The 144,179-nt window shown below is 40.5% G+C and overlaps 1 protein-coding gene across 1 annotated transcript; it reads right to left on the bottom strand.

Annotated features, from left to right (window-relative positions):
- Window positions 1-65,472: 65,472 nt before the first annotated feature.
- On the bottom strand, window positions 65,473-116,903 carry LOC146572031 (protein phosphatase 1 regulatory subunit 29-like). The gene is made up of 6 exons (XM_085276064.1): window positions 116,455-116,903; window positions 115,773-115,922; window positions 114,055-115,046; window positions 113,005-113,635; window positions 111,941-112,872; window positions 65,473-66,194 (listed from the first exon to the last, which is right to left on the bottom strand). The coding sequence occupies exons 1-5, from the start codon at window positions 116,650-116,652 to the stop codon at window positions 112,021-112,023; spliced, it is 2,823 nt and encodes a 940-aa protein (XP_085132190.1). The 5' UTR covers window positions 116,653-116,903; the 3' UTR covers window positions 65,473-66,194; window positions 111,941-112,020.
- Between the last annotated feature and the right edge of the window lie 27,276 nt (window positions 116,904-144,179).

Here is a 144,179-nt window from a genome sequence, read left to right as displayed (position 1 = left end):
CAAAGAGTTTTTGGTAAACTAAAATTGACCTCTGGAACATAAACTATATCCTTTTACCCTGTTAGATATGTGTGGAAAAAATGGCCATGATTAGCATATTCTTGAGTTAAAGCCAAAATTTAGTTTTGTTAGGTCATAGTGAACTTTACCTTTTGGATTGAATAGTTTTCTACTTAACCTCTTGTTATGGTTGCCTGCTATGTGCTGAGAGTTGTCCGTTATAGTTGGATAGCTGATATGGAGGCAGCAGGCAAAAGTGCCATGACACCGATCCTCTGCATGTATTGACTTAATGAGCTTGAGCCAGATGTGCACCAGATGGTTAGCTCACCAAGTGATGCACTGAAAGATAACTGCCAACATTACTGTGGCTTGAAAGAAATGAAAGAACAAAAGGTAAAAAAATAAATATAATTTAGGTGGAAAGGTTAGCACAGAAAAAGAAAACGAGACATATATTTTAGATTTACTTCAGGATTACATAGGTAAGACTGATATAGAATAATATTTAAATGATGAATAGGGTTCGAATAATGATGCATAGAAGAGGATGGAGCCAAATGTATTTTCTGTAAGGCTCTACATCCTCTGGGGCTCCTTCAATACACTGTCACTTTTCAGGAAAAGTGGTTAACATTCATTCATGTACATTTAATATGTTAACCCCACCGTCTGGGCAGTTCCATCATATGCAATGGTCTGATTTAAATATCTGACATAATACAATCCTCATAACAAGAAAAGTGCTATTGATGTCACAGGATGCATGTTTTTCTATAAATCTGGTGCACACAAAAGGCTTCTGACAGACGAAACACAAGTTTTTCTTAGAAAAGTTGTTTGTAAGAACAGCTTCGTTTTCCTTCTATCCACATGGGGTAAATATTGGTGTGTCATATTTTTCTATCAGCGTTTAGCTGTTACAGGAATCTTGTGTGGGAAGTTGTTCCATCCGTACATATGTTGAAAATTAGCAGAATATGTTTGTCATTACTTTCAACTTGGTAATTAAGTTGTGCTTTAAAATTAGTGCAAGACCAGAAAAAGATAGAAAAGATGAAGTCCAATGATTTAGCCATTCACTGAAAAATACCAGAAAGGTGCAACGTTGAAGAGACGGTGACGGAGACGGTGAAAATGGTTCACAGTCAGCTTTGCAGTGTGACACAAAAAATGGTAAATGATGCCTAGACAGTTCTTTTTCATCTCTTACAGAGAACTCAAAATGCTCAAAGAAACTGGTCCATTACATTACATGTATTACATTACCCGCAATTGTTGATCATCAGGTCTGTCAGCCGCTCATCTTCATCAGTCTACTTGCAGGCAGTGTGAGGCCAAATAACATCTTAAGCTACACTGTTGGACACCAAAGTACCTGACACTCTGAAAACCTCTAATTATGAACTAATTTTTTCTGTGTCTCTGTTGTCCATTACTCCAAGCTATTTGTCAGTATTGCTCACAGAACACAAGTGGCCCACACAAATTATTTACACAGAAGCTGTAAGAACACCACAGTCGTGGGAGACATCGTTTTTTTGCTAATGTGCTTTTTCACCACTACAACCAGTGTTTCAGCAGAGATGATCATTTAATAGACTTATCAAATGACTGCCATTTGTCATGGTAATTACAAAGGCGTTAGCAAAGTAAGTCATAATGAATGTAATCCCACTGTGGAGAATAAGGAGGTATTCAATTTCTATTATTTTGGATTAAAGGAACCTTAGACTATGGTGTCAATATGAAATCATTTGTGATCATAACCAATGGACGTTGATGTTAAGGACCCTAAAATAAATAAAACATAAAGAATCTTATGACATGGTGAGGTTTTTAACTTTAACTGTAATATTTTCCAGAGTCATTGACTTGATTAAAGTTGATTTACAAATGAAACTCTGCCTCTATCTGGATCCCTATGTATGCAAACCTGAAGCACTGAAGAAATTAGATGATGGATGAGATATGACCTCTTCTTGGGTGAGGTCGTGATGGCCCCAGTAAATAGCACTTTGTTGAGACACGGCTGACCTGCTTCTGCTGATCATTTGAAAGAGGAAAACAGGCTGGTTTATAATTAGTGCCCAGTCATTAAAGGCTTGCAGATCTCATAAACCACTTTTTTATTCACAATTGCAAGTTTCTTTAGTTACTCCACGATCCCTGCTATAGAATTGCTTGAACTGTATGCTTTTGTCTGTTGGGTCTTGCTTTAGAGTCCACCAAATAGTTTAACCAAAATGCAACTGTAGTGTGCAAAACATGTTTTTCAAAAAGAATTTCAAATTTTAATTCATCTGACCACAGAAAAGTTTTCCACTTTGCCACATAAGCTTTGGTACAGAGAAGACAGCAGCCCAGTTTAAATCTGTATTTGTGGATGGCACGGTGATCTATGATAATGATTTCTGAGTCCATGCAATGTTTTCCATGACAGAATCATGCCCATTTTTAATGCAGGTATCCAGTATTGTATAACAATATAATATTCGACCTTGTCCCTTGTATAGAATCTGTTGCTGATATTTTGAACTCTAGATGTTGAGATACAGTGGCCCCTCGTTTATCGGCAGAGTTACGTTCTAAAAATAACCCACGATAGGTGAAACCCGCAAAGTAGCCAACTTTATTTTTTATGGATGTTTTAAGGCTGTAAAACCCCTCACTACAAACTTTATACAGTTTTCTCAGACAGGCATGAACATTTTCACACTTTTCTTTCTTCTTTAAACACTCTCAAAGTTCAAACCGTCATAGAAAAATAAGATCAAACCCTGTTTTCAGGTCCAAAACGTGGGAATAGAGCAGCTGCGACAGAATTCAACATTAATGAATCAATGGTAGGGAAGTGGAGGAAGCAAGAAGAATGAGTTGAGTTAAGTTTGACTTATCTGAATGTTTTGTTTCGCTTAAAGTGCAAAACGTTTCATCGACACCGTTGTGTTTGTTGGGGAGAAAACTTACAAACATACAGTACAGCACTTCAGAGTCACGCTGCTAGCGATCAAAGATTTATGTAAATTTGACAAGCTGAACGCATTCTGTACTGTACAGGAGACACGGCACGGAGGAGATTAATTGACAATGGTTTACAGCCAATCAGGACTCAGAACACGTCATGAACACGTCACAGAACATGCGCTGTGAAAAAAAAACATTGCACAAAAAAAATCTGCAGTGTGGAAACAGTGTGGCTGCTAAAGGTGAACCGCGTTATAGCAAGGGACCACTGTAATTCAATGTCTTCACAATTTTAATTTGAGGAACAGTATTGCAAAATTGTTCCATAAACTGGTAGATGCTATCAGAGTTGACTCAGACAATAGTTATTGCTTGAAACAAATCCAGAACCAATATGGAAAACTAATAAAAGTTTTAACAGTCTTTATTTTACACAAGGACGATGTAGGATCTCTTCCTAGGCCTGGGGGGAATTTGATGAGGAGGAGACAGAGTTAATCCGGACGATACAAATTCCAGGAATTCCACAGAAATGAAAGCTGATACTTGCAGTACAGGAAAACGTACGCTCGTTTATTTCCTGGGGAATGATGACCATCAGAGAGAGTAGGCAGGTGAGGATCCAGGGAAGGTTCCAGGGGGGTGGACCAGCTCACAGATACACGTTGGATATTGAGAGAAAAGATCGCTCTTCAGCCAGCAGGGAAGCACTAAGGTCAAGAAAGGAAATTAGCACAATAACAAAGTGTCGTGGTTCTGTCTTGGACCCAACCTTTTGTGTTTATTGTGTTTTTGTATTATCATGATGATTTAAGTTTCACTAGTTAGTCTTGAGTTTATTCTTTCTATGCTTCTGAGTTTTCTTGTGTTCCCAGTTTAGTCTGTCGGCTAGGTCGCTTTTGTGCCTTTGTCTTCGTGTCCCCTGTGAGAATCTGTCTTGTCATCTGTGTTTACGTATCTGTGCTTGTTGCTTCCTCGCCCTCTGTGTGTCTTAAGTCAGATCTCTGTGTTTCGTCTCTCACCTTTTGTTTCATTCCTTGTCTCCCCTTGTCTCTCTCTCCCTCCATGTCTCTTGTCTCGCTCATCCCTTGGTCTCTCGTCCTCTCCATCTCCTCAGTCTGTTTGTTCCCATGTCTGTTCTCTACCCGGTCAAGCCTGTGTGTTTTAGTCTGCCTACCAGTGTGTTTCCTGTTTTATTTTGACAGTCTCTTGTCCTGTGTCTTGTATATTGTAAAGGTTTCCCTTTGTTCATCGTCAGGCCATTTGTTTGTCATGTGTCAAGTTTTCCACCTCCAAGTTGTGTTTCGTTTAGTTTAGTTTTTTTTACCAGTCTTGATTATTATTTGTTTTCATCCTCAATAAATGGGACCGTTTCTTTGTTAAACCCTTTTGGGTCTGCACCACCCTTGACACAAAGAGCTTTACTGCAGAAGCTAGTCCTTTTTGTACTGTGGCTGATGAAGTTGATATGCAGGTGGTCTGGCTGAAGACCTGGAAACTGTGGAATGCCTGCTCAGCCATCCTGGACCTGGAGAACAAAATATTATTCCAACTTTGTTCCCTAACTTGCAGATGCACTTTTTTGTGGACTGAAACTCTGACTTCTTTACCTCTGAATAACTCTGCCTCTGTAAGATGTTCTTTTTATACCCAATAATGTTTCTGACCAATTAACCCTTTTGAGTTACTAATGATACTTTATCTAATTAATTTTAGTAACTCTTACTTTTTCTTTTGCGGAGCACGTCCCAACCTTTCCAGATGTGTTGTTGCCATTAAATTCAAAATAATCCAATTTTTTGGTGCAATTCAAATGACTGATATTTTTTCCATTTTCTATTGTCAACAACAAATGAGCTAAGAGATAAGCAAACCATTGCATTCAGTTTTGTATGTTTTACGCAGTGTCCAAGTTTTTTTTCAAATTGGGGTAGTAAATTTTGTTTATTTTAAAAAAAAAAATGGTAAATGGCCTGCATTTGTATAGCGCTTTTCTAGTCCCTAAGGACCCCAAAGTGCTTTACACTACATTCAGTCATTCACCCATTCACACACACATTCACACACTGGCGATGCCAAGCTACATTGTAGCCACAGCTGCCCTGGGGCGCACTGACAGAGGCGAGGCTGCCGGACACTGGCGCCACCGGGCCCTCTGACCACCACCAGTAGGCAAACACGGGGTTAGTATCTTGCCCAAGGATATTTGGCATGCATGGCTATCTGCCCTAATCTAAGGCAATTTTTGGTTATATCCTGGGTTTTTCTTATTGTCCAAGGTACTGATCACAAACTACTGTACTTCTGCATCTGTCTTTCCTTAGAGGACATAGCAAAGTACTGAAACTAACATCAGCATGCTTTGGACTGTCTGATAATGAAAGAAAATAATCAGTAAATGTTGCATTTATGGAGCACAAGAAGAATGAGATTCTGTCTTACATGACTCCTCACTGAGGAGTGTAAACTCGTGCAAGCTGCATAATAGTGCAAACATAAGCACAAAATAGAATCAACTAATGAAGAATGCAAATGCTGTATTATAGATGATAAGTTATGCGAATATTAAATTATTGATAAAAAACAGTATGTTTTACAAAATAATATGTGTGTAGATTTAGCACCACAATATAGTTAGTGTTCTTTGTGGTGTGCGGTTTAAAATGAGCAAAGGTGCATCAGGTGGTTAATGAGCCACCTCTTGATATTACAAGCTTTATTTGGGTGAACTACCTCTCACTGCGCTCTGTTTAATGGTGACCTCTAGTATAGCCAAATTATTTTCTTTTGCTCTCTCAGTGTTTCATGTTCACTCAGAAACAAAAGCAGAAAACCTCTTTGTGAATGGCTGTTTGTCATGCTGATAAGCTTTGTGGCAACATATTGTGTCTTCATTAGAAGTAATCCTAACTTTCCTCGACTTCCCATACTATTACAAGCTTTGCTTTTGGGATGATACCTGATGGATGCTCCTGGGAAGGCAGCGGTATAGAATTCCTCCAATCTGTACACAATCTTTCTGACTAAGGTTTTAAAGATCATTAAGATCCTAAACAAATCAAAACCGGACAGTCATTGTGACTGTAATTTTACCTTTAAATGCACTGCTAATCCTTTGGGACATCTCTTAGGACAATATTGCCCCAAATAAACCAGGAAACATTTGTTCACAATATCTTGCATATTTATGACCAGTGTTGGTCAAGTTACTTGAAAAAAGTAATCAGTAACTAATTACTGATTACTTCCCCCAAAAGTAATCCTGTTACTTTACTGATTACTTATTTTCAAAAGTTATTAATTACTTAGTTACTTTAAAAACACGATTTACAACCTGAGTAGGTAATAAAGTGATAGATCTTTCAGCCCAATTCTACTTTTTCTGCATAATCCATCATACAAAATGTAATCAAATGGAAAGGTCCCTTTTTAAAACTTGTTTTATTAGTTTTAATCTTTTAACTTTATGCATCAAGCAAAAATTTAATTATATGCAACATTCTCTGACTGGAAGAAATTAGTTTAACATTTAAACTTATTTTCTGCACATTCCAGCACATAAAATAAAATATTTCTTTGAGTTTACACTCACTCTTTCAAATAGATGCAAGTAAAACACAGCAGAAAATAAATAAAATCAAAGACTAGCGGTCCTGTTGCTCTATTTTCACCTGTAAAGCAGGAGTGGGGTAGGCGGAGGTTTACCCTGGTGAAGGTGAGCCGCAGCGGTCAGTGGAAGAATCCACGAGTTTCTCTGTGAGTTTCCCATTACGTCGTTGCGCACTCGGTGCTTGCTCGGAAGTTTAGGGGTTTTTTTCGCTGTAAAAAGAAGTTTTCTTCCCACGCACAATGGACGCTAATGTTTTTGTCACTTTTTATGGAATCAAACTCAAAGTAAGGTCAGTACTTCCAGACTTTAAACGCTGCACGCTCATACTCTCTCCCGCACTCAGTATATTATCCATTGTTAATCTGCACACAGCTGTTGTCACGAACGTCGCACTCACTTACGTCACTGTCATGAGACATTCTCGCAGTAACGCAGCGTTCCTACGGGAAAGTAACGGTGATCTAATCATTGTTTTTGCAATAGTAATCCTTTACTTTACTCGTTACCTGAAAAAAGTAATTGGATTACTGCCCATGTCTGTTTATGACATGTCATTGCCAAAAGCTGGAGGTTTGCCATGGGCCTTTGGGAATGCACTGCTGCCAGGGTTGAAGCGTGCCACAAGAATGTTTGTCTTCTAAAAAGGTTAAAAACAGGAATGGACATATGTAACGCAGTAACAGTTTTTGCATTATTTAAAGTATTAAAGTATTTAAGGTATTAAGATATTTGACTCTTTGGGCAGTTGAAAATAATATAAGGTAATGAATGTGTAATTTTTAATTCAAAATTTTGTGATCAAAATAACAAAGCATAAATGATCATTTCCTTTTCTTTTTCGATAGAAATTAATTGTCATCATGTACAAATGGACATGTACATGGAGAAAAGCATGATACCATGCATCATCAGGACTTAAATTTTTTTTCCCAACCGATTTCTAAAGAGTTTGCTTTAAACATTCCACTTTTGTTGTGAGAATGATGAAATTATACTTTGTTTTACAGTTTTATTGTAAACCAAAGATAGCCAGAAACACCTTCATTTTGTCTGTGAAATCAGATGTATCCTTATGCTTGTGATTGGTCTTTGCAGTGATTACAAGTGTAGGAAATAACTGGGTCCAACTATCAGCTTCTACTTCAAACACTCTGATTAACTGTCTTCCCAATTTGATTTCTGTTGTGATATTACCCAAGTGATCAAACAGAGATGTGTAGATGAAAAATGCCCAAAAAAGACATAAAACTCACAGATATATGTGCCCTATAATATATGTATATGTGGAACATTGGGGTTACTGCAGTGTACGTGGGTTAGAAATATAACAGTGACTCAGTGAATGTGACAGAAAGATTAAAAAAATGAACAGAAAGCATCCATTAAAATCTGGGCTGAGGAGAATACATTTACCATGCTGATGCTATTGAACTGCATTATTGTAAATGTAAAACTCAAATCTTTATGGCAAGGAAAAATAAAAGCATAAATTGTCATATAGTATTCGTTTAGTCAATATTCCATGTCGAATACAGATGAATGCCAAACATGGACATCGGAAGTCTCTAACCTAAAGCCTCAGAATTTGTATAATAACGTTTTCTGGCATAATAATATTGAAATATATGAATTTGTGAAACAGAAAATTGGTCTGGCAGTACTTTACTTTTGCGTCACCAAACCAGTGAATTTTAAAGAGCGTCTCGCATGAAATTCTCTTTGATGTAGGCGTGTAATTTATGTTGACTCATTCTGACCTCAAGCCAATAAAATATTGTCATCAGGCTCTTTCAAGGTACTTGACACCAGGATGTGGGTCTTTCTGTATTTCCCACATTCAGAAACATTTACAGCAGACATTCATACGGTTTTGAACCAAGGCTTCAGAGAATGTGCAAAAATCTAAAAATATCACAGCGTTTACATCTGTGTACACGGCACACCAGCGTTAGCAAAAACATAATATAAAGAAATCCTTGATGATTTGCCTTTGCTTTGATTTAATGCAATACAGCAGATTTTGTGCTTCAAACGTTTTCAAGATGAGATATTATTTTAAAAAAGTAAAGAAAAAAACAGTTCAAGGGCTGCCAAAAGAACTAGTACTACTAGTTCTGGTGAATAATACAGAAAAACTGACAGTAATTTATCCAGTAATTTTCTACCCATTTACAACAATGTCAATTAATTAGACAGTGGCTGCCTGCAAGAATCCTTTTTCTCTACTGTGTCCTCGCTCCGAATATATCTCTTCTTTTTAATATCTTTTCCCTGTCTGTCCACATGCAAAATAAATCGTTAGCTGAGAGATAGAGCATAATTACTAGCAGAGAAAGGGCCTAAATTGACATTCTCACCGCCTCTCGGCTTGGAAAGGTCCTCCTAAGAGGCTTACAGCATGACAAACCTGCTTCGTTAATAGGTTAATCCTTAAGCCTCCCCAGTGCCATCACATCCTCTACACCTTCATGCATTTGCTGTGAACGCACTCAGTCATTTTCCTCCCGTTTCTGAATATGTCCACATTGTTTCATCCTCGCTTTCATAATACACTGCCCTGTGTGCTGCTTTTTTTTTGTCTCCGGTTAATTAACATTTAACTAACACATTGTTTTCTTAGTGAGATTTCTCCTTCGCCTTCTTTTTTCCTCTCCCTTCGCTCCCTCATTACTTTCTCTCGTCTCTCTTGCGGTGTCGTCTTTGATTTCAGCCCTGCGGCGAACTGGTGAGTCGTCGCTGTCCTCAAATGAATAATTAGAATTACACCGAGGCACTGTATAATTGTGGAAGTGTTTCATATATGATTAATCTACTGCCAAGCTGCTTCTGTAGCATCCATGAAAATATTCACAAAGTATTGAATTTATTGAATTTGTTTCTGTCTACCTCTTGCCTGTTTGGCTTTTTAAAAAAATCTTTCTTGTCATTTTTTTTCATTGAAGGCTATTCTTTCTCCTATATGTCTCCCATGCTATCATTTTTAAATCACTTGCATTTCTTTCTCACCTCTAATTCTCAGTCTTTCTTCACTTGTTTTCATCTCCACTGAGAATAAACTACTTCCCTAGCATGCATGACACACAGTCTTGACACACACTCTTGAATAGATGCATTCACTTGTTGTCAGCTTTTACCAGCTGTCTTTCCCTTGCATACTCTCTCTCCTTCTCTCTCATCCTACCACATTCATCCCCCAGAGTTCTGCTTTCTTCTGAGAATGCTCATCTGTAAAAGACACACAGCGCTGTGGACGCACTTGCAGAAGAATACAAATGGTCTTTGTTGTCTACCTCCATTTTCTAACCTCCTTCTTCCCCTCATTGCCTTTTTCTCCTCCCTCTCCTCTTCCTACCATGCTTTCTAAGGCTCTTGTCAAAATGCTGTGATATATTCATGTTTTGTAGCTTTGTAGCTAATCCACAACCTCAGTGAAGGTCATCTTTCACCACCAGGAATCATTAAAGCATGACAGCACCTCACTCTGCTGAAGGAAGAAATGCTCACATCATCCTCACACTGTGAGTCTTTTATAAGAAGATAGTAGTTTAACGTTTTACACACTTTTGTCATTACACAATAAATTTTTAGGCCACTTCTCTCTCTCTCTCTCTCTCTCTCTCACACTCACTCACACACACACACACACACACACACACACACACACACACACACACACACACACACATTTACACAGGCCATGTAGTTGGCCATACCTTTGAATTTAGTCCCATTGTGACACGCATAAACTCCAGCCCCTAGCCTTGCCTTCTGCCTTTACGCTGTGAGAGAATGGGCCATTTTAAAGAACTGCTGCAGTCAGTTTGTGAAATTTCTCCCCTCTTAGATACCCCGCAATCAACTGAAAGTAGTATTATTGTGTATAAGTGGAAACAAAGTGGCAACAGCCCAAGTAAAACACATGTGTTGAGATACAAAAGTCTCAGATGTTCTGCTGACTCAGTGACTGCACAGTTCCAGACCTCCTCTGGTATTAACATCAGCACAAAATCTGTGGGATGGGAGGTTCCTGGAGTGACCTTCCATGGCTGAACACCTCTTGTAGGTGAAGTTTCAGCACTATTGTGCACATTTGCATTTGGCTAAGTGGTCAATGATTAGGTATACTACAAGGGTTTCTCTTATGTGCAGTGTTTTCTTCATCACTGCTGTCCTTCAGCTATGTTCATGCCTATGTATTTTTCCTCAGAATATACCAACTGTTATTATGGCATGTCATGATGCATGCACAATCCATCCATCCATCCATCCATCCATTCGCTTCCGCTTATCCTTTTCAGGGTCGCGGGGGGCGCTGGAGCCTATCCCAGCTGTCATAGGGCGAGAGGCGGGGTACACCCTGGACAGGTCGCCAGTCTGTCGCAGGGCTAACACATAGGGACAGACAACCATTCACACCTAGTAGCAATTTTGATTATCCAATTAACCTATCCCCACAAGCTGCATGTCTCCGGAGTACCCACGCAAACACGGGGAGAACATGCAAACTCCACACAGAAAGACCCCGGCCTGATGGTGGAATTGAACTCAGGACCTTCTTGCTGTGCGGCAACAGTGCTAACCATTGTGCCACCGTGCTGCCTGATGCACAATCATCCATGTTATTATGGCAATTTCCTACATCACTGGCCTGTTTCACCAAAATCTTTGGTCACAATTCCAAATATAAATGCCACTTTTTTAAGGAGCTCAGAACTTTTAGCTTCATCTAAAGAGGAAATTATGCCAGCAAAACGATTCCCATAGGAAAGGAAATGCACCAAGTAAGCCATTTTCTGTGACTGAAGCTCCTCATATCTGTGCCCCAACAATAAACCCTTCATCATTTCTCCCCTTGCTGTCAACATGGTATTAAATCAGAATCAACTGGACCTGCTCAGCAATTCCACAGTAATTCATCACCCTCATTAATTAAATTTAATCAGAACCAGCAGTTCTTTAACCACAACCAAAGAGCATTTTTAAGCAAAATCTTTCCACAGACAAGAATCAGGAATAAAGTTTCTTTACCTCAACTGCTTGGCTCTGTTTAACTTTACTCGTAAGAATTTTAAAACATAAAGCATATACATGCTTTTAAAAACTGTGTTAGTTGGCTTTGGAATCCTTTTATTGAAACAAGAGATATTTAAAAACATTTAAAAAGTCCATATACACTAGTCATAGAAGTCAGTATTTCTAGAGGATATTATTTATTCCATAGTGTCGCAATTAAAACAGCAAAACAAGGAACATTTTCATTTTTAGCCACATAATTATGTCTAAAATTTGTATTATCAAATCTCAGATCTTCTGTTTCTTGCTGTCGAGGGGGGATGCATATTGCCTGTGCATGCATGTCAATATGACCAGTGCTTGGAATCCAATGCTTCAGTGTATTGCAGCCTTCATAAATCCCTGTTATACCACAGGATTATAAGGACGTGTTAAAGCAGTGAGATGGTGAATGACAATGGCTTGTAAAAATCCTGCTTTTCTCTGCTGAGATTCAAGTGTGTGTCTCTCTGTCCCTGTGCACTAAGCCCAACGACATGCCATAAGCTTAACTCTGATTCAAGAAGAAATGATAATCAACAATTGAGAGGCCAACAGGAAATTGGCATGATAGGACTTTTTTACTCAAGGGTTCACTAATGACACAAGTCTCATATCTGTGCACAAACCAGATAGAGAGATTAGCAGCGACATGAGTGCCACCAGGATTAATTTGGTTAAGCCTGATAGCATTTGACATTAGAAAAGGTTCTAACATAGGTGTTCTGTCAGGGTCAGAGTCGCATTCTCCCTCATTCTTTGTTGTGTGTTCCTGTGTGTTTGTTTAGGTTTGAAGATTCCGTTTAGGTTAGTTTTGCATTTCCTTGACAGTCCAGCAATAAAGCTGAACTCTTGTGTTAAATCCTGCCTGGTGAGTATGCTTTTGGGTCCAATCCTGCCTGCTCAACACACAGTTTTGACACATTCAGTGTACTGTGATGCTAACTGTTATTTTGCACATTTCTAACAAAAGAAAGACACAACAACCACAGTCATTTCAAGGCACATGATATTGTAGGATAAAGCAACTATGAGATTAAAGATAGAAAAGCCAACAATTTAATGATGACCTGTGAGGTAAAAAACAAAACAAAAAAAAAAAACAAACCTCAACTCATCAGCCTCCTTCCACCACAGCTGCAGTGACCAGATGTGGTGATAAAAGAGGAAAAAGAAAATGGGAAATAAGAACATAGAGAGACAATAAACAACCAAGAATACAAAAAAAAAAAAGAGATTGTAATTACACGCAATAGTGCCAGCTCTAACTAATCAACTAATTCAAGCTTATAAGCAATAAGCTTGAATTAGCCTTATCCAAAAGGAATATTTTAAGGGAGAGAAGGTGGATCTCCCAAACCCAAATTGGGAACTGGTTTCAAAGTGGGGATGGACACCTGATGAGGGCTTTACCTCCCGTTCTACTTTTCAAAACTCTGAAAATCCTCTGTTGAAATAAATTTTGGATAAGGAGGTCCATCATGTTAAAGACCCTATTTAAGGTTTCAGAGCATAATGTGAGTTGATGGCAGGCGCAATTCTAGGATCAGAGCTTTGGGGGTTCTGAGCACCCAGAGAGCTGCCCAGCCAGGCAAGATAAACCTGTCTCTGTCAGTCCCTGCATCCTTAAATGTTGTCCCGAGTTCTCTCTGACTGTCACTTTGGTGCACTTAAACCCCTGTTCCTCCCTGTTCTCATCGTCTGTTGTCTTCATCTCTGTTATCAGTCATCATAATTTTACCATCTCTGAGTAAGTCTGCAAATTTCTTTATTAAATCATAAGATTCTTAAATTCATCAAGTCTCTCTGTGCCTGGGTCCTCGTCACAAAACATGACATCATTGTTTTGTACATTTTAACACAATGTAATCCCCACATTTGTGAAAGAAAAGCAAAACACTTTTGCCTGTAACAAAACCATCAAATCTGATAAAGGTTATTTAAATGCTGCAAAAGAAGAATGGATTGAAAAAAAAAATACATACCCTAACTTTAATTACTGGGGGAGAATAATGAATGATGCTCATAGTGAGCAAAAAGTAAACTGAGTGCATTTTTTGGACAGAGATTCACTTTTAATGTGTATGTATAATACAATACAGATATATAAAAAACACTCCCAAAACAGAAAAAAATTACTAATAAATTATTACAAAATATTAATAAAAACTATAAAATGGAGGCAACTTTGCCTGTGGTAGAATGTATGAAAAAATCTTTATTGCAGATACTAATTTGACTAATTTAATAATACTAATTTTGTGTTGTAAGATTTATGACTTTCATGCTTTCATAGTGGTACTTAGGAGAGCCTGACATTTTTTATCAGGTGGTACACACTGTAAAACGTTTGAGAAACACTGATAAGCGTATCTGTGCTTTTGGAAAACATTTAAAGCTGCTGTACAGAATCTTTGAAACAAGCTTGAAACATTTTTAGAATATAAACAGAGCGTCTGCTTCTCTCTACAGCTCCTCACTCCACCAGGGCTGTTTGGCACTTTCTGATAGTGCGCAAATGTGATGTACGTACTGCGACAGTCATACAGACAACTGGACAGTCCAAAAGTTGGCCTACCTATTACTGGCTGAGGTTTCAGTAGAGTTGTGGCTGAACCACATAAAAACATATGATTAATTTTAATCTCCCCGATCCATTATAATGTTATGTTGGAATGTTGTTACAGAGGGTCAAAAATGTTTCAACCCAGTTTGTTTTGCAGATTCTGTATAGCAGCTTTAATATAGGGAGGACACAACTTCCAGATTGTGTGAGTAAAATTTGTTCTGTTCTCTTTGTCAGTTTAACAGTTTCTGTTTTGCCTGTCACTGCTCCCTGTCTGTTTTCTTACCTGTTCTTCCTGACCTTGTACTTTCTCCTCACGTTCCGTCTTTCCTTTCTCCCTCTTCGGACTGACAATCATACACAAATAGATTGTATTCAATTAGATGAAAAATTACATTAATGTGAAAAAAATTCTATTAAGATCATTAACAAAAAGTCCTCTCTCAGTGTACTTTCAACCAAAAGGAGAATAACCAAACAGCATGTACATCTAATAAAAGATATAAACATTGAAACACTCATCCAACATTATTCTTGATTGATGGATAACTTGATCTTACACTTTTACCTGAATGTGGCTCCTTTTTTTGAAAAAACTTCCTTATATCCATTATGAACCTGGCTGTCTCTCTGTGTACACACACACACACACACACACACCTGGGGCCCGTTCTTCGTACCTCGCTAAGTAAGTTAGCTGGATTTGATTGTTGACGATTTCGCGTGATCCTGGATCGTTCGGTTCCCCGAAGCTCATCCGGGACTTGCTGTCATAGCAACAGAGCCGTAAGCGTAAACCTGTTCGGGAGCAGGTTTACTTTATGTAAACAGGATTAGATCGCGGCCACGCAGGTATGTCCGCTTCATTTATACGAAAGCAACAGCGATATTCCACCACTGTTTCACCATAAATAAATAACATCAATGTAACTGAAGATAATGCAGCACTTGATCCTTTTATTGATGTCACACAGATACATACAGGTCATTTCCTAAAAAAGGGAAATGTACTATTAACATTCTATTACATGTATGTGATTATTGCAGATGTAATTCATATTTCAGAGTAGTAATTGTAAATTACTTCGTGTAATCAAGATGAGAGACCACGGCTATAAAAGTGAAGGTGGATTTGGGAAGCCTGTCGCAGCCATGTCCTGTCCGTTTATGCGAGCAACCCATTGCAGAAGGTGCAAGATTGATAAGGAGAGTCCTCAGAATTCAGCATATATTGCGGGACAGACAGGATCCTTTAGCTCAGCGCGACAGTGCGCTCATTGAGAGATATCGATTTTCCCGTGAGGGTATTATTTACTTAATGTGAAAGAGGATATAATGTAACATAATATAATATAATATAATGTAATATAATATTGGATAATATAGTGTGATATGATAAATCTACCCTACCGCCTACTGGTGTTGGCCAGAGGGGCCGATGGCGCGATATGGCAGCCTGGCTTCTGTCAGTCTGCCCCAGGGCAGCTGTGGCTACAACCGTAGCTGCCTCCACCAGTGTGTGAATGTGAGAGTGAATGAATAGTGGCATTGTCATGCGCTTTGGATGCCTTGAAAAGCGCTATATAAATCCACTCCATTATTATTGTTATTATTAAATTACTTACGAGTTTAATTTGTCAGCAACTTCCTGCCAGCCCTCTCTCCTTGCTTTTGCAGCCTTTGCAGTGTTCCCTTGCGTTCTGATTAAACTCTGAAACTCCTGAAATCCCTCACTCAAGAGTTCTTGCTCTGCTGCCGAAAAATACCGAGCGCGCTCCTTCGACATTTTCGCCGACCAATCAGAGGGTTGCCGATCAATGTTTCTACTATCGATGCGTAGCCCCTTTTACGACACCCAGTGATCTCACATTACTTCATCCAGCTGTACTAATCGTCAACAGCAGGTGTGTTCGGAGAACCGGATTAGCGAGCTCACGGTTAGCGCGATGATTTGGTCTTGGATGTGTCATTTGATCTTGGATGTAGTAAGCGACGTACGAAGAACGGGCCCCAGGAGTTATAAGGTTAATGGGCATTCAGTCAGTTAGCTAGTTAGTATCCATTTCAAACAGGACAGTGGTAACAACAGTAGGCTACTGACAATTTAAAGTTTTAGATTTTAAACAGGCTGTATACATTTCAATGGGAGCAACAGGACGGTCAAATATCGCTGAATTTACTAATAATAATAATGGATACTTTATTGATCCCCATGGGGAAATTACTTGTTTTTCTCTGCATTTGACCCATTCACTCAGTGAAGCAGTGGGCAGCCCACTAAGCAGGCGCCCGGGGAGCAGTGTGTAGGGACGGTACCTTGCTCAGGGGTACCTCAGGGTAGCCGTTAAGTGGATTCGAACCGCCGACCTTCCGATCATGGGGCGACCACTTTACCTACTGAGCTATCCCTGCCCCCTACAGAGCAGGACGGATTGTAGGGTAGCAAACATCGTCGGAAAACACGTTTTCAACACTGCAGGTTACCTGGTGTAATGTTTTTCAGCTAAAAAGAAACATGGTCTGACTCCTACCTAACTATATAAAGAGTAACTGAAGGTTAAATGCAGCTAATATGTCCTGTTTTAAGCCAGGCACTTATACCTCCTCTCCGCTGCGTCTCAGCCACCATCGCTCTAGCAGCAAGAGCGCTAGAGCCAGAGCAGGGGAGATGCGAGCTGGAACAAGGGTTAGGGTTAGTGAAGTGAAGCTCTGTTCTTTAGGTGTTGTTTTTGGTTCTTTTGTGAACTCCTTGATGAGTCATTGATGCGCTCTCGGAGTATTTTGCTAGGTTGGCCTCTCCTGAGAAGGTTCACCATTGTTCCAAGTTGTCTCCATTGTGGATATTGGCTCTCACTGCCTTAGAAATGACTTTGTAACCTTAATAGATGTCAGTGACTTTGTTTCTCAGCTCAGGAATAAGGTGTTACTTTATGGGCTATTTTTGCCTACTTTACGTTGTCAGACTGGTTATATTTAAGTGATTCTTTACACAGGACCAGGTAGGTTAGGATAACTGTTTTTTATCAGTTAATTCGGTCACTTAAAAACTGCATTTGTATTTCGACCGGTTGTCTTTTAATATTTAAATTTATTTGATCTGAAACATTTAACTGAAACAACTATGCAGAAAAACTAGGAAAGCAAGAAGCGGGCAAAAACTATTTCATGGCACTGTATATGCAACCCATTAAATATGTCAGCTTATGCATTTCAAATTTCTGTAAGCCCACATGAGACCTGACAGTCAAATAAATCATCTGTTTCAGAGTTGTACTTTTGATTTCAAACTGTGATTGAGTATATGGGTGGGATCTTTGAATAATGCACAGATCTCCAGAGAGTTTCATCAGTATGCATGCTGCCTGCCTCTTTATGCTAATTCCTTACACTAGAAATAGATTCTAACTACATCTCAAACAATCCATTCACAATCACTTGGGCCAAGTCCAGCAGCACAGCATATTTATGTGATATGAAGAAACATATTCACTGCCTTTTCCCATGAAATGAACTCTTTGCCATCATTATATCTTAAAACTAAGCTCTCATTTATAATACAGTGCCACAAAACCTTGGATAAAGGACAGCGATGCACAAGACAAACATGATTGGAAACAGCAACTGCTACTTTGAAGTAGCACAAAGTGAAGAATGAGAAACTGAAGCATACTCATAATTTGCTTTAAACATACTGAGACTGCTCATCTGGAATATTTGGGATAGTTTGCCCTGTCTTCAAAGATTACTGTGTTGAGAAAGTGTGCAGCGAGCCACTAATAACAACACTGACAGAGGGAACTAAAATCATGACGAGAAGCACAGCAGTGTGTTGCATTAAAATTTATATTTCATTGATTAAACATGACATTAATCACAATGGCACAAATAGTTTTGTTCATTAAAAACAACATTTTAGAATTCATCAGTATCACACCCCACCTTTGTGATATCAAAGTGCTCCCTACTCAGAGTTATAGATACAGGGTATCTATAACACTGGCAACTACACAGTGTGCAGTTGTGTTTTTGTCATACATACGCAGAGCTGACACCAACACAGACTGATGCACACATACACACACATTCACACAGAGCCATTGAGAAATTTCAGTACTTTCTGAAATCCATCCATCCATCCTCATCCGCTTTATCCGAGGCCGGGTCACGGGTCTGAAATGTAAGACTATTTTCAAATACAAAATATTTTAAACACAGTATGAAAACATTAAAAGGGATTTTTTTGGAGTTGAACATTTTTACTTCTAAATTTTCAATTTTGAAGTATGCGCTGTGTAACTTCAGCTGTAAAACCACACAGTAAAAGTGCACGAATCTTCCCTGAAACTAAAAGACACAGTAATTCTCATCAGCCACTTAGACAGCAATAACCATAATACCCAGAGAAGGCAGATGAGAGTGCAAAGCTGAGCCATTTTACTGGAATACCTTTCCCCAAGCAGCTCTCTGTGTATTCCTGACCACTGGCAGGCATAATAAAACAGCACACATAGCTCTAGGAGCTAATTATGCCAGTGCTGTTAATCTGTCTGGCTGCCTGTCAGTGTTGGATTGTCTTGTTTGTTTGGACTTGCACTGTTTGCCCTTTGGCTTTGGTCTTGGCATTGATCTGAGTCATAAAAAAGGCATGAAAAACACAAAGGGAGAGAGCTCACGCAGGAACCGAAATAAAATAAGTTTGCTTGGTGTACATTGCTTATTACAGTCCAGCGGGGTTTACAGATAAATCCCAAAAGCTAAACTGAAAATGCAACAATATCAGGAATGTGAATATATCAAAGTTTAAGGGTGTAATTTAAGTCAAGACAAAATTCTTATTTAAGTAAATTCTTCTGTTTGGCAGCAATACTTCTCAGCAGTTATTTTAGTTCATTTTAGTGCAAGCCTCTAATCTGTGTACAAAAAGTCAAATTAGATTAAAAAGAAAGGTTTTTTACTTTACATAATAAGGTTTAAAAAGCTTTACTTACTACATAATTAAAGCAAGTACTTCTAACACACGTGCACAGTTTCACAACATTATGGCCTAATTAACAGCTCATTTCAGAGCATTAACATGATCAGCGTGGCTGGCTTGTCCAATTAAAGCATGAAACTAATGCCATCTTCTTGCCTCCATATATAGTACACTACAAGCCAGTAAAAATGATCACTATATTAAGCCTCACACTTGCTATGATAACAGAGACATATTTGTTTCCACAGTTAAACTATCCCAATCGTTAGATTTGTGCACCTATCGGTTTAACAATGTGACTTGTTCATACATTTCAGAGTTTCAAGCGCAACCAAGATCGCCTTTAAAGAAGTTAGGGCGATAAACCGCTGGTACTGTCTTCCAAAACAGACTCAACTGGTGTCTAAAGTGTAAATAAAGTCATGCATGTTGTGAATAATTGGTTACAACAACTCTGTGTTTGTGCCAGCTATAGCCAGTGATAGAAACACTGGTTTTATTTACAGCCACAAAACAAAAAAATCATTTGCACACGATGAATTTCAAACTACAATTTTCATACAATACACACATGTCAGGAATTTCACTGTTTAATTGCAGTTCCGTCCCGTCGAAGCTAAATGGAACAAGGCGGAATAAACTCATCTAAAGGGGACTAGATTAACTAGTCTCAATTCCCCCCCCCTAGCCTCCTGCCAAGGATATCCAATTAGGAACATTTTAACATGACAAACAACTCTTTGCACCAGCTGTGATTTTATTGTTGGATGGAGCTCCTGTATGGATGGATGGATGGAAGTTTTTAGCCAATGCAATACTTGGTGTACACACATACTCACAAATGATTTGTGAATTGTACATGTGTTTGTTCAACCACTTGTAACCACATGCAAAACAACGGCACCAACTCTCACTCATTTTAACCTTGGCAGGTACTAAACAGTAGAGTCACCAACATAAAGGTATACATTGCAATAACCATAATTGTGCAATAGCAAGACAGAAAATCCATTTTTAACATGACCAATTCTTTTTTTTCTTCATTATAGATTATATCTTCAAGCTACTGCAGCAGCCAGGAGCCGTAATTTAGACACAGCCAGACTAATATACACACACTGCCCATGTAATTCTTACTTGAACCCTGATTAGTTTCAATGAAATATTTGCATCTCTTTTTGTTTTGCGTGCAACATTGATCTGCAGAGCGAACTGAGCAGCACTTTAACTGCTTTCTTCCACACGAATCCCTTTCTTTGCAAAGGGATCGATAAACTCTTCATAGAGAGGCCTTGCTCTTGAAGACACCAGACAACTCATAAGAGACAAGGTCTCGGACATGTTACCGTGGATTTGTGGGCTGGTTTTAACAATATTCACCAACTGAATTCAAGAAAGCCTGAATTCTACATTCAGGTATATTAAATCAGCAAAATGCACATAAAGAAACTATTAACTATATTAGATTGTCTTTTTTTTAAGATTAATTATGTGATTTTAAACTTAAAACAAGACAAGACAACATACATTCCTGGAATACTTTGATATAAACAATATTCCTTAAAGGACTGGAAAACCTAGATCCCCCAAAATGTGGTTAAATACTGTTTGTTTGGCACATGTCAGCAATGTTGGAAGGCACTTAAATAGATGATGCCCTCCTCTACTTTCTTAGTTTCAGCCACCATGAACATGAAGCTGAAGTTTGTTGTTAGGGTCTCATGCAGTCTTCTTCATGTGTTGATCATCACCTCATGAAAACCCAGAACTCTGTTTGTCAGAAGGATTTATCGAGCTCTGTTCAAGGATGATTCATTCAGGAATTCTTGTAAATCACTTCAGTGCTGGACTGTATGTGTCCTCAGGCTGGATAAATTCTAAATGTTCATAAAAGCTGGGTTAATTATAGTCAAACATTGCAGCTATCATTTCTGGTGAGTGCCATTCAATTTGTAGTTCAACAAGTGCATGTGGTTGGGCAGCACAGTGGTGGAGTGGCTAGCAGTGTGTGCTCACAGCAAGGTTCCTGGTTTCAAGGCTGTCTGGGCCTCCTCTGTGTGGAGCCTGCATGTTTTCTCTGTGCCTACATACCTCCTCTCAGCCCCCTGGCTTCCTCCCACAGTCCAAATAACCTGTGTTAGATTAACTGGGGACTCTAAAATGGCACTGGATGTGAGATAGGTAAAGTGTTTTGATTAAATGTGTGTTTAGGTTCGACTGAAGCACCTGAGAGTGTTTAGAATAAAGACCAATATGACTGTATGATTAAATGTCTTGTAGTCGAAGCGCTAAAAGAAATGTGAGTTCACTGCATTAGTATCCAAATGTAGATAGAACCAGAGAATCTGAACAAAAATGTGTAACATCAGCTAGTTAATGTGAAGTTGAGATTTTTAACTTTTTTTTTTAAACTATAGTCTTAAATATCAAAATCTCTAAAATGAGATTAAGGCTAAGCAGTGACTGAAGAGTAACCAAAGTCTACAAGTAACATAAAAAAATGAATGGGAGCGTACATAACATGAACTCCAATCCCCAGGCAACAAGCGTCGGCAACCTTCAACATCAAAAGATCCATTTGAGCTCTTCCTACCAAACAACAGAAGACAAAGACAACATGCAGGATAAATTAGAACATATAGTATATGTATTAATAGGATTAAGATTAACCCTAATTCTAACCCATGGTTCATGAGCTGCAGGTTGCTGACCTCTGCCCTATGTCTTATACCAAAACAGTCTTTCCAACCTCCTAATATATACTTTATGGTCATTCTGAAGATGTCAGACATATGAGCCACAGCCTGGAATCATCTAGGGTTTAATGTGGATGGCTTTGCAAAATCCTCATTGCATTGCAATTGATATTTTTTCAGTGAGAGTGATTATACAAACTATTAAATTTATCTGTGCCAGAGATAGCCATAGTCCACCACTGAACCACAAACCTTCCAATTAGTAGATGAACAGCTTTACCTGCTGAGCTAAAGCCACCCCCTGCAGCAACAGCAGATTTACTGAATGTGTAAAAACCCAGCAGCCTCATAACATTTTAATAAATGTTATGAAATGTTAACAGTTTATAAAGCCGCTATGATTTGTTAGAAGTGTGCAAATTAAACATCAGAGACACGTCTTTCTTAGTGTTTCCTATATTTCTGGGTGGTTTGTTCTTCTCTGTGATTAGAAAGCTCATTAAGACTGTTGTACCACAATTAAAGTCATCAAGGACAATTTTCTTAGCACAGGTTCCTCCGTGTTGTACACTGAGCTCGCTCACTGCCCCGAGAGTTTGCTTACACCCACATATATTAGTTTACCTTATGTAACAAATTACAGTAATCGTGCTGTATTTATTGATTTAATGTTTAATACTTAATGATTTAACTTCATGAATTAAACTGCCAACTGTATTTTTTCATGCTGAATAGAAGAGCCATCACACGGTGAGCTTTTTCTGAGGAAACACTGAATTTTCTTTAAAGACGTAAATGCAAGACTGATGCAACCTTGTAAAATCTTTCTGAAAAATACAAACAAACTGTGCTTCCTTTCTGCCATGGTGGGGTCTGGGGATGCCTTGCTGTGTTCAGCAGGCACACACTCACATTCATCAATAAATTAATGTGCTGTTTAATATTCAACCGGGCAGATTCAGATGTACAGTACAAACGCTAACCATCTACAGAAGTCTTTTCTCGCCAAAGAGTTTATCTGTTGCTTTAATTCCACTTAGCTTTTAAATGCTGCAGGCTTTATTGCTTTAGCTGTTTCCTTTAGCATGGGGTTAGTGGCTAATGTGCTTGTTAATGGTTAATACCAGCAGATTACGTTATGTTAGCCTACAGTGATTACTGGGTATAGTATGTGAAATGTTGTTGGTTAGGGTGGTTAGGATTCCACAGAATTGCACTATACAAGCAATTTATCCAATTTAAACACTGGTTTCTCAACACGTGGGGCAAATAATGTACATATAAGAAGTTAGTGTTATTCAAAACAAGATGGTTTCACAACTTTGCCCATAAAAGAAAATCTTTCCATCCATTTTTTCACTTCCGCTTATCTTTTTGAGGCTCATGGGGGGAGTTGGGGCTAACTTAGCTACCATAGGGAAAGAGCTGACAGGCATCCAATCTGAAGCAGGGCTAAGAGAGAGACAGACAACCAGTCGCATGTTCATGTTACCTACAAGGAAACACTTTCTATTTCACAATGGACCTCAAGCTTGCAGAGAGAGCAAATATCAACTCAAGCAGGCGAGCAGAGATGCACAAGGAGATGACCTAGAAAATGATAGCATTTGGCATGTGGGTTTTCACAGCCACGCCATGAGCAGTTTCATCTGTTCTTATTATGATGTAAGGCAGCACTGGAAGCTACACAAAAGACATTCCTCAAAGTTTCTCAAACAGTTTGCCTAAGGGCAATAGAAATCCAGAGACATTTTGTCACAAGGCCAAGAGGCCGGCACGAGAGATGGACCCAGATGCCAAACAGAGACAGCGATCATATTCACAGGTTTATTTACATACAGGCTGAACACAGTGAGAAGTGAGCGCTTACGTGCAGGAGAGGTAGTTTCAGGCTCAGGGAAGCTGGCCAAGTGAGCAGCCAACTGGTGAGCTATGGTGAGTGTTTTTCCAACCTAAGGTTGTAGAGGTAGAACAGGTGGTGAGAAGAAGGACAGGCATGCGAGACAATGGAGATCCAAATTTCTGGGTTGAGGCAGCAAGGCAGAGAGACGATGGTGAAAAATCTGCAAACTGCTGGTGAGTGAACGATGAAAGAAAAGCTGGAGGCACAAGGAGATGAGATGAGTTGAAAAATGAGAAAATCACAAGGAGTGTGAGGCCTGGTTACCACCATCAGCAGCTAATGGACAGGTGAAGGAGAGATGGCCATGCCGGGTTTAAATCCAACCTTTTGATTACTACCGGTGAAAGTCAGGTAAGTGGAAGTGGCCAGGACTCCGCCTCAGGGTGGAGCCCAGAAAAGCCCAAAAGGTAGAAGAAAAACAACAGCCACTCAGTCGGACCATGACACATTTTCCGAGTACAGAATACAGATTCACTACATATATTTTTTAAGGGTCTCTGTAATGTTCTTTCCCAGTTTTCCTCATTTTCCCTCTATATACTTCCACAAGCTTGTTTTTGTGTTCCTTTTCCTTTTGGGATCTTTTCCTCCCAAAGCAAAATCACATTGTTTGGTATTGCATGAAGCTTACATTTTCCCCACAGAGACCATCAGCCATCTAACGGATCTAAATGAACTAGAAATTGTGCTTTCTCCAGTGTAAAAAGACAACCAACCAAACAAAAATGTACGACACCAAATTTCTGCCTGAGGTGCATTACAATGACCCTGGCTTTACTTTGGTCATAAGAGAAGCCGAGCCATGGACAACTTACCAGACGTTCCATGAAGCGCACTATTATCAAGACGTCAATTTGAGTAATTTGATTAAATTATTCTGGGAAAGATTCTTTAGAGGCTTTAACAGTAAAGTGGATAATAGAGGAAAAACATCCTTTAGGTTTTAAAAGTTGAAGCAGAAAACATGTAGCTTTTTTTTAGCAATTGTAAATCTAGCATGTAAGAAACAAACTGTTATCAAAACATTTGTCTGTCAAGCAATACTTAATACTACTCAGAACAAGCTCATGCAAACAATCTTAATAATGCTGGAAATATGCAGCACTGTATTACAGAGATGGATTTCTCCAAGAATGTGAAAACAAACAGATAAGTGTGAAGTACAAAGACAGAATGAAAGCAACATTTCTTCTACATCAATGATGAGTGTGCGCTTGAGTCCCCTGGGATGCTCCCAACAGCAGTGGTTGATTCGATAATGGGATCCTCGTGTTGCAGGTACTCTGTACATACTGCTCCACAAGCAACAGAAACAAGTAGAAATAAAGCGAGGATGCGTCTTCATTTGGAAATTCATCATTCTGATGCAAATCCAAACATAATCGTGAGACCAAGTTATAGGCTCAGCCTCCCTCTTACCCACGCCTGAATAATGCAATAACATTTCAGCATGACGCATTGTACTGCACACACACATAAATGATAACTCTGCCCAGGACTCACTGCAGTTTTACATTTTTTTTTCCCCACACCTTATTCCTTCTCTGCTATATGCACACACAGAAACGACATCAACACTGAAATCCCATTGTTTTTAATCCGTAATCTGTCATACTCACTCATAAATATACAAAGACCTCCCAAAAGTTTGAAAAGTGCTAAATTACCAGTCAAGGTAAGAGCTGAGTGTTCATTATTCATGAGGAAGATCCTCCATTAACACACAAACAGGTAAGCACAGGTGATTTATAACAAGAAGCCCGTTAATAAATGATGCAAGATTTTATTACCTATTCATTCATCACTATTCTGCTATTGTGGATACTCAGCAGTTACCCCTCCCATTGGTAGCACAGACAACAATCAACAATCAGCAGATATGCTACCCTCACATGCAATGCCACCTACTCTCTCAGAGTAGGACGCTTCACTAAATAACAAGCTTTCCCCCCCTCACTATAGCATCAGAGATAATAATACATCCCTCTAACTCCTCGCTAAGACTAATTCAAAGAATTTACAACCCGCATTCAAAAAATGTTGAGACCCTGTATAGGGTGTAAATAATAAGACAATGCTGTGATGTGCAAATCTCATGAAAGCACATCCAAAGTTTAATCTCAGAAAATTTCATATTGATATCAATGCCAGCAAAACTTCTCGAAAAAGTTGGGACAGCGCCATGTTCACCACTGTGTAGCATTGCCTTTTTTTAAACAATAGTCTGTAATGTTTAGAAACTGAGGAGAGCAGCTGCTGGACTATTTGGAGAGGAATGTTGTCTCATTCCTGTGAGATATAGGATTCCAGCTGTCCTTTGTTGTTTTTGTTGTATTCTTGTTTCATTACCAAATGCAAATCCAATTGGTCAAAGGTCTTAAGAACACGCAGGACAGGTCTTCTACTATGAATCAATGCCCTTTAACAGATCCTATTTAATAAGTCTTTTCTTTCTGAAATATTCAAGGCCTTTAACGTAAAACGCATCATGTGGGTTGGAGCATATCTAAAAACTGCGTATAGTTTTTCATTGGTGTTGTCACAGGCACAGGCACTAATGTACATCAGTGCAGTCGTGTCCCGAAGTGTTCCTGAGCCCGTGCACTGACTTCTATGACAAAATCATATCTGTTTTTAATGCAGTTCCACCCGAGGGCTCTGAAGATCAGCTAATATTAATTTTTGGCCTTGACCCTTGTGCAGATTACTCCAAATTCTGCAAACCATATAGTAATAATAATAATAATAATAACAATAATAATATATACTGTAGATGTTTTTTTCATGTTGAGGGATATCATTCTGAACTTTTTCCACAACTTGGAGATCCAGTATTTTTATGGTGAATCTTTGCCCATCTTTATTCTGAGAAAGTCAGTGTTCCTAAAATGGTCTTTTTATACCTGTTGCAAATTAACCTACCTAGTAATGAGATTACATGAATTAGTAAAATGTGTCATTTTAAACATTTGATAAATCTTCTATGTTCTGTTGAGAAAAAAGATGGGTTTCTGAGGTTATAATCTGTAAATACAACTCTTAAATTTACCTAACTCTTGTTACCTGCAGCAACTGTTCATGTTGGTTTGTAACTTACTCAAATTTGAATTGCATTAGAGGTGTGCCAAGAATTTATTTTAAAAGTACATTAGAGAAATATTACAATTTGTGAGGTTTTTTTAATAGTTTCCTCTGGACAGAAGAATCTAACATAGAATTGTTCAGTAACAGTAGATGTGTAGACTGAAGGCAGTTTCTCAGAAGAAGAAACTGTCTTCAGTTTATTATTCTGTTTGAGACTACATGTGGGACTACATTTTGGCCATCAGACAGGTCAGTCAGATCAAGTGAGCCCCCCTGTCCCATGATCCCATGTAACCTAAACAATATTAAACACAGGACTGCTACAGTATGTTGTGGCTAGTTTATGTTTCTGCATATGCAGAATATTAGTATTCTGCAGATACTAATAATGCTGTGCAACACAGCTAACATTTAAATATTTTGGTGATATAGTTTCTTATATCATATTCTTATTGTGAATTTTTAATTAACTGCAGAGGTACACTATTTCCCCCACAGGAAAACCTGCCTTGACTTTGAATTACAAAAGCCCTTCAGCTGCAGATTCACAAACCTGCCTCTGTGGTCAATACTGATATATGACTTTATTAAATGAGGTTAGAGCTTGACTGGCCTTTAGCTTTTGAATAAGTGCAGCAGGCTCATTGTGCTCACAGCTGTGAGGATTGTTCCTTTTATTATAAGGTTATCACTGCTGAGCATCACATCCTGCTCTTCTAATATTTTAATCTGACGGTTGCACTCAGGAGGAAGAAGAGTTAGAAAAAGACGATTATTTTGACTTGACCCAAAGAAATGCTATAAGGAGAGAGAGAAAAAGCAGCAACCAGGCCATATGTTTTAAGACATCTAATATTAATGCAGACTGCTGCGAAACAGCTAATGCAAGAAGCAAAAGTATATGTTGTTTCATATGAGGTGAGAAGTCATAGCCATTCCCTTGCGAAGGAGGGACATTTAAACTGGTGCCTGCACCTTCAGACTCAAAATATAAAAGATCATGCCTATGTTTAATCGTCATAGCAGTGATCTCCTAAAGCAAAGAAATGGAATAAATGAAGAAAAACGCAACCAGCACATTAATAAAATGTCATCCTCACCTTAGGCCTAACCTCCTGAAGTGAAGTCACAGCTCTAAGAAATGAAAATGTGCATAAACATGTTTATTTAGTCCTGATCTTGTTGCAATTACTTATTATCAGAAGATTATACATGTAACCCTCCCATATCCGCATAGCTTGCAAGAGCCAGCTAAAAAACAACAACAGCTGGTCAACATTTTGCCAGCTAATGTTAGCCTAACTATCCTAAAAATCACACTTTCCCTGTGATAAAAGGTTTGATTACATTCTCACATTGTATGAGAGTTTATTAACAGCAGCTAACAGAGGTTAAAAGTGGCAAAACAGCAGCACTTCCCAGTAGTTCAGCACATCCTCATCAACTCACCACAGTGTGGCTGTTATTGTTCAGATGTGATCTTCTATGTGACAAGAGTCTCATGTGATGATTTAATGATTCAAAGTTTCTTCAAGAGTAAATAAAATGCTTTTCTACAGTGGTGAGCTATAAATCATCTTGAAATCGTACCTTCAATCATTTAGCATTAAAAAGGATGATAATGTTTTTTTTTATTACTTAACTTAAAGAAGATGATAGAGACACAAAACCATTTGCTAGTGTCAGAATCTGTGTGCTTTTGATGATTTTTTTAAAGCAAAAGCTGAGAGTTTGTTTGGCACCTGTGAGAACAAAGGTAAGTTGTTTCTCTTTTTCTGCTGGATGGGACAGCCACTTTCTATTTAGTGCTTATTTGCTTTGCTGTGGTGCGATGTGTTGTTTTGACGGGGAAAAAAGATTACATATTTTCATTTGACAACTATGACAACTTGTTTTTCACTTCTACCCCATTCAGGACCTACCTCCAAATTCAGTTGTCAGTAGATTTAGGAAGAGCGTAAAGAAATTAAAATGTAAAGGAACCAGTGGTTTAAATCAGTATTCTAGTAGTATTAGTCTGTGTGAGGGAATCACAAGGATTCAGTTTTATACTACATTTGAGAATGTTGTTGAACTGAAATTCAATTAAGAAAACCTGAAGTGATGCCACCTGGCTAGCATCCCATTTCAAACACTGATTTGCACAATAATAAAGAGCAAAAAGGTATGTTCACAGAGACATGTCATTCAGTAAAGGCTCTTCAATTAATCTGTGAAAAGAAGAGGTTTCTGGCCTCCAGTCAGTACAGTCGAAGAACACCTTCATTCATTTTGTTGTTTTTCTGATCCTCTTCTGATTTTTGACAGAAAAGTCATCAGTGTCATTTTTTTTAATTTATTTTTTTAAATCTCTCTGAAGATGAGCTGATATGAAACAGAATACTTTCTGATGAGGGATCTTTATACCACTGACCATGCAAAGTGTTACACATAGTCAGATGGATGGATGGCGAATGGCCCGTTACATAGAGGTACTGAAGAACCAGGCTGTCAAGTTGGCTTTGAAGGGAGCAAAACGAGGAGGCAAGTGTAGCAGATGAAGAAGGCACGGCTGAAAGGAAACTAATGGAGACGGACATGCAGAGGTCAGAGATGGGAAGAGAGACATCTAAGAGGAAAGAGAGACATGGAGGTGGGGAGGGGGGGGAGAGAAATAGAGCAAGGCAAAAATCAAAGAAGACAATATCAAATGGAGGGCAAAGGGGGGAAAGTCCAGTGCAGAATTAAAAGGGAAGGAAGATAACAAAGTGGTGTTTGATGGTAAAATAAAATAGAGAGAGAGAGAGAGAGAGAGAGAGAGAGAGAGAGAGAGAACTCTGCAAGTAGAGAAATAACAATTTCTCTTTGGTTGTGTCAAAATGAAGGTGGAATACTCTCCACTTATCTCAGAATTGTTGGCTTGTTGCACATTAAGCACATTATTCTCTACATTTATTTATTTGCTATGATTTGCTACTGTCAGAGCAACATTGCTGCACTTACTAACCCGGGTTTGTTTGTGTAAGAATTATGTCATCAAAATCAAGCATTCAGCAGATTAAAGCAAATACTCAATCACATGTTGCTTTATATTTTATTACGTTGCAGAATTTACCAATTTGTGCATACTTACATTGCTTTTTTTTGTTCTCACTCTTCAAGTAGGTCAGGTGTGGGAAAGGCCCGCCCAGCATTTCATGATTTTTAAAGTACTGATGATGTCATGTCTGACATCGCCAGGTTAAACCAGTAGGAGGGGGGGTGTTTCAATAGGAATGCTTCATTTTGTTTGTTTGAGGATGCTAAATATTTGTTGACTGTTTTTTCTTCTATAGAGACATTTAGTTGTGTAAATGTGAGTGTGAGGTGTTCTATGTAATTCTGAGTCATTTGTGTTGAGTTTTAGATTTCTCAGCTCAAGCAAGTGGTAGTGACTAGACTAACTGAAGGTAAATTGATGGTGTTGGTCAAGTTACTTGAAAAAAGTAATCAGTAACTAATTACTGATTACTTCCCCAAAAAAGTAATCCCATTACTTTACTGATTACTTATTTTCAAAAGTAATTAATTACTTAGTTACTTTTTAAAAACACGATTTACAACCTGAGTAGGTGATAAAGCGATAGATCTTTCAGCCCAATTCTACTTTTTCTACATAATCCAGCATACAAAATGTAATCAAATGGAAAGGTCCCTTTTTAAAACTTGTTTTATCAGTTTTAATCTTTTAACTTTATGCATCAAGCAAAAATTTAATTACATGCAACATTCTCTGATTTGAATAAATTAGTTTAACATTTAAACCTATTTTCTACACATTCCAGCACATAAAATAAAATAGTTTTTGTGTTTACACTCACTCTTTCAAATAGATGCACGTAAAACACAGCAGAAAATAAATAACATCAAAGACTAGCAGTCCTGTTGCTCTATTTTCACCTGTAAAGCAGGAGTGGTGTAGGCGGAGGTTTATCCTGGTGCAGGTGAGCCGCAGCGGTCAGTTGAAGAATCCGCGAGTTTCTCTGTGAGTTTCCCATTACGTCGTTGCGCACTCGGTGCTTGCTTGGAAGTTTAGGGGTTTTTTTCGCTGTAAAAAGAAGTTTTCTTCCCACGCACGATGGACGCTAATGTTTTTGTCACTTTTTATGGAATCAAACTCAAAGTAAGGTCAGTACTTCCACGCTTTAAACGCTGCATGCTCATACTCTCTCCCACAATCGATATGTGATCCATTGTTGATCTGCACACAGCTGTTGTCACTAACGGCGCACTCGCTTACGTCACCGTCGTGAGACATTCTCGCAAAAAATCACGGTTTTAGTAACGCAGTAACGCAGCGTTCCTACGGGAAAGTAACGGTAATCTAATTACCGTTTTTGCAATAGTAATCCCTTACTTTACTCGTTACTTGAAAAAAGTAATCAGATTACATCTCTGCTTATATGTAGTCAGTCTCCGCTTGATTCAGATGGGGGAGGAGAGGTGAGCTGTGTTACCGATCCATGTGCTCTTTGAGTTTTGTTAATTAAGTTAATTTGGGGGAGTTTTGTTAAAGTTCACATATGATGGAGGTCACTGTAAATAAATTGCTCATCTCTGGGTCTGCTCAGCAGACATTTGGCTTCCTTGACGCTCAAGTCAGACTATTGCACATTGGTCCACAACAGTAAATCTGTCTGCAGTTTGGACCATCCCTGATCATAGACTGTGATAATTATGTAAATAGAAAATTGTTTAGGCAGCCTTCTGCCTAATATTTGAGTGTCTAAATTCAGTGTGGAGTATGGACACGTTTGTTAGGAGCTTCCTTAGAAAATTCCATAATTTTTAATTTAATTTTTTTTTCTCCATACAGGTGATCCAGGTGTTTTGTTTGTTTTTCTTTCTTTCTTCCCCCCTTTCTCACCATCTCTTCTCCCCTCTGTTTTTCTTTCTCTCCCTCCCTCTCTTTCTTTCATTCTTTCTCCCTGTCCTATCCCCCAGTCATGTCTGTCCCGTCTGTAGCAACTGAAAATAAAATAAAGTAAATACATAATTATTGTATGGTTTTTACTAAGCTAACTACCTTTAATTTAGTAAACTCCCACCGTAAGGGTGTGTTTTAACTGATGAAACTGTGTCGTACTCAGGCTCGGACATCTGATTGCTGCCTTTTATAAGTTTATTCCACAACCATAAACTAACACCAGTACAGTAACCGTGCCTTTACAGAAGCCAGGTAATCAACTGAAAGACACAAAATAAAACAACCATACAACATTAACAAAGCAACACTATTAATGACAGTACAGTTTAGTAATAGTCATATTTATAGCTTTAACACGTTACTTGGTTAACAAAGAAACTCACCAGCTCGGCTTCATCAGTCATAACAGCGATATCAATGAAAAGAAGATCCGGCAGGTAGGATCTATGAGCGGCCGTTAACACGTACCATCCCAGACTTAGATAAATCACTCCGTCTTAAATAAATTTGTTATTTAAAGCAAATATGAGTCTGGCTGATAATAAATCACAACAAACAAATTGGCATGTTAGTAATATGGGAAAAAACCACACACCTCCCACTTGGGCTACATGCCAGACTAAGTAGGCCACAATAACCAGTAGCAATAAACACCAATATAGAAAACAAAAAGTCTTATAACAGTGTTTTAAACAGGTTGGGCCTGGTCCCCACACCCAAGAGTCCCCAATCTGCAAGTATTTCTTGGGTACTCAGGGGGATGAACCACGTTCCTCTTGCTCCTCTACTGGCAGTAACACCACCAACCTCCTTACGTCCCTGTGGAGAATGGTGGAATGACATGGTTCCCTGTCCTTCCTTGCCTGAGACCAGTTGATGGGACGACTACAACAAATCCTTACTTTGACATCTCGAACAACACCTAGGTGATCTGGATCTGCCTCTTCCACGCGGCCCAGCTTGAAACAACCCCTAAGTGCGTTCTGATCTGCCACCCAGACAAGGTCCCCAACAGAAACATTTCTCGCCGGGGCATGCCATTTTTGCCGAACAAACAGGTGCGGCCCGGCCAACTGACTCCAGCGTCTCCAAAACTTGTCCACTTCCACCTGGACTGCACGTAGACGACTGAATGGGTAGGCAGGGAACTCAAAACCCATGTTGTCGCCCCTGGGCCCTGCCCGACCCAACAACAAAGAGTTTGGTGTCAACACATCTACAATTTCATCCTGAATTTGAGCTCTGGCCCCGATAGGCCTCTCATTGGTGAGGTTGGCCGCCAAATAGAGGAGGGTTTGGAATTCCAGAGCAGTCAAGTTTCCCTCCTCACCAACGTTACTCAACGCCCTTTTCAACACGCGAACAGCTGCCTCTGCTGCTCCATTCCGGTGTGGGGAGTCCGCTGGACTAAACTCCCACATCCAGTCAGACCCAACTACGGCTGCCTTTCTTTGGATCTCTTCTTTGTCGATACTCGCAAGGAAATCATAGAGCTCCTTCAGCGCAGGTTTAGCTCCCACGAAATTGGTCCCCTGGTCAGACCAGAGTTTCTTGGGGTGACCCCTCAGGGCAGTAAACCGCTGGTATGCCTTCAGGAAGCCCTCAGTTGACAGATCTTCAACTATGTCTGCATGAACGGCTCTTGAGGCCATACAGCTAAAAACCACGCCCCAAACTTTCTTCTTCACTCGTCGTCTTACTGAGTCTCTGACAAAATATGGACCACACAAGTCCAAAGTAGTGTACTCAAAAGGGGCTGCTGGCGTAGTGCGTACGGGAGGAAGATCACTCATCACCCGGTACCCGCTCTTGAGCCGCGGGCACCGCCTCCCACTTTAATCCTACAGCAGTCCGACCCCTGCCAGATAACCAAAAGCGCAAGGCTCTGTGGACATAAGCTATGACCCCACAGAGCTTGGCTAGAGAATTGAACCGTGAAAGATCTACTTGATTTATTAAGGCTGAACCCCAGCACTCCTAGATCCTGCAGACATTAGAAGCAACAGAAGGAGACCCCTTAGTCTCAAAAGATGTAACCTTGTTGCTGAATGGTAAGAGCTCCGGACTTACTCGGCCGCCGACCACGGCTTTGACGCTATCAAAGCCATCTGGAGTAGTCTGCGCCCTTTCCTGCGACCTTGTTAAGATGGCAGAAAAAGCCTTTCTTTGGAGTCGACTGACGACTTCTCTAGTCCCAGAGGCCACCTCTGCAGCTGACTTTATGGGCCATTCCTCTACTGGCTTGGTTAGGAACATGGGACCGGTCTGCCATGAAGAGTCCTCACCAAGCTGCTCAGGGGAACATCCTCTTGTGACCAGGTCAGCCACGTTGAACTGGCCAGGAAGCCACCACCAGTCGGTCACAGGCCCAGCCTTCTGTATCTCTCCCACTCGATTGGCAAAGAAGGTCTGGAACCCGTAACTCTCCCGTTGGATGGCACCTAACACAGTCTGACTGTCCAGAAAATGGTACCAACGATCTATTTCCAACCGACTGTACTTCAGAAAGTAACCTTTCAGGCGAGTGGCAAAAACAGCTCCACAAATCTCTGCCTTGACAGCATCTCCCTTTTGTTCGATTGGAGTCAATTTGGCCTTGGACTCCACGAGCCGGGTCTTAACCCCTCCAGATGTTTCCCAGCGCAGGTAGAGGACCGCTCCGTATGAGTCACAACTTCCATCAGAGAACGTGATCCCCCAGGGTTTACCCACCCAGCCGGATGGTGTAATACTCCTGGGAAAGGTGATGGTACTCAGCCGCGCGTACTCCTCAAAGAGCTTGATTGCTCTCCCACGTAGTTCACTAGACAGCGGCTTATCCCACGTATCCTTAGTCAGTATCCCGGCCTCCTGAAAGGCTCTTCTGACAAGAATAACACCTTTCTGCTTCAGGGGCGTCGCCAGACCAAGGGGGTCATAGAGCCCTGCTACCTGACTTAGAAGCATACGGCGGGTGAGGGGATTTGGCGTCTTCTCCCCTATGTTCTCCTCAGCGAGGTCTACTTGAGTACGCATCTTTTTCTTTCTTGCGGAGAAGTTAATAGCCACCATGAGGAAGAGCTTGTCTTCTTCCACGAGATAACCCACACCCAAGGCCTTGTTGTCCTCGGTCCGCAGCTGGTTGGGCAACATGATGGTTTCTGGTTCGGCAGGAACAGCACCTTGCCTCCCACTAAAGCCAGACCGCACCCAAGGTTTGAGGTAAAACCCACCATGCTTGAGAATGGTTTCAACCCCCTCAAGGATCTCGCTCAGTCTCTCAGGGTCGTTGTGGGACACAAGGATGTCATCCACGTAAGTATCCTCTTCAATGACACGTCTTTCTTCCACTCTGTTGACAAACTGTGGCAGAAGGGCAGTCTCTCGCATGGCAACCTGAGCGATACAACCTGCAGGCTTTTCACCCATGTTCACACGCACCACAGCATAATCCTCGATGTCCTCCTCCAGGGAATGCCTCCACAAGAAGCGGTGAACGTGCACCTCTTGATCCTCCAGCCATACAGAGTTATACATTTTGGAGACATCCCCTATTGCCGCATGCTCTCCCTCCCGGAAATGGAGCAGCACTGCCCTAATGGGATTCAGGACATCTGGGCCTTTCATCAAGATGCTGTTCAAACTAACACCTCTGTACACCTGGCTGCTGTCCCAAACGAGCCTCACCGGCGTGGTGTTGGAGTGTGGGTTGGGCGCCATCAAATGGTTTATCCACCACACGGCTCCTTTCCACTTGTCCAACACCGTCCGGGAAAGCTGGATAGCGGCCCCCCTAGCCAGCATGTCACACACCTGCTTAGCATAAGCTGCCTTCCATAATGGATCTTTCTCGAGGCGCTTTTCTGACTTCAGGAAAGTTGCCTCCACAGCTTTGCGGTTGTTAGGTAGGGTCGCAGGGTCCTCTTTCCAGGGATATTTAGCATCCCAATGGGGCTTGTCACTATGATTGTCACTCAGCTTGAAGGTTAGACCCCCTCTGATGATCTCCAACTCTCTTTCATCAGCAAGTGACATTTCTTTCCCTCCAGGGGCGCACTTCCCGCAGCGGCACCCGCCACACATGGGATCACAGGCGGCACCAATACTGTCCCACTGCAGCCATTTGATGATCTCAGTGTTGGATGTAGCCGTGGTACCGACTTCTACGCTGTTCTTTGGTTTTGGGCAGCAGTTATGGAGGGCCACAACTCTCTGAGACTCCGCCCTCATGGAGCATGCCAAATGGGTCGATGAGAGTCGTGCAGTCACCTCCACATCTTCAAACAGATCTGGGTGTGTGCCACTGATGGTTTTCCCCAACGGACCATCCCACAGAACCAAGTCACCGCACCTCATCATTCTCTGGGGGGCTACAAGGTTACTCATCAGCACCCTCCCGGGTGCTGATGAGTAGCTCAATCTTTTCCGGGCGGATCAGTTCCCCGGGTTCGACGGAGCCTGGGAAAAACTTCTCCAGGCGCTCCGAGTCCACGACGTGACCCACATTGGCAATCTCTTCTAATCCATAGCAAACCATCTCATGGAGTCGCCATGTTCCCTTCTTTGTGGCTACTTTTATGCTCACCAGGTATCTCTTTGTCTCTACTTTTGCCTCCATGCCACCAACACCATGAACAACTAAGGTGATTGGTTCACCAGGCAGACCAAGCCTCTCCGCTGCCTCGTGGGTGATATAATTCGTGTCAGAGGCTAAATCGATGAGTGCTCCAATCCAGTCTCCCCTCTTGGTGGTGACGTCCAACAACATCATGAGGACCGGGAGCTCCTTCAGACAACTCTCATCTTCCGAGCCTCTGCCAGCCCACAACTTTGAAGTTACTTTGTTTGTGCAAGCCCTTCGAACAGCCTCCAGCTGCTCCGGGGACAGACCTGGCCAGCAAACACAGCCTCTTGCTCTTCCGTCGGGCCTCGGGGTTCTCTCCTTTTATCCCCTTTTGTCCCTTGCCTAGCTGCATCTTTCCTAGTTGGGGTCTTAAGACACGGTGATCCGATGAGGCATCACCCCTTCTGCATCCTTCATTACGACACAGAAAGTTTTTACTACAAGGGTCATCACTCCCATGGGAGTCCAGACACCTGGGACACACTTTTGTCTTTTTCATGTAAACTCTCCGCTCTGACGGATTGGCCTTTTTAAATGCCTTACAGCGGTATAAGCGCCCTGTGTGACCCTCTTCGCCACACAAACAGCAAGGATTCTGTGACAGCTCACCTCTCGTCTCGCTCGCAGTAGCCTTGGTGAACGAACGTCTCTCCATCCTCCGATCAGGTCTCTCTTTTGGTTTCTCGCGGGGGCTCGGATCGGCTGCCCTGGCAGTATTAGACTGTCTGATGGATTGCAACTGCTCCAATTGCACCAGAACTGTCTTCTGATCTTTCAGGAACTGCCATAGCTTATCAAACCGGTTCTGTGGACTGACATTGACAGGATCACATCGGTACAAAAGCCACCTTTCTTTCATACTGTCTGTTAGGTATTTTAGTACCATGGGAGCATTTACTGGATATTGTTTTATACTGACATTATGCAGGAAAACTCTGTCATTCAATAAGGCCCCTTTGTTTTAGTTATTTTTCTCTTTGACCCAAGAATTGATGTGTGAGAATCACAGGCTGGTACAAGGTTGAAATACCACAGAGATCACTCCCTCAGCTACATTAGTTTCTTAATCTTTTAGGAGACGTCTGTTAAAGGCCAAATGGTTTGTTTCAGATTTCACTAATGTAAGAACTCTTTGTTTTGTGCCTTGAAAATATGTCGCTGAGATAATCACAATTGTAGCTGAACTGATAAACTACACAAAGGATACTTCTTTGCTCACAAGGCAGGAAGACGTTTCCTTATTTGGTCTGTACCGGTTTGAACTGAGAATCTGCTGACACACGAACCTTTTTCCTCTATATAAACTGTTGTATGATGAATAAACCTTTGAGTTAGTTTGGGATGACAACCTAGAACAGTCTCCGTGTCTTCTTGTTCTTCCAAACTGCTCCCGGTACTCCGGCCGGTACCGTGATTAACCGTTGATCATGCATGAGAATATTTTAATTTTGTTATATGTTAAAGGATGAACTCTGCTTATTGGTGCCCATGCCTTAGGAGGAAAAGCTCTATCTACGGACGGAGATTTCCTTCACTGTCCGGCAGCTTACTCTCAAGTGACCGGATCACTAACTGATTTTTTATGGCATCTTCACAACCTAGGTCTATTAAGTCCAACAGCGCCCTCTCTACAGTTTGGATCAACTGTAAAACCTCTCTGGGTTTGTTGTTGCCCACGCCCGGTAACTCCTGTAGCTCAAGTACAATGTCATCTGCTATCTGTGATACGTCACCATAACAGTCCTCTAAAACTCGAAAAACATCACTCACTGTACGGCAGTGAGACAGCCTAAGTTCACATTTTACTGGATCAGCAATACTGTCCATCAGGTGGAAGAGCCTGCACTCCGGGGAACCTGTGGGTTCCACCAACGCTTGGAGGGTCCCCCAGTTACTCTTCCAGCGCCAGTAGCTTCTCCTGTCCCCAAAGAACTTTGGTAGGCTCAGGGGTGCGAGTGCGATCCTTGTTCCGAGTGATCCTTGAGAGACGGTAGACGTGCTCTGTCCTGCCCCAGCGCCATTGGGTCTCACACCATGCACTCCTCGAAGCTGCTGTGGCGTGCCTGAGGGGCCAGGGTTAAACACAGGACTCCCCAGACCCTGGGATAGTGGTCCCTGTGGTGGCGCTTGAAGGGCTGCAATGGAAGGACTTGCAGTTCGTGCTCCATCGGGGCCACCTTCATCAATAACCTGGTTACTACTGCCCACTGCGGCACTTTGGCATGCAGCAGGGTGCACGTCAGCATCTAGCGCACCACTGGCACGCGCTGGGCCATCATTTCCACCGGTCGCAGCGGGCCCACTGGGCTTGCTAGTGCTGGTCATCACTCCACCGTCAGCGCCACCTTCATCACTGCCTTCACCTTCACTGCTAGTCCTGCTCCTGAGGTCGCCACACCCAGATCTCCTTCTCCCATCTAGGGTGGTAGCCAGCACCACCATAGCCACTCTCCTCCTTTCCTTGAGCTCTTTGAGACAAGCTCGCATAACGTTCACTTCTTTCTCAGGAACATAACGATCCCACTTATGCACAAACTCACTCAGAGCTTCCTCTCTGCCTTCCACAGCAGGGAGCATTGAATCAAACTGATCCTGTTTTATTTGACCCGTTTTGAGCGCTTCCACCTGGCTAATCGCATCTTTTAGGTCAACTCTTAGACTGTCAAACTGACCTGATGCACAACGAGACCATGACGCTTCCTTTAGCTTCATTTCTGTGGTCTGGTATTTTGAGCGGCAGTCCTGTAGCTTCTTCTCCACTCCAGCTATTTCTGCTGCAAGCCCACTTGCATCTTCTTCTTCCATAGCAGCAATGTAATCAAAACTGCTATCACAAACCTCACTATAACTGTCTTTGAGTGTCCTACTTTCAGACATGAGGTCATGTTCAGTCAGAATGTCAATGTTAAAGGCAATGGAATTGGCTTTCCTAGTAAAAACTGCTTGCGCAGAGGACCGCCTTTTCTTTAATTCTTCTCGGCATGCCATACTGACTTTTTTGTTCGTTTTTACCGGCGTTATTCCTATGCCCTCAGCAAAGATGGCGGCGACCCACTTCCGGTCGCTTAGTGGCTAGTAACTGAATTAAAAGTTCGTTTTCGGCGGCTGGCTTATCCTATGCCAGCGCCCTATTAGTTCCAGCAAAGAAATCCACACACAGTCTCTCACGTACGAGGGCTTGAGGGTGTTTTGAGAACGAAGTCACGTCGATCGGCCGTGACGATCGGCCGGGCTCCGTCTAATTGCTGGATTCTCCGTAGTCGACACAGACCCTCCTGCACTTCTCCGTCGCGGGGGGTGGCTAAGTGTTGATTACTGTACGGTTTTTACTAAGCTAACTACCTTTAATTTAGTAAACTCCCACCGTAAGGGTGTGTTTTAACTGATGAAACTGTGTCGTACTCAGGCTCGGACATCTGATTGCTGCCTTTTATAAGTTTATTCCACAACCATAAACTAACACCAGTACAGTAACCGTGCCTTTACAGAAGCCAGGTAATCAACTGAAAGACACAAAATAAAACAACCATACAACATTAACAAAGCAACACTATTAATGTTAGTAATATGGGAAAAAACCACACAATTATAACAATAAAAAAAAGAAAAAAAAAGAAAAAAGAAAATTCCATAATAGTCACAAAAAGTATAGCTTACATAACACATAGTAAGTAAAATAAATAGGTAAAATAATATAAAATAAAATAACATGCTCCAAATCCTGTAAAATGCCCCCAAAATGCCACCATTGTTAGTATACAGCTTACTATCTTCGGTGTGTTGAGTGTGCTGATTCCTCCACGAGAAAACAGCAGCACTTCATTCAGAGGAATAAGGGAGGGGACATGGATGGAAAGGATGTGACCTTTTTGTGAACCGCCTATACACAGATATGCGGACAGACACAGAGATACAACATAAACACATTCGCGTGTATCTCATCTATCATTCATTTAAACATGCTACCCTGGAAACTCTGTCTTAGATGATCTGATTCACCAACACACTGGCAGACATAATCACCCTGTTTACTTCTCTAGGGGTGAAACTTTTTTTCTTTTTGAAGTCTTTCAGACATGCATTTGATATTTAAGTAACTATTCAAATTTAGTTTCTTTTGTGAATCTGAATCCAACCTCTGGTTTGTCTCATTTCTTTCTTTTAGAAGGTAAAGGCCTGGTACTTTTGAACATTTGTAGAGTTTTTGAACTGGAAACTGTGCATTCAATTTGCTTTTTTTTTTTTTTACAAGCCTCGTTCACCCAGTTACACACATTAAAACAAATGCTTTTTGTTCCAGTGTCTTAGGCAAAGGACACTTTGACATGCAGATTTGAGGGGCCATGGATCCATTAAGCAACCTTCTGATTACAAAATGACTCGCTCTACCTTCTGAGCCCCTAAATAGGTTTGTGGATGATGACAACAGTGAATATGAATTCAGTCTCTGTGTGTTTTGATCTGGTAGATTCCCCTGATATGAATATTTTTACTGAATTGTATGTCTTTCATTTAGCTTAAAGCACTGCTTCCTATACTGTTTGAACAGATGGATGTAGCTTACAGGTCTGAAATGTGAGGCACCTTACACCTGCATTTTGTCTTCATAAACACGTTAGAGATTCAGAAATATGACAAAGGAAGCTAGAAATAATATGACAGCCGCGGCTACACTAACTAGGATAAGCAGGGTACAGTAGGGTAGACCACACCTCAACCGCCACCTTAAGTGGTGGGTGATCTGATAAGGATGATGAGAGTTATATAAAGGTGGGAACCCGCAATGCAGTACCATTCAGGCGGAGAGGACATCAGCAGAGTGAGAGAGAGAGAAACAAAAATGAGCACTGACAGGAAATGGACTGTAGAGGTATGGTTTGAGTTGGGACACGTGGAAGACATTATGGATGTGCATACAGTCAGAAAGAAGGTTAATCATGGTTCAGATCTCAAATGGACCAATAGTATTTGGAGCCAGTTATCTTAACTCAGTCCAGATCAGAACATACCTCTTCAAGAGCCATACCTTTTGCTTGGACTCTTAGGCAAGTGCAGGGTTCTGATGTCCATTTGCCAACCGCATGTTCTGTTGCTTGTTTCAGAGGAGAGCAGCTTGGGTGGTCTTCCATAAGTGGCGATACCTGAGGAGATGATGTTGAAAGGAAGGAACTGTATGCTCATCCTCAGTCGCAGGGAAGAGTGGTGGTTGGCTTCCCAGGGATGCCTCGAAGGTGAATAGACTAGTTGCCGAAGAGGTGAGGCTGTTGTGGGCGTACTCAATTCAGGAGAGTTGGGTGCTCCAGGTAGTTTCACTGGTGGAAGCAATACAGCAGAGCACGGTTGCTAGCTCCTGATTTGTCTGCTCAGCCTGGACGTTGGTCAGTGGGTGAAAACCAGAGGATAAACTGACCGTGACACCTGCCAGGTCAAAGTGGCCCTGGTGGGTATTGCGTATGTTCTAACCAGATGATACGCATTGTGGAGGTCCAGCTTTTTGAAGATGGTGACCACCTGGAGTAACTCAAAAGCAGATATTAGCAAGGGTAGAGGATACTTAATCCTGACAGTAATCTTATTAGGACCACAATGATCCATACAGGGTCTGGGAGTCTTGTCTTTCCTCTCAACAAAGGAGAAACATGCAAGAGGATGGCCAACTTATTCCAGCAGCGAGCGAATCAGTGATATATTTCTCCATCGCCTCACTTTCAGGTTTTGACAGGCTATAGAGCAGGGGTGGGCAACTCCAGGCCTCAAGAGCCCATGTCCTGCAGGTTTGTGTGTCCTTGATCCAACACGACTGATTTAAATGGCTAATTTACATCCTCAACATGTCATGAAGTTCTCCAGAGGACTGGTAATCAACTAATCATTTAATTCAGGTGTGTCGACCCAGGGTGTGTTGGCCCTGCTATAGAGCCAACTGGTGGGCAGAGGTGGGCAAGACCGATTGCACAATCATAGGCCCATGTGGAGGAAGAAACAAAGCCACATCCTTCTTAAACACCTCTGCTCATACAACCCCCCCCTCCCCCAAAAAAAAAAACAACAACAAAAAAACAAAAAACAAAACAAAAAACGAGCGGTTCAGTATGATTGCTAGACAGTATTAGAGTGACAGGTTCAGTTATATCTGGCAGTTGTTAGTCATTTAGAGCCGTTATTTGAATAGTGTGGGACAGAGCTTGCTTTGCGATGTGTAATTTATATGCTAGGGAGGTGTGAGTGAAACTTTGCTCCACCCCAAGTCAACAAGCACTCGGAGTGATGGCCTGAATAGTGATTTTAGCAGAAATCATGAGACGCAGAGGAGAACAAGAGCCAGAGATTTCGCCCACCAGGACTCTGGTCAACCAAACCAAGGCATCCTGGGAGCTGGAGTTCTGCATCTCACATTGCGCCTGCAAATGATCTTCTACTCTTCTACACAAAGTTATTAAAGAGTTGAGGGATGATAATTCCCTCAGTTCGTCTTTTAGCTCATCACACAAATTATTTACCACTGTCCCCTTGAGGGCATCCTCTCCCCAGCCCATTTCTTACGCCAGAATCAGGAAATGAATTGAATAGTCAGCCATGCTTTGGTTACCTGGTTTCAGGTTCAGTAAACAATGGGCAGTTACCTCTGAGCTAGAGCCTTTATCAACCACTCTCCTAAATTTAGATAAAAACAGGATAGGAAATTTCTGGGTGAGCCTTTACTACATCCTGAGCCCATTTAAGAGCCCGATCACGGAGGAGCTGCACAAAAAAGGCAATCTTAACTCAGTCACTTTCATATGTTTTCTTTTGTTGTCAGAAAAGCAAAGTAAACTTGATCAGAAAACCAGCACAATTCTCCAACTCACCGGTGAAGGGTTGGTGGTTTGGAAACAATCTGTCAGGTGGCTCCAGTGGAGAGATCACAGGCGAGGAACAAATGGGTGGTGCCTAAAAATCCAGAGGGAGAGGTGGATTAGTTGGTTATGGTGCAGGGCTTACCTCTGTTGTTATGTGCGATTGTTTATCGCCCGCCGAAATATAACAAGGTGTTCTTATCAGAGTTCTCAGAGTTTCTTGCTGATTGTGCATCACGGTATGACCAGATCCTCCTGCTTGGTGATTTTAACATTCACGTTTGCTGTCCGGGGAAGCCCCTGGCCAAGGACTTTCTGGACTTAGTGATGTTAGGGAAAATATTCTAAAACACTTCTTCAGTAAAGACTCAGAGAAGAGAAACACACAGAACTTCTTGCTAGCAAGGGCAGCCTCCAGACTGAGACTCGCACTAAGAAACTGCCCCAATCTTTATTTATACTTCAGTAGGTGTGTGTGTGTGTGTGTGTGTGTGTGTGTGTGTGTGTGTGTGTGTGTGTGTGTGTGTGTCCTGCTGATCAAAGGGTCATGAGAGCACAAAAGGTACATCCTTGGTCAGGAAAGGGGGTAGTCTCCCCCACCCTAGATAACATGGTGAGGAAGTCCAGCAGTTCATCTATATGTAAAGAAGCACTTAAACTAAAACAGACATAGCTACGTTAATCCTGCCGTAAAACAATAAAACAAGGTATGAGCTCTCATGCTCCCAGACGTGGGGGTGCATTCCTGGGATGCACCCCAAGCCTGCAGCCTGTTAGAGATCACACACAATTAATTATATGCCTCTAAGTATACATGGTTGAATATTTTCTAATACAAATAACTACATGCAGTATTCTACCATATGCAAACTTATATCACTAAAAGATTATACTGACTACTAAATACAATTTTCCATTGACATGCCCTCCTGTTGTCAGAAAAACTTTAAGTGAGATACCAGTTTGTCATTAATCACACAAAGTCTTCATGTTCCAACAGGTCGGGGTCATTATCATCATCATCACTTGTCATGGCTATTTATGCAGCAACAGTAGAAAATATTATGTGGTTAATCATGAGTTTTAGACATGGCAATATACACGTTACAAAGACACAAAATAAAAGTAAAAATATCCCAACTCCGATGAGTAGTCTTTTTAGCACCTGTAACCAGGAGCCAGTGTAAAGCCAAGAAAACCAGTCACTTGTATCACTTACATAGTCCTGATTTTTGGGCCTGCTGGATCTGTCTCACAGCATTCAGGGCGTCAGTCATGTTTGATGAATGTACATCGTCTGGTATGTAAGTGCAGCATGTGTTGTTGAAGAGGACACAAAGTCCCCTTTCTCTGCTAGTATCATAGAGTAATTCTTCCCTGAGAGTTAGTCCAGGAACATATATAGTGTGGGGTATGTTGCCGTGCTGGGTAGATGGGAACAGACATAATAGTCTGTATTTGCCGATTCTGCTTTTGTTCTGTCGTGGATATAACGGTACCAGGCATTATTCATCCACGGAGGGATGTGGTCTTGCGTCATATCCCTTAGGTGAGAGTTGTCGTGTGTCCATCTTCTCTGCCTTCCTCCTGGTTCAGCTGTTTCCGGCACCAGCTGGGGTCCTGTAAAAGTGAGCGTCGTAGTCAAGGTAACCAAGAGGGTCCACCTTCCCATGGTTGCACACAGGTCCGTCACGCCTCGCACTTGGTTGCCCTAGAGTTGATCAGAGGCTGGAGGTTGAAGTGCGAGCTTACCCTACGGGGGCTCAATCAGCACTCCCCCCTCACCACTGAAACAACCAAGTGTGAGATTTCTCTATTGTGCTGTCTTGAGGGTGCCGGGGTTTCCTGGGACCTCGACCTCTTTGCAGTGGCTCTGATAAATCCAAGAGGGTCTCTCCGCTATTTTGCAGGCAGTTGAAATGGTCAGAAACACTTGAATTGGCCTCTATCAACCCCCATCACCTCACTTCAGGCCTTCATCCTGCGGTAGGAATACTTATGACTCTTCTACTGTCCATCCTCTGCAGAAAAACCTCTTTGTAGAAAGGGTGCTGGGTCCAGTTATCTTACTGGCGTTATGATCCCAGCAGTCTTCAATGTGCCAGCGTATGCACAGTATAGTGACACAGCATTAGGTGATGTTCATAGGAAACTGCTGTCATCACCACCATGGCTTCTGGTTCCTGTGCTTTCACAGAATCATGATATCATCCTTAGATTCCTTCTGCGCTGTCGATGGAGCTTGGCACGCTCCCCTCATCCTTCAGGTGCCCATCTGTTGTCCACAATCTCCTCTGTTGGCCTCTGGAAAGCCCTTTTGGCACAGCTCTCATTCCAACGCAGTTTCATGGTCCTTGCTGTGGCTCCAAAATCTGATCTCATGATGGGCCCCAACCAGCTTGACCTTTGACCTCAACCACTGCCTGGGCTGTCAGTTATGCCTGGAATGGTTCTCGCTTCTCACTGGGCCTCTGAAGATTTCTCAGGAGATTACTGCTGCACCTGTATTTCATTGCTAGGAGGAAAAACTTCTATTTGGAGAGCATGTCAACAATCATCAAACCACATTCTTTAGTTCAGTGAACTTCACTTATAGGCCATCAAAGCCTCATCTGAACATGGATGCACCACTTGCATAGATTTAATACTTGTAAATAAACGGCTAATCACACAAATCGCTGCAAAAATTATATAAAACAAAATTTAATGTTAATTCCAAAATTTAATGTTAATTCATTGTTTCATATTAATCCTGGATCCCCCATCTTGACACATGGACACTCCCATGAGTCAACTCATCAAAATCGGATTCCTGTCTCAAAGAAAAAGATTAGCTAGATCATATCCCAGGTAACATCAGGGCATCTCCTCCTCTGGAGCAGCACCACCCTGGACCTATGATCCTGCAATAAAAATGTTAGTGTGTTTTGCATAACACCTGGCTCTGCCAGGAGCCTGCATACACACCATCATGGCCTGGAAAGCAAAATCTGGAAGTGAAATCAAACTTCACACTTACAATTATATTATAAGAGTAATAAGCATTCAGCACTAGCAGGACAAGTGTCATGTGCAGGTTTTCTCAAATCAGTAAATTACAACTATTACCCCAATTTGCCCCAGACATGGATCATCCCATGTACTCTGTTAACATTAATGTAATCAGTGACTTCCCTTAAGCAAAGTCACTCCACTCATATATTATTTATGGGCTCAAGAGTGGCCAGCTAATGAGCCCATATTAACTATTCCATAACACCGCATCTCTTATTTGTTTGTCTCATGTCACTTGTCCGCTTCTGCTGAATCTTGTACATGCAGTCTCAAAAAACAAACATTAGCAACACACATTGATTATCCTGGTGGGCGGGCGTCGGCCATCCACATTCCAGAGGTGCCATAAAAACACCATAAAGTTAGCCAACCCTAGCTGTAGAAAGAATGTCATACACATATAAACCCAGAAATCCTATAGTAAAAAAACATTAACTAATCCTCTTATAAATCACATGATCAAACACATGAAAAACTGCAATGCTGTAGAAAAGAAAATGCAAATGTTAGCGCTGCGCAGGCATATGCATACTTTGTCACCGTTACCTCTGTAAGCAACACAAGGCAGTGAATAACACCCCTGGTAGATGCACAGACACAGAAAATGGCATTTCAAAGGTTAAACCATCATGCAACCTCAAATGTTGCTGTCATCTTTCTGCTCCTGTAACAGGAAACACATAAATTCATCCACCCTTTTGTCCTGTCTAGGTAGAGGTTAACCTTGAGTCGTGGTCAAGTCCTGTCAGCTTTTACCAGTCAGTCAGTTTGTTTTTTATTTCCATTCATTCATTCATTCATTCATTCATTCTTTCTTTCTTTCTTTGCTGATAGTGGAACCTGTCGTCGCATTTAGTTTCCACTTTCAGCAAAATGACGTCATTTAAAAAGAAAAAGAACTTTAGTTTGGATTACATTGCTGAATTCTTTTTAGGCCGGGACACTCATTTAATATTGTCCCAAATAAGTAGCTTTCTCCTGAGCCCATTTCAATGTGGAGAAAACTCACTTGTAACAGCTTTCTCGACCGGTCGTATAGCACTTTTAATTTCTAACGTGCAGATCTGCTTAAAGAAAAGAAATAGACAAACAAAATCAGTGCCTGTTCAAAAATGAAAAATGAAAAATAACAGAGATTATCAAACCAAACTTTCAGTGCACTGTGAAAGTATCAAAATAAAAAGGCCTTGTTAAGTCATGACACAAACTCCTCATCAACTTCACAACAGGAGAAGAATCATCAGCTAAATTCACTCCAAACCAACCATCAGCTGCACAACACACAACATAACCCTAATGTCTTCTTTAACTTATGAGTTTAATCACCAGGTCTGTGCTCTTCACTCATTTAGGCCACAGATCTATTTTATTCAATTTTCCTTTTTTCCCTTCATCATAAAACATGTGACATGCTGTCATGCACTTCACAAAAGAAGTTTGTTCTGACGTATTCAGAGTTGTGTATCTAAATACAGGATTCACTCACACATCAAAGCAGGAAACTCAGTGTTTTAGAGTCTCCACTCAACACACAACAAACATCCCATTCACTCGTGCTAGAATTCAGTCACCTTTCATTAATCTAAAACCGATCAACTAATTTGCATATCAGCTATTAACCCACTAAGTTGACAGGACGACAGAAAAGCATGTTCAAAATAGTATCACAAAAGATAATTTCCCTCATACAGTAAATTACATGTGCTGCCTCAATCAAGCAGGAAGCTTCTCCCAATTTACTATATTAACAACTAAATTTATTGTCTGATCACTGGTTGGTCAAACCAGGATCTTTTTTCCCACAAAAGTTAAACTGTTGTCCTGCAACCTAGAGAGTCAAATTTTTGCATTGGATAAATTCAGTATTTGATAACAAGTGTCTGCTAAATTGACACTATTTTAACACTGATGAAAGATAACAAGCTAATTTTCATTACATGTGTTTGTGTTATTAGGCAGGTCTAATGCATGTCTGTGGAGCTGCATATCCAGCAGAGCATGTTCTTAAAAGCTGCCTTTCTTACACACTTCTCTGCTATTATTTAATCATTTCTTAACTAATGTGCTATGAGTCCACTGGTCTTTGCATCACACTAGGTGACTTGGACAAGATGATAAACAGACTGACATGCTTAAAATGTTGTCTAATCTTCATGAGCTCTCTTGTGTTTGGAAGTGTTAGTAGGGTTAATGCATGTTCTTCTTGTGTGTGTGATTTTGTATATGATGTATATGTTTTTTATATTTGTATATATCCAGACTCCTTCTCAATTTTCCAACTTAAGCAGTCAGTTTTCTTTTCCCCAGGTTTGCTAACCCAAATTTTGATTTCCCACATTAAATAACAGCATTCCTCTGTGTTCTCACCACTCCTCTCTGTCGTCTGTTGTCCTCTCACTCTTTTGTCCTCTCCCACTTCAACAGTCCCGGCAGTTCTCCTTCAGCTTTGTCCTGTGTCCCACTGTCCCTTCTTGCCATTTTACTCCACAGGTGGCAAATGTCAAACTCCAACTGTTCAGTTCTCCTCAAACGTTTTCTTCACATGCACAGTGAAGTTTCAGCTTGTTGTAGACACAGTGCCATTCATCCGATCAGTCAGGATGATGGGTTTGCTCTTCTTCTCTGATGCTGTTTGTCCACACTGCTGCTGCTTGCTGGGACTTTGCTCAGGACTTGCTGCTGTCTCTTTATCATGTTATTACTTTGGAGCTGCATTCCTTGTCTTCAGGGAGAGATTAGTTTCCTTGGAGCTTGCTTGTGAGGTTGAGAGACACACGGTGTTGTAAATAAGTCAGCCAGAAACTTGGCCTGCATGTTTCCAATGATGTTAAACTATAACTTTCTTCCGACTGCTGCATGTGGAAAATTGATTCAGGTCTGCTTTTCACCTGAAAGTGACAAACTAAGACATGTTCATTATTATCATCACTGCTTAATCAACACACATCTCTCTCTCTCTCTCTCTCTCTCTCTCTCTCTCTCTCTCTCTCTCTCTCTGTTTTTGTGAACAGTCCTTTCTTAAAAGCAGAAAATGAAATTGTAGTTGTTTTTTTGGCTGATCAACACAAAACCTTCTCCCTATGATTATTTTTCATCTACAATATAAATTCTCTCTCTTTTTCACTCTTCTTTTTTTTTTTTTAAAATAGCTGGTGACCTGCAGAATCACACGCTCTCACAATCAAAGGCAATTACTTTTACACAGCGCACAAAAACACTGTGACGTCAGACACATTCACACTCACTTTTTCATCTGCGTAAATAAATCATATGGCTGATGATATGTGCCATGGTGATCCATAGGCATGATCACCAGTTTAACTATTTTTCAACCCAACAAAACAAATAAACAAAAACATAATGCTGATGTTATGAACATTCTACACACAAGTCAAGATGCAGGAAAACTGCTCACGGAAACGCTGCACACTCCAGTTATCACAGTTATCATAGTTCTGTTTGTGTGAATTATCTGCTTTCATTATTAATACCAGTTTATAGGTTGTTATCCTTTTTATTATTAGTTTGAATGCGTTAAAATTAAGTTGTAATTTAGCTTTTTGTTTATTTTACTTTATTCCTCTTGCATTTATATCTATTCAGTCGGGAATGCATCGTGGAAGAGCAAGAGGTAGAAGAAACAAAGTAGACAGTAACTCAAAATAGGATAGCAGCTCAGGTGAAGAGAGCAGTTCATCTATACTGTATGTAAAGAAGCACTTAAACTAAAACAGACATAGCTACGTTAATCCTGCCGTAAAACAATAAAACAAGGTATGAGCTCTCATGCTCCCAGACGTGGGGGTGCATTCCTGGGATGCACCCCAAGCCTGCAGCCTGTTAGAGATCACACACAACTAATTATATGCCTCTAAGTATACATGGTTGAATATTTTCTAATACAAATAACTACATGCAGTATTCTACCATATGCAAACTTATATCACTAAAAGATTATACTGACTACTAAATACAATTTTCCATTGACAAGTGAACTCTTTTAATTTTGTCCAATCTGTTAGTGGTGCCACTCAAGAACGTGGTCACACACTGGACTTAGTTTTAGCTCATGGTTTATCTGTTTGCAATGTACGGGTTGAAGATGCAGTATTTTCTGATCATATGCCTATCTTATTTGATATTGCTCCTTCTAACGCTTTTGCAAATCAGGCTGCACCTATTCGATGTTATCGTGCCTTTGGCTCTGATTCTGCTGAACGGTTTTCTATACTGTTTGACAAATTAATGTCTTATGCCCCTGAGTTGCCCACTGCAGATGACCTACTTTTGTATTTTGACTTTGCTTGTAAATCTGTGCTTGATGTTGTTGCCCCTTTGAGACTAAGAAAATGTAAATCTAAGACTAGTCCTTGGTTAACAGATCGTACCCGAGGTATTAGAAGACAATGTAGGAAATGTGAAAGACAATGGAAAAAAGACAGATTGCATGTCTCCCTGGAAGCCCTAAAGATTAGTTGGAAAACTTATCAGAGGGCAGTTAAGGCCGATAAACACTCCTACTTTTCTCAATTTATTTCAGCCAACTCTCACAACCCTCGTGTTTTATACAATACGATTAATTCTGTACTTAACTTTGAGGGTTACAACCTCTTACCGTCCTCTGAGGCTATGTGCAATACGTTTATTACCTTTTTTGTGGACAAGATTGCTAGCCTGAGGCCTCTGATTCCACTTATTGTTGAGCCGGCCATGCATCCTCCTTGCTCAAGCCTATTCCCTGCTTTTGCACCGATTTCTCTGCGCAACTTAGAGGAGTTGGTGCTACATGCTAAGCCCTGTGCCTCCCCGAATGATGTTGTTACTCCCCGCTTTCTCCAAAAAGTATTTCCCATCATTGGACCTTATATCCTGAAAATTATCAATACTAGTCTGTTAACCGGTCAAGTTCCTAGTGGGTTTAAACATGCAGTCATACACCCCTTACTTAAGAAACCTGGCCTTGATAGTTCTACTATGTCAAATTTTAGACCTATCTCCAAGCTTCCCTTTTTAAGCAAGATCTTGGAGAGGATTGTACATACCCAACTGTTGGATTATTTGAGCGACTCGCAACTGTCTGAAATCTTCCAATCTGGTTTTAAGCCCTTTCACAGTACGGAGACAGCTCTTGTTAAAGTTATGAATGACATTCTTGTTGCTACTGATCGTGGTAAATATGCTGTGCTTGTGTTATTGGACATGACAGCTGCATTTGACACAGTGGACCACGACCTGCTGATCTCCCTGATTTGGCATTGTCATGGATAAAATCATATCTTTCCGAAAGGAGTTTTTGTGTCAAGCTGGGACTGGCCGCTTCCTCTGTGGCCCCTCTGCTTTGGGGTGTGCCCCAGGGATCTATCCTTGGGCCATTATTTTTCTCGCTGTATTTACTCCCCCTTGGTGCGATTTTTCGTAAACACGGAGTGTCATTTCATTTGTATGCCGATGACTGTCAGCTTTACTTACCTTTTAGTCATTTGGATACCTCCCCATGTCAACCACTGCTTGACTGTCGATATTAAATTATGGATGGCAAATAATTTTTTGAATTTTAATGGTCGCAAAACGGAAGTAATTTTATATGGCCCGCATCGTTCTACTGATACCCCAGATGTTGATTTTGGTGATTTGACCTCTCATCTGAAAAGTTCAATCACTAATCTTGGTGTTAAACTTGATTCTGCGCTTACTTTTGAAGGTCATGTAAATGGGGTGGTAAAATCAGCTTTTTATCACCTCAGACGCCTGTCGAAGGTTAAGCCTCTCCTTTCTAAACCCAATTTGGAAACTCTTATTCATGCTTTTATCACCTCACGTCTGGACTATTGTAATTCCCTTTTAATAGGGGTTGGGTCGGGCACCTTGTCACGCCTGCAGTTAGTGCAAATTGCGGCGGCGCGATTTTTAACCGGTAGTAGGAAATTCGATCACATCACTCCGGTTCTGGCTTCCTTGCATTGGCTTCCCATTGAATTTAGTGTTCGTTTTAAAGTCCTTTTATTGGTTTTTAAATCTTTAAATGGTCTGGCTCCTGTCTACTTATCTGATTTGCTGAAGCCACATGTTCCTCCTCGCTCGCTCGATTCAGCTGAGCAGCTGCTGCTGTCGGTCCCTAAGTCGCGGCTGAAATGCAGAGGAGACCGTGCCTTTTCAATTGCGGCTCCGATGCTCTGGAATAACCTTCCCCTCCAAATTAGACAAGCGTCATCAGTGCAGGTCTTTAAGTCCAGATTGAAAACCTATTTTTATTCCCTGGCTTTTAACTCTGTAGGAAACTGACACCTTCTTATTTATTTTATTGTATGTAATGATTTTATGGTATTTTTAATTTGGTAGTTGTTTTGATCTGTGTTGTTCAGCACTTTGGTCTGCCTGGTGTGTTCTTAAAGTGCTATACAAATAAACGATGATGATGATGATGATGATGATGATGATGATGATGATGATGAAAGGGGGTGGCTGACCCAAAGCTTGTTTGACGGTGGTGAGTTCGCTATTGATGCCGGAGCATTTGCTCATGTCATTCCAGTAAGGCTTCTTGGGTGGTGAGAGTACAACACACAAAGTCAGAGTCTGCTGAGTCCATAGTTGGCTGGATCATTCTGTCAAGGCGGCTGACACGACTCAAATGCAGGACTCTGAATGATCACAATAAAGGAGAGTTTATTTACAGAAGTGGACACCAGGTGCTATATACAATGGTGAAGAATGGGGCTCCAGGGAATCCAGGGGAGGAAAATAATTCCTACTCTTCACTTCTCAAAACCAGTCAGTCACATGTCCGAACTCGCATTCCACACTGATGCTCACTCACATACACACTTGTCATCATGGTTCAAGGAAAACAGGGAGGGATCCAGGAAGGTCCACACTAGGGAGAGGGTGATGAGCAGCAGGTGAGTTAATTGCCAGCAGGTGAATTGGCCAAAGGCAGGAACCCACAACGGAGTACCAGCAGGAGAGTGAGGAGAGAGAGAAAAAACAACAAGCACTGACAGAAAACCAGAGGACCGGAGGACCATGATACAGATTCCATTCATTAGAGCACAACCACATGCACTTTAAATTCATGCATTAAACCACAGAGAGCAAGAAAATATGATAGAAACATCTGTTTGTCATAGAAAATCAAAATATGTGCACACATATCTTTGCTTTTTCTTTCTCAAACTGGAATTATGCTTTTTCAACATTCAGGGAGTCTGCTCTGTTTCATTTGGTATGTACCTAATGCACTTACAGCTGTCAGTGTTTCTATTATGGACCAACATCCCAGTGGTCCATCAAATCAACTGAAACATTCTTCACACTTACACGCATCACTGGAGAAGTAGAAATCCTTGTGCACGTACAGTATCACAACTGAACGCTTATATGTGTGCATTCATGCAAACACATACATTTGATCTCAGTGTCTCTCCTACTCTTTGGACCTTTTGTTTATGTGCATACTTGCAAAAGGAAAGCATCTCTTTGTCAGGTTAATAAGAAGTTAATTGGCAAGTTGGTTCAGAGCAGGTCAAGCAGTCTGCTGCGAGTCTCTGATACAGCCAAACACCAATTAGTCTTTGTCTGACCCAGAGACAAAGAGAAAGAGCACGCTGGTGTGGCGACCAAAGAAGGTAAAACTAGTTTTGCTCTGTGTTTTAATTAACACAAATATTAGGTTAAATCTTTATTTCCACCCTGTTACTCAACTGTAATTTTTTGGAGAAGTATGAAATGTCAGACTTCTTCCATCATCATTATTGTTGAGTAGGATGTGAGTGATGATGACAGTCAGCATTCAAACCCGTTTAAAAATATTATGTAAGTTCTGCAATCTCATCCCCCTGCATCTTATCCACGCACAAGGCTGCAGTACTTTGTAATTTAATCTCATGCTCTTTTAGGAGGTGTAACAATTCTCCAAAATCACAAATTAGTTTTTGTGAGGAAGAAGAAGAACACATAATATATAAAACAAATAATTTTTCTGAATTTTACAGTATTTCCAGTTCACCCATTACCTTAGAAGTCTTTAAATACTGCAGAGTCCACAAACTGATTTTCCAAGGCATTAACAGATCCACATAAAGTTCCTGTACAACACGCATAACATAAACTGATCAGGGATTATATTATGACCACTGCCAGGTGAAGTGAATAATACTGATTATCTCTTCATCATGGCACCTATTCGTAGTCAGATATACAGTCCGGATCAAAAGTTTAACACTACTTGAAAAATGGCAAAAAAAATCATATTTTGCATAGTAGAGCTTCAGCATGCAACAAGAAGAAATGGGAGAGACTTTGAGCATGAAATTTATTGAAAAGAACACATAAACTGAAACAGGCTGTTTTACAGCTGATTAAAAGTTTAGGATGTAATGCTGGTAATATCTTGGTTCCAGACACCACAGCACACCTTCAGGGGTCAAGTGGAGTCCATGCCTCAGTGGGTCAGGGCTGTTGTGGCAGCAAACAGGGGACCAACACAAAATTAGGCTGGTGTTCATATCAGCATATTTTAAATACTTCTCATATTATTTTTTTTTTCAGTTCAGTACCATAAAACTTTACTAAAAGTGAACTCTGAGGGTACTAATGGTCAGAAAAGTTGATTTTTCCATGTTTTGGTTTGAATTTTAAAAACAAGTTGTGACTTTAGGTTTAAGTTTTTTTGTTGCTCTCAATTCTTTTCTTTTTTTTTTTTGCCTGTCCCATTTCGTTCTTTAGCCGTCAGAATTGTTGTCTGAAGACCAACAAATCACTTTTTTTTTTTTTTTTTTATTGTCACATCACATGTGCAGGCACACTGGCACAGCACATGCGAGTGAAATTCTTGTGTGCGAGCCCCACAAGCAACAGAGATGTGCAAACACAACAACACAAACGAGCAAAATACAAGAATGGCCAACCTGAAACTAATAAATATATGTACAATATATAATAGTGTATGCATTTCTGGATGTGTATACTAAATATTTTCCTACGTGTGTGTGTGTGTGTGTGTGTGTGTGTGTGTGTGTGTATACACATTTTTACAAATTAAATAGTAAAAAAAAATAAATAAATAAAAAAAAATAAATAAAAATAATAATAATAATAATAATAAAATATATAAAATATACAGAGTTGAATATGTGCAAAACAAGTGGCATTTATATACAGTGTGGAGTGCATAATGTTGAAGTTCCAGTAGTGAAGCTGAGGTGTCTATGACGTGTTCAGCAGTCTGATGGCCTGATGGAAAAAGCTGTCTCTCAGTCTGCTGGTACGGGACCGGATGCTGCAGAACCTCCTTCCTGATGGAAGCAGTCTGAACAGTTTATGGCTGGGGTGACTGGAGTCCTTGATGATCCTCCCCGCTTTCCTCAGGCAGCGCTTCCTGTAGATGTCTTGGAGGGAGGGAAGCTCACCTCCAATTATCCGTTCAGAGCACCGCACTACTCACTGGAGAGCTTTGCAGTTGTAGGCGGTGCTGTTGCCATACCAGGTGGTGATGCATCCAGTGAGGATGCTCTCAATGGCACAGCGATAGAAGGTCCTGAGGATGCGGGGGCTCATGCCGAATCTTTTCAGTCTCCTGAGAAAGAAGACGCGCTGCTGCGCCTTCTTCACTGTTTTGTTTGTGTGTACTGACCACGTAAGATCCTCAGCCAGGTGTACGCCAAGGAACCGGAAGCTGCTCACTCTCTCCACAGCAGCGCCGTTGATGGTGATGGGGGTGTGTACTTCTCTGCACCTCCGGAAGTCCACTATCAACTCCTTTGTCTTTGCGACGTTGAGGGTGAGATGGTTGTCTTGACACCAGTAGGTCAGGGCGCTGACCTCCAAGGATACCCAATGGATTTACTTTGCCAAACGGATCATCACGGCCTTCCGTATTGGTCCATTTGATCAACCTTTGTTGTTATTATTTATTTTATTTTATTTTCAGTTGTTACAGACGGGACATGACATGACTTAGGGATAGGAAAGGGAGAAAGAAAGCTGAAGGAAAAGAAAAACAGAAGGGAAGAGGGACAGTGAGCAAGGCCACTTAAAAAGAGAAAGAAGAGAAAAAAAATCCCCTGGATCACCTGTTGAGAGAAAAAGAAGAGAAAACAAGCAAAAAAAACAGAGCAACATACTAAACACAACACCATCACGTTAATCTAGCTAAGTGTAAACAGCAGTAAATACTAAATATTGAATGTTGTTGTGCGGCACGTAGGACAGACAGCGCACAATGTGCTTGGAAATAGCAGCCAATAAAGGTGTAGTTTATGTCTATGAACAGTGAACACCTGTGTGGATCAGCGCGCTTGTATTCAAAAGGTTTCCCCATGTAATGGTCTGCAACAGGATGTAGAGAGCCATAGCCCTGTTCCGCAGGGCATGAAGCAGGCATGGAGGAGATCCAGGCCCCAGAGTGCGAGAGCCCAAGGAGGACCACCGGAGGGGCATCCGTGCCACCCTCCTGGGAAGAGCTGAGGAGAGCCCCAGATGAGGGGTCGCCCAGTAGCCACGGAGCAGAAGCCCGAGGGGGCCGTAGTGGCGTGCCCGCTGGCTCTGCCGGCAGCCAGCTGTGCCAGAGTGAACCGAGCCGCAGGCCCAGAGGCCCGAGGGCCCCCTTTGCCCCAGAAGAGGCCTGACCGAGCAACAGGCACCAGGCCCCGCCAAGTAGTCACCGGGAGTGAGCTGGTACATATCTGAGCGCCCAGCCCCGGACACCAAGAACCACCAACGCACTGACCCCTGAGGGCATCAGTCACTGGCAGGGAGTGTGGTGAGGGGAGATCCCAGAGAGGTGGAGTCTAAGACCCGACCTGACATATAAACACAGACCAACAGGCACACACAGACACAAACATGCATTCCCACCCTCATGCACACATATACAAATACTCAGCACTCACCCAACATAAGGATAGACACACATGGACATTGAACACACAAATCACACTCCCCAAACAAACTCTATACCCCGTATCCAGGTACCCTCGCCCTGGAGGGGGAAACGGCACTTAGACCCAGGAGATGTTACCCTTTCCCCAGGGGTGGAGGCAAGCAGACGGCCCCAGGCTCCGCAGCAGCAGGGAGGCCCTGCATCCCAGATCCCAATCGGACGGCCAACACCTCCTCCCAGCCCCCCTGCCCCGATGGCCAGCAGAGAACAGGGGTGTGTGAAGACCCCAAACCTCCCTCCTCTCGCTCATGTGTAGTGTTGCTGCGTGTTGTTCTAAGGTGCATTTAAAACACGGGAAAGCATGATGCTGCTGCCAGAGAGAAGCAGGTGTTAGCATGGCCAACAATTCTTTAAAAGTTTGGATTTTAAAAGATGAACTTGAAAATTTGCAGCTCCTAAGCTGCCACTTTTGGGAGAGGAAAAAGAAACCTACATTCATGCATATTCAAGATGGGGGGGGGGGGACTACGAATAAATTGTATTTTTAAAAGAAGAAAGAAAATAGAAATAGATGTCAACGGGAACGTCCCACAGTTGACTAGAATTCTGAATCATAAAATAGAAAATTGACATATGTAAAGTCATAGTGAAGTGCATTTCTGGATCAAAGTGCATTCATTTTGAGCAGCCTTTAATAGCTTTGTATTATAAAATGCCCTAAATCTTTAATTGAAAAAAGTGTTGTGACATTACACCTTAAGTAACTGGTTTCCATGGAGCCATATATTTTATGTTTGGATTTATTTAAAAATTAAAAATACTTAGTTTTAGCTAATTTATGTGCCACTAATTTAGGAAAATATCTCAATATCTAAAAATTCAAAGTACAGGAAAAATATGCCAGACACTCACATAAGGAACTCATGCCCCTAAGTTATCGTTAATTTACTGTAGTGCATTGTCTTTACTTCATTTGGTTTTATGAGAAGAATCAACTCTTCAACTCTTTAATGTAGTTTAGTACTGGATTCAAAATATCCCAACAAAAGCACTTCCACTTCTAGCAGTAAGACTTGAAAACTTCCACATTCTCCATGTGTGGAAACATGCATTTTGATTTTTCTTTGTCAGCACAAATACTTAAAAAGACTCAATATGTGCTATTTTTCTGTCTCTTTTGGCTTTTATCCCAAAGCTGTTTTATATTCTGAACTGGGGCATTGACAATGCCAGTGGAAAGGAAAATAAACTCGCACCCTAAAAACTGCAGTAGCATAAATTCAGCCTTTCCTTTCACACATATCTCAGCATGCAGAAACTATCCGGGCAGTACTAACTTTATCTTAAACTTAAGCAAGATCTGTTGCTGTGGTATATAATATACATATGCTTTATAGGAGAGAGAAAAACTGTAAGTACCGAGAAGCTGAAAGGGAAAAAGAGCAACTTTTCAGGTAACCCAGGTAGACATGCTGCAATGTCTTTATTTGGAATCGTGGAATCTGGAATCTCGTACATGTTTCTTTCTTTCTTACAATATCCACCCATCCATTAACCTTTCTTTATCCATTTCAGGCTGTAGTTGGGCTAGAGGTTATTCTAATTGTCACTGGACAATAAGACGATTATGCCAGATCAGGTCACCAATCTATGACAGGGCTAACACAGAACATCACACGCTCACCCCAATTGAGAAATAGGTGTTGACCTAACATGTATATCTTTGGACCCAACTCCACATGGAGGGGCTTCATCCAGTGGATTCAAACCCAAAGCCCTCTTGCTGTGACACCAAGTAATTTTATGAAAAATTAGGAAACCCCATGTCATACTGATTTAATAGTGAAATTATATTACTACATGTGGCGAGACGAGGTTGGGATATAAAGTAAATACTCTTCAGTTTTAAAGAACGACAACGCCACCCTGGGAATTTCACCCAGAGAATACTGGAAATGACACTAAATCACCAAAAAGGCACTTAGGTTCGCTATACTCAATCCAGAGACGAGGTTCAATAATAAACAAATTGACAATTTATTGGTAATTATTTAAAACACTGAATAAAAACATAATCATAAATATTCAAATACAAATATGCTTAAAAAGGTATTCAGAGCTGAGGCTTACCAGTGGAGGGGCAGGGATGCCACACACAACTAAAGAAAGAAAACACACCAAAACACAAGTGCAACACACTATCACACACTCACACTAATAAACTAGACAAGGCAGGTGTGTACACTCAAGGGATCCCACCACCAAGGCACCCTAGTCTCCTCCACGTCGGCACTCCGCATCTGAATAAAAGAAACAAAGAAAATGTTAATATATTACAACAAACTAATGTGTAGCACCGGGGGATAACCCAACTGCAGGACCACACTGGTGATCTACAGCTAGAAAAAGGGCCTCCCACCAGTGGTGTAACAGAAAATCCAAACTACAAATCAAAAAGCAATAAAACAACATACAATCTGAATAAAACTCTAAAATCTGGAGCAAACGGAATCGCCGTACTGCTCCAACTTGCCGTCCACACGACGATAAGTTAACAGTCAATCAATATGCACGCCAGCTGACTCCAATAACCGGCATGCATATGGCCGTTGTCCACGCCGACGTCCACTGTAAAAGCTGACAGCAGCAGGGAAAGAATTCTCACAACGGGAACAGACGGTAAAAGCACAGCAAGGCAAAACAGCAGCACTTCAGTTCGCGTAGCTTGGCGCAAAACTAAGGCCCACACTTCCTGCGAAACATAATAAATAATTACTATAAAAGAACAATAGAAGGCAGAGAGCGTAACAAAAGTTGATTACGTACCAAGTAAGCCGGGTCACAGAACGTAAGCAGAATAGCTCAGAGGAGGCTTCTATAGCTACGACCAGCCGCGATGGAGGCTTCAGAAGAATAACCCGCAAATGATCTCCACCACACCGAGGGGAAGTCAGGTGACCAAAAAGGAGATCACAGGCAAGCAACGCAGAGACACTCAAATGGCCACTATTTATACCAGCGCCCCCTAATGGGCCAGGCTGAAAGTGGGTTGGACCGAAGGATAACATTCATCCTGCCACATTCTACCCCTCCTTCTTGAATCGTCGCCCCGACAATGAAAAGACACCCAGATTAGTCCCAAGGCCTAAAAAATGCAGAGACAGCATGTACCCTAAGCTCAGAAATAGAATCAGCAGCCCCTTGTGCCACCTCCCCTGTTGGTCTTGGGAGGTGATGGATGTTTGAATGCTGGCCAGCTGTGGACCGGGTTGTTTTTCGCACCACCACATTTCTTGTATCAGAACTCGTAGAGGGAGCAGGAAGAGAGCTAGATGGAACTGGTGCTACACTCGGAGTAACTGTACAAGTGGCTGGGACATCGGAAGTTCGGTCTTCTGGCCGGCAACAACTCAGGGCTACTTGGAATCACTGCCACTGGGCTGTAAGATGGTGAAACATTTACTTGAGGAGCTCCTACGCTCAGGAATAACAGGTCACTGTCACTTGATGAGTCATGTCCTGGTTCTGGGGAGGATATTTCTGAGCCACGTGGGCTACTGCTTGGAGCAGGCCCTTCTGATGGTATGGCTGCCGTTATCACAGCCTTCAACAAGGTACGATGAACATGCTTCACGCTGCTGGGATCATCTGCAGGTGCGATGGTATATACTACCCCACCTCCTTTAGGTGCCTTCAGGATTCTATATACCGCTGGTTTCCATCGATCTTGGATTTTACATCTCCCTCTTCCACTCAAATCGCGCAGGAACACCAACTGGCCGTCGTTCAATGGTGCCTCTTTCACCTTTTTGTCATGGTGCCTCTTTCTGCGGTCGGCAGCCAATTGCAATCGTTCCTTGGCTCCTTCATGTACAACCTGTAGCCGGGCTTGATGCTCCTGAATCCACTCGTGCACATCTCCACTGATGGGGTCCGGTACTCTGCCCAACAGAAAGTCCACTGGCAACCTGGGTTCTTGCCCAAACATCAATAAAAATGGAGTTTCCCCAGTAGCCTGATGGGGAGTGGTATTATAACAGTAGAGTAACTGGGGCAAACATACATTCCAGTCTCTTTTTCTGGACACTGGCAGGGTCCGCAACAAATTGTGCAAAGTCCTATTAAAACGTTCACACTGACCATTTCCAGCCGGATGATAAGGAGTAGTGTGGGACTTCTCGATACCATAAAACCTGCAGAGCTGCTGGATCAGGGAGCTTTCAAAGTTACGACCCTGATCGGAATGGATACGCGCTGGTACACCAAACTTCGAAAACCACTCAGTCACGAGAACCTGGGCCACTGTAGCAGCACATTGGTCACGAGTGGGGACAGCCAATGTATACTTGCTGAAAACATCAGTCATCACCAAAACGTTCTCCAGCCCATTCCGGGAAGGTTCGAGCAAGGTGTAATCAATGGCCAAGATTTCATTTGGTCGAGAAGCCAACAAATGTCCCATGAAACTTTGAGCTGCTGGTTGGGTGTCTTTTGCAACTTGGCAACGTTCGCATCTCTGACACCAATGAGCTACCTCAGCAGACATACCTGGCCAGTAGCACCGTGAGCGGAGAAGCGCTAGGGTCCTTTCCACACCTTGATGGCCGTGCTCCTGATGAACATGAGTCAACACCTGCTCAATTAGTGCACTAGGCAGCAAAAGCTGAAGTACCACCTCGGCACCGTCAGGGCGATGAACCTGACGATACAGAACTCCTTCCCTTTCAATCAGACGATCCCATTGTCGTAGCAGCACCAGAGCAAGTGGAGCAAGCTGCTGCCGCTCCTCAAAGCTGGGTCGCTGCTTCCGTCTCCAGAACACCAAGATCTCCTTTATCACTGGGTCGACCTGTTGGAGGGCATGAAGATCAGGAGTAGTGAGATGGGGCAAAACCGTAATGGCAGCTTGTGATACCTCAGCTGGTCCCAGCCGCAAGGCTTGTTGAAGAGGTCCAGGCAAGGCTGTACCAGGAACCATGGCTTTAATCTCCTGAGGATCAGGTGGATGCTGGCGAGATAAAGCGTCTGCGTTCTTATTACTCCTTCCTGACCTGTACTTTAAGTCGAAGTCGAACGAAGCGAGCTGAGCTGCCCAGCGCTGTTCAGTAGCCCCAAGTTTAGCAGAAGACAAGTGACTAAGAGGATTGTTGTCGGTATAAACAATACACTTATGGCCCAACAAGTACTCTCTAAATTTCTCAGTCATGGCCCACTTAAGTGCCAAAAACTCCAGCTTCATTGAGCTATAATTTAGCATATTGCGCTCAGTGGGCCTCAAACCCCGACTGGCATAGGCTATTGGCCTCACCTTACCTCCCTGCTCCTGGGAAAGCACTGCCCCTAGGCCGGCATGGCTGGCATCCACTTCTAAAATAAAAGGCAAAGAGAAATCTGCATAAGCGAGCACTGGTGCTGTTGTCAGTTTAGTCTTTAATGCCTCAAAACTTTGAGCACACTCTGCAGTCCAGTTCTCCACGACACCATGCTCTGACCTCTTCTTTGATTTTCTGCCTCCCCACTCTGCCACCAGTCTATGCAGAGGTGCCGCCAACTTGGCAAAACCCTCTACAAAACGGCGATAATAGCTGGCAAACCCAAGGAAGGAGCGTAGTTCCGAAACAGTCTTAGGAGGCTGCCAGTTAGCCACCACTTCCACCTTGCTAGGGTCCGTAGAGACACCTTGATCGGAGATGACATGGCCTAGGTAGCGAACCTCCTGCTGGAAAAAGGCACATTTGGCAAGCTTGGCTTTTAAACCTACCTGCTGAAGCCGACCTAGCACCACATCCAGCCGCTCAAGATGTTGCGATACTGTTGATGAAAAGATTACAATGTCATCAAGATAGAGAAGCAGAGACTGGCACTGTTGATCACCGAAAAGGCGTTGCATTAGTCTCTGGAAGGTGCTAGGGGCATTACAGAGCCCAAATGGCATTCGGTTCCATTCAAATAGGCCGAAAGGAGTACAGAAGGCAGTCTTGGGCCTATCCTCTTCCGTAACTGGGACCTGATTATAGCCACTTGCTAAATCCATGGTGGAAAACCAACGGGCACCAGTCAGCGCATCTAAGGATTCTTCAATGCGCGGCAGGGGGAATGCATCTTTCCTTGTCTTGTTGTTCAGTTGCCGATAATCAACACACATGCGCGGGCTGCCATCCTTCTTCTTAACGAGCACAATGGGAGAAGCATAGGGGCTGCTACTCTCTCTAATCACCTCGGCCCCTAACAACTGGTTAATATGCTCTTTCACAACCTCGTACTCTGAAGGGGGGATGCGCCTATAACGCTGCCGCACGGGGATATCGTCTAAGACTGGAATGTCATGGGAGATCAAGTTAGTGCAACCCAAATCAGTGTCATGAGCAGAAAAGACCGAGCTGTATTTCTTAAGGAGAGACCTCACCTGTCCCTGTTCCTCTGCTGACAGTTTAGACAAATCAATCCCTTCCATCTGATCCTGCACAGTAGGAGTGGCGGTGTGAGATGCCATTGTGGCTACGTTAGGGAGTACTTCTGTCACACCAGCGGGCAAACTGACCACATGAACATCTTCCAGGGTCCCTATAACGGTCCTAGGGTAAAGCAAGACCGCCGTAGTCCCTACATTAACAACTGGTATGTATGCAGTACCTCTAACCACTCGAACCAATGCAGGGGACGCTAAAAGTCCAGCAGGCAAGTTAACATCAGTAGGTTCAAATAACACAGTGGCACCTGAATATTGCTCAGAACAGGTGGTGGCCACTACTTTCATTACACCACCCGGAATGCAACATGCTCGCTTACCCCTCACTCTCACATGGCCAGACAAATCCAGTGGGGCTCTTATACTAACGTCATGGCACTTTTGCAGCGCATGCACAAGGGGTTTAGGGGCCTCGGTGACAAAGCCCAAACTAAACAATGCTTCACCGTGTTGCCCAAAAAGCTCGTGGTAACACTTCCGAATGACATTCATCCCCAATACACCCGGAACCGTGGAAGGTCCTGCACCTGGAGGATCTTTAACGACCAACACGCCACACTGTGGAAGAAACTTGTCACAGAGCTCTACACTTAGCTCGATATAGCCAAGGTAAGGAATGGACAACCCATTAGCCGCTTTAAGCTGCAACCAATGACAAGCTTGGAGACGCTCTTGACCCCAGGACTCAAAATGCTGGCGGAAAAAACTTTCAGTAATGGTAGAGACCATGGACCCCGTATCAACCAAACAAGGTACTTTTATACCGCCCATGTCCACATCTATATGAGGACAGGATGAAATTAATTTCGAGACTGCCTCTGGACCATTAGAAACAACCCTTGAGCCAATAGACACCCCACCCGAACTGTGGCTCGGCAATACGGAGGGTGCTAGTTTTCCGAAGCCGTATTTAAAGGAGAGTGCCTGCGATTATGCAGAGGGGCCTGCGAAGGAGGCCGGGAACGAGGAACGCGTTCCCCATCACACTCCCGAGCAACATGTCCAGGTTGCTGACAACGACGGCATATAATGGAGTCGCCCCGTCCTGAGCGAGGCATTCGATGGGGGCCCTGCAATCGAGCAATGCTCTGAGTGAGCTGATTAAGTTGCTCCTGCTGGCGCTTTAACAATTCCTTCATCTCGCTCATCTCAGACAAATGGGTAGACTGAGCTATTCCTGAGGGACCGCTATGGACCCCATACTGAATGCCATAAACAGAAGGGACAGAACTGCTTCTATGCCTAACGCCACTAGGCAACCCTTCACGTTCCCACCTAATAGCTTCCCCTCTAATCTCCAGCAATGTCAGTGTGGGCTGCCTCCTTACTAACTGCTTTAACTCCCGCCGCAAGGTACTATCTAAGACCTGTTCAACAAATTGATCTCTTAATAAAACGTCAGCATTGGGCATGCCATTGGGGGCACTCGATTTAACTTTCTCCATAAGACCCAAGAGAGCGAGGGAAAACTCTTGCAGTGTCTCACTTTCCTGCTGTTTTCTAGAGAAGAAAGCTTCCTGCAATCCTACATAGGATTCTGAACAGCCATAAAGTTCTTGCAATATAGTAATTATCTTAGCAGGATCAGTCCTCTCTGCACTAGAGCGATATTTAATCTCCTCACGTGCTTCTCCTTCTAGGTGGTCAAACAGGAAAAATGCTTTATCAGCCAAAGACAAATGACGTGCTCTAGCACAACCTTCTAATTCCTCCAACCATTCATTCAACCCTATACCTGATTTTCCTCTAAACATAGGGCATTTTCTGTCACGGGGCACAAAAACTAGTCTCTCTGCTACAGAGACACCAGCCGTTGGGGGGTTCACAGATGATGCAGTTGAAGTAGAAGGTGTAGCACTAGTACCTGACCCAACAGCCCTCTCCTGACGCAGCCTCTCGTTGTCTGCTTTCAGCTGCGCGATCAAGTCCCTGAGTTCCTGTAACTCTTCCTCCATCTCTGTAACACAGCTGTGAAATCCCACACCAAAGTAGCTGCTGCTTTGCCTTTATTCTGTACAAAATAATATAAAAAACAATTTACGTTACACCAAACAAAAAAAGAAGAACACACGTCTCTGTTTTAAAGAGTATATCCTGTCGACAACAACGCCAAGTTTGTGGCGAGACGAGGTTGGGATATAAAGTAAATACTCTTCAGTTTTAAAGAACGACAACGCCACCCTGGGAATTTCACCCAGAGAATACTGGAAATGACACTAAATCACCAAAAAGGCACTTAGGTTCGCTATACTCAATCCAGAGACGAGGTTCAATAATAAACAAATTGACAATTTATTGGTAATTATTTAAAACACCGAATAAAAACATAATCATAAATATTCAAATACAAATATGCTTAAAAAGGTATTCAGAGCTGAGGCTTACCAGTGGAGGGGCAGGGATGCCACACACAACTAAAGAAAGAAAACACACCAAAACACAAGTGCAACACACTATCACACACTCACACTAATAAACTAGACAAGGCAGGTGTGTACACTCAAGGGATCCCACCACCAAGGCACCCTAGTCTCCTCCACGTCGGCACTCCGCATCTGAATAAAAGAAACAAAGAAAATGTTAATATATTACAACAAACTAATGTGTAGCACCGGGGGATAACCCAACTGCAGGACCACACTGGTGATCTACAGCTAAAAAAAGGGCCTCCCACCAGTGGTGTAACAGAAAATCCAAACTACAAATCAAAAAGCAATAAAACAACATACAATCTGAATAAAACTCTAAAATCTGGAGCAAACGGAATCGCCGTACTGCTCCAACTTGCCGTCCACACGACGATAAGTTAACAGTCAATCAATATGCACGCCAGCTGACTCCGATAACCGGCATGCATATGGCCGTTGTCCACGCCGACGTCCACTGTAAAAGCTGACAGCAGCAGGGAAAGAATTCTCACAACGGGAACAGACGGTAAAAGCACAGCAAGGCAAAACAGCAGCACTTCAGTTCGCGTAGCTTGGCGCAAAACTAAGGCCCACACTTCCTGCGAAACATAATAAATAATTACTATAAAAGAACAATAGAAGGCAGAGAGCGTAACAAAAGTTGATTACGTACCAAGTAAGCCGGGTCACAGAACGTAAGCAGAATAGCTCAGAGGAGGCTTCTATAGCTACGACCAGCCGCGATGGAGGCTTCAGAAGAATAACCCGCAAATGATCTCCACCACACCGAGGGGAAGTCAGGTGACCAAAAAGGAGATCACAGGCAAGCGACGCAGAGACACTCAAATGGCCACTATTTATACCAGCGCCCCCTAATGGGCCAGGCTGAAAGTGGGTTGGACCGAAGGATAACATTCATCCTGCCATATACAGTAATGCAGATTTTATTTTAACTTAAATTGTAATTCTAATAAATGTGCTCAGTATGGTCATCTGTTTAGAACCCAAGGAGAGAAAAACAAACAAAAACAAAGAAAAATCACTAGCTCTGTTTGCTGTTGCTTACACTGTGCATGAGTGACTTTGCCTCAAAAGTTAAACAGAAAAATTACTGGGATAAACGGATAAAGTGGAATTTGGCAGTTGTGGAAATCCTGTGATGGTAGCATGGGAAGTAAGTCAGAATAACTAAATTTCATATTCTGACTGTTATCAGCTGAGCTGCGGTGCTGCTCTTTGTGGATTTAGCCAAGAGAATTCAACAAGATAAGCTGATGTTCCATGAGCTATCGTGGCTGATTTCCAACCCCTAGACAGTATTAAACTAGAATTCAGCGAGTGAATCTAATCAGTATCATGACCTTAAATTTGATTTAATGTCTGCTACCCTTGACATAACCCCACACTTACAATGAACACTGTACTAGACTAAGATAGCACATCACATTAAACTGTACAGTACTATAAACTATCCAGTATAGCATGCGCTAAACTGTATTTTCACCATCATTTCTATTTGTAAAGCACTTTAAAAACAACCACAGCTGACACAAAATGCTGTACATTAGAACAAAATAATACAATCACATAAGATATAAATAAAAGCCAAAACATAAATAACAACAATAATAATAATAAATTCTTTAGTTAATAAATAATTTAATTAAAAGAGAAACTAAGTCTCACTAACATCAAAAGCCAAAGAATAAAAATGGGTTTTAAGACGTGCTTTAAAAGTGGGCAGTGAAGGGGCTTCTCTAATGTGCAGGGGCAAGTTATTCCATAATTTAGGAGCCACAATAGAAAAGGCCCTGTCGCCTCTGAGCTTCCCCCTGGATCACGGTACTTCCAGGAGCAGCTGGTCAGCAACCTTTGAGTAACACAAAGTAGTATACCTAAATTAGTTTTGCAGGACACAATTCTTCAACCCTGAGAGTGTCACACATTAATGTCCTTTTTTCCCCCTTTCATTGGAAAATACAGCAGTTGTACTTTAAGCTGCAAGAACAGTTTATGAGTTTGTTCATATCTGTTGATATGAACTGTTAGAAACACTGCATTTAAAATTACCTGCCGCTTAGCACACATTACTCCCTCTATCCTTTATCCTCTTCTATAGAGCTTTATGGTGAAGTGCCGCAACAAGAGTCGCAGTATAGTACAATAAATGATACAAAATATAATATAAAATAGGAGTGATCTTTATGTGTTATGGTTCTTTTCATTTAAGTTCAAATCAGTTTGATGTCTCCGAGAGAAAATAATAATTCACTTAAATGTTTTATAGATAAAGTAACAAACCTATTTTGAAAATGTAAGCAGTAGAAAGATTATAGGTATTTATGTCAAAATGTAGTGAGTGAATATAAAAACTTGTACTTTGACACTGTACTTAAGAGTTAAGTACAGTGTATTTAAATGTATCTATGTCTATACTTTGTATGCTTCATTATGTAGAGTTGCTTTATACTTTAGGCAACAGTTGGAGAAAGACTGTTTTAACGTGAAAATGCCTTCAAAGGCTGGTTGAGGATGACTTCATTTTGAATACAAGATGGACTAGAGGCAAAAAAGCAGCATAAAAGAAGAAGGAAGAGAGTCAGGGTTGAAGTTGTTAGACATTTAAAAAAAAAATATTGACAGTTCAAAAAGCCTGGAAAAAACCCCAGTAAGTGCAAAAGCCAAAGTACACCAAAAGTCACTAATTAGAAATATAATCCCAGTGCCAACTAAACTACTCCATAATAAAAAAAAGTACAATTTTGAATAAAAAAAATCCTAAAGCAACAATGAAATAAAAAAGGTATAAAAGTGAAATGCATATTTGCCCTGCAGAGCGTCCTTAGAAAAGCCAAGGGGCTACAATTAAAACACTGCCAAAATGGAAAACAGCAAGCACAGCCACTAGCCAGACTGCGCGCACTCTTCTTGAATTTATATTAGAAACAATACAAGAGAGCTACTGCACATACAAAGTGGAAAGCAAAGTTCACAAAACACAATTCTGGATGAAACTTTGGATGGAAAGAAATAGCAAAGCTCTTAAAAGTCCTTCTTTGAGCTTTTATCTCTGGTGATATAACTCTTGGATCCAGCCAGGAGCACAAGGACTGCAGCTGGGACATGGACATTTCTTTTGCTAGAGCAACAAATAAGTGCCTTTCCTCATGTGTAAAAAATCTGGTGCAATACCTGATGTAGCATATTTACGCCATCAATGACACTATACAGGGTAAGCAAGACAGACAGTACTTGCCCAAGTGAAATCTAAGTAGAGAAATCCATTCAAACCTACTGAAGTGAATAAATCTCAAAAAACTACATGTTTCCATCCATTATGTAAATTACTTCGAACCTGTGATGTCATGGTCCTGGGTCGTTGACCCAGCGTTTTGTGTTTATTCTGATTTGTATTAGTTTAGGGTTGACCCTGAAGTTAGTGTATATTCAGCCCTACCTGTGTCTGTCCTTGGTGCTCTGTTCTTGTCCCCGTGTTGTAAATCAGTCCATGTGTTCCCTGCTTTACTTTGTCGGCTCGTACTGTCACGGCTGGCGGAGTGAGCCGTGTGGTGTGGAGGAAAAGGAGGACCCAAAATGCAGCAAACTGATGATACGAGTGATGTTTATTTACAAGGTGGAGGTGGCAAAAGCAGGCAACGCAGCATGAGCAATTACAAACGGAAACCTAAACTGGGAGAAACTAAGTGACAAACCTGAGACCATTCAAAAGGGGTGCGGGGCAGAGAGACGCAGAGACAGGAACACCATTGAACGCAGAAGAACGCAGATAACGCAGTGATACATGGATGAACGCAGACGAGCCGACAAAGAACACAGACCGACACCCACTAAATATACACACACACAAGGTAATCAGGTAATCACACACAGGAGGGAAGAACAGCTGAACCTAATACACATGAGGACCGGAGGAGACACAGACTTTCAGAATAAGACAGGAACTCTAGGAAACGAGCCTACAAAGTAAAGCAGGGAACACACGGGGACAAGAACAGAGCACCAAGGACAGACACAGGTAGGGCTGAATATACACTAACTTCAGGGTCAACCCTAAACTAATACAAATCAGAATAAACACAAAACGCTGGGTCAACGACCCAGGACCATGACATGTGATCACAGTCAGCTTGAGCTTGTCAGGCTGAGAGTTCAGTAGCATGCATGTATACTGAGGTTGACCCTTTTCTCAGGAGATTGACTGGAGACCATCATGCAAAACCAGCTGCTTCTGCTTTCAAATATGTGAAATCAATTAGAATCTGTATTCTATTATATACAGACTCATGTGTGGTTATAGAGGAAACATTAGCAAGTAATTAAGCATGTTACTTCTTCTCTGGTTAATCAGTTTGGCCAAAAGGTGTAACGTAGAGGAGCTAGGGTTAGCAAGGAAAGCCTTGATGTCATGTCTGATTTAATGATCAAAGGAAAATTCAAAAGGTGAGGATTCCTTTAGCCTTATGGATGGTAAATTGACTTGTTCTTATATAATGCTTTTCTACTCCATCCAAGCACTCAAAGGGCTTTAAACAAGTTGCTTCATTCACCTATTCAGACAAGCACTTTTTTCTTTTCTATCTAATATTCACACACATTCATACTTTGATGAATACATTGAATAGCAACTTGGGGTTAATATTGTGCAAAGGATAATTGGCATGCAGACCAGAGCTGCCAGGGATCAAACCACCAACCTTCAGATTAGCAGATAACCTCCTCTACCTCCTGTGCCACCCTAAAACTCAGCGTGACACTACTGGAAATTTATCTATAAAAAATACTGTCTAAAATGTATCACCACGTGTTTACAGGCCGAGGAGAAAGCACTTGCTCAGAACTGAAGAAGCCTCTTCAATGAGAGATGAAACATTAAACAAATCCAGTCGCCTGCTTTTCAAGCTCCTTGCTTTGATTTATATTGACAGTTAACCGTGTTACACAGTGCTCAAGCCTTTCAATTCAGGTGTGATTCTTTTATTTTTTAGATCAATTTTTAATGTTGTCTGCTTTTTTCTAAATTACTGTATAGTGTTGGCCTTTCTTAAGCTTTTAATTATTTTACAGAATAAGAACTTTTGAGACTTTAAAATGTGCTAATGATACGTCTTATTAGGTATTGTTTTCACAGTGTGGTATTGTTACTTTTACTAAAGTGGTGACCCCGCATTTGGGTGGGGTGGTATTGTCATTGTTTGTGTTTGCTTTACTGTAAAGGTCATCACACTACTACATAGAGGAATTTATAGAAAACTATTTCATTATAATGTTTCCTAACATAAAGTTGTCAAGGCTTGTAATATCTCATCATCTAAAAATATGATGCCATCAACAGATTTAAAGAATCTGGAGAACGGGACAAGGAACAAGGTCAGAAATCAATACTGGAAGCCCGTGACCTTGAGGCGAAACTGCAATAAAAACAGACATAATTCTGTCATGGAAATTACTGCATGCACTGACACTTCCAGAAATCACTTTCTGTGAACATAGTTTGCTATGCCATCCACAAATTCAGATTAAAGCTCAATCATCCAATAAAGATTATCCAGAAACACTGCTGCACACTTCCACTTTAAATAAAATATCAATTAATGAGATTTGGAAATGATTGCATTCTGTTTTAATTTACATTTTGCACAGCGTCACAGCATTTTCACAGCTGGATTTCTATAACACAAATTAAGGCCACTTAAAAAAACAGCATTAAAGTATTACAGACTTAGATAACCTGACAGCTATCAAAAGTGAAGTGTCTGGTGTCTGGTTGCAGCATAGGTCTAGGTCATATCTGAGTTTGCAGATGCTACTGCAGTGAAATATTGCTGAAATACAGATTACAGAGCATTTACACAAATCCCATTTATTTCATTTGTTTTATTTTATTTTAATTTTATACAAGTTACTTTTTAGAGCCCGGTCATCCATCTATGGTGTCATTGGGTGGCACACTAATCAGTCATCAACTTGTCTTTTCTGTAAGTTTCTGAAAGAAACAATTAATATTTGTATTCCGTTACATTACATGTCAGAGAACCATTTTAAAAATATGAACCAAACTGATGGTCAGCAACACTTGAGCCTGAGGATGCTAAGTTTTCTTATCCTATACTGAGGCAGTCAACCACAGGTTCCATGAATACACTTGACCCCGTGAGTACCAACACTGTTAAGAGGCAAGACAATGGCAGAGATGGGAAGAATAAGGGAGAGGGAAGAGGAAATTGCAGGTGAACAGGAGTCAGAATGAGGAAGAGTTTTGGAGTACAAGGTGACGATAATAAAAGAAGAGATAAGAGGAGACGAGTAAAGGGGACAGGAGTGAAAGATGGAGGATGTACTCCAAACTGATTTCTCCTGATTGGTATTGCCCTCACAATCATTCTCTCAGCATGGGGAGTCTTGTTTAAAAAGAAGAAAAAAAGAACAGACTTTGCACAATAAAGAGATAACAAATCAGCAGGAAATACTGCTGGGTCTGCCATTAATGTTTGGGTCAAAGGTCTGATTAATCCCTGCTCTGTGACTGTGTCTGTGTAGGTGTTCCTCTTGTTTAAGTATGCCTGGCATTTGGGTAGAGAAGCGATAGCACAGACAAAAAATTAGTAGCACCAACAGAAAGTGTTGGGTGCAATGTGTTACAAAGCTACACGATGGTCATGTGAAAACTGCATTTAGGACAAACACAACCTCATTATACTGCTAACAGAACTTGGGCTCTTTGCAAGCATCTGCACAGATAACAACATAATCCCAAGCTAGCCAAGACCTCAGGGTGATTTCAAGACTGAATAGATGCTGGCCCCAGCCAGCCAAAGCAGCCAGAGCCTGAACAGGTGACAAAAACAGATCTGACCAATCAGACCCCTGTAAATAAATGCTATTTTTCCACAGATAGATGGTGCTCTGTGTAATTCAGCTCCTTGCAAAAACAGCACGTTTATATGTTACATGACAAGTTCAGATCCCCAAAATGTGGAATTTCATGTCGCTTTTTTTGTGTTTCAAGTCATTTTACAGAGCAATGAAGACATATTCTAATGAGTAGCGTAACAAATTACTCTCTTCTGTGAGTAACTAAGTAACATACAGCATTACTTTCAAAATAAGGAACAAGTAATGTGTAATACATTGCTTTTCTTGAGTAAAGAACTCAAGAAAAGCATTTTTTTTAGGTGTGAGTGCATGCGATATTAAAGTGTAAAGTGTATTAAAGTGTATATCTGTATATAAAATTACTATTTCATTCTTATTTTGATGCACAACCTTGCTGAAGGTTTAAAAAGCCACGGACATTCATTCGCTGCTATGATACCCTGAATTCTACCAATTTTGGAGACTGACTGCTGTGATTTGTTCTCATTTAGCCACAGGAGTATTAATGGAATCCAGTAGAGGCTGATTCATCCAATGGATGTCAGATGTGTAAAGTCAAAAGACAGCATTGCTGTAGCACTGAATCAGTAGCCTTTTGGCCTAACACCTCCAATACAATCATAGTTATTAAAGTTTTGGCTGAAGTGCTGATTTTGTGATACAACGTGTGATGGTGAACTGATGTTAGTGAAACAACAACTGAAGAAAAAATAAATACAGTTCAGTCCAGTCAGTTTTGTATGTTATAAATGTGACATTTGCTTGTGAAAGCCTTTGTGAGCATTTGGGGATGAAACCAGTTTTTGCAGCACCTGTTCTGACTCCTGCCATTTCAAGGACAAGCTCTGGCTTTTGTCCGCATTGCTGGGCAGTTATTACCTGTCAGCTACTGTCAATGAAAGCACTGAATCATGGTCAGGGTGATGAAACAGGGCAGAAAGGGTTGCAACTGACCCTGCACAGCCAGACAACCACCTGTTCTGAAAACCTTTCTAGGGGGGACAGAATGACTGTCAGGACGTAAGAAAACCTACCAGAAAGGATGGGTTGACAACTCTTCTGCTACAATCAGTGTGTTTGTGCCAGACCAACCAGCAGGATGTTCAACAAGTTTTCAAGTCTTATTCTGAAGAGAAAATATCATTTTAAGCTACTGCTGTAAGATTTATTTACACCGTCTAGTCAAGTAAAAGCAGAATTACTACAGTTTCACTATTGCACACTGAAACTAATAAATCAAAAAGTAATATGAAGTTTATGGTATATTGCTATGCAGTGACAATCCAATGAAGAATTTTAACTTCGCAGATCTGGGTGTTGTGCTTGCCTTTGAGGTTTTAGATTGTTTTTCACAAAAACATCCATTAGGTCAACCTACCCAGGAGCGGCTTTATTCACAGTAAACAACATTAAATCACTCATTGCTGGAGCATTCTTGCAGGAGAATCCAGTTGTGATTGATGCACAGACAATAAGAACTTTTAGGGGGAGAATATAGCACCATTGTCATGATACTTTTCCCTGTGAAAGATATACCTCTTCAGCCAGGAGGAAAACTTTCAGTTATAAACTTCATTAGTTACACTTCGCTAGTACCAGGTTGACCTTCTGTTGGCCTTGAGAAGTGCCAGAATTAATTGTGGTACAGATTCAACAAAGTGCTTCAAACATTCTTCAGAATTTCTGCTTCATAGTGATATGACAGCACCACACAGCACTTTCCCAGTCCGTAAGGCCATTTGACTACGGTGACAGCATTATCGTGTTCAAGAAACCAGTTTGAGTTGAGTTTTGTGTGTTTTGCGGTTTGTTTGCACAAAAGATAAAAAAGGGGGAAAGCTAATGAGTCAATGAGACATTTGCATACAAAAAATAGGTATAACTGTGAAGATGCAAATAATAGAGATAGTGAAGGAGACTGAGATTAAAATAGTAAACTATCCGATGCAATGGACACTTCACATGAGGCATGAAGAAGAGAGTGTAGACAAGGTGTGAACTATGGAAGAGTTTCAGGGTTTCTTTGTTACAGAAGGATAGCAGCAAGAGTGAAAGGAGATGTTTTCTTTTTCTGGCGATGTAATGGCAAACCGATTGACCAATTTAGAGACAAATTTAGAGAGGCGAGGCAGAGATGATTTAAACATGCGCAAGCAGGGATAGTGGACATATTGAACAAAGAAATTTGAAATCCTATAGAGAAATTTTAATGATGTAGTAAGAAGAAGACACATTGGTTTGGTGTGACAGAAGAGGATCCTACAGACATGGAGAGATAGAGGCCATAGTGTGTGATCCCTGTGGTTTTCTCTGTGGTGACCCCTTAAGAGTCAGCTGAAAGAAGAAGAAGAGGAAGAAGAAGGAGAAGAAGAAAATGGCATGTTTTTATGCTGTGGTCACAAAGGAAAGGACATGGTCAATAAGAATACTGCGTTAAAGGCACAGTGCAGAGATGCAGTTGTGCATACCTTTGTTGTAACAAGTGATTGTTTACTTTCCTGCTATTTACTGCTTTCCTATCAGCTCAAAGCAGTCTGGCCTTTGTCCTCTGACCTCTGGCATTAATAAAGCATTTTCAGTTTAGAAAACTGCCACAATTTCTGCCATCACCGGTGATTTGATCTTCTTTGAATCTTTGGAAGAGAAGATGGTTGTTGGAAAATCTCCGTAGATCAGCAGTTTCAGAAATATTCCAATCAACAGATTTAGAGACATGTTGTACATGTTCAATGACAATAAAGGGATATTCTATTCTATTCTATTCTATTCTATTCTATTCTATATTATTGTCAATTACAGATAAAAAAACAAAACAAACATTTAATTTATTAACCACAGTGCAGCTCACTAAAATCATTATGTCCCTGGGAAATATTTGTTCATATTTTTTCAGATCTCTCCTCTACCTCCAGAGTGTGTGGGTGTAGTGTGATGGTGAAGCAAGTGGGGCCATTCAAAGCGACTGCTGCCTCTGGGTTGGACCAGTGGATGACAATAGCCTTTTAAAAACCCAGCTGCATACTCCACTCTCTCAGTGAGCCAGCCTTTAGTTGTGTATACTGTGACGAGACAGTTCACACAGTCCTTTGACTATACACGGCTTTAGTCTGTTCTAATTCTCATGTCTCGCCCTGCCTCCACCTTTATCCTTTCTAACACTTCTCCTTATTAATGGGGATCTGCCTGGCCTCACCAGTCATCACTGAGGCCATTTTTTTGTTTTTTTACAAAAAATGTCAAATCTAATTGACAACGTAGTCCCCAGATATATAGTGCACTTGGTAGCAATTTGCTAGGCCCGAAGAACCTTTTTGTTGAACACTTCTGTAGTCTCGTTTTGGTTGACAAGCTTAAGTTAATGACTTGTTCTTTGTGATGAGGGAACTTTTGTTGGTTGTTTTGGGCATTGCTCATAGTTGAAGTTAATAAACGTGGAACTCTTAACTTTGATTTGTAGTGTGTAAGTGCACTTGGGTGTGGAAAGAATGAAGAGTCACACAATCTACCCATAACACACTGCAATCAATCACTGCAGTTGGGAAACCAAAATCCTGAAGGAACAAGTTATTTTAGAAGCAGGCTCTCACAGTCCCGAGTTTAAGTCTTTGTTGGACTCTTTTTATAATGTCGTGTTGCTGCTGCCTTATCTTATAATTGCAAACGAGCTCAATTATTAAAATTTTTAAACATATTATTCAAGAAACTTTCTAAACCCAACTTTAATATTTAATGTAATGCTCGGTGAATGAAAAGAAACCAGAACTGAGTCTACAGGAGATGATGTGTCAAGGTGAGCACTTTCGAGACTAAAGGCTTAAAAAGGAAATCTAACAATATCTATGTTATTATGCAGAAACTAGTTATTTTCATACCAGTAATTGACCAAGTGAAAGAAAAGTGCCGCTTATTTCCTCAGATGGATTTTGAAATGACAGCTTTCATATTTGCCTATTTTCATAGAGGAAGCAATTTTCAGAGTGCAGTCTGGTCTGTGTGTGTTAGTGTGTATGTAAGTGTGTGTGTGTGTGTGTGTGTGGTCATTGCAGTCAGATGGCCACATTAAACATTAAATGTCTCAGTGTCTGGCTTTATAGCTGCTGACTCAGCACTGTGAATAACCAGGTATAAAATGAGACGGACACGGGTCCCTTTAACAGTCAGTGCAGTGTCTGTATATATGAACAAATGAACCAGCCCTTGGCCTTTAATAGAAAAATAATCAAAATGTAATAGGCCCATCCTTTATCTTTCACAGTCTCGTGGTCACATTCGCAGCATGTTTACAGCTCTTCATAAGATTTTAAGTGAGCATAATGATGACAGTCATTTGAAAATGGTCTTTTTTTCCTGAATCCATTTCAAATACAGAATAAATTGCATAGATCTTTTTGTGTGGAATTTGTAGGGGGAGCGATTACATGCCAATGCACAAAACAATTACAGTGATAAAAGATAAGGTTGTTTTGAAATGATTACCGCTGAGGAAAAGCAGCAGAAAATGAAGGATGAGGGTAAAACAAATCAAACAAATGTCTGCTGCAGTGAGCATTTGGGTCTGTTAGTGTTTAGAGATGAAGTCTGTTTATCACATTTTATTTACCTTCAAGCCAAGTAAAACAAAATTACTGGTTAGTGTTTTATTATGTGACGTTCACCTCTTGCACTTTATAGCAATAACAAAGGAACAGAACATAGTGGAATGTTTGAGACAGAGCTTGAACCTATAATCAGCCGACACGGTGGATTCTGAAGGTTAAAACAATTTAAGAAGCGTTATTGTTATCTCGTCAGAAAGCTGATGAAGATACATCTCCCTCAGTCCAAATAAATGAAAGCTACACTTGTGTGACAGGCACGTTTTATCTGGTGTCTTACTGTGCAAACCAAGTGTCTGGGTTTATTTTTTACACATGTACAATGACATGATACATGACTGGTGTTGATCGTGTTGCTTTCAACTCTTAGGAGTGCTGTTGCAGGGTGTCTGCACAACAACGCAACAGTATCCTGCAATCTCATTGGTGCTCACTTCAGTCTCTTACTTAGTCTTACTCAAAGTTAAGAGAAGCATAGTTTGCGACCCGGTCACTTACTGTTGGGTTTCAAATTATAGTTGTGCTGTAGAAAATGTGTCATTTGAAGCTTCAGAATGTCATCGATTTTCTATCCTGCATCACTGTAACTGTCTTTCTGTGTGTAAGCCCCATTGGCTCTCTATAGGCGACCATTAAAGGACCAGTCTGTGGTAGCCCACAAAGAAGCCAAAGACACAGTAAACAAAAATACAGAATGCAGTATTTACTTTTAAGGAATATTCTACTTATTGATTTTATTTTCTTTGTTTTTTTATTGATGTTTACTGAGTCAACCCCTGCACTTCTATGTGTGCTAAAGACAGAGGATGTGTTAGACTTACTATAAATAACATGCAGTTACTTATCTCTCATAAACTATTGTTTCTGTTACATAGTAACTGCTTTGTCCTGACACTAAACACATTAAAACACTGCAACCATTGTGCCTAAAGAGGCAAATCTAATCTACAATGATTTAAATGGAGTTCGCATTTGAGCACAAAAACATCAAAGGATCATGTGCATAGCTTCAGTAACTACAGTAACTAAAGCTGGGGGCACTTTCTACCCACTTCATCCAAATTGCTCCAGAATTCTTCTTTGTCTTCTGACTGCGATCCAACTTGTGGGGCATGCACATGTTCAGTACCACCCCTTTGATTTCCAGCTTCAAACTCATAACAGCCTCTTCACCACCACAATACTTCTTATTTGCTCTTCCTTGAAGATTACCCCTTATCATTTCCATTCCTTTCTACATCATGGTAGAATTGCTTGAATCTACATCTAAGGCTAAGGCTCTAAGGTCTAAGGCCTTCCCACCCTTACACCTGGGCTCATGGACACATGATATTTCTACCCCTCTTCTCGTCAGCATATCAGTCATCTCTCTCCATCTCTCTACATTTAAACCTTCACATTTCTGCCTATCCTTCTCTCCCACTGCCTCCTAACATGCCTTACCCCTCTCCTTTTCCTTTGTTTACGCCCAATAGCAGCACACTTTCACCCAGCACCCTGTTGGCCTATAGCACTGGAGGCACTCATTGTTAATGTCTGCTAGAACCAATCCAATATAGAAATCTCATTCCTAACGATCTGCATGTTTGATTTGGTAAACATTATATATGATGGATGCCCTTCCTCGTCCAGCCTTCCCCATTTATGTGGGCCTTGGACTGCCAGTAGGAGTATACTGGTTTGTGGCCCACCAGCTGGATACTGTCATTACTAAAAATAAAAATATATAAATGATGGAAAATAGCGTCATGTACCATTTTAAGAGAAATTGTATTTGGATACTCCACCAAAGCCCAACCCAGCTTCAAGTATAAAAAAATAACCCTTCCATGAAATCCAGAAGCAAAGGCCACACAAAGTGAGCATCCCTCAAGACAAAACAACTTTCATAAACCTAAAGAAAGTCATTCTCCTTTCTTGAACATGACCTTTCTGTGTTGACCCATCTGATAACCATCTGACTATCATTGCTAACAGTTGTTTTTACAATAACCTTTTGTTGTGTTAGTTTCTATTAATTTATGTATTACCTATATTTTATCTATTTCTTTTATGTAGTCAACTAGAATTGTGTATTAGATAGTGTTAAATCTCATTTTGATTCTTTGACTAGATTTACACATGAAGATGGGGACAATGCCATGTCACATTCCATATTTCTGAAAACTGTCAAAAATGGTTACAAATAGGTAAAAAAGTTGGAGTTTGAAGACATTTGTCTTTCCTGATCTTCTCTGCAGTATGGCCAACAACAGAAACCTTTCAAAAACTCCTCACATAAAAACCATTTTGAGTTAGTTTTTTGACCAAAAACATGTAACTCTGTCCATTTGCTCTTTCAAACTACTCCAACAGTTGATTACCAATAAACCTCACCTCCAGACTCAGTGCTGCATCTGTCAATACCACTGCACATAAGCACTCTACTAGTAACCCGCTGTACTCTTTTAGACAGATTTATCGTGCTTTGTGTCTTTTTATCCTTGACACAAGTTTCATTCCAATATTGAAATAATACCTATCAGTTGTAGTCCATGTTGTAAACAGGAGTTGCTTGGCTCTTGTATGTTAGTTAATAAATGGACTAATAGTAAATGGACTGTGGTTTTTTTTTTTTTTTTTTACTCCATTTGAGCATTCAGAGTACTTTCTTACTAAAGAGCCACTTTCTTATTACAAGCATATAAATGCCTCTCTCTCTCTCTCTCTCTCTCTCTCTCTCTATATATATATATATATATATATATATATATATATATATATAAATGAAGTTTAATGCTTTAGCTGTTCTTTTGTTCATTCATTGCAAGCTGCAACTTCACTGTGCTTGTGAAGAAAACTTTTGAGGAGACTGTTGGAGTTTGACATTTGCCACTTTTGGAGTAAAATGGCAAGAAGAGACAGTGGAACACAGGACAAAGCTGAAAGAGAACTGCCTGCTTTTGTACTGTTGAAGTGGGAGAGACAACAGAGTGAGAGTAGGTGAGAACACAGAGGAATGTGGGAAATCAAAATTTGGGTTAGCAAACCTGGGAAAAAGGAAACTGACCGCTTAAATGGGAAAATTGTGAAGGAGTCTGAAGCACTCCAAAGAGAAATATATACAAAATCACACACAAAAACAGAAAATGTATTAACTCTACTAACACTTACAAATACAAGAGAGCTCATGAAGATTAGATAGCATCTTGAGTATGAGATTCTGTTTATCATCTTGTCCATGTCACTTAGTGTGATGAAAAGTGATGCAAAGACCAGTGGACCCATAGCACATTAGTTAAGAAATGATCAAATTATAGCAGAGAAATGTGTAGGAAAGGCAGCTTTAAGAACATGCCCTGCTGGAGATGCAGCTCCTCAGACATCGATTAAACCTGCTTAATAACACAAACACACATGCAATAAAAATCAGCTTGTCATCGCTCATCAGTGTTAAAATAGTGTGAATTTAACAGACGCTTGTTATCAAATGCTGAATTTATCCAATGCAAAAATTTGACTCTCTAGGTTGCAGGACAACAGTTTAACTTTTGTGGGGGAAAAAAAGATTCTGGTTTGAACAACCAGTGATCAGACAAAAATTTAGTTGTTAATATAGTAAATTGGGAGATGCTTCCTGCTTGATTGATGCAGCACAAATAATTTACTGTATGAAGGAAATTCTCCTTTGTGATAATATTTTGAACATGTATTTCTGTTGTCCTGTCAACTTGGTGGGTTAATAGCTGATATGCAAATTAGTTAATCGCTATTAGATTAATGAAAGGTGACTGAATTCTAATACAAGTGAATAGAATGTGTGGGAGTCTGTTAGAGTGGAGACTCTAAAACACTGAGTTTCCTGTTTTGATGTGCGAGTGAATCCTGCACCCAGATACACAACTCTGAATACATAAGAACAAACTTGTTTTGTTAAATACCTGATGACATGTCACACGTTTTGTGATGACGGGAAGGAAAAAAAAAAGGAAAACTGAATGAAATGGGTCTGTGGCCTAAATGAGTGAAGAGCACAGACCTGGGGGTTAAACCCACATCTAATAATACATTAGGGTTATGTTGTGTGTTGTGCAGCTGATGGATGGATGTTTTGAAATTAATTCAGCTGGTGTTTTTTTCTTTTGTTGCAAAGTTGAGCCTACCTAGGTTTGGTATGATTTACCCTCCTGAGATGAGGAGCATGTGTCATGACTTAACAAGGCCTTTTTATTTTGATACTTTCACAGTGCACTGAAAGTTTTGTTTGATACTCTCTGTCGTTTGAGCAGATCTGCACGATTAGAACAGATGGGGCTCAGGAGAAAGTCACTTATTTGGGAAAATTAGAAAATGAGTCCCTGCCCAAAAAGGATTCAGCGAGGTAATCCGATCTAAAGTTCTTCTTTTTCTTTTTGAAATGACGTCATTTTGCTGAGGGTGGAGACAAAATGTGACAATCGATTCCACTATCAGCAAAGAAAGAATGAATAAATAATGAGTGAAAATAAAAATGGGGAACTGACTGACAGGTAAAAGCTGACAAAAGCTGACAAGACTTGACTGATGTAACACCACTGTGTGAAGTTAACCCCCACCTGACAAAGGTGTGGATGCATATCTATGTGTGTCTCTTGTTACAGGAGCAGGAGGAGACCAGAAAACTGTCTCCTCTGTAATTTTTCTGGGTGTTTTGAATTTACCAAGGGTGTTATTCACTACTTTGTGTTGCTCACAGAGATCACTGTGAGAAAGTGTGTATACACCTGCGCAGCGCTAACATTTACATTCTCTTTTCTACAGCAGAGGGCTAATCATGTGTTTGATCATGTGATTTATAACAGGATGTTTTTTCTGCCACGGGATTTCTGGGTTTATGTGTGAAGAAAACTGTGTTTACAGGTTATGAGTGGTGATGCTGTTACACTGTGTTGTTGGGGAAATGTTGAAGGTTACTTTGACAATGTGAATAACATGTGAGACATTTCCTGTGTAGAAACTAGTGTCACTTCTTTTCACAGCTATGGATGGTTAACTTCATTGTCTTTTTATAGCACCTCTGGAACCTGTCAACTTGCGCCTGACCACCAGGATTGTCCATGTGTGTTGCTAATGTTTGTTTTTCTAAGAGTGCATGTAGAGGATTCAGCAGAGGCAGACAAGTGACAGGAGAAAACAAATGAGAGATGCATGTTTATGGAATAGTTTAATATGGGGCTCATTAGCTGGCCACTATTGAGCTTCTAGTGATAGATGGGTGGAGTGACTTTGCTTAAGGGAAGTCACCAATTACAGTAATGTTGACTAAATGCATGGTATGATCCATGTCTGGGGTGAATTATGGTAATAATTATAGTTTACTGATTTGAGAAAACCCGCACATGATACTTGTCTTTGATGCTGAATACTTTATTACTCTTATGATACAATTGTTTATAAGTGTTAAGTTTGATTTAACTTCCAGATCTTGTTTTCCAGGCCATGATGGTGTATATGCAGGCTCCTGGCGGAGCCAGGTTTTAAGCAAACTTAATATGCAAAACACACTAACGTCTTTTATTGCAGGGTTATAGGTCCGGAGTGGTGCTGCTCCAGAGGAGGAGACACCCTGATGTTGCCTGGGAAATGATCTAGCAAACCTTTTTCTTTTTCTTTCTAGTTTTTGAGTTGACTCATGGGAGTGTCCATGCATCAAGAGGAGGGGTCCAGAATTAACACGAAACTATGTTTTCTATGTGTTATATGATTTTTGCAGTGATTTGTGGGATTAACAGTTCATTTACGGGTATTAAACCTATGCAAGTGGTGCATCCATGTTCAGATGAGGCTTTGATGGCCTATAAGTGAAGTTCACTGAACTAAAGAATGTGGTTTGATGATTGTTGACATGCTTTCCAAATAGAAGTTTTTCCTCCTAGCAAGGAAATACAGGTGCAGCAGTCAGCATATTGCTGAAAGGAATCTCCTGAGAAATCTTCAGAGGCCCAGTGAGAAACAAGAACCATTCCCGGCATAGCTGACAGCCCAGGCAGTGGTTGAGGTTAGAGGTCGTTTGGGGCTCTACTGGTCATTATGAGAAGATTCTGGAGCCACAGCAAGGACTATGAAGCTGCGTTGGAATGAGAGCTGTGCCAAGGGGGCTTTTCAGAGGCCAACAGAGGAGATTGTGGACAACAGATGGGAACCTGAAGGATGAGGGGAGTGTGCCACACTCCATCCACAGCGCAGAGGGAGTCCAAGGATGGCATCATGATTCTGTGAAAAGCACAGGAACCAGAAGCTATGGTGGTGACGGCAGCAATTTCCTATGAACATTACTAATGCTGTGTCACTGTACTATGCATACGATGACACTCTGAAGACTGGGATCATAACAGCAGTGAGATAACTGGATCCAACACCCTTTCCACAGAGGGGTTTTCTGCAGAGATGAATGGACAGCAAAACAGCTGAACATGAGAGGTTTTTGGACCAATTTTGTATTCTCCATTCTTTAAGCACCGGCACCGTTTCAAAAGTACCGGTTTGGTACTGGTATCGGATAAAACCTAAACGATACCCATCCCTATGCATGAGTAACACAAAGAACTTTGCCTACTTGGTGTTCAGTGCTTTTGCTGTGTAGTTAAATTGTCTCGTTCCAGCGGTGGGCCTGTGCTAGACAGACCCATCAATTTTGGTCACTAAACTCTTTAGATTAGTACTACCTAATTTTCCATATTTAACTTTTTCTCTGAAAGTAAGACCTGGCTCGTTCTGACAGCCTCAAGAAGAATTTCATCGAATTTTATTACATTAACTACATAAAGTTTGTGAATAGTTTGAACGAGTTATAGAATCATTCAGCATAATCTATTCTGAATATATTTGAGTAAAATTTTGAATCTAATCTCCCACTTAGAATTTCTATCAATCATCAAACTTTTTTTTTTAACATTTAAGCTATAATATCTTACTGCATGTTCATTTGCTTCTGTTTTGCATCAACTGTTTCACAGCTCTTCCTCAGCAACTCAGCAATGAAATTTTACTTTACAATAAAACTCGTGTGTGCTGTTAACGAAGATACCAGCAGTGCATTTAAGAGGATGTCAGTTCCTTCAAATCTTCTCAACCTCCCTACATTTGTAAACAGATAGTTCATAGATTTAAATGATGCTCCTCAATGATTTTCTGTCTCTGTTCGTGCTGTAATACATGGGTGACATGTTCTGGGAGTATCCCATGTTTGGTCCCATTACAGATGGGATAGCCTCCATCCACCTACAAACTTAAATTGCATAAATGGTTAAGAGGATGGATGGATGGGCTTGTTTCTTTTTGCTGACTCTAATGTAGACAGACGTTTTGTAGGCACTAGTTTGGTACACAGGTATTGCTAACAGCAATGTCACTTGGTTTACATGTGGTTTAGTCTCATGACCTTGAACAAACCTTTGGGTCGTGCAAAAGCAGAATGTTTTTTCTATTTCTCTCATACTGTATAGTGATGAATGTGGCTATTACTTTTTCATAGTCCCGCTTATTCCCTGCTGCTTTAGGCAGAATGGAAATGGACCCACAAGTATGAAACAGACGGACAAAAAATAGTAACACCTCCCCACACCCCCCCAAAAAAACAAAAAAAACCCCAACCAACCAAACAAACAAACAGCTGAAACCGTGCAAAATCATCCTAAGTCACAATCAAACACTGACTTTTACCAAATCAAATACATTTCTTGAAAAAGAGAACAGTTTAATAATGCATTTATTGAAGTAAACTTGATTGACTTGATCTTACAAGTGATACTGATTGTGCTGTGGTGAAAATTTATATTTAGATTATATTTTTTACTCTGCTGTGCTCTCTTTCCCCCTTTATCTTGCTGTTTCTGCCATTTTGCAAGGAACTCATGAAATGTCAGTGAACTATGTCTCAAATCCTTAGTCCCATCGCCCTAAGCAGCCATTGTTTCTGTGGCCCAGATACCGTGTTTCTGCCGAGAAAGGGGGTGGATGCTGTGCATACTGATATACAACTCTAACATTCTCTCAGTCATTTGCAATAAAACAGTGGAAAGAGGCAGAAAGATGGGCAGCAGTAAAATGGAGAGAGGCGAAAAACAGAATATATTAGAATAAACTGCTAAAAAAAAGGGACACAGGAATGGGGAGTGGGTGGGGTGGGGGGCAGTTTAACACAATGCTGGTGCCACTGCAATGCTTCAAATCAGTTGTCAAGTTCCCTTCCCTCGCAGCAAGATAGCAAGAGGGAGGGAAACAGCGAGAGAGACATGGAGGGTGATATCGAGGGGAACTTAAAGGTCAGAACACAATGAGTTCCCATCAAGGAGGAGGGCAGAGTCAAGTGCTCACATCTACCAGCTCATCTCTGCTTGATGCTGCAGGCCACCAGTTTTGTTTCCAGCACAGGCAGCATTACACCAGCATAACAAAACTCTCAAAGCCCCAGTGCTGCTTAAAGTGCAGTTCAGATTGCTGGAGTACATGAGGCACATATTCAACAGGTTCAGCTTTTGTATAATGATGGTTAAGCTGTCCAACAGTGTGGCCAGTGTCAGTGCTTAGAGTTTAATTGTTGCTGAAGTGGCATCATCAAATGCTGCTTTATGTGCACATTATGTTTCAATTGTCTTTGAATTATGTTTTCTAGTTTACATTTTTCACACCTGCCATGAAGGGTGCTGATTCTGAGTGCTGCCCAACAACTGCCAGCCAGCTGAAATACTGCTAATGAGAAATGATGGCCAATGCTGGACCTCATCAGCTTCATTACTGGCCTCCCCTGTTAGCATTACCCTGTAAACCTGGTTGTTTCAGAGAACTTGGTTAATACAAGAACATCTGTCAATCCTAACTTTTCTGCTGTACTGAAAATGAAAACGTTCTTTTGCCTCAGGTTGTCTTGTGTTCTGTTGATTTTGTTGATTTTGAAATGTGCAATCAGTTTATCTGAATGGCGAGAAACAGATAACTAAATCAATGCTATCAGAAACAAGACACATTACTTAAAAAATAGAGATGAAAGCTCTGTAAAACAGCAAAGACAGAACTAGAGCATTTTCAGCTCAGAAATGTGATACACTGAAATCAGACCAAACGTTGCTTTGTCGTGCCTTGTGTCATTATACCCACTGTTGGTGTTTGGGGTTGGATCTCGGGGGATCCAGATCTCCTCCGCTGAATTCTACCTTTACAGCTATATGTTGTTAAAATGTTAAACATAAACAATGATGATAATACTTTGGAACGTATGAGTCATGCTTTGGGACTAAAAAGTGGTTATTCATCATCTTATCCATGCGTATATGGGCGTCAAAGTGTTTCTTGACTCTGTAACTCAAGAATTCCAACATAGCATTAACATCAGCACAAAAACTGTGGGCTGGGAGATTCATGGCATTAGTTTCTATGTCCAGGTTGCTCCTATTGGTGTAATGTGTGGGTGACTCAGTACATTTGTCCATATAGTTCAACACCAATTCTGAAAAAGTTGGGGTGCTGTGTCCCAACTTATCTTCAGAATAGAAAAAAGAAAACATTTTGAATTTTTCAAGTGAGAAAATGCACAACTTTAAGAACTACAAGAACTTACCTCGTTTTAAATTTGACGGCACCAGCACATCTCACAGTATTTTCTTTTATACCCCTTGCACGCAGAGATTACCCCAGATTATTGGAATGTTTGGATTACATTCTGTAGATGATGACACATTCAAAATCTTTATAGTTTTATGTTGATAAACATGGTTCTGAAATTGTTCCACAATCTCCAGCTGTTTCTATTTGCTGCACCTTCTTTTCCAGCCTTCTGATGCCGTCATCAATTGCAAAAAGAGTAATATTTTTCTGAAGCCATGTATTTCATGTGTTTGAAAATACTTCACTGTTTTCATTTAAATTTTACACATCATTCTGACTTTTTTTGAGGTTGTAATTTTAAAGCATGACCTCATTTGAAAAACCACAAAGCGAATGGAAATGTGTCCACTTTAATAGTGTGCGGTGAATTCACTGATCCACTTCTAAACCAGGGAAAAATGTCTCTTCTGTTTGTCTCCTGTTTTGCATTTTTCCATTAAACCGATGTTAACAGCAGTGTGGTAATGTAACTCACTGTCTATGAGCACATTATCCTTGTATGGTGGTAACTGTGTCCACGCGTTATTTATTATTAATTATTTATGTTTGGACATATAATACTGCAATATTTTACCCCTTAAAAACTCTTTGGTTATAATATGGTATAATTTGGTTTATAATATTTATGGCTCAAAGATGCTACTACTGCAGCACCAATGATGCTGTTGGTAGTGTGAAATCTAAGCAGGTGAAGTCCAGAAAAGCCACTGGGGGGGAAAAGCATGTTTACAGACACTAAAGCCAAGCCTCGGGGGACCTTCTTCCTTTATATGAAAAATCACTTGTTCTGACTTTTCTTTCACCTTCCCCTGGCATGTTTGCATTTTAAGACTTTAAACACAACAAAAATTGTCAGCCTGTCAGACTAATTTGTATAACTCCGTCAAACGTAGGATGCAGTATCTGAATGTTGTTGACTCCTCCCCCGTGGCAACCATTTTTTTTTTCTTTAGAGGAAAGGTCTGGTGTAATGTGTTCTGAGTGTTTCTGTGAGGAGGTGGCTTTTGAAGCTTTGATTCACAAATGTAAATCTGTCTGTCAGGGGAAAAGGTTTCAAAGTGGGATTTGTTAGGGTGGAATTTGAAAGCTCAGAGGATCCGTTTTTTTTTTTTTTTTTGCAGTGCCTCTGAGGAAAAAATAATAAACTGTGCGAGAGTGCTGCACGATTTTAGATTATCAAAGATGTTGCGCTTGTTGATGGAAACAGATTGCAAATCAGTGACAGTAAAGAGTAGTGCAAACGACAAGAAACATCAGCAACAGCTAAGTTAGTCATAAAAGAGCTAAGAAACCATATATTTCAATTCACAGAAGAAAGTGACAGGTTTTGTTTTTGTTTTGTTTTTTTCATTTTCATAATTAAACAATTATTAAGTTAATAATACATCCATTCAGTATACACAACCATAAATATTAGCTTGATGAAAATACAGGAAATCATGCAAATATAACACTTTATTTCATTTGTCATAACGGACATTTTTTCCACCTTTATACTCTGAATAATTACAAGTAGCCATTGCACAGTCCCCGACCGTTTACAGAAATATCCCGGTCCCACCCTGTCCACCCGAGCTCCATATAGAGCCTCACTCCCCCCAACACCACCAAAGAAACATATAGAGATAACAGGCTCAGTAGAAAAACAGTCATTTGTTCCTACAGTTTGTACAAAATTCACAGATCTTGTTTGTTTGCCATCTTCGTTTAGTTTACACATCGTCTCTCGAACAGGCAACCAAACTGCTGTAAAAATCACACTAGAAATAGATCAAAGTAGGCAAAATAAAGCAAACACAGCAAACAGGAACAAAAATGAACACGGGGCAGCTCGAAATAGCAACTGCTGCCGATGTGGGCCTGTGGATTCGAATAAAAGCAGTATGTGAGCGGGCGCAGCGTGGCGAAGACAGATGATATTCACATTTCAGCTCATTGTGTGAATTTCATCTGTCGCCATGCATGTCAACCAGTGTCATGGTCCCCCCTCTGATCTGTCGCTTCACATATCAGTAGGCTAACAGCAACCGCCACGTGGATAAAAGGCGTCCTTAGTGTAGACTCTGACTCTGTTATTTTGTCGATATATATCGGTGATAATGAGCTGACGGGGAATATTGGGTTTATGTGAAGAGCAGTAAGAGAAATGTACAGAAGAAATATGATGATCAGAAGAGCATAATATATGTCCTCTTTATCTACACTAATTATATCAGACACAAAAAAACGACAACATACAGCCCGCCCGGATACTCAACAGTAAACAAGTCGACTTAACATGTTTTGCTCCTGGTTTTGTGTCTCCAGGACAAACGCTTGCCTAAAACTGGGTTTTCAACACTATTTAGACTTTCACTGTGCATATTGTCATCCAGTTATCAAAGTAGCCAGTATATGAATACATTTGAATAGACTTATTCAACTTGGAGTTGTGACAGCTCATTATGAATGAGAGACACAGCAAATGTTAGGGGAAGGAACTTTCCTAAGTAATGGGGGGAAAACAAACAGCCTATCTAGAGGTTAGAATTTGTACACCCTAACTTTTGGAAGTACTTCCTGAATTGCTAATATTTTAGAGGTCCAGAAATGAAGTATAATCTCCGCAGTCACTGCAGGACTGAATCCAGAATCTGGAACAAGCCCAGACAAGTGCTACTAAATATGCTATAGGCTATATTATTTCTTCTGGGGGTCTTTGTTACAGAAACATGCCCGTCAAGTTTCTCGGTTCAGTTTCTCTACAAAGAAAAAAATTAAATTCAGATCAAAGAACAAATCTGACAATGTGTGACTGATGTAAGATGGTGGTAAAAAAATAATGATGTTACACAAAAAGCTCAGAATCAGACGTCTTCACTTTGAAAACAAACCACTTATTGAATCATTCTCATCTGCTGACACAATAAATGTGCTTAAAGCATTTATTACGATCTGCGTTTATGAAAGATATGAAAGGAAAGAATCAAATAAGGCAACACTTTAACAAAATTGCTTCAGAACATTTTGATATGGTGAAGCGATTATTGATGTCAATAATATAAACCAGACTGTGTTCCACTGCTGGTCATTTGAGGCAAGAATGTATCGCATTAAAACATTAAAACATTTTTTCCAGTTTTTACAGTAAACTTGAAAGCTGGGCCTTAAGGGTGGAAAGGCTGAGCAGTAACACAAATCATTAATCACTGTCCCCCGAGATAGTGACTGTATTCTGATTTTTTTTTTCTTTTTTAATTTATTAGTTAAATTTCTGTTTTTGGCACTCTGTATATCCCACGGTGACTTATCTAATGGACAAAGCGAAGTGTTTTCCCATCTTTGCATGGGGGCTGCACTGCAGGATTTTAAGATTGTCTGAATTCTTAAGGGCATCCTCTGTGGAGCAGAGGCTTTTGTGTTTGTTACTTTTTGGCATCTCTAAACTTAACTTGTCATTAAAGCTGCACCAAAGAAGAAACAGGACTTACTGGAAAGGACAATGTCAACATATTTGTATCTATATTGATTTGTAAAAATACACTCTTAAATAGAAATATGTGTTCGGTACATATTACTTATTTATCTCTCCTTTGTTGTGTTACATTCAAGATACAAACTGCATGAACACTGCCCACTGAGACACTGAGCCTCATTCACAAACACCAGACACACACAATCTATACGCAAGCTGTGGTTACAAAATCTGAGACTCAGCAATATTTTCCTTCCTGAAATTGTTCATACTCTGTTTGTCTATACTCTATAAAAACAATAATAATAATATTGTTAAAAAATGATGATTATTATTATATACTTTTGGTCATGATTTACAGTTACAGCATACACCATAAATACAAATTGGTTATAATTAGGATTAAGCAAACCCTGTAACTCCGAAATATGACATTAGATGCGACGAGCACAAAATGCTAACTTGAAAGGTTTTGTTTTAACCTATTCTAATTATTAAACTATTGTTTTATCAATTATTAAACTGGATTTCACCACTTACAGTCTAACTTTGTTGACTGTCCCAGTGATGCTGAAGAATCTGAAACGTTGATGTTGAAGTCAAAACTTTTCTGTTTCTACTTAAGTGACAGTGAGTGTCTTGATATTCAGCATAGTTTCTATCAGCTTGTGAGTCTTGTTTTTTCTTTTCTTTTTTTTGAACTATTATCATCACGCCCCAGGAAACACTTTGGAAAGGAGTGCCTTTTCTCGCTCTCTCCTCAGATACTCTTGTTTTACTTTCTTCAGTCTCACTTTCTCCCACTTTTTCTCCCTAGGGCAGGGGTGGGCAATTCAAGGCCTCGAGGGCCGGTGTCCTGCAGGTTTTAGATCTCACCTTGGGTCAACATACCTGAATCACATGATTAGTTTGTTACCAGGCTTCTGGAGAACTGCAGGAGCTAATTTAGCCATTTAAATCAGCTGTGTTGGTTCAAGGACACATCTAAAACCTGCAGGGACACCGGCCCTCGAGTTGCCCACCCCTGCCCTAGTGGCTCAGGCAGCATCCTCATCACTTTCTCCACTTTTCCTCGAGGCAAACATGCAGCTTTATAAACTGAAATACGGCTGAGGATGTATGAAGACTGCAGGAACAGAAAACAAGGTGGCTGAATGATTCTGATTATGCAAATTTGCCGTTGTACACTTTGCACACATTTCGTGAATCTTGCTGTGTTTAAATATGTTTTTTGATCAAGGGAAGAATAATTATACACAAAGTGGTAAGTTGGTAAATTTTCACAAATGATGGATGAACAAACAGCTGTAAGCTGTAAGCTTGTGTGGTGGAAGGTTAACTCTGGTAAATGTATTCACAGGTAGCCTGATGTTGATGATAACCAACAGCCAACAGGTTACTGTGCAGAGCATACCTGTGCAATGTGTGTGTCCTGTTCTATGATAGTAATTAGCAATTAGACAATCTGTTTCCCATTACATGGCCACTGCACTGTGTTTTGTGATTCTCTCAGCAGGTGTGGTTGTGTGTCTGCATGCATTTGTTATTTCTCAGTGGAAAAGCTGATATGAGGTCACAATAAAGTCACAGCGAAGTGAGGAAATGCCACAGGCATAGACACAGACTCGTACGCTAAATGGCTCTCACATTAAGTTACATACGTTTATTATGATTAGAGCAATTAAACCAAACACACATGCATGCACTGCTAATAAGGTGCCTGTAATAACCTCCATCATCCACGCGCACACACACAAATTACCATCATCATTCAGGCGATGATTAAAAATGCTCTTACTCTGTTCTCTCTCTATGTTATGTTGCAAATCCTCTCTTTCTATAAGTGTAAACCATGAACCCCACTTTATCAACACGGTTTGCAAAAGACTCAAATAAAACAAAGAAAACGTATATCAGCACTGAAGGATGAATCATGAAGGAATGTTGACATAGTAAAGATTAAAAAAAGATGAACAGAGGATTAATCCATACACATAACATGGTGTTTAAGTAGTCCTGAGTAAAACAGAACACAACTAACAATTTTTTTTTTTATCATTGTGTAGGTGTTGCTTTGTCATGGAGACCAGCCCACAAACCTTTTCAAAAAAAGTATGAACCTTTAAAACTTCACAAATGACTGCCAAGTTCTCCTACATGATATTATTTAAACAGCACACTGCATCCTGCACCTTTCACATGTCATATCCCTGCACTGTCCACTTTCCACGCAGCATGTTATAGTGCTACAATGTTAATGGTTAGAGCGAGGATACAAGACGGGACTAGGGTGTCATTATCCATGCAAAATGATTTAAGGATTACTCATAACTTATTTAATTGTACCTTTCTGCTATACTGACCAGAGAGAAAAAGGGCCACTCATCTGAAGCAGATTTTATGCTCTAGGTGAAACTGTTGTTCATAATTATTATAAATATATTAAATGCTATAATAATATAATTGACACTGAGCTGTTCAGGGGAACTGGTTTGCATATATGTGTGACATACTATAGACTAGAAAAGGATATAAATAAATATGTTCAGTGGGCTTAAGGCTTCATGTTAGGTCAATAAGTATTGAGTTTATTTATAATGAACAACACAGCGCATTGGGCTCAAGTGTTCTGTGATGCATGGATGCTTTTACATGGTTGAATTTTTGCTGTGACAGAGCTCAGGTACCAGCTATGACGCCCCCACTACATCCCTGATGTAACTGGTTGAAATGGTAAATAGTGGTTCCATGCATGACTTTAAAAAACAGTTTAACATGCCCATGCTGAATACTAAAACGATGCATTTATCCTCTTAAAAATGGCAGTCCTATATGCTGGCAGTGATATGCAGTTGAAGATCAAGGCACAAAGCCAAAAAGCACAAAGGAGGAAATAACAGGGGGAAGTGAGAGGACAACTGGAGTGCGACACTGCTAGACTGGAAAAACTGCTAGATTTGGGGGGGAAGCCAATGTGTGTATTAGTCACTCAAAAGGCAAAATTAGCTTTGAATAGCTGGCAAAGGAGACAAAATTCTCCTGTAAGACGAAAGGCGGGCAATGTATTGACTGGTGAGTTTGGCAAATGATCATTTGAAAGAGCCTATTGTCGGCCACTAATTGAGATTTTGAGGCGGGGGAGCTCAGTAGCGTGAGAAAATAGTCTGGATTTGGAATCCACAAGCATGCCACCTGGGGCCATTGCCATGGCAACAGCTGGAGATATCAGCTAAAGGGACTGATTTGGCTAATAAGATTAAGGTCATGCAACAGCTCTTGAAACAAAATTATGTGATTGTATTATGAGAGGTATTTTTGTAGAGGGAATGACAACTGTGGAGACGGAGATCATTTAACGAGGTGGGCAGGTTGAGTAAAATAGTGCCTGCTTATAAAGATGTTCATAATACAAAGTGGCAGGGGGAGCACCGAGCACAGAATTGAAATAGGACCTGTAATTTTTGCTTTCTCTGAGACTTAGCGGTTTCAAATAAATAAGGAACGGGAGGTCATAATGTGAGGATACACTGGAGATGCATGGGGCTGTTTTATTTTTCTGTAGTGGAATATCCAAGAATAACAAAGATATCACGCTGTCCCGTCTCTGCTACATTCACAATTTTCTACCTCGTGATAATTCTGTGGTTGTTACCGAGAGCTCGAGGATAGAAACCCACATGTTTCTGAACACATTTCAGACAGTCTATCATCCCCGAAGACACGCGTGGATTTCTGTTATGCTAACTGTCATGTCATTAAAATCTAATGTCACACGTTGTCAGTGGCAACAGGACTATATCACTTGTGGTGTGATCCCAGCGGAAAGCTGAGAGATCACATCCTGACAAGTGACAGCTGTAGCTGTGGCTAACACTGTTAATGATGACTAAGAGAGCTGGGCCCACGTACTTAGACTACTGGTCATGTAGCTATGTTTTATTAGTGCATGCTGCACTTCTCAACGTCTTCTTGTCCCCTGTCTGCCACTATGCCGTCATCATCATCATCATTATAGTCATCAGCACATCAGCATCAAAGGCAAAACACTGAGCAGTTAAAGCTGTCAAAATCTAATGAAGCGGTACAATGTTAATTAATAATTGAACAATTCACTTTTTTCCCATTGGATGATTCCTGTACTGTATTGCATGGACTTCCATATTATAAACCAGTTATTTTAGTTTTATTTGTGTGTGTGTGTGTGTGTGTGTGTGTGTGTGTGTGTGTGTGTGTGTGTGTGTGTGTGTGTGTGTGTGTGTGTGTGTGTGGGCTCCATTGATGGATCAGCCCACAGTCCACGGCATGCTGCCCTGCTTTTTATCAGCTTTTACTTCCTTGCACCCCTCTGCCTTGTTCTGTCCCATCTCCTCTCTCTCTCTATCTCTCTCTCTCTCTCTTCTCCACACTTTCTGTCTGTTCACTTAGTCTAATCTAAGTAAGTGGCTCTGAAAAGAAACCCTGCCAGAATGAACGGGGACAATCATTGATCAACTACCCACTCATAAAAAAGGAGACACTTGGAATCCGCATGGCCACAAACGTCCACGCTGCATTCTGCTGGTTAAACAGATTATGGGGCTAATCTATTCACCAAAATGGTATTTATGCACAGGCAGGGAAGAGCACGCTGCACTATACATTCTGTATGCGCTCATAAATTAGTACATGGAAATGAGTCTGCTTATTAGGCCATAAAAACAAACTGCATGCACATACAGCTCCTGTTCTGCTTTTGTTTCCGGGCACGCACATCCAGTTTTACAAATGCTTTTTCATCCCTTCACAGATGACGGCCGTATTTTCACAAAGCTCCAGAAACGAGGTGTAATTTGTGCTGCAAAGCCGGAGAGGAGGGTGGCAAACGAGGGAGTTTGGGTGTAATGGGAGTTAGTGAGAGGATTGGGCAGGAGGAGGGAGTGAGAGAAACATGGAAAGTGATGGAAAAGGAAGGGATTTTAGAAAAAGAGGGGACGGTAAAAAAAAGTGGAAAGGTTATTGCTTGTCCGAGCAGAGTTCAGAATCATATCAGGAAAATCTCATTCCATCTATCTCCAAGTAGCACTCCTATCCTCTCTCTCTCTGCCTCTCTGCCTTCACCCACCATCCTTCTGCATGCTAAGTGTATTATTCTGCCCGAAGCCTGACAAGCTGCCTTCATCATATTTCATAATACACTACTTGCCTTTCCTTTTTGGAATTCTTAGATACGTGATTTCCTTCCTGTGTATATCACTGACAATATGTCCCGCCCCATATTGAGCAGGGAGAATACATTTTAAAGGACTTATTTAAGAAAGACTCATATTTTTCATTACAGTAAGAGAAATAAATCATTCATTACAGTGCATGCAAACAAGTATGAGTCCCTACTCGTACATGACTGGGAACACAGGCTCCATTTTCTTTACCCAACAAGTAATATTTCCATTGTTCTACATGACACTTACTGACATTTGATAAATTATTAAAATATAGAATATATCTACTCTAGAAATACCTCCTGGAGTAAATGATTATTTGTTTGCTCCAAATGTCATAGAATAAAAACAGATAACTATCATAAATTCATGTCATGTTCTGTCAACAATTAATTCCATGACATTTTCTTTGTTGTTGTTGTTTTCTTTTTTATTAGAAGATCCAAAAAATACTGTTCATTTTTGTCCTATGTCTTGAAAAATTAGTGTCACAGTAGTTGTTAGCTGAATAATCATACAGTCACATCAGCTTTTTAGCGAAAACTTTCCTTTTTGAAAAGCATATAGACCAACCTTAATACACAGCACCATGTTTGTCCAAACCAGACACATCATATCAGCACCTCATACCAACTGTCAGCACGGTGGCGAAGGGGTGATCATTTGGGTTATTGGCAGCCACGTGACCTGGGAAGCTTGTACTCACCGAGTCAATCATGAACTCCTCTTTAAGTATTCTAGAGTCAAATGTGAGGCCGTGTGTCCAGCAGCTGAAGCTTGGACAAAACTGTGTAATGCAAGTTTAAGCTTTGCATCCAAATGTGGTTCTGCTTTTTTTTCTGTTTTTCCTTTTCATAGTGGCTTGTCATGAAGTTACACTTGTAAAGAAAACTGCAATTTTATCACAGATCACATAGACATAGTGCTAGTATCAAAAGATTCTGATCAAATAACATGACATTACCTAATGCAGCGAGTTACATTTAAAACCACCAAGCAGTTAGTTGTAGCTCTTTTTTCTCTCAGTAAAGTTCAATTTTCTGCCCCTTTTAGTTTTTTTTCTCTTCTTTATCTCCATCTGTCAGAAAAGCCAAGCTCAACATTCTGTTTGCCAGATTTATCCAGAGCAAACTCCAGCTTTTATCACTTACGTGTAGATAGAGAACAGCAAACATTCATTGATTTATATGAAAATGTCACAGCTACTTGAACGTTTCTTTAGTTATGGATGGCATCCAATGGGGAATGGCAGAGATGGTACCTCAGCCTCACAAGATACTGCCTCAACCTTTCAGCCATCCATCGCCCTGCGCACTGCTTTTGCTCTTTTACTTTCATTCATACATCACAGATTTCTTCCCTTTTCTTCAAAACTAATGAGAACAGCATTTTCAGCTGCAGATTTCGGCAGCCCCCTCTTTAACTACTTCCTGTCTGTTTCTGTGCTCATCTCTGAACCGATATCCCACAGGATGTGAGTTAAGTTTTTTCCCTCCATGGTACTCTCCAGTTGGTTTTCTTTCTGATTTTCTTCGCCCCTCCTTCTCCTCTTTTTTCTCCTCCCTTATCTTACAACAGCAATTTCCAAGCTTGGAGCCTTGACTCTAATGCTGCTCTTAGTATCTTCTTTTCCAATCACCCTCTTCAACATGGTTCCCCTCTCTTATTCCACTTAGCGTCTCTCTGACATCCAACTATTGCTACCTCACTGTTTCCACATTGCCATCTTTTTCCATGTCCATCTTCTCTCAACTTTTCTTGATCTACCTTGGTTCTTTGATATAAACTACTTATGAGTTTGCTACATTAAATTCTTGTTTTTGATCTGCTGTTATCTGAATAAAGATTTAGGGACTCACTGCGGATCAATTATCCTCCCAAATCCATGTCATTTTTTCCCTCAACAACATAAACACCTATGGGGAGAGGCTTTCTAAACATCTGTCCTATTATTCTCATTCGGACTTGCACTTCCCATTTCCATCCCTCTGTTCTACCTTTGAGAGAATTTACTCTGAACAGGTATATCCACTAACCTGTGTAGCCTGCCTTTTGCTTTAAGACAGCTGGGATAGGCTCCAGCACCCCTGTGACCCTGAAAAAGGATAAGCGGAAACAAATGGATGAATGGATGGACAGGTCTATCCATTTTGTTCTGTAAAAGTGTTTGGACAACGCCTACATTTGTAGCAAGTTTCAAGAAAACCCTTCTACCTCATTTTTACTCCATTTTCCCCCTATCCAGCTTTCCTACCTTTCCCACATCAACTCAACCTTCCATCAGCATAAGTTTTATTCTCTATAACCAACTCTATCCTTTCCATCTTTGTCCATTGTGAATTTAATCCAAATGTCCCGCAGTACCTCTGGTTTCTGCCCATTCGATGTATTCGTTTAATCCACAGACACCTCTCTTTAAGTGTTACCCCACCAGCATCACTGCCTCTGAAACAGTAACAGGTGAAACTGAGAGACTGAGACAGACAGAAAGACAACAAGCCTAACAGTATTTAACAGCACCACTCAGGCAAAGACTGGTACACAACGTCCTTTACACACTCTGCTCTCACTCCTCTATCCCTCTCTGTAAGCCAAGAACACAAGTCTTGGGAGCTTAACTTCCTCCCACTGTGCTTAAGCTAAAAGGTTTTATTGAGCTTTTATCCGGCCACAAAGCAACACTGAGCTGTGAAAGACAACCGTGTCTTTAATAAGCAACGTGAGGGTCGTGAACCGATGATTCATTTTCCACAAGTCAGAAGTAGAGAGAGGCTAAGTTGTCAGGGTAAGGTGTGGTGACATTCCTGCTGTAATCAAGCTCAGAAAGTGGCTTTCCTTCATGAAAATGCAACACACACTGATAGCTGGTTAAAAAGACAGCTGTACGGTGTTCTACTTTCAGCGTTTTACACAGGAGAGGTATGCTTTTAATTTAATCTGGCAGGTTTATACATTAGAGGTTTATAAAAAAAAACTGAGACGGTTGCTTGTTTAATCAGGCTCCTTTTCACATAAGAGAGACAGATGTAAACCGTTGCCTACTTTAATGAACCAGCTTTGTAAATTAGAGCCAATAAAAAAAAACCCTAGGTGCTGTTTTCCACAGCGCAGCTCAGGACACAAACATGAAGACTGTCCTGTCAAATCAAACTACTCCAAGCTGAATGTCAGAGGATTTCGGAGATTACGTCTCTGACGGCACCTGATGGGTTTGGTATTACAGCCTCGAGGCAGCAATTTTCTAGAAAAAGTGATCCAAATTAGTCTTCAGATGTGAAGGTAATAATGTGCCATGTCAATGAAATGAAAAAGATGGGATTGCCTGGAGCACTGTTTGATGCTTGCCTATTTGAGATTCTGATGCAACCTTTTCACAAGTGTCCAGACTGATCCACACACAGGCAGGGTATAGTCTTAGCTCATATGTAATAATAGTTAATGTGATGCTCTACAAATCTTGGCCAGGGGGTGACGCATCACACTCCTGCTGCTTATGGATTTGTTTGTTTGTTTTTGGTCCCCCTCTATTGCTCTCTTTTTCTCTAATTCGATCCTTCCTCCCATGCGCTCAGTTGATAAATGCTGGTGTGAAAAGGACATTAAATTTTTAGTAGTGATGTGCCTGTAGGAGTACACACACTGGATGTGTACAAGCGTTTCTGCTTGCATACCTCAGCAGTATCAGCTGCCCTGTACCATCCCCACCACGGCGGCAAAAGGCAATTAATGAGAGCCAGTGTTCTTATCTGCTACCTAGCAACCTTGACTGTTCCGCCCGTTGCCCCCGGCAACGGCCGCCGCTGCCTGTAATTGATTGCTGGGCTCGACATCACAATAGCCCACTGACCTGCAGGACTGTGAGTGATGCAGACATAAAACATGTCCTGCATAACGGACAAATAGGATGTTATGATTTCAGTTGGAATTTCAGACCCAGTAAAGTTTGGTAGCAAAGAAAACGTTTGAAGGGTTCAATCCCAATAACTTTAATTCACAGCCTCTTTTAAGAACTACGATCAAAACGCAAAAAGTACGCAAAAAAGTTATGTTTCAGGTCATGAGGAATTGAGAAATCATAAATTAACTGAATTGAGCTTGAGACAACACGTCTCAGGTTTGGCGAGTCTTAGCTCATCAGAATTGATCTGTACACTTTACATACCCAAAAAACTCTGCTAATGTACATCTTTTCTTAAGGTCATCAATAATGTGAAAAAAAAAAACCCAAAAGAAGAGAGAATAACACATTCATGAATGAATAGAGCTCCCACTTTTTTCACCTTGAAAGTCTGGCTGCCGGCAACGTTACCGCTGTTTCCACATTTATATATAATGTGAGTGCCAGACAAGTGCAGACAATTTCTGTGAGGGGTATAAAAGATCCTTTCAAATGCAGAAAATTGCTTACTGAAGAGACCAAAGGGTATCTACTACCATTTGGTAGTGGATACCGCTGATTCAAGATTGTCTAAGGCAAATCACTATAGTTGACCCCTACATGCACAAAATCCAGTATAAGCAGGATAGTCGTGGCTTTCCTCTGCTGAACAGCAGCACGATTTCTAAGAGCTGCCTTCCACTGCTCTGTGTATTCGAACGCCCGTTATTAAATTTACAGCATTTGTTTGCCCCAGGGAGTAACCAAAAGCTTGAATGCATTTCCCTCTGATCATGTTCTGGAGTTAGTAATTGCCAAAGCAATTCATATTTAAGTGATGTAAAAGGAACAATGAAGGGGGGGGGATCGGTGTTTTTATTCCCCCCCCCAATATTCTTAATATTTCATTCTGCTGGGACCGAATTTCGACTATAATGTCAAACAATTACATAACTCCATGTTTTATTACCGTCTCAAGCGGGGGATACCTCAAGTTTCCGCTACATGGATATCTCTCTGGCTAAAAGGTAGCTGGCAGTGAAGTGTTACTTTTCATGTTGCTGTTATTTTTGCAGAACACATCGATGTTAAAAGAAAAATAACACCTAGGGTCAGATATGGATGTGAATTCAGAATGTTATAACTTGCACTGTGGTTTGCAAATTTTAGTAGGTGTCTATGATCTGGACTTTTTTTGCCTTTGAAAATCTGGATATATATTTGTGTTCTTTGCCACTAATAATTTTCATCAACGACATTTCTTTTACTGACAAAAACAAGATGATTGATAGCTGAAAAAAAATAATGCAAGAGGACAAAAACTGTGATGTGCTGAAATGTAATGACACTTTCGTCAACAAATAAAAAAAGAGATGGCAATATTCTGCAGGAAGGATCCAATCAGAATTACTTAAGTTGTGGAAGTAATCTCCTTGTGTCGTAAGGATCAACAGGAATTATACAACTTGTTCTTTTTTGTGGGGGACGAGAACACGAAAAAATGTCAATGGTTGGGAGGAAGAGAAGAGTTGCCATACGCACACATTTAACATTATATGTGACAGAATAGAAGCTTTGTAGACTCTCAGCCTCTCAGTGAAAACAAGATGAACTTTTCCTTTTTTTAGTTTGAATTAATTTTAGATTTAATCTAATATAATCTATGATATTTATTAGTCAACTAAAACTAAAAGAATTGTGAAACTGAATGGTCTTTCAATCAAAAGACTATGACTAAACTAAATCAAAATGAATGTAGTCTATTAGATGAGAAGAAAGGTGTCACACTAATTGTCTAATACAGCGCCCATAATTCTTCTCCTTTAGCATGCATACATTTGCTGCTCACATGAACCCATCCCGGCTCCTCCCATCAATATCTGACTTTATCAGCATCATTTCTTTTGTCAGTCATTCCTGCTCTGTTCTCTGTTGAAGTCTTGCTGCTGTTCTCTCGCCTTCAGCTTTCCATGCATGCCCCCTTCCACATATGAGCACAAAGGGGTTCACAGAACTGAGCCATGTGATCAAATATGAATTACTGCAGATGGAGAGCTCAATCTTCATTGACTGCAGTGGTCCTGACAGAACTGCAGTTTAGATTACACATAGTTTAGAAGTGTTTCGATGCAGCACCACAAGCAAAGGGAACTCTCTCCTTTGTAAGAACAGGAGGACCAGAATCTCAAAATACAGGTGAATCAAAAAGAATTATTCGATTTCAAAGGCAAAAGGTAAGAATGAAAACATCAGTTTCACATGATTGCTGCTAGGTAATGTAATGGCAGCTGTGGGTACAGGGACTCCAGATATGCTTGCTAAAGCATCCACTTGTTAAATGATGATGTAACAACACTACTTCTGGGTCCAAGCTCCTGCTGCGTTCATTAAGGCTTTTGTCTTTTTAATGCGTTGCAGTGTTTTGCATCTTGTGGTGTTTTACAGGAACAAGCCCCTAAAAATAATTAGTGGTCATTGTCAGGCTCTCTGGCTTTTTATTAGCAGTATTCAAGTGCAACGTGTCATTAAGCTCAGTTTTTCTAAACTCACAATGTAACAACAGCCTGTGGGCTCTCAATTTTCCACCAAATATTGGAATGTTTCAGGAAAGAATCGCAGTCAGGCTGACTAAGAATAGGTTCATGAAACTTAGGATTAAAAACTGTTGATAGCCAGTCATATCGGTCCGATACTGACGTAAATTACTGGATCAGATATCGGAGAGAAATAAAAAATGTAATCCGATCCATTAAATATCAAAAAAGCACCTCACAAAACTTGCAACATGGTGTAACTCGGCTCATAACCGTAGCACGTAGGAGCAGTATGTGTCATGTGACAGAGCAGCTGTGTGTATTTCTAGCCTGACTACCAAACCGGTATTTCATCTCCAATGAAGTTATCCCAGAGAGAAGTAAAGCAAGTGTGTAAGTCCATCTAAAGCATTCCCACGTTAAGCTTAAATACCGATATATGGAGCGAGTGCCTCTTCTCTCTCCCTCCCTCTCCTGCTCCTACTTCAATCGTGAAACTGATCAATGATCAGCTGATCGGCTTTTCTGTGCAAGTCCCTCTCTCTTATTGCCCACTTTGCGCCAGAAAGAGGAAACCAGCGGCTGAACAACAGCAGCACGTTTAACCTTGATAAGCTGTTGTTAGAATTTATTTAACATTACTTTCTACACCAGGATCTTTTTCTATGCAGCTGACGGCTGGTAACTGTGCAGGGGCAGATCTAGCAAAGTTTAGCCAAGGGGGCCGATAGGGCATTAACAGGGAAAAGGGGGCACAAAGACATACTTTTCTTTCTTATTCTCATTTAAAATGTCTAGCTTTTAACAAATAATTATCTGAATCTTACACCCAAAGTTTTAATCTAATGTAAAATATATGGCTCAGGGGGTTGGGAACTGCATCTGTAACCGGAAGGTCGCCGGTTCGATCCCTGGGCTCGTTGTGTCCCTGGGCAAGACACTTTACCCTACTTGCCTACTGGTGTTGGCCAGAGGGGCCGATGGCGCGATATGGCAGCCTCGCTTCTGTCAGTCTGCCCCAGGGCAGCTGTGGCTACAACTGTAGCTTGCCTCCACCAGTGTATGAATGTGAGAGTGAATGAATAGTGGTATTGTAAAGCGCTTTGGGTGCCTTGAAAAGCGCTATATAAATCTAGTCCATTATTATTATTATTATATAGAAGTCCATATAGTAACTGTTAAGTCTAATATACCCTAGTAAGCTATACTACTTTTTCCTTTGGGAAGATACCATCTGTGCAGTTTGCAGTTTGAGACCCGGGTGAGCAGCCACACTCATCATTTTACTGACGATGACAAAATCTGGGCAGTTTTAAAGTCTCAGTGATGCTAAAGTGCTTGTTTGAACCCAGAAATACCCAACAACTTTATATTTAGCTTCTTTGTTCGCTGTATTAAAAATACATCTTTTTGATATCAAATGATTCGTTTCGATACATACTGTATTTGAAAGTTATTTCAGTTATGTTATACTCAGTGCTGTGGGCTGCTGTGCAGTATTGATGCAAGCACTTTCTATCCAATTTCCCATTTTTTTGTGTAATATTTGATCATCTAAGAAGTTCCTTTTGCTTCAAACAAGGAAAAACACAGTTAGATTTTGATCTTTTTGTGGAATTTGCTGACTAAAGAAAATGTATAACATTTTCAAGCCTTATTGACATGAGCTGCAGAGCACAGCCTCAACCTAACCAATGTGCAGGTGCATCACAGATGTTTTCAGCTTCAGTGACTTACACAAGGATATTTGTGACAGTCACTCCAAACCTGGACAGTTAAACTGCAGACTCTGTGTGTAATCCTGCCTCTTGTTTGCAGCGCTGTGTGTCAAGGTCATTCACACAAAGGGAGATTAATAGCACAGATGCTGAGGTGCCACAGTTTACTTTGTGGACTTCTGTTGGAGACTTGAGGTGTTAGATGGACTTCCCTTCGTAGTCCTTTTTGTCGCATTTGTTTCTTGTTCATCGCTGTTTGTTTGCCCATCCTTTTCTCTCCCTCAACCTCTTTTGTTTTCCTCATTGCTCACTCGAACTCAAATCAGGAAACAGCTGCGATGCAGTTACAATAACACTAGAGTTTAAACACTAAAATTCAGAGCCTTGCCTTTACTTAACCTGGCTCTGTGTGCTGTCTGGCTACATTTATTTTCCCCCTTACCCCCTGCTGCAGAGCAGTAGTGGGGAAAACTAGCACACCAGCCTTGATGTGAGAAAGCTAACCTGCTGGGCTTTTGGTAATCAGGCAACACTGGGCAGAGTGCTGCCGAACAGGAAGCGAGGACGTGACATATGGCGGCGGCTATTCACTTGGCTATGAGGTGCATGAACATGTATGCAATTATAGTAATTATAATACAACAGCAGTCATTGTATATGTGAGACATGTGTCTGGCTGACTGTGTGCATTGTAATTGCATACATGTGAATGAAAATCACATGACATGGCAGCACAAAATTACAATCTATGCTTGTGTGTATGCCCGTGTGCATGTTCATACGTGTGTCTGTGTGTGTGCATGAGTGGCAGCACGCGGGTGAATGAGTGCAGCCGTATTGGAGAGCCCTGCAGAATGAAAGGCAGATTAATTAAAAATGCTTCAGATACCCAGCCTCAGCTGTTACTCCCTCAACAGAACGGACCTTCATAACAAAGTCCCTCAAACACGCACTAAGTCATACACAGACACACACACAGAGCGATATAAATGCTACCCAGTCCACTGATAAGAACACACAGCTCATGCAGAGCTGTACTGTCAGACACAACAGGTTGTTTGATTGAGACAAAAAATACATACATACACATGCACACTGTCGCCATGACACAAAACACGCACGTGCAGTACAGTGCTGTGCAGACGCTTTAAACACTTGCGTTAATTAGAACTGGTAATACATCTGATTGGTTCCCTTTGCAAGCGTGACAACATCCCAAACCTACTGCTGAGAAATTCGAAAAACAAAACTATCTTTACTGGCAAAAAAGAACAAGGAGTCCTGCAACAGATGGTGCTGTAGGGCCCCCAGGAAACATCATCAAGTCACACAAAAAGACAGAAGACAGTGAGACAGCATAAATCCACAGAAGAACTGTGGCAAGTTCTCAAAGATGCTTTGGGGGACCTACCAGCCGAGTACACTAAAGAAGTGTAACAAACATCTGTGCCAGTTTAAAGAACAAAGGTGATCACACTAAATATTGACTTGAACCCCCTGCCTTGTACAACACTTTGGATTATATGAAATTTTTTTAAGCATCTCTAATTTATCTTTAGTGCCTACAAATTTTGTGGCAATGTTCATTCCAGTAGCAGAGCAGTGCTGTCTTCCTGAAGTTGACTGCCTCGATTTAAAAACTGAGAAACAAGGTCCTTGAAAAGCCCAGCGGTGATGAAAGCTTCAGCGTGACAGGCATATTATCAGCTCTTCTACACGGCTCTGTGTGTGTGTGTGTGTGTGTGTGAGAGAGAGAGAGACTTTGATTGTCCAAAGGTGAATCAAACCCTACTTTTTCACACGTACAATAACTGTGGTGATATTTTGTGCTCTCATTTGATCTGTGTCTGCAGAGCAGGAGGGCTTCTGCAGGTGTGAGAAAATCTGTGATTAAACATATGTCACTGCTACAACTATTCATTTTAAAGCGGGACAGATCAGAAGGACCCATGAGAACTCAACATAACATTCACAGTAAGTGATTTCATTCTACAGGAAGTACAGACTGGAACAGAGTATGAGAATTACAACAGTGAAAACAGGAACAGTGCAGAAAATAAACACCAATTATACAGGGAGGTAAATACAGAAACAAAAACAGACACTCGGGCTCTTAGGCCTGTAAAGACACTGAGTTCATTTCTACAGATGTTTGGTTCCACTCCATCTGCATATAAAACTCGCCGTTTTGGCACTTTTAAGACCATATGTGTCTGTAAACGTGGATAGAAATATATTCAGTCCATGTTTTGTGTAGGCAAGTGTGAATATGGTCTCTGTGTGTGTGTGTGTGTGTGTGTGTGTGTGTGTGCCAAGGTGTTTTCGTATACAAATGTGTGTAGGTATATATGCTCATGTGTGGGAAGGTGTATGTAGTGTGTGTTCTTACATTTTATGTCCATAAAGTGTAACTCTAAACTATTCAAACACGTACAGTATATTCATTGATTCTCTACATTAGCGTTTGTGTGTTTTGTGGAGTTGTGTAAGAGTGTGTGTTTGTCACAGTTGGCCACCGGTAAAAAAAACTCTTCTGTTTTTGTTGCGTGTTGGTTTCACGAGGCAACTCCCTCCGTCAGTCTCTCTTGTTCGGTTGACAGTGAGCCGAAAGGTCAGCGGATCTACCGTCAACCCACAAATAAACCAACCAACTGACGACTCAACTTCAACAGCAGACAGACATTTTTAAAATCACAGTCCTGCTTCCTCTGTGGAGCCAGTCAAATAGCCAAAGACAAAAGTCAACTCGGGGTTCTTCGGGGGTTTGGACTTGTTATCAAGCCTCTAGTTTGATACAGACAAGTCACAGAGCTTCTTTCTCAGTGCCAGTAAGCAATATAGTTTCACAGTGCTTAAAATTTAAAGTGTTGAAAGTAGTTAATTAGTCTGACACCTCTGAAAGGGGTGTGAAATGGTGTTTTTCAAATGGGGGAAGGGGGGGGGGGGGGGGGCAGAAGTGACTGTTATTTGGCAGAGATCAGAAATGATAGTTAATGTAAGTATGACCATCCAGGGTAGAAAACTAGCCTGGCATCACCAGACAAACTTAGGAATGTCAAATAGTCTGAAACTTCTTGGTTCACTTTTGATTTCCAGCAGGAGCAGAATACAATGTTTCTGGATGCAATCAGATAGACTGAAAACCACAGTGAATTCCTCATTAGCTCTCAGGTAACTGCTAGCTTGGCTGATAACCTAGCAAAACCAATGGTGAACTGCACCAAACACTTTAATTGAAAGTCTGTGCTTCTTGAAAGTTGGAGCTTCTCCAAGTCTAAGAAAATTGCCTTCAGAAACTTCTTATCTTAATCGTATGCGAATCCTAAGCTTCCGCAACAGATCACTTGATTTACCAGATTGTGGTTCGTTCCCTTCAGCTTCTAAATAGTCTGTGGTGAGACTGGAGGACCTTTGGCTCTGCCTATCAATTAGTATTCATCACAATCCATGAAAACTCAAACTCCAAGTACAACAGCACTGTCTGTACTTGGTTTAACCCAAACATAACACGTAGTGTGGATAAAATGAGAATAGCACTGACCTGCTGATAACTGCTTTTCCATTATTACAGGTCCTATAATACAGGTCCTTAGATCAGTATGTTGAAAACTCTGAAGTAAAATAAACAAATACAGAAATTAAAGCATAGCTGAAAAAAATATCTCTAAGAGCAGCAGGGAGGGAGGGAGAGCTCAGAATGAACAGTAAATTAAACCTGGCCCGGGAAAGCAAGACTGTCCCATCGTGTCACGCTTTAACACAAAAAATGCACGTCTTCAAATTGCACCAAACTGTGGCTTCTGAAATGTAATCTGATCTAAAAATGTATCATATTTTACATGTTTACAACATAAATTGATTACTTTGTTTAGCAGAATGCAGATAAATGTGCCAAGATAGGTTAAGAGATTAAATTGTCAGGACGTTACACTTCCTGTAGCACATACTTCTCACCCAAGACTCCCATTTTCTACAGTGATATTAAACTCAAGGAGAACGGGCAAAAAGTTATATTTGCAGCATAGGCTTCTGTGGTCCATTACCTTGTTAATGGTAAAGGAAAAATAGGCAAAAAGGGATAGAGGGAGGAATTCTTCTGAGTTTACTTCAGCCAGACGCTATCTGTATAGTGTTTTAATGTTTACAGCATTAATACAAAGCCAGTGTTTCCACTGCAGACTTCATCCTATGGATTCATAAGTTTAATTAAAAAGGAGCAAAGAGACCTCGCTGCCATTCCCTGGGAACCATTGCAACCCATTGGTTTCTGTGCCTGAGGTTCACATTTAGAACAACTACAACTCCAAAGGGAGGAAATGAGCAGGGTTGTTCTGTGATTTTCCATGACTATTGATTTGTGTTTTTCAATAAGCCTGAACTTCAGAAACTTACGAAACTGAAATAAGAAGCCAAACTTGCGCAGCAATGACTCCCCGAGGCAGCCAGTGATATTGTCTAGAAACCACCGTGAATTTGTTTGAGGCATATAGAAACTATCCTTCTAGTTTATAACTTAATAAAAAGCTTTTAGACCAGACCCATTCAACCCAAAGTACCAGGACTAGAATCGTGATGTTAATGCCAGTTTTGTGGCACAAAAAAAAAGAAGCCTAGCGAATTATTTTTGTTCAGAGCATACACAATGCCTGATTACCAGTTTAATTGTACTCTTGAATTCCTCTCCTCTGGGTAAAGGTAGTTTGACTTGTGAGACTGCCACAAGCTGTGCTTTCTCAATTGTTCCCTGTTACCTTTAACTTCTGAAGGCCTACGATTTCATACATGACCATGGTTAAGTACACAGACTGGAAAGAAGATGCACTCTATCAAATCCCAGGTTATAGAATCTGTACATTTGTCAGTATCAACCAGTGGAAGTAAAGAAGAGCAAAGCTTGGTCACCATGTATGAACTCCTCTCCGGGGCAGAGGAAAAAGTCTGCTTGGAGAACAGCTTGGTTAAAGAGTAATTTTATAGATTTAAATAAACACTGGACTGGTGGACAAAAGTGAGTGATGGTCTTGGTAATGGTGTGACGTATGGCAAATTGGAAACTATGAATAATTCCATGAATAACTGAGCTAATGTTATTCCTTACATCTAAAGAAATGCCTTCGGGGTACGTGAGGGTAACCTCAGCTCGATTCCCCTTCTTCTTCCAAGTTAAGCCATTATTTTTTTAAAAAGCTTCTACCCCTGCATAGCCTGTGGTACTAATTTAAAACTAATTGATTGGTGATTCCTTTTGTACGTTACAAATAGGGGAGCTGCCAGTAAAACTTGAACAAAAGGCAAAAATAGAACACTAGGCACTTTATAAAAAATGGACACGGTCCAACTGAGTGCCCAAGGGAATTCACACTGTGGATTTTTTATGCGCTACCACTCGCCCAAATTAGGTTCTATTGATCTAATGATAAAGTAATGACATTCTGCTGACATCCCATTGCAAACACCAGTGGGTCTATTGCACTGACTGCCACAGATGACATAGAAATGCCAGTTATTACTCAAAATAATAGAATATCAAAAGCAAAAACATTCTCTGACTTGTCTTTGTTTTGGTTTTTTTGGTCCAGGTTTTGAGAGATTGTGCCATCACACTGCTGCAGTGGAAGTGAAGGTGATTTTCATTCAGACAAATTAAATATATTACAATCAGACATTTCTTTTAGTGACAAAGGGTGGCAAATTATAACATATTTGGATGGGACAATTTATGCAGAACAAAGTGCAGTGTTAAAAAATCTAATAAAATGACATGTCCCAACTGCTTTTAAACATGATCATTTCTATTTCTCACAGCAGATTTGGGGTCATTTGCGCTGACCTTTGCGACTCTGCCTATTCTTTAGACGTACATTTTATAGGTGAAAGAGTAAATAAATGCCCCATCAAACTCACACTGTCAATGGTGGCTTGATTCAAGGCCTATCAAAACAATAACATCAGATTAAATCCTGTGGAAAATCAAATAAGAATGCATTACTTGCATGCCTTGCAAACAGGCCAATCCAGACCAATCATACTCAAAGCAGAAAGAACATAGCCCAGAAGGTTATAGCCTAATTTCACCTTCACCTGCACAAGTGAAGGTGAATGACTTTTTGTTTTTCACGCCAGTGTCTGACTATCATTCCTGCCTGCAAAAAATGGAGGGAAATGCAAAATGATGAGACATTATATAAATAAAAAATGGGTAGACAGACAGCGAAACAAGGCTATCCGTTATTAATTTCAGTCAAGCTCTGAATCCTGCAGAGTTAATAATATCAGCAGAGCCTTCTGACCTCAGATGATGATACAACATCAGCCTTCAAAAATTAGTCATTAATTTATCCCATTAAGTTGGACAGAGTTGGCAGAAAAACAGAGGGAAATGAGTTATATTTGCATTTTAAGAATTTATAGCTTGTAATAGGAATTTGGGCAGAAAATTAAATAAAAATGCTCAAGGTCTCTTGTTTAGTCCACAACAGTCCCAAGCCTTGCTCCTCTAATCCATTTTCATTGTATTAACCATAGTTTTAAACCCTAATCCTAAATAAACCAAGGCTGTAACTTTCCTTTGTTTTCTTTATACTTTGCTGACCACAATGGAAAAGATTATAATGGAAACCTGTAAAGTCATACCTCCCAAGGGCACTTTGGTCCAGGTCTAGCGAGCTACCAGCTTCCACCCAGAGCACAAGGTGGTCATATATAGTGTAGCGTCAGAGTACATCCCTAGGGTCTTCACCCTGCGTATTATTCATTTCATCTTAACGTGTAGTAGTGGAAGCATTTCACTTTTTTGTTTTTAGGGTTCCTTGCATTCAGTTGATTCAAAGGCAACTGACAATACACTGAAGTCTGTCTGCATAATGGGGAAATTGTTAAAAATGAGATGCTGCTACAGTAAACCCTTACTTATTCTTAGTTTGCCTCTATTCCTAAACATGATTACCATTTTCTTTAATATAGGAGCTAATGGCTGTCCTGTAAACCTGCATAACTCAACCTAAAGTAATTTCTGCAAGACTTGGACTATTGAAATGTAAATTTTTCATCTCATAACTTCCCTTATGAAAAGAAATATGCTACAACTGTAAATAAGAAATGGACTATGGGACAAAAATGCCTGTGGGTCTTCATGCTATCTCAACAGACAATACACAGTTATGTACTCACTCACATTCACTCATAACTTCCTGACTTTGTTGTTATCCATATATTAGCTGTACAGGCTTTGCTACCTTGGGTGAGCTTGAGAATAATAAACGACTCACCGACAACCAGAACTTTACTCTTTCACACACAAGTAATCACTCAAGCATGCAGAAACTGTACGTGCATGTCCATACACTACTGAACATCTGTTTGTAGGTGCTTCAAATCAATGAGTGTGCGCAACACAAAGCGTTCCTGAACTATTCTCACACCGGCTAATCGCCAGGAAGAACAATTAACCTGATAAGTATCATTTAATGTCTTCCCTAAAGAGGGAGATTCAGGCTTTTCTAAAACAAAACACACCTAATTCTTCACCCTGCTTCCTCATTACCATCCTAAATGATGTTTCTATAGGACAGCAGGTACTGCCGTGCCATGGAATGATTGTTTTGTGAATAACGGCTTGATGGGATTAGAGAAAAAACAGATGGCGCTTAAGTCATGATGGGTGCTGTTTCTGGGGAGATAGCTGAGCTCCAGTTTGCCAGCAGTGAGGTAGAAGACGTTTGCTTGTCATCACCTCGCCTTTGATCATTAGTGATTAGTCAACAGGTCTGTGAAGCCTGAAAGGACCAAAGTGCCCAGGGTGAGGCAGGATTCTCGTTAAAAATCATTCGTGTTGAGGTGAAGACAGAGGAGAACCTTGGAAATAGCCTCTGAAAATGTCAATGGATTTTCACAAAATCAATTTTTAAAAATCACCAGGAGAATACCTCTTTAATTCTTGAACAGGCGCCTGAATGACCTGTGTCGCTAGACACCTCTGAGGAAACATTATCTGTCTTGCTACCTTAATATGTTCCTCTTCAGTAGTCTGCTGTTGGCATTCATTCCACAATCTCCCTTAGGACATAAGCTTTGCTCCCCAGCTCACAGCTTCTGCTGGGCGGAAACACCTTTCCAGTAGTCCAAAATATCATGAAGGTCCTCGTCCTTGGCAAACTGCACCTTCTTGCGCAGAGCATGCCCTGCTGCTATATAGGATGCTTCCTCTCTAGGGCTTTTCTTGTAAGGTCGGAATCGCTCCCAGATTCGCAGTGTGCTCTCAGATGAGTACTCTGGACTGGAAGAGTAGCCAGAGTTGTAGTTGTGGTGACGAGAAGGTGAGAGCTGGGAGTAGGTGGATGTGGCATCCCTCTTGGTGCGCCCAAGTGGCTTGAGAAACGAAGCCTTTTGGGATGGTGAAGGCGATTCATTGCCACCCTCATAGTAGAGTGCAGGAAAGGAGTGGCGGTGCTCAGAGCTATGATAGTCTGGCTGAACTTCCAAGTGCTGCTGTTGCTGCTGTCCAGAGCTTACAGCGCCACCTCCATTCCCACTATTACATCCCATTCCTCCCCCATTTAAGCTCAGGCCTCCACCATTAATATTTCCCATTCCATTTCCGTTACAGCCTCCTATTCCACCACCTCCTCCACTTCCTCCCGCTCCAACACAACCCACGGGGCTACCCTTTTCTCCTGGGTACTTGGGAGGATCACTGCGCTGCTCAGGGATGTCTACACTATACACTCTTGTGTTCTTGGCAGAGCCTGCAGAAGGGGGACCACAGCGGTTCTTAACCACAGCAGTGTCTGCGCTCAGTTGCCTCTGAAGGGGCCGCACTGCATTGGCTGGGGGTGGATCACGGTAAGGAGGGGAGAGAAATCCACCCCCGCTGATACCAGGCCGCTCAGATAAGGGCATGACCAGGGGCACTGGGGCCATTGAAGGCGGGTGAGGCTGTTGATGGAGCTGTGGATGAGGCTGAGAATGGGGCTGAGAATGGGACTGAGGATGTGGCTGAGGATGTGGTTGAGGAATTGGCTGAGGATGAGGTTGTGGATGAGGTTGAAGGTGAGGCTTAGGGTGCACCTTTGGAGAGGAAGCCATGATCTGATCTCCAGGGTGACCTGGAGAGAGGGGGAGAAGGTTGCGCGGGAGCGATGCTATGCAAGGAGGCTGGGAGGACACAGAACTGGTATTGTCAGCTGTGGTCACAGCATTAGCTGAGGCATCCAGCTTCAGGGCATCAATGCAGTTGTTGATAATCTGGTTCACCTTATCGACCTCCTTAGCAATGGTGGAGATCTCTGATGCTGAGCCACGACCGTCATCATCTGAATCCTCCCCAGCCTCCGTCCCATTCTCAGCCCCACCTCGCATATCCACAACTACTTCCCCTCCTGGCCCTGCTCCTCCAGCTGCCATCACTGCCTCCCTGCCTTCCCCTGCCATTCCCGTTGTCCTTATATCCATGTAGTTACCCTTGCCACCCATAGCCTCAGAGAAGGCAGTGGCCATTTTTTCCACCTGTGGCAAGGTGGAGAGGCGGGAAGAACTGGTGTTGGCTGAACCGTGAAGCATGCCTGTGCTAGAGGAGGCAGATTGGGGCAGCTTGGCTCCTGCACCGCCTAAATGGTGATGCTGGTGGTGAGCCTGCTCCTGAAGACGCTGCATGGCATTTGGGTCATTGACTACAGCTGCAGCTGCTTCTGGGCCATACCTAAAAAAAAAGGTCAGATTTACTTTTAAACAAACAATACTCTGTTTCCATATTGCGTACCTTTTCTAAAAACTGGTTTCCCTTCAGTGATGGCTTAAGATGACAAAATCCTTGCTTTTTTAATTAAAGCTTAAAGAATTATAAAAATGACCTAAAGACTCGATAAAGAGTATGACTGATTTTTTTAAGCCATTGCTTGCAGTTAGAATAAATGAGGTCTTTCATAAATTCAAAAAGAAATGCACTGCAGCAAAAAAACTAATGAAGAGATAATGAAATAATAAATTGTTCCAAAGAAGTCAATTACACCCACAGGACATAGTCATGTCAGTTTTTGGCTACAACATCCAAAGATGCATGACAGAAGATTCTATTGTGATCCCCAAAACTTTGATTAACAAACATGCACTGTCTCATACCTCATTTCCAAAATTGTTTTCTTCACACTAATTGCTTTTTCCTTCTCTTCCTGGATGCGTCGGCGCCTCAGACAGTAATAGACAAATCCAAGAACAATGACCATGCCAAACAGACATCCCAGGATGGTCATGATGTAGTGGGTTGTTGTTGAAGGATTCGTTTGGTGGTCCAGTGGTCCAGTAGCTCGTGTGGTAAAAGACATGCAGGTGTGGTTGTACTTTTGAGACTTCCTTACAGAAGCCACACAACAGGTGTAATTGGACTGTGGTTTCAGCCCCTTCAAAGTTATGGTGGCTTTGCTTGACTTGAGGGATATGTCCTCTTCAAGAGAAGTGTTGTTATACCGGGAGAGAACATACATCTTACTGTAGGGATGTGGGATCTTGACTATTAGTGAAGCTGTGTACGGAGCAACTGTTTGAAGCTTCATAGAAATTTGAGGGTTATAGATAGGGTCAGCAGTGGATGAGGTGGTTGGCTGATGGTACACACCTTGATCTTGGTCCAAACCCATCCCTGAGCCATCTTGATCTGGCATCTGAGAGGTCATCCCTGGAATTATCACACCATCACGACACATTGATAATAATATGTTTCGAGCATTTCTTCCATTTCCATACCCGGGACTCAAGAGTGGATAGCCAGTCATTTCTGGAGGTGTTTCACACTGGAGACGGTCATAGGTGCGGGTGACATTGTTAAACTCATCCAGCCAAGTGAGAAAACTGTAAAGCTCGCAGCCACAGTGGAACGGGTTTCCACCTAGTTCACATACTGTCAGTCTGCTGAGAACCGTTAAAGTAGATGGGTCAAGACGGGCCAACTTGTTGGAAGATAAGTCTAGGCTGTTGAGGTTGGGACACTCCCAGAAGGCATTGGTGGCAATGACCTCAATGAGGTTGTGTTGCAAGAAGAGGCACTGCATTCGACCCAGACCTCTCAACATGCCCTCAGTCAGGTTGGTTAGTTTGTTGTAGCCCAGTTGAAGAACCTGGGTCAAGGAGACAATCGGCTGTTAAAAAATATGCTCAGTTGTTCACCACATTTTCATTAATTGGTTGTTGCTTTTCTGTAGAGGATGTCAGAACACAGTTTAAGCTGAAACAATTTGGGAACATTTTGCTGCATTATCTAACCAAGTGTTAAGACATGAGTGATTCAACCGGACAAACATCTGAAATGATATACACAAGAAATTCACAGATTCATTTGCTGTTAACACTTACATTTAGCATGGTCTAAATGGGATTCATATTTAACCTCCTAAGACCTGAACTCTTCCACGTCATGCATTTTTAATTTCTCTTTGATATTTGGGGATATTGGGACCTGATGAATGTAAAAACAAAGAATTACCAGTTTTTTCTTTTTTTACCTAATTTTTTTTTTTAAGAAAAATGAGAGCCACATATGAGGATATTTATTTAAAATTTCGATAGAGCAGTTGCAGTATAATGTCCTCGTAAGTGGATATCAGGCCCTTGTAGAGCAAAATTGAGTATTTTGGTCTAAATAACCCAAAATGTGATGTCCACATATGTGGACGCCAGGTCCTAGGAGGTTAAAGACTTTACTCATTTTTCATCCACTTTTGCAGGAATATAAGAGAACTTTCCGGAAGTCTTAAGGAACGTCTATTATTTCCTTATGTACAGGTGAAGAAATAAAGTTTAAAAAAAGAGAGACAGTAAAAGCAGTTTCACTTTTGGCTTCAGACCTGTAGGTTGGCCTGTCCAGCAAAGGCGCCATCTTCAATGTAGCTGATTTCATTCTTGGTTAGATTGAGGTCAGTAAGGTTTGTAAAGCGGTACATGGAGGTAAAGAGCACGGCCTTAAGTTTATTCTCATTCAGCCTCAGGTCATGCACCTAAGAGAGACAAGACAACAGTTCACTTTACTTTTTCTGTTATAAGGGGAAGACCTAAAAAGACAGAAGCATATTGGAACCTACGTTTTTGCTTAATGAGAAATTTCCCCAGTTACACGTCGCATTCCCCAGTAATCACAGCGCATTTGTAAGCTCTTGTACACTGCTTCTGAAACATCTAGATTATGTAGGTCTTTATGCTATCTCAGTTAGGTAAAATATCTTCATATTACGTTGTCTCGTTTTAATCACTTACACTGGCAATTGTGCAGTGTTACGCCAACTAAAATATATGTTGCTTTCATTATAAGATGTCAGTGACATCATACATTTGAGTACATTACAATACCAACTATATTTAGGGAACAGACATAAAACAGCCTTCACATTCACATAGTTTACAATGACCATTACACTGAGTGTAAGAACATTAGAATCACTGTTTTCTAGTCAACATCATCATGGAGGCACAGGTTCAGCAGAGGTTGCTATAGTGATAGAGCACAACTGGCCTGCAGATAGTCATACTGACCGTGCTGTTGATGTGCTGGGGGATGGTCTCATATGGAGGCTGGTTCTGACTGCAGATAGCAAGCCAAACGTAACCTTTTTCCCCCTCTATCAGCCAGCAATCCCCTTTCACTGTGCCAGACAGGTGGAGGAGCAACAGTGCAGGGAGCAGGAGCGAGAGACACAGGGTTGGAGAGAGAGGGGACAGTCTGCTGGCCATGGTTTGGATGTCTGAGTGCCACCTCAGTAGAAGGGTAGGGGGGTCGGGGAAAGGATGGATAGAGCAGCAGTTCAAGTTCAACGCTGGAACTGATGCAAATCGGGAGGCAAGTTTAAATAGACAGAGCAGTTAATGTAAAGGCTTCCTTCTCAACAATTAGAGCTGAGGTTGCAGCATGGCAGCAAGTCCTGTCCCCATTTTAGGTGTTCCATGTCAAAGGGTTTTGGAGACTGTCAACCCAGCAGCTACTCATAGCCCCGTAAAACCGTATGACTCGATAGCACCAACGAGGACGTGCTCGATCTCAGACGAAAGGTAGAATGCCTGTACAACATAGACAGGAGGAGACAAGAAGGGAGAGGGAAAATTAACAGCGTTTATGACAGAATGATTAAGAGTAGGCAGAAAATTCTAATGCAGTTCATATATCCCCAGATGGTTTGGAATTAACTGAGTGCAGGTCTTATTAAAGTATAGGAATACTTTTTTTTTAAAGTATGACTCTAATACCCATGTTACCCAATCTTTTCAAGGTAATGCACCACAGTAATAAATCCATTAACTGCCATGATTACTCCATTAAGTCTTAATAAAGCCCAGAGAAATATAGTATTACTTTTCAAATGAAACCAGACTTTTTACGCTCTGTAATTACTCATAGTCATGAACAGCGCTACAGTACAAGAAGCTGCAAGTTCTTCCATTTAGACATCATGATGGACTAATAAAAATGTAAATCGCCAAGAATATGAAAGCGACGCCGGTTGTCTAATGTGTTTTTGTCATTGTTTACAAGGCTCACCAGCTCGCAGCTGCAGTTCTATTAGTTTAACTCTAAGGTATATGATGAAACAATGACAATTTAATAGCTGAGGTTTTACAGGGGTAAAAACAGAAAGATGGGCTAAGTGGAAAACAGAGAAGGGATGATGTAATTTGCATGTTTTAACAGGATGCTAGCTGACATTTAGCCAGTTACCTTTCTCTGGGGATTAACCATGGTTTAGGCTCTAATCCAGCGTAAAATATTATGTATCTCATCAAAACAGCAGCAACTCTTTTAATTATTTTTCAAAGTTTTGATTTCCTCCCAGGGGAAAGTTATCTAGCCAAAACATGAATGACAGCTAATTGATAGTGACAACAACTGTGAAATAGACTTGCTCAATTCCAAATACACTTCCCTTTGTCCTTTTTAAAAAAACTTATATTTATTTATGTTTTTAGGTTGTCTCAAGTAGATGAAGCGAATCTGATGTGTCTCAAGGAAGTGAAGCACTTACACGGTGTAAACCAGGAGAAACAGAAGAGAGATTTGGGTGCTTCTGTTCAAGTGCCCGTTTGTGATAATCTGTTCTTCCCTCCTTTTCTTTCTCATCATCTGTCTCTTTGCACATCTTAGTTAGCCTCACAGGGAAAAGGCTTCCCTTCACATTATTCTGTGAAATTGATATTGGCATTTCAATTCCTCCACCAGAGGCCTTTAACCTGCGTTTGACCCAGATTTGCTGTCATCCTCATGAGTGCATGAAACACACAAAAGGAAACAAAAAAAAAAGAAATGTACAACTTAACCGCTGCGAAACAACAGCTAGTTATCCCCATCAACAGTGTAATTATGAAAGTCATTCATTAATCATCTGTTATGGATTGGACTTTGATGTGCCTGATTTCAGTGATTGTACTTGTGTGTATGTGAGCCTTACTTCATTGCATTTCCCGATGAAAAGATGCAACTAAAGTGAATCATTCATCAAACAACGATTTGGACATTGATCATCATGCCATGCTGAAACTGACACAGATTCTCATCCTTCTTCTTTCATCCCGTTCCTGAACTGCTTCCCTCTTCGCTCTTTGAAAACATCTCCAAGGCTGGCAATACGATGTAGTGACACAATACTGATCTTTTTTTTTCCTCTTAGGTTTTAATGGAATGGACCGACAAAGCCTCTGGCTCAATTCTGCAGTTTAAGAAGATTTCAGAAGCTAGAAAAATAATTTTTAATAATTAAAAAAAAACTGAGTGTGTCATGCTTGTGATTACCGTAAGGCTGTTTTTCTCCCGTTGGGAACTCATATTCACATCATATCTGATACAACATGACTGGTAGCCTGACGTGATATTTACTGTGCTGAAAAACATGAAAGTCTAGTCAGTCAGGATCCACTTGAAAGCTAGTTGTTTACTGCAGAGCCCCGTAACAACAACTTCCACAGTAGTTTTAATTTATAATGCTGTAATGATCATGACCACACTAGTCCATTCTGTCTTATCGTCCGGTTTAGTCTCGTGTCTCTCCCTCCATCTCTGCCTATAACCAAATTTGCTGTTATCTGACTTCCTGTCTCTTTTCTGCCCAGCTTTTTCTCCTGTCTGCTTTGTTTTTAAGCCTGCTTATCTCTCCTGCCTTTCAGCTAGAAATACAAATGAATATACTTCATCACCAAAACATAACCTGACACCTTTTGTGCGCTATCGCCTCCCCTCCTCACTGCTTGCATGATATTCATGCCATCAGTTTTATTTTAACAAGAAAACAAAGGGAGTGACAGCCTTGTTTCCCACCTTCTTTTCTTCTTCAAACAGGGCTCTCATTGTTTTTAATTACTGTCCATGAGAGCTGAGCTTTAATTAGAGTTTTGTATCTGACAAACAGAATTAATGATGTCAGGTCACCAAGACGTTTCTGACTCTGTGAATATGAACACCCTGTAACAACGGCTAGAACTAGGCAGACTCCAAGAGCTAACCAGCTGTTTAAAATTAATGTCTTTTAACCCTTGTATGGTGTTCGGGTCTGTGAGACCCGTGTTCAGTTTTTTTCAAAAGAAAAATTAAACAATTAATTATTTTTTCACGTGTAAATGTGTTGTGTCTTTCCACTCACTCCACTTGATTATAACTGATTTATTTATAACATTTTATATAAAAGAAAAACGAGAAGCACATTAATTCATAAATGTGATCTAACAAAGGTAAAGGGAAAAAATTAACCATGTTTGCTGTTCATATGTCTTGTAATTGGGATGAAGTAAACATCTGTTGAGTAATTTAACATAAAATTGTTTCATAGTGTTAATTTGGAAAGCCAAAACTCTAGTGGGTCCACCAGACCCATGAACACTGGCTGAGTAACAAAAATACGAACACCACACAAGGGTTAAATATATATTTATTTATTAATTTTTTGAGTAACTTGCTACTACATTCTGTCTAGCGTGCCACTAGCTTGTCTTAGCTTTAACTGCTCTAAGATCAGAAAAAAACTTGTGTGTTTTATACATATACAAATATCACACACACACACACATATATATATATATATAAGATAAGAAGTGTGTACATTATTGTACTTTATTGAGCCCCGTGGGGAAATTGCTCTTTGCATTTAACCCATTCACTCAGTGAAGCAGTGGGCAGCCATTGGGCGCCCGGGGAGCAGTGTGTAGGGACGGTACCTTGCTCAGGGGTACCTCAGGGTAGCTGTTAAGGGGAATCGAACCCCCGACCTTCCGATCATGGGGCAACCACTCTACCTACTGAGCTATCCCTGCCCTATATACATATACATATATATATATATACATATACATATATGTATATATATATATATACATTCAGACTTTGGTTGGAATATATATATAATATTTTAATATGGAATGCCCTTTAGGAAAATATTATATATATATTCCAACCAAAGTCTGAATATATAGTATGATCTTTTGAATATATAGAATGAAACTTGAATATATAGAATGAAGCTTGAATATATAGAATGATCTTTTGAATATATAGAATGAAGCTTGAATATATAGAATGATCTTTTGAATATATAGAATGAAGCTTGAATATATAGAATGATCTTTTGAAAATATAGAATGAAGCTTGAATAAATAGAATGAAACTTGAATATATAGAATGATCTTTTGAATATATAGAATGATCTTTTGAAAATATAGAATGAAGCTTGAATAAATAGAATGAAACTTGAATATATAGAATGATCTTTTGAATATATAGAATGATCTTTTGAATATATAGAATGATCTTTTGAATATATAGAATGAAGCTTGAATATATAGAATGATCTTTTGAAAATATAGAATGAAACTTGAATATATAGAATGAAACTTGAATACTGTATATAGAATGTATGAACCTCATTTTTAGAGATGATGTGTTTCTGAATTCTCTGCCTTTACAAAATGGCATCAGCTGAACTATTTCAGTACTTTTTAGAGCTTGACAACTGTTTTGCGACAGCTGTTCAAATTGCAAATGGTAGAAATAATTTGAATTTATACTACATCACCTTGAAGAACACGTTTTCATTATTGCAACATTTCTAGTGCTCATGAATAATGTTCAACAAAATGTTTCTGGGAGAAGATTATGCACACTTCTTGAGGGAATTTATCAATCAATGATGGAGATGTCAACTGAGCTAACACTTCGAGCAGAAGCTGAAGCACATGTTATGGGCTCATTATATCATTCTACATCTCAAAGAGGAAGGTCAAGGTAAGTGATAAAAATGGAAACAAATTCATTCATAATGTGTATGGCACTTGAAAGAGTCAAGAGATGGCAAACAAGATAATGAATGCAAGAAATAAGAAAGAAGTTAACATATTTCTTCTTTTGTTTCTAACTCTTTTAGGTACAACATACCAGCTACTGAGCTGACTGATATGCGAGACTTGGGGTTTAGTTGGATGGCCATATCTCAAATGTTGTCAGTAAATGTTCGAACACTGTACAACCACAGGATACAACTAGTGGACTATGGAAATTTGCAATTTGAACAGCTGTCGCAAAACAGTTGTCAAGCTCTAAAAAGTACTGAAATTGTTCAGCTGATGCCATTTTGTAAAGGCAGAGAATTCAGAAACACATCATCTCTAAAAATGAGGTTCATACATTCTATATATTCAAGTTTCATTCTATATATTCAAAAGATCATTCCATATATTCAAGTTTCATTCTATATATTCAAGTTTCATTCTATATATTCAGAAGATCATTCTATATATTCAAGTTTCATTCTATATATTCAGACTTTGGTTGGAATGTATATATATAATATTTTCCTAAAGGGCATTCCATAGTATGTATATATATATATATATATATATATATATATATATATATATATATATATATATATATATATATATATATTCGGAAGATGGCCCCAACTGACCGAGTGCTCAGTGAATACCTCAGGCAGCAGAAACCCAAGAAAGAGGAGGGAGACGAGGAACCATCATGGAAGGACAGGCCCCTGCACGGTATGTACCACCGGCAGATAGAGGAGGTGGCTGATATCCAGAAATCCTACCAGTGGCTGGACAAAGCTGGACTGAAAGACAGCACAGAGGCACTAATCATGGCAGCACAAGAACAAGCTCTGAGCACAAGATCCATAGAGGCTGGGGTCTATCACACCAGGCAAGACCCCAGGTGCAGGCTGTGTAAAGATGCCCCAGAGACAATCCAGCACATAACAGCAGGGTGCAAGATGCTAGCAGGCAAGGCATACATGGAACGCCATAACCAAGTGGCCGGCATAGTGTACAGGAACATCTGTGCCGAGTATAACCTGGAAGTCCCGAGGTCAAAATGGGAGATGCCCCCAAGGGTGGTGGAGAATGACCGAGCTAAGATCCTGTGGGACTTCCAGATACAGACGGACAAAATGGTGGTGGCTAACCAACCGGACATAGTGGTGGTAGACAAACAGAAGAAGATGGCCGTAGTGATCGATGTAGCGGTTCCGAATGACAGCAATATCAGGAAGAAGGAACACGAGAAGCTGGAGAAATACCAAGGGCTCAGAGAAGAGCTCGAGAGGATGTGGAGGGTGAAGGTAACGGTGGTCCCCGTGGTAATCGGAGCACTAGGTGCGGTGACTCCCAAGCTAGGCGAGTGGCTCCAGCAGATCCCGGGAATAACATCGGAGATCTCTGTCCAGAAGAGCGCAGTCCTGGGAACAGCTAAGATACTGCGCAGGACCCTCAAGCTCCCAGGCCTCTGGTAGAGGACCCGAGCTTGAAGGATAAACCGCCCGCAGGGGCGTGCTGGGTGTTTATATCTTATAAGCTTGGTCCCTTAACTTTCGGTAGCTGTTCAAATTATGAAGACTTGATATACCAATGGTCAGAAATACCATTATTACTTTAGTGTTGCTTCAACACAAAGTCATGGGTGGCCCGGGACCAGTGCTGGCCAATCAGCTGAAAGGAAGAAGTATCTGGTCAAAATTTATACTTGCAAGTTGAAACTCACACGCAAGTGAGGGAAAGAAGAGTTTTACACGTAGGTTTTTTGCTTTATAAAAAGACACAAATCATTTTTACACGCAAACAAATTCTCATTTATGGATGCAGAAACATAACACTTTCAGATATTTTGGTTTGCGAGGTTACAAAACTGATTTACAAGTACAAAATATATTGATGCCCACAAGTTAGGACATAGTCAAGTCCTAACTTACCAACCAGTTCAACAGGTCAAGACTGCACCAAGCATTGTTTGGTGGGCAGACTGTCTCAAGGTTAACCATCATTTTTTCAAAAGTATCTTGAATCCACTTAATAGACAGACAGCGACAGTTACCCAAGTTCGACGGTCCTCAAGCCTTTAAAATCAGCAGAGATATTTTTCATTATATTTAGCAAAAAATAAAAATAAAATAATTAATTAATTCAAAATAACTTAGACCCCAAAGCGTTAATCAAGGACTTAAGTTATTTTTTAATTTATTTACTTTTTTGGGGTGTTTTGTCTTCACAGGATAGCAACACTACAAATATGTAATGATATAGAATATAATGGATTATTGTACAATGCATGTAAAAAGAATATAAATAATTCAGGACAAACCTGGTACTACAGAGTGCAAAACCAGACTAAAGAGCAGGCAGCATGCACAGTCAAAATACACACACTGAACAAGTAATCACTATGAGTAGGAAAAACAAAGGCATAAAAGTTCTATAGCTCTTTGTGATCTCACTGGGATAGAAATATGCTAAATATAATTATGTTAGACTAACACACAGCTGCCCTATAAACCTGCTATTTAGACACTTTTAGCAAGGAGCAACCAATCAGAGGGAAGTTGGTTTAAGAGGAGAAAGAGAGATAAATTAGCTGGTTTGAGACCATGGATGGACTAGACTTTGGATTAGACTAAAGGTTGGATAAGCACTGCATCACATATTGACATCTTAAATTCTAAGTTGATACAATCAATGGCGTGTCCAGCGGGGTGGCCTGGGGGGGCACAGGCCACCCCCCAAACCAGACTGGCCACCCCAGGTGCCACCCCAAAGGCAAAACAATAAAATTCAATCAAATATCAAATGTCCGATTATGTTTTCACGGTGACGCTCAGATATCCGAGTGTAAGTGAATGCAGCATCGCTTCTGTGCTATGCGCATCACGTTAGCAAAGGTAGGAGAGCCAAGCGCGAAAGACGGCACTGCAGGAAACAATTTTTCGGTGAAAGAAAATGAGGACAGAATAAATGTCCCGGTAAGTAATATCAAGTTTGTTGAGTTTAGTAAACTTCGGTGAAATTAGAATACCAAGGAAAAAAATAACACTTAAAGAATTATTGCAGCCGTCAAATATTTCAGACAGTATGCTACTGAGGGCAGCTAACATAAGAGTTATGCGTTATAAGATATAATCTAAGTCGTAACATTGCTGTATGGAGCTGCAGATTTGGTTGCAGGTTAACATAGCTGGACTGGCCATCGGGCATACCGGGCATATCCCCAGTGACTTATTTTTTATTTTTTTTGTAATGGCATGAACAATGAGAGGTGGTGGATTGGCCAGATGCAGGTCGATGTGTAGAAATAACTCCGTTGTTTGGTGGTGGCTATGACGGGGCTTCCACAGAGGCAACAGGTGGATGAGGGAAGGGGAGGCAGGAGGAGAGACCCGAAGCAGCCACCAGTCCGAGTGTCAGGTGAACTGAACTTCAGGTAAGAAGTTATGACCTGCAGTCTATCTGGGTCAGATATAAACCAAGTTTAGGTGGAGTTTATTTTCATGTTGCTGACTTTTTACTGTCAGTTGCAATAACTCATACTGCGTTCTAGCCAGTTTGACGGAGTTTTTATACAGCTGGGTGGGTGCTATGATGTTACTGATAGTGAATTTTATTTTATTCATAAGGTTAGTAGATATAAACCAAGTTTAGGTGGAGTTTATTTTCATGTTGCTGACTTTTTACTGTCAGTTGCAATAACTCATACTGCGTTCTAGCCAGTTTGACGGAGTTTTTATACAGCTGGGTGGGTGCTATGATGTTACTGATAGTGAATTTTATTTTATTCATAAGGTTAGTAGAGTTGCCAACGGCTCCTTAAAAAAATGGAATGGTCCCTCATTCAGAGAAAATATTACACGTTTCGTATTGAGCTGAGAAGAGACGCAGTTTGTCCCGGACTTTAGCTAGAATGGAAAAAAGACACAAAGCTGGATTTATTCTGTCTTTATGCTGCACAGCTGCCTCTTCTCTCATTCTCTCCCCCTCCCTCTCCTGTTGCTACTTCAATCATGAAACTGATCAATGATCAGCTGATCGGCTTTTCTCTCTTGTTTATCGCCCACTTTGCGCCAGAAAGAGGAAACCAGCAGATGTTGCGCTAAACAACAGCAGCACGTTTAAGCTTGATCGGCTGTTGTTAGAATGTATTTAATATTAATTTCTAGTATCAGCTGATGTTTGCTGGAGCCACAGCTGTAAAGCTGCTGGTCATGATGTCTGTTTAGATATGTGGTGAGAGGGAAACATGAAGATGAAACCAGGAGATGTCCTTACTGAACCATCAGAGCTGAACAGGTGATGGAGAAACAGGTTTACCTTTTAGGTGACATGAATGAGTTGAAGGGAAGTTATGAACTGTTTCTGAGAGATAAATAACACCAGGATCCTTTTTTATGTAGCAGACAGCTGGTAACTGTGCAGGGGCGGGTCTAGCAAAGTTTTGCCAGGGGGCCAGTTAGGGTGTTAACAGGGAAAGGTGGGCACAAAGAAATACTTTTCTTTCTTATTCTCATTTAAAATACCTAGTTTTTATTAAATAATTATCTAAATCTTACAACCAAAGTTTTTATCTGACGTAAAATGTATAGAAATCATACATATACCAACAAGACTGTACATCACTGTCACAACAGGGTTTGTTTTCAGTCAAAGTCTTTATGGCTTTACTACCTGGTGGGTCGGTCTGTAGTAAAAATGCCCAATTTTTTTGTCCCAGTCCAGCCCTGCAGGTTAATACTGGCAGTGTCACCATGCCAGCTGACTGTATTTTATCATCAGCCAGTGTTGTTCTTTATCAATATTACCAAAGTTTACGATAAGGCAGCATAGAAAGTATTTACTTGCTTTCAGGTTTCATTCAAATGTTAGTCTTTTCAGTTGTTTCCCCACTTTTTTCCTGTTTCAAAATCAAACACCAGTTTGTGAGAAGATTATCTTCTTTTTTTAACAGGCAGATAAAGTTTTGCATTGGCATTGGCTAATTTGTCAATTGCTTGTTACAAATGTTCGTATTTTAATATTCAAAAATGTTTTTGCCCAAAACATATGTGCACTATATGTCAGTAAAAATACTATGCAAATATTGTTGTCCTTGACTGCTGAGTAAACACTGACAAAGCACTGATTGTATCTCTTGTACTTTATCAACGCAGTATCTAAAAACTTTGCACCGTAGTGGTTAAAATCTCATTCTAATAAGAGTTAAAAGTGCATTTGGTTATTAGGTTTATAGGATTATTGAATTATGGTTAAGGGTTGGTAGAATTTTTTTTTAAAACATTATCTGCCAATTAAATCTGCCACCCTTCTCCAAATCTGTGCCCCTACCTGGCCCCCCCAACAAAAATTTTCTAGACACGCCACTGGATACAATGTTTTCACATGTGTGTTGGTGAATTTTTCACTGAATTCTTTTTCTGGTCTGCGTGTTTTGAATGACTTTAGGAGAGGACAAAGAAAAACAGGTTCAGAAAATCAATCACCAACCAAGCAGCAACAGTTGAGGAGAGAACAGTAATAAGAAAGACATGTACCCTGCACAGCTACCCTGCATATCAGGTCATCCCACCGAATGAGAAAGAAAGAAAGGCAGATATACAGAAGAGAAGTGACAGCACAGATAGAAGGAAACACTGCTGAATGCAAATATTGATTTTTTTTTTCAGTGTTTCACAAATCAAACTAAGCAACCCCATTAATTCAGAAAATCTGTAATCCACAAGTCAAACAGTCCAAAGATCAGCTAGTTAGCTTCTTAGGGTGACAACCATCCTGAAGGTCCAGCACTGATCCAGTAACCCAGCAAGTCAGTCCAACAGCAGATCAATGCACAAACCCGCCAGCCAGCTGGTCGAGTAGTCAAGTCTTCCCAGCCAGGTACTAAGAATGGGAAACACCATAGAGGCAGAGCAGAGAATTAGGCCTATTAACACCATCTGTGAATCCTAACCTGTTTTACATTCAAAAGCTGCAGCTGTGTTCCTCACTTCTTTCTCATCTTTCCTTTCAACATTCTTGAAGCCGCTGCACTGTTATTCATGTTCATCCCCTTTCATGTCTACTTCGTTTTTCTGAACTTCATTTTATTTCAAAATTGGTTTTCTTCTGTTGCTTTCTAGCTTTTCCTTTGTTCTAATAGCTTTCTCATTTCCTGCAGCATGGTCATGTTCAAAAGTAATTGGACAATTGACTGATACAAAGTTGCGTGGCCAGGTGAGTCCTGTTGCTTCATTATTTCATGACAAATTAAGCAGATAAAAGACCTGAAGTTGATTTCAAGAGTTCATATTGCATCAGTAAATTCTCCAATTACCTTTGAGACCCTGAAAATGGGGAATTAAGTCTAAAAATGGCCGTAATTCCTAAACAATAAATGCAATTGTTGCAATCTAATTAAAATTAGAAGTCTGCTCTTTAAACACATATTGGTGGTGTACAGATGCAAAATTACCACAAACGCGTTTACCATAGACACAGTCCCACAGGAAGAGTAGACCAGAGTGGAAGTTTTATCTGCTTAGTGCTTTCAGCCTCTTGCTATGTTCTGTTAAAGCTGGGAGGATTTTGCCAGTTTAAAAGTTCTAAAAGCAGAGCTGCACAGGACATCAGTGATGATTTATGTCACTGATCAGTGTGATGTTAGCAACAGCAATGCACAGGACTCAGCTTAAAATTCTTTGTCTTGTTTAAAAATGACTCCCCCTCTTCTTCACTCTGTTCCCTCATATTAAAAAACCACATTTTTATAAAGGATCTTGACTTTCATTTGTTATTTTTTATGATTCTTGATCTAATTATGTGAGAAAATGCAATAATTCTTATTGCAGTTTTTTGCAAAGCCCCAGCTAAGTTCAATTTTCTTGCTTACTGAATCAAGAAGTCACTTAAATAGAACCTGTGTGACAAAGTGAAGTAGGTTAAAAGACCTGATAAAGCAACACATCATTACACAATCTAAAAAAACAGCTCAGAAATGGCTGATAGTTGCCAATTACTTTGTTTCTAAGACTCCGGGACTCCAGCGAACCAAAGGGAGAGCCATTATCCACTAAAGGGGAAAACTTGGAACAGAGATGGACCTTCTCAACAGTGACACTTGCAAACATGGTGGTGGTAGTGTGATGGCCTGCGACAGCTTTGTCGCATCAGGATCTGGATGACTTGCTGTAACTGATGGAACTATGAACTTTGCTCTCTACCAGAAAATCATAAAAGAGACTGTCCGGCCATCAGTTCATGCCCTGAAGCTCAAGCAGATTCAGGTCATGCAGCAGGACAATAGTCTGAAACATAACAACAAGTCCACATCTGAATGATTAAAAAAGACAAAAACAAAATTAAGATTTTAGAGTAGTCAAGGTCCAGACTTGAATCACGTAGAGATCCTTTGTCATGACCTTCAACAGGCTGTTCATGCTTGAAAACATTAAAACTGCTACACTGTATCTGAATTAAAACAACCGTCTAAACAATAATGGCCCAGAATTCCTTCACCTGTGAAAGACTCGCTGCCAGTAATCGCAAATGCTAAGTTGCATTTAAAATGTAGTCCCAGTGAATTCATTTTTAAAGTCACTGAACAGACTATTAAACATCAGCAGTTTCCTGTCCAGCTAATTGGCCTATCCACTCAAAATGTGACAGATTTACACAAGCTCTACTCAGTGACTCCCTGAATTTCATAGAACAACGTTGATCCATCACCAAACACCAGCAACGAATGTTTCGTTTTGGGTGATTTTATCTTTGCGCTCAGATGGCAGGAGGTCTGAGCTCTTTAGACCATCAGTGCCAGGCTGCAGTTTCTAAAGCTGACTTCACTCTTAATCTGACATATGGATGTTGTTTAGTTGTTGATTAGCATGGCCCTAGTGACAGTCTGTTCCAGACTGATGTACGATGAAACTCAGCCACGCTTAATGGTGCTCTCATTAACTTAACCCATGAGCATGCCTGAGGCTATTCGCCTCAATAAGTTGAGTGATTGCAGGAGTGAGAGAGCTCTCTGCAGGATGGTCCTACATCATTCTAATTTTATAGTGTGTGTGTTCTTTTACCTGTCCCTTTGTGAGGACATAATGAGCTTAAGAACTTAAAGCTGAGGATACACTTTGGAAGGCATACTGTATCTTAGCCAGTCCTAATTGATTTCATTACCATCTTACTTCCAATAACTTTCTGTCCCAAAACTTAGAACCGACCACAAGCTATGATTTGTCAGCAGTAGGCTGCTGTGGCTGTTGGCCAAATCACAATAAGACTTGATCACTACAATCATCTAATCTGACACGGTAATTATCTCCAAATTAAAAACTAATAATAATAAAAAATACCAGCGTGACTCTTTTTTTTGTTTGTTTCTGCAGCAGCTGTGGATTTGTTTGTGGCACTTACACCTGGATTATAGTTAATAATATAACAGCTTTTTTTTCATGGTCCTGGTTTCTGTGGTTCCCAGGCTTTCAGCTTGAATCCATCACACGCTGCAAACCACCAAACCTCTAATTTTGTCAGCTAGCCCAGTTTGGTGATGTGACTAGTGTCAGAATGGTTATAAATTTGGCTGAATGATTTCATTCCACTTGAATAAATCTTCAGTTGGTAAAATACCAAAACTTTGGACTTAGTAATAAGAAACTTTTCTAAATACTCAGTTTCAAGGTATCCTATGGTGAGTTTTGCACCCTTAAAAGATGACTAGCTTTGCACAAATGATAGCACATACAGTTGCTTAAGGCTTTTTCACCCTTGTTAAACATACCACATATTTTCCAGTAATTAGTTTTGTCTCTTGAAAAAGCCTCCCCCATTCCGTTGTTTTTAATCTTTCCTTCTAATTCTAATTCCCAGCTAATCACATATTGACACTTTTTCGAGAACCCCTTTCATATTTGGCATCTCATTTTTGGTTGCACAGGAATACCTCTTCAAGTTAATTTCTTATGGCAGGTGGTGTGGCAGACAATACACGTGCAATCATTTGACCTTCAACTAGAAGACAAATGGTAAACATTTTCCGATTTACTTTGGTTTTTGAGTTTTCCAGTGAGTCAAAACATCTGACCCAGTATCAACGTTCGACAAATTGGGATTGAATACAGGCCGACCTTTGTTTTGTTCTTCTCACTGACGAGTTACTAGGGCGACTTGTCTAAATGCTATTTGTAGAGAAACATGTAGGTGGTTGCACTGAGATTCTGGTTTCTTCAGCTAATATAAGCTAATAACATTCTTCAGTGCGACAGAGTAGACAAGCGGTCCCCAACCTTTTTTGCGCCACGGACCAGTTTTGGTCTGACGATATTCTCACGGACCGACCTTTAAGGTGTCGCGGATAAATACAACAAAATAAAACCGGTACCGGTACCAAAAAAAGGAATATTTATTCATAACACACTGGAAAAAACCCAGGGAAACCGAGTTAACAATAAAAATGATAAAAAATTAAATAAAAATGAAAACCAATAAAAATGCTGAAAACCATAAATTTCACACCCGAGCCTCAGCTGTCCCGGCTCGTACCAAACTCCTCACAGACCGGTAACGGAGGGGACCGCTGGTGTAGACAATAATCAGTAGTTACCAGTAATGCCCATTTTTGTAAGGGTTTCTGTACTTGGTTGTACAGTACACAACCTTGTGTATGTGAATGTCTGCTATACTTTGTGTCTTAATTATTTAGGAGCACAGGCAGAGGTGACCTTCAGCTCTACTCAGCAGGTATGTTGAAGTAATAGTCCTCTATGGGAGCGGCATTTCCTACACTTGCAGGGGGACAGCGAGGGGAAAAAGGGATTGAGATAGAAGGAAATAAAGAGCAAGTGTTAGAAAAAAAAGGATTTTACATGAGAAGAAAGGATAGATGAGGGTTTGAGGAATAAATTATGTCCTCAATTTTAAGTCTTAAAGTCATTTAAGTCACTCCAACAGGTTAAGTCTACTGTGGTTTGGATGCCTTTTGAACGTTACATGAAAAAGAGAGATGAGGATGAGAATGGGGACAGTGTGATATAGTGAAGACAAGCAGATTAGTTTTTAACATTTACTGGGACAAGTGATGATAATCAACAGATTATTTCCTGGTCAGTCCAAGGAAGCAAGAATGAGTATCTGTAAAAAAAAACAGGTGGTTGTCAGTGACTCCTGGAACTTTTTAAAGTTATGTTTACTGTGTTAAGTTAAGTCACCAAAGTCTCTCAGTGAAAAGTAATGGAAAGGGTTAGAAAAATATAATGATATGGGTTAAAATACACTTTTTTGGTTGCCATGGGGATTTTATGCAAAGGTGAGACATTTTTCATGCTCTTACATCATCACAAGAGGTTGCCGGCTTTATGCAAAACGCAAGTATTGTCATTTTTCTGGTGAGGCTGCTTTAAACTGGTACATCGGTCGTACCAGAAGGACAAATGCTTGCACATATGCACACATTCACACACAGAAGCTATCCAGCATGAGAGCATTAGTAATATTTTTTTCTTTGTTGGCAGATAGCTCAGTGCCCAGTGCTGTGAGGAGTAGTTTTCTGAGTATATTGAAATGTTGCACAGCTCGGTGTTCAGATATTGTGAAAAATGAAAATTGTTATTTTTGGTCGCTGCCAATTTTGAAGGCACACATTTACAAATTTGAAAAAAAAACAAAAAACAGATTACATCTGACAACTTTCTGGTAGCGACAGTGGAAAAATTCTTAGTCATTATTTCATTTAAATACATAAAACAGTATAAAATGCTGACCAGAGAACTTTGTCTTATTTGGATACAAAAACGTCCAGGAATAACCTTTCAAAAAGAAAAACAAACAGCCTCAGTCATTCCAGCTGTCATGTATTCGAATGACAAAAACACACAGAAAATATAACACTGGACAATCAGACAAAAACAATGGAAACAGTGTCGATTATGGTGTCACACAGCACCTGGACGCTGGATCATCTGCCACAAAAGTTCAATTCTTTCCCCCTTTTTGAGGCGATGAAAAATATATGCAAAGGAACTAAAACCAGTGCGTTTCATATAATTTTAATTAGACAAGCTTAATAAATTCTTCAAATTATGACAAACACCTTGATTGCTGAAAACCTCAATGTGGAGACAGTTGTTTTCTGGTAGACTGGTCACACTCCCCAGGATAATAAATGTGGAAAGTTCTCCATTGAACTGCGATTTCTTATTACAACATGGCAACTCCTACATGGGAACACAAATTATACTTCATGTACCGACTTGATTATTTCTATTATCCTGTATTTGTCTTGTTTCAATGAGATAAACATGTCTTTTTAAAGAATGAAGTGGTCAGCACGAACACAACAGCTCAACTTGTGCACATTACAAATAGGTAATGCTCAAATCATATGCAATAAAAGATCAAGTGATAAAAGCCTTGAGATATCTCAACCTATATGAACTTCTTCCCAATGACAGCTGGGATATGCTTCAGCACCCCCAACCCTGAAACAGCCATGCAAAAATGGATGGATGAATAGCTGGTCTAATGATGCAGAACAACAAGAAAAAATATTCCACCATGTCTTCAAGGTCTGCTCCATTGTAACATGACTACCTGTTGGTAAGTAACGTGTTCTGTCAATTGTAGCTGGCACCTGTCAACATGCCAACAAAAACACCAATTTAAACAAAGTGCTTGCCCTGCGAACTCAACATCTATCGAGTGTCATAAATCAAGCTGCCCAGGAATCGAAGTAAAACCCCACAACCACAGATAACAGTCAAAGTCATTGAGTTGTGCACACATATAATCAAAGGTGCATGCAAAGCTAGATATACAGTTCCACTCCTTCATACACACAAAGCACATGGTGCACAGAAGGCACATGGAGATATAATGGGAGGCACTTAGACACAAAGGGGTGCATGGAGATAACCATCAGTCACTGTAATTGCATTTAAACAGACTGAGGTGCCTCGCTAAATGTACGACACTGGCAAATATAAACACATCATTCTTCACAACTACATTCGTCGGAGATACATTAAAATGGCAGGAAAGGAGACGGTGCTTGGGAAACACAGGAAGGAAGTTGAGGTGTTGTGTGACTTCTAACCTTTTTTTGATCTATTTTTTAGCACTTGGTATACATGGTGCTTTGATGGAAGACCTTTCCTTTGAAGATGGCCAACACCTGTTCTTGAGTTCTTTTTTTGTAAGAAGTGGATGACTAAAAACATTTCAGCAAAAGAAAAGTAGTTATATTAAATTTATTCTTCCTTTAGCTGTCATTATTTCAAGTTTGGAATTTTCACTAATAAATCAAAAGCTATTGTAGCAACAATGGCTACTAATAAATGTTTACACAGCTTGCAAAGCTAGTATAAATGCTTTGATGCATCCATCCAGTCAGGGCTGCTGGAGCCTATCCCAGCTGTATTAGGGCAAGAGGCAGGGTACACCCCGCACAGGTCACCAGTCGTTCACATAGAGACAGACAACCATTCAATCAACCCTGAACAGATGACCCTGAATTGAACTCTGGACCTTCTTGATTTTGTAGTTGTTTTTGTGACTTTTTTGGTACTTAGCCTCATTTTCTTGGCATGTTAGAATAAAGCCTTAACAGGTGAGCCTTTATTTGCAATGTATTGGCTCCTACTAAACACTAATCAATTTTGTTACACAGTGCAGAAAATATCTTTAATTTGACTGGTTTATGTTCTATAACCTGCTGTACACACAGGGAATGCTCATAAATGAGCCTTGTAACATGAATGGACTTTTAAAGGCTCTCTGTTTGCCCTTCACTTTCATCTGGTTGTAAAATGCGTTATTTTCTTTTGAGTCTCTGACTGAGCATTTGGCTTTTTTTTTCTTCTTCCCTCATTTCATGCTAGTAAACTAGCCAAGAAGAAAAACTAAATATTCTGGCTGAAAATATTCCAGTGTTGAATATATATTGATCACCTTCCCGTTTGATGATAGTGTTGCTTTTAACAGTCTTACCTCCAACACAGTTCTAAACGCAGCCTGAATTTGAGCACGAAAGGTTAGGTGAGTAAAGACATAAAGATGCTAAAGGGAAAAGTTAGTTCTGAAGAAAAATAAAAGAATCAGCCCAGCTTTTAAACAGTTGAGCACAGGTAACACCAGGGAGCCCTGTTTTGACCTGCATTACATGGCAGTGCTTTGTTGTTGTTGTCGTTAAGGCAGCCCCTTTTTCTTCCCCTAACAAGTCCATTCAAGCTGACCTTGAGCAAGGCACCAGCTGTGCTGGAAGATAGGGTAACACTTTTGAATTACTGTAACCAGATGGAATGTTTTGCTGAAAAAGAGTCAGATTTATTTACTGAAAAGAGTGAACATAAATCAGCATACACATAATGCAGCAAGCTGCAGTCCATGACTTGATTTCAAATGATTTAGCAGCTTGATGAAATGGTTCATGTATACATGTGCATCCATGTGAGAGAGAGATAAGCAGATAAACAGACAGAGATTAAGAGAGACAAATAGAGAGGAGTCACAACGCCTACCGAAGACTGGAACGAAAAACCCAATGTGACCTAAAAAAAAGAGAGATAAAAATAAAAATCCACCAAGACACACAGAGTGCATCAGATGAAAGCTGTGCTTTGAGCCCTGGTGTTTCTAGGAGTGTGTTTGGTACACTGAGGGCACTGACAGCCCTCGCTGAGATGCAGCCTTCTGTCAGATTCCCGTCTGCGACAGCACAGACAGAATAATGAATGCTGGACTGTCTGTTTCACAGAAATTCTGACTGGCACTCTTGACAATCCAGCAGTTTTGAATGATATATGTAAATATGTAAATATGTAAATATGACCCATATTTACATATGGGTCATATCTTCGGTGTCAAACACGGATCAGGTGTTTGGAGGTGACCGTCTACAGACACCCAAACACTTTCTCAAGTCCCCCCTCTTTGTTTTACTTTTTCTATTCATGTAGACAGCTTTAACACATTTAAAGTGCATATTAAAAAGCTGCATTTTAGCTTTCAGAAAAAATGAAAAGTTTGGTGTGTTGTGAAATGTGAAAATCAGGTCATGGTCTTCACTAAAAGTTTTCCTGCTGATTCACGGCTATTAAATGCTGTGTGTTTGTTTTTCTTTCTTTCTTTTTTTTAAATTTTGAAATGTATTTATTTAAGACATATCCAGACGTAGTGGATAGAAGAATTTCCATCAGCAACATCTGAAAGATTACTCGGGCTTTTTCCCTGCCAAAGCTTTAACTACATTTTTAATGTCATATAAAAATGCTTCATTTGTACTTAAAACAAGCTGGGCCAGTATTTCGAATCTTATCCTAGAAGAAGAGGGTTCTTCACTGTGTATGATGGCCATGTTTTACAGATTGAGTTACTGACCGATAAAATAACAGGTTCTAGTAGAGTTGAATATTTTGTTTTACTGGTTTGGATGTGACGGATACAGGCAGTTCTGTAGCATGTAATCCAGCTTTCTGACTCAAGAATTCACCAGAGTGACATGAGACAGGTCACATTTAGTCTGGTCTTATGACCATTTCATGAAACCGTGATAACCCATTCACCTATTATCTTCTGCTTATTCCAGTCTAAAGACTAAGTGCATGTCTTTGGGGAGATGTCAGAGTACCCACAGAGAACTCAGCATCCAAACTCCACACAGAAAGGCCTTGTCCAGATTGTAGATTCGAACTGAGGACCAAATTGCTAATAACTGCACCACCATTCTCTCCATGAACAACAATGTCATGAACATAGACGAATAAAAAACTGTGTTAAAGCAGAAGTGAAATTAACTGAGACTGTAGAAAAAGGGAGACATTCATACGGAGCATCTGCATATTTCAAAAAGCCAAATTTTAAGCTTTTCAAACTGACTTTAAGAACAGTTCATAAGCCAAAAATAATAAAAGCTGCTGGCAAAACACTACTTATAACTGAGCACTGGTGATGAAAGTCATGAAACAACAGATGGGCAGCACAAGATGAAAGAAAAAGAACTGAATGTTATGGGAATATATGGCAAACTTTTTAATGAAGCAGATTGCATCTGTCATATATTACTCCACTGCTTAAACCTTTCATGGATAATTGTTAAAACAAACAAACCAAATACATATCCGCCTGTGCACAGTGACATGGGAAATCGCTAATGAAGTATTTTTAGCATTAGGTAAAAAGCTAAAGTTGCACTCTGTGAACACGTAATGAATATCTGTAGGCTGAACAGTGTCACTGTCTGTAACCTGTGCAGTATGAAAAACCTCAACTAACAGATTCACTGTCAAAGCTGTGGACTGATCCGACTCTGCAATCCCCAGATCCTGCTGGCAGAGCTGAACAGGATCTGGGACACCCCTCAAATGCTAAAATGTGCAACAAACTGAACCAAAGTGACTGACAGGAGCTTTTGAGTTTTGACATGTGATTATACTTTAGTCATCACTACCAAATATGTTGACTTGGAATGCAATCGAAATAATCTAACAGAGAAATGTGTTTTACATATTAGTAATCACAAAATTTTAGTTAAATAAAAAGACCTCGAAGGGTGTAATGGTGCTTAAAACCTAACCAGAGGACAGCTCCAGCTGACTGTGTGTCATTTACTGGTCCCGACCAATCCTGTCTCTGATTTGTGAACAGTTATACATTCTGAGTAATAAATGTAGCTATAGCTGTCGTGTCACATCCATGGATGCTTGCTGCTTGGATACCATGGACACAGTTTCTTTAGGGATGCTCATGAGGAGCTTGTTGTTCTATGATCCTGCGGGCTTCCCATTTTATATACTTGGCAGAAGTATGCTGCAAACAGCAGCTCCTTTTGGAAGTTTGTGAAAACTGTAACACCTTTCATTTTGCTAAATCTCATTTATAGCTCTGTTATAAGTCTACATAGTTGCCCCCAGCAGTCATAAAAAAGTACATAAACAGCAATTTGACCTCATTGTAATATTTATTAAATTAAAAATAATAATAATGAAAACCTATATAATGTTGTGAATCATGCCAACCATTTTTTTTTTTTTAAAAACCTTGATGTTTTGTACCCAAGACTATCAGCTATGTCACCTGAGCTGTTGGCCTCAAGATTCACTGCTCCCATATTTTTTTCCTAAACTGCTGCAGTGTCCTTCAACTTCAGCTGAAAACCTCTGCAGATCTTATATGCTTAAAGAAAATACAAAACACATCCCTGACTGTAGTTTCCCTTTGTGACTCATTTCTCCTCCTCTCTTGTCTTATTCAACTCTGTCAAAGTTTTCAAACCCTCTCTCGGCCATTCAGTCACTTCACTTCCTTACTTACTTTACTCGTCTAGTGTATCCTTCTCTCCTCACATCTTGACCTCATGATTCATTACACCTTCTCTGCTTTTCTCTTATCCTTCCACAGCTTTCATGAAAGCCTTCTCCTTCACCTCCTCTACCCCAACATTCGCGTCATCTCCTTGTTCTTATGTTCCACCTTCCTTTTCTAAACCCCCCCCCTTGCCTTGGTGTCAAGATAAAGATTCTCTTTTTCTTCTCTTTTTATCTCCACTCCCATCTGGCCATCAATATCTTAACTGTTGTTCTGTCAAACAGCAAGCCTTTGACTTTCCATTGTGGGATATTTTGCATTCCTCTCTTCTTCACTCTCTCCCACAGCTCATGTAAAAGCCATTCACAAAACCCCCTAATCATTCTTTCTGTCTGGACATGTCTCTTACACACACACTCACAGAGACGGGCTGTGTTGATTCACCTTCCTTCCACATTTTCCTCTCTTCTACTCTTCTTCAACTTCTCTCTCCCACTGGGGTTTAATTGATAGTCTGAGTGTGTGTGAAAAACCTTACCATCCAAGTAGAACTGGAGCAAGACAAAGGGTATGTAGGGCAGCAGAGGTTGTATTTCCCAGCCTGCTGTCTGAGATTGGGGAAATAACGAGGAAATTTAGCAACAGAATTAGAAGAAATGCAGTTTTATTGCAGTAAAGGACTGCTCAAGTTGTCATAGAGAGAGGAGTTCTGGTCATCAGTCACCAAGCTAGTTTTCTTGTAGCACATGCACCACATTTTGTGTTCTTTCTTTAAACACAACTGCTCATGCATTACCTAAAGAGCTTTCTTGGAACGGTTACACTTAGCTCCTTTAACTTGTTCAGTAAATGTCCAGAAAATACAAAGAGTTGAAGATGAAGGTGTGTGATACTAATGAGTATATCTTATGTTTAACCCTAAAAAGCCTAAACAATGCAACATTTTTTGTTTTTTTAAAACTTGTGTATCAGATATGATACACTTATCGTTAAAGGGTTAACTGTAGTAAAATAAATAACTGTAACAGTCAAAGTCATATAAATGTTGCTGAATCCTATCAGTTCTATGGTTTTCCAGTACAATTTGCTATTTAAGGCTAAAAAATGCATGTGAAAAAGAATGAATCTCCCAAGTTTATTGTTTAAGGGAATTTTTTAGACCTCTGAAGCCTAGAGGCTGGCTGCTATTTAGCCTGCTGAGGGACATGACAGGGTACACTTTCTCTGAGCTGCTGTCCAGGAGAGTCGACAAGCATCACTCCTGCATTTGTGTGTATCCTATGTAGTAGTATGTAGTATAGTTGTAGTAGTATATACTATAGCACCACCAAGATAAAGTGTCAGTTTTGAGCTGTCTGGTAGGCGAATTAGAAGACAAAAATGTTCTGAAGTTAAAACCTAAAAACAGTGCTTTGCTCATTAGTGGTTTTCTGAACTGTTCACCATTAACAAAAATCAATGAATTATTGCCCATGCATTATTGCTTCTACCTGCTCTTAGTCCCCTCTTATCCCTGGTTAGAAGACATAAATGAGGCTCCATTGTTGCTGTTGACGTAGGTAGATACCATGTTATATTTTACCTCTAAAGTTCACGAGACAATGCTTGGACTTTTCAAGATTAATTAGTTGTTTGCCCTGCCTGGAGAGATTTAAAAAAAAAAATATTTTAAAGGTGCAGAATTCAGGGCTGGAAAGATGTTGGCATTAACAAAGGTGCTGCTGGCTGCTCAGATCAGAGTTGAGCACTCATTAGAAACTGAATGATAACGTGCAGGCTTTTCATGGAAGTCTTCTCCTGAGTGTCTGACAGTCTTATCAGTGAGGAGAAGATGTGGAGAGTATATTTGCATGGTGACTGTTATCCATGTGAAGGCCCTGTAAGTGTAAATAATTCAATAAAACAATTTTATAATTTATGTTTCTCTCATTCTTTTATTTCTTCACTCTGAAATACACATGTGGTCTGAGATGTGTCGAGTATAACCAAGAAAAGCTGTCTGGAAAAGGGAAAGGAAGCAGAGGCAGGAGACAGCATGCGTGAGAAGGAAATGACTGAGACACGAACTGAGTGACAGAAGCAGATGACAGCAAACAAGTGGAGCTGAAAAGCTGTGAAGTGGTCCCGAAGACTACTTGCCCTGACATCTGTCGTCACTACCTTTTTGGGTTGGTTCACATTCAGTGCATAATTATTTTCTCCTCCAAAATATAAACTCTTTTATACTTTAGTTCAGTTAAATAAAGCACACCAATCAAAAAGCAAAGCAGTAAAAGACAGTGCACTTCAAGTTTGGTCATTTCTGTGTCTGCTTTTCTGTATGCAAGATATATTTTATATTAGCATACACATGACTGAGTGTTAGCATCGGTTGTCATGTACCAAGAGTGAACTAAACACAACAGGATGAGACAAGAAACACTGAAGGAAAAACTAAACTCTAACACAAATGGGAGCTAAGAACTCCAGACTAAATACACTAAGGAAATACACGAAGATAAAAAAGTAAACACAAAGTAAACTAAGAATCAAACAAAAAATATTCAACAAACAAAAGTTGAAAGTCTACAGACTCAAAATGCTTGATCAAAGACTAGGACCATGACAGCACCTCAAGGTGGGGAACAATACTGATACTCAATGTTGTTATCCAGTTTTTTTTTTAATATATATAGTGCCAAATCACAACAACAGTTGCCTCGGGGCGTTTTGTACTGTAAGGTAGAGACCCTACAATAATACAGAGAAAACAGAGGAAACTCCAACAATATAACAACCCCATATGATAAAGCACTTTGGCAACAGTGGGAAGGAAAAACTCTGTTTTGCAGGAAGAAAACTCCAACAGAATCAAGCTCAGAGAGGGGCAGCCATCTGCCATGACTGGTTGGTGGTTAGGACAGTGAGACTGGACAAATGACATAAGGTGAAAGAGAGCCAAAGATTAATAATAACTAATGAAAATAAATACTGAGTGGTGTATAAATACACAGTGAGTGAAAAAGGTAATTAAAAAAGAAATACTCAGTGTTTTGTGGAAAGCCCTCAGCAGCCTAAACCTATTGCAGCATGACTACAAGAGGATTCAGGGTCATCTACTTCAGCTGTAAATACATGCTTTACTAAAAATCCAGAAAGGTTTTTAGCTTGATTTTAAAAGTAGGGAGAGAATCCAAACTGGGAGCTGGTTCCACAGAAGAAGGTCCTTAAAGATGAAAGCTCAGCCTCCCATTCTAGAAAAATGCTGCTACTGGAGCATTTTGGATAAACTGAATGGTTTTCAGGGAGTTTTGAAAGCCTCATAATAACGAATAATGAATTATAATAGTTCAGTCTACATGTAGCAAATGCATGAACCAGTTTTTAAGCATCATTCTGATACAAGATCTTTCTGTTTTTTGAGATAGAGAATTAAGCAGTCCTACATTCTTGTTTAATATGCATCCTGGAGATTTCTCACAGTGTTACTGGAGGCCAAGGTAATGTCATCCAGAGTAAGTTTCTGGTTAGACATCATGTTTATAACATTTTTAGGGACGAGTACAACCTCAGCTTCATCTGAATTAAGAAGTAGGAAACTATAGGTCATCCAGGTCTTTTTGTCTTTAAGACATTCCTGCAGTTTAACCAGCCTGTGTGTGTCTGTCATCAGAATGTACACAGGGTTGGTCCTAACACAGAACCCTGTGGAACTCCATAAATAACCATAATTTGTGAAGAAGACTCGGTAGATATGATTCAAACCACTCCAGTACATACCTTTAATACCTACAGCATGCTCTAATCGCTGTAATAAAATAATACATTCAACAGTATCGAACGCTGCGCTGAGGTGCAACAGGACAAGCACAGAGACGAGTCCACTGTCAGAGGCTGTGATGAGTTCTGAATTCTGACTGAAACTCTGTGATCAGGTAGCTGTTTTACAACATGTGTCTGTGAAGGTTCTCAGTCATCCAGGTCATCGTAGTCAAAGGAGCTTGCAAAGAAAAGCGTCTGGACTTCTTTAAGTTACTTGAAGACGTTTCACCTCTCATCTGAGAAGCTTCTTCAGTCCTAAGGTCAAATGGTGGAGATACTGTTGAGTATGTTTTACAATATACTCAATATGTAACATATTAATACCAAAGATCACCAAAGATCACCAAAAATAGGCTCTTTAAATAACCTGACCTATTAGCCTGCTGATGTTACAAAAACTATAGCAAGTCCACATACTGTAAAACTATTTTGAGTCACAACTGCCAGTGTGATTCAAAATAGTGATCCAAGCTATCCGATTTGTAAACTACAGCGTGACTTAAAAGACTGTGTGTAACAGATGCCTGCTTTCAGGAGAATACTGTTGGGATCACCCAACCACTGTGTGTATTCATACAAATAAGGCCTCTTAATTTCCATAGTTTTTTTTCTTGCATAGTTTATTTATTCCTTTGCTGTTGCTCCTCTGTATTGTTCTTAACAGTTTTTCATATGTTGCTTATGAGATAAAAGTGAAAACACTGTGTCATTTAACTAGCATGCAGCAATATGAATTAAAAAAGAACACAGCGGCAATATGAAATAATGATCACATTAAGTGCTAAAGTGGGAATCACCAATATGCTTTATTACCTCAAGTATGTTTGATTGAAACATTAATTCAAGTTTAGTATTGTGAATGGGCTATATGTATATATGTATATGTTTATTTTTTATTTAAATTAGCCTCTGCCAGAGGGTACTTTAAAACATTAAAAGATCTGGAAGACACTGCCAAAAATATTAATCAGGACATCACTAATCAGGAGTGTAAAAGCCCCGAATTCATTATGAGGAGGGTGCTGTCCTATTTCATTTTAGTGTAACTAATTTAAGTGTTAATGTGCCTTACTTACTTGTTTTTATTTCTGGCAGAAAGTCAGTGAATCTGTTAGTGAATCTGAAGTTAGCATTATTGGCAGGGCTAAAGTTTTGACTGACAGGTGGATACATTCACAGGTAGCTATAGCTGCTCTACTGTGATTTAACTCACTTGGTGGTGCAGAGAGTACAAATAATGTGTTTTGTCCCAGACATTATGGAGGGCACTGTGCCTAAACATTCAAGTGCACCAGTAATTTTATTTTTATACAGACTGTGTTTCACACCAAGAAAAAAAAGCAGTAAGCTTTTTTTCAGTATTCAGTTGGGGTCCACTGGACCTTTGTCCCCTTGTCATGCTTTTGTGTCATTTTGCATCAAGAGAAAAAATATGTATTCATACGTGTGAGTTTGTATTTGAGGACAGAGCAGCTGAAGGGCTGTTGCCTGGCTTGCCTGCGTTGAGTTCTCTCTGTATATACCAGCCATTCAAATGTCAGAGCACCGGGGGGAGTTTTTTTTTTACCACACATCTGATTACTGAAAATATCACTGCTGAGGGTTGAGTAGGCAGCACACTGCGCCAGACAAGCAGAGGACCATGCGGATATTTTCTTAGAGTTTACGCACATTCTATATCGAATATAGAAGAAAACACTACTGATATCTAAACTTACATATTCTGCCTTTTAGAGTCTTAATTTAATAAGACACACAAGAGTAGTGTCTCTGCATGTATACAGAGTGCTAAAGTGATTTTAGGTGATTATTTGAAAAAACAGCTGTTGCTTCATTACAAATGTAAAATGTGAAAGTTGCTCATTTACTGAATGAGTGAAATGTGATATGTGTCAACTCAGACCACAGTTGACTGTATGTGTTTGAGAACACTTAGTTCAGTCAGAGAAATGGACCGAGAAGTCCTCTGGTGTATAGGAGGGTAGAATTACACGTGTCTTAAAAGGACTAATTTGCTCATTCACTTTGAAACTGGAATGATCCAAGAGTATAAACCCCGTGATGGAACATTAGCGCAAGCATCCCTGTTTATATCTACCCCTCCCTACAATACATGATCTGAAGAAGTTATGCTGGTGCCCAGTGTTGTGGACAAATAACAATGTACCATAGCTTCTCACCAATGCGTGTAGCTGAGAAGCTATGGCAGTATCCACTCAGTCAATATATGATCTTAGTTTCTCCTTCAGTGAATCTGCTTATACAAGAGCCAAACTATCACGGTACCCAACATCATGAGTACGGCCGTGACTCACTGCCTGTGTGCACTGCAGAATGAGATGTTAGCCGCATAACAGATGATTTCTGCATTCACGTCAACAGAAATACATACGTACACATAGACACATAGATACACACACACATACACACACCTTCCACTCATATGCCTTAGAGATCAGAAAGTGAATCACAGATGGAATAGTCATAGCTTTAAAATGTAATCCAGCTAGCATGAAATCTTCAAAGTCAACCTTCTACAGAAGGAATGTGTAAGTGGTCCAGGTAAAGATACCGCCTGAGGCAATAGGTGGACAATACTCCAAATTCATGAATGAGAGTAATTCTTGTATTCATAAAGGCTTGATTAGACTGTGTAAAGGGCATTTCACTCAACTCATTCATAATGTATCTGCACCGAGTACTGCAGCTAAAACGCCTCCTTGGGAGGGATCACTTACACAACCAAGAGTAGGCATGGAATTTTAACCAGTTGTAGATCAGAGTGAGTTGCTTTACTAAGGCAGCATTTAACATGTTTGAAAACTCATGAGTAGGGCACATGGTTGTGGAGGGAAATGCACTGGCTTTCAAGGGAGCAG

This window comes from Mchenga conophoros, linkage group LG6 (genome assembly GCF_057382185.1).
Source record: "Mchenga conophoros isolate Kocher_MC1m ecotype Shallow Benthic linkage group LG6, M_conophoros_male_GT1.1, whole genome shotgun sequence".
NCBI lineage: Eukaryota > Metazoa > Chordata > Actinopteri > Cichliformes > Cichlidae > Mchenga > Mchenga conophoros.
This window is presented reverse-complemented; position numbering and strand designations above follow the sequence as displayed.

What these genes read in the sequence shown, in the direction of transcription:
- LOC146572031 (XM_085276064.1), bottom strand. Translation starts at nt 116,652, where the DNA reads ATGGCCAGCAGACTGTCCCCTCTCTCTCCAACCCTGTGTCTCTCGCTC. An exon ending in CCCAGCACATCAACAGCACG is followed by an intron (nt 115,923 to 116,454) that starts GTCAGTATGACT and finishes TGTCTCTCTTAG; the next exon opens with GTGCATGACCTGAGGCTGAA. An exon ending in TCATGGCTTCCTCTCCAAAG is followed by an intron (nt 112,873 to 113,004) that starts GTGCACCCTAAG and finishes CTCCATCAACAG; the next exon opens with CCTCACCCGCCTTCAATGGC.